The sequence below is a fragment of the Phascolarctos cinereus genome, unplaced genomic scaffold, assembly GCF_003287225.1.
Source record: "Phascolarctos cinereus isolate Bilbo 61053 unplaced genomic scaffold, phaCin_HiC Scaffold_9;HRSCAF=440, whole genome shotgun sequence".
NCBI classification, from domain to species: domain Eukaryota; kingdom Metazoa; phylum Chordata; class Mammalia; order Diprotodontia; family Phascolarctidae; genus Phascolarctos; species Phascolarctos cinereus.
The window spans coordinates 197,036,408-197,170,356 of NW_027556402.1; the positions used below are offsets into that span (position 1 = coordinate 197,036,408).

The 133,949-nt window shown below is 40.8% G+C and overlaps 1 protein-coding gene across 5 annotated transcripts; it reads right to left on the minus strand.

Annotated features, from left to right (window-relative positions):
- Positions 1–207: 207 nt before the first annotated feature.
- Positions 208–109,355, minus strand: SH3BP2 (SH3 domain binding protein 2). Of its 5 annotated transcripts, XM_020992188.2 has the most exons (15): positions 109,082–109,355; positions 108,688–108,885; positions 49,531–49,590; positions 19,455–19,594; positions 16,515–16,617; positions 14,831–14,948; positions 14,500–14,570; positions 12,554–12,642; positions 11,632–11,700; positions 9,154–9,781; positions 6,259–6,367; positions 5,117–5,172; positions 4,122–4,200; positions 3,041–3,100; positions 208–1,813 (listed from the first exon to the last, which is right to left on the minus strand). In XM_020992188.2, the coding sequence occupies exons 4-15, from the start codon at positions 19,588–19,590 to the stop codon at positions 1,676–1,678; spliced, it is 1,656 nt and encodes a 551-aa protein (XP_020847847.1). In that variant the 5' UTR covers positions 19,591–19,594; positions 49,531–49,590; positions 108,688–108,885; positions 109,082–109,355; the 3' UTR covers positions 208–1,675. The 5 variants fall into 5 exon arrangements, with proteins under 5 accessions (XP_020847847.1, XP_020847848.1, XP_020847852.1 ...); XM_020992189.2 differs by lacking the exon at positions 108,688–108,885; XM_020992193.2 differs by lacking the exons at positions 19,455–19,594; positions 108,688–108,885; positions 109,082–109,355 and adding an exon at positions 84,460–84,663.
- Positions 109,356–133,949: the final 24,594 nt, after the last annotated feature.

The following is a 133,949-nucleotide window of genomic DNA, read 5'->3' on the forward strand; positions in this document are numbered from 1 at the left end:
GACCTCTGAGGTTCTAATGCTGAAATTATGTGACTGTGACATCATCTTTTCAGTTACTTGGGAGCACTGACAGGAAGTGTATGAATCCCAGGAAGCAAGAGAAAAATGCAAGCTTCTATCCCCATGCAATATCGAACAAAGTAAATTTCACAATTTGGATTCAGAGCCCATTCTCGATAGGCCTGGTCAATACTGTGTAATCTGGAATGCTTCTAGTTCTGTTTTATTAGTTACTATCAGAGTCCCTCTTTAATTAGGGTTTAGCGTTAGCACAGGGGGAATGTCAAAGGACATAAACATTCCATACCAAATTAATTGTCCCCAGAGGAGAAAGAAAAGTCTGCTGCAATGCAAACTTCGTCTAATATCTTGGGCTTCGAGTTTCCTCCCTTTCTTGGCACCAAGTTCCCATTTGTTTTTAATCAACCCACGCCTGGAACAAAAGGGTCAATGTCTCATGGGTGGCACAAGGACAAGTCTTTTGGTTGGCTTGCTGCCAATGAACACGTGCCCAAGAGTTTAGGATGAAAGGTGGGCTCAGTCTGGGACTTTGTGCAAGGAAGAGTAGCTTCCCGATGACACTTTGCAAGGTGGCAACTGAGAGGTCGAGGGGCAGGAGAACCTCTGCACACTGGCCCAGAGAGAAATCAGAAGTGCCACATGAAATCCTTGCTCAGGACAGAAAGCCTCGTGACAGTCTCCCTTTCCAACAGTCCATTCCTGTGCTCATCCCTCATAAGGATCTACCACCTCCCCAGGGAGGCTCTCTCTTCTTTTGCTGCTCCTGATGATTGGCAGATGGGAAGGAGAAGGCTTCTTTTCACCAATGTTCTCAGTTCATTTTGTTGCTTGTGAATGTATTCCCGGCCAGCAGGGAAAAGGAGGAGTGGAGTCTCTGTGAGGGTCACTTTGAAATGTTTCTTGCTTGAAACACAAGTGAACATAACACAATTTTGCTTGTTTAACACAATTTAAAACAATTAATTAATAACAACAGCTAGCATTTATACAGCGCCTATTATGTGCCAGGCACTGTGTTAAGCGCTTTACAATTATGATATTTGATCCTCACAACAACCCTGGGAGGTAGGTGCTATTATAATCCCCATTTTACAGATGAGGAAGCTGAGGCAAACAGATTAAGTGACTTGCCCAAGGTCACACAGCTAGTGCGTGTCTTGGGCTGGACCACACTGCCTGGCTGTAACTACATTGCTAAGACTTCTCAAGCTGACTCAGCAACTCTTTGAGACACAGTATCCTGTGCCCTGATCCATAAAAGTACCTCTGCCCATTTCCACAGCGACCTTTTCCAATATTGTTACTGGTATCTCCAGTTTGGCCACCAGGGAAGGAGTCCTTTGAGAATTCCTTGGGAAATGGGGTTGAGGATGTGCTTATTTATGATGAATGCATTCACTCTTGGGGACGGGGGGGGGGGGGTTGGAAGAATCAATGGAAGAAAGGTGGAGAGTGAACCAAGTCCACCTGCCTCTGGGAGGACCACACAGCAGAGCTATCACAGGTTCAGAACAACATGCAGGAGAGATGAAATCAAGGGCCCAGGTTGGGCGGGCAGCTGTCAATGGAAGTCAAGACCGACCATCCAAGCTTTTCTTTCCTCCATCTGTCTCCGGGTTCAATTATTGCACCAAATCACTAGGTCAGGCAGGTGTCACCTGGGCCCTGAGTAGCCATAGGGATGCTGAAGAAGGAGGCTCTTGTGCCCAGGCAGGACATGGGTGTAATAGTGCTCAACCAGGCTTCCAATGCTCACAAACAGAAGCTCTCCTTCAAGGTAAAATCTGGAGTCCTAGAGTAAAACGAAGACAATGCTTATCTCTGGGATCTAAAAACATTCCCTTCCCCTTTATTTCTTGGCTCAGATAACCATTCACAAGATTATCCCTCCTATCTACCCAAAGGCCTTGGGAGAAGCATTAGTTAGGGCTGAGTTAGAAAGCTCTTTTTAATTTACTTAAAAAATTAAAAAAAAAATTTTTTTTAGGCAGTTGGGGTTAAGTGACTTGCCCAGGGTCACACAACTAGTAAGTATCAAGTGTTTGGTTTGAGGCTGGATTTGAACTTAGATCCTTCAGACTTCAGGGCTGGTGCTCTATCCACTGTACCACCTAGCTGCTCCAGAAAGCTCTTTTTAAAAAAAGCTTTACCTAGGGACAGCTGGGTGACACAGTGAATAAAGCACCAGCCCTGGATTCAGGAGGACCTGAGTTCAAATCCAGTCTCAGACCAGACACTTGATACTTACTAGCTGTGTGACCCTAGGCAAGTCACTTAACCCCAACTGCTTCGCGAAAAAAAAAAAAAAGCTTTACCTACAGGTGAAGCATTACCTGTCACTGACAGGCTTGAGGCATAGACATGGTTGGAAGGGAACAAAGGAGAGGAAAAGATGAAAAGAGAAAGGAGGAAAGTAATGTCACAAAGGGGGAGCAGAAGAAAGGAAATGGAATAGGAATGGGGGGATGAGGTTTCCTAGCCTGGAATCTTTATGGGGGCCAAAAGAAAAGAGAGGAGGACGGGAGAAAAGGGGGACAAAGAGGGGAAAGACGAAAAGGAAGAGAGAGGAAAAAAGAATATGTTAACAGCAGCAGAAAGTTCAACATACTTTCTCTCCTCCAATTCTAAAAGGTGTCTCAGTGTTACCTCTCTAGCACCAATCCCAAGGAATTCCTTCCTTAGTTCTAGTGGGAGCCCAGACACCAGGGTTTCTATTTTGGCTTGACAGCTACATGATTTAGGGTAGACCAGTGCTCCCTTCTACCTCCACTTCCTTAAGCTCTAAAATGGGGAGGAATTCCAAGGGCGCCTACTGGATCTATGTGGACATAATGGGGATGAGATGAGATGCCACAGGTGTGACACACCCCAGTAAGGAGAAAACTCAAAACACAAGTAATTTCTGCTGTAAGATCATCTCCAATCCCCAGCACAAGCTGACCAACAGCTCTTGCTTAAAGCTTGGTCCCAGGAAACAAAAGGCCTTGAAATCTCAAGGCCCACGAACAACAGCTCTCACCTTTTCAAAGATCCGGTAGTTTCTCACTTTGTTAAAGGCTTCATCCCACACAACCAAAACCTGAATTTAAGAGGGGGAAAAAAAGGATCATCAAAAAATCAGTTCATCTAAATGCTACAGAGACCAATTTGTGCACTGAGGTTGGGGATCTGCAGGCAGGACAGAAAAAATAAGGGCAGGAGAAATAGTAGAGAACGTGGGTGCTCTGCTGTCTTCAGTGTGTGGAATCATTAGAGTAAGGAGAACTAGACTGAGGTTCTAGACCTGTCTCTGCTATTTTCCTTACTCTGTGTAACCTTGGCTAGAACTACTAACAATTCCTATTTGTAGAGAACTTGCAAAGTGCCTTCCTTAAAACATCCCTTGGGTTAGTTAGTGCCAATATTATCTCCAATTTCAAAAACAAGGGCACCAAGCTTCTAGGAAATTAAGTGCCCCCTGCCACCTGAGTAGCAAATGGCAACAGGCATAATTAGAACTCAAGTGTCCAGGCCTCAGTCTTTTTATTTGTCAAGGGAAGGATTTGGATGAGATAATCCATATAGTCACTCTTCAGTTCTGAGATTCTGTGTTTTAGCCTTTAAGGCCGGCAGAGAGAAGAGGCAAAGACGGAGATCTCCGCTCCCTGCCCCAAGATAAGCTGCCAACTTTGTTCCTCACTTTTTTTTTTTACCCTCCCTAAAGCCTGGATGGCTGGGTCACTGGAAATGACTTTACAGAAAACTATTTTTGCTCCTAGCAGGTAAGGGGAAAAAGTCATTGCCTTATTATGAATATTATTGATACCAGTAATAGTATCAATATCATCTTTTCTATTAGATTAACTGCTAAGAATCTCAGTTTCCCAATCCATAAAATGGGGACAACCCACACTACCTGCCTTCACAGGGTTATGGTGAGTAAGGCACTTTACAAGCCTTAAAGTGATTAGTAAATGTTGGTCATTAAAATTATTAGGCTATCCTGAGGAAGGCATTTATTTGCCTTTGTATCTCCCCCAATGTCTATATACAGGACTCTGAACATAGTGCTTGTTGAATGAATGAACGTATGGAATTGACACTTGTCTGTGGCATGTTACCTTTCCCGTCTTCGAGGAATTCCTAATACAGTAGAGTCCATCTTGTGGCTGTCCCCTAGGATCAGTGGCTTTAAACAAGCTAAAACAGAAGAGAGTAACTGTAAGGACTTCATCAAACAGTTCCAAATATAGCTTCTTTGCACTGAATTGCTAAAGCTGAGGAGACAGGCTGGAGGCCCACCCTACTGAATGCTATGATAACATTTTCAAATAGTACCACAGTTGGTATTTAATACCTTTTCCTGTTTTTTTGTTTTTGTTTTTTGTTGTTTTTTTTTTTAACTAGACATGTCTGGAACTTAAGAGGACTGTGCTATACAATCTCAAATGCTATTTAAAAAGTTCAGTTGCTTTCCATGATAATGGCATCATCCCATTTCCTAATCTCAATTATAAAATTGCCTCCCACCAGGGTTTCCTGTGGAAACAGCAGTTTATGGAACTGTCATCTGTTTTTCTTTCCAAAAAGAACAATGATAGCACCCCAGAGTTGGAAGGGACCTCAGGGGCCACTTAGTGCAAACTATATCTGAACATTCATGAATCTCTGCTATCCCAGGCATCCAAACACAATGGAAAGAGTATGGGATTTGAAGGTGGGAATCTGGATTCAAATTGTAGTTATACCACACCTGAATGATCTTGAACAAGTTCCATTCACCTTTCTGAGTCTCAATCCTCTCAAGTGTAAAATGAGATCAGGCTAACTGGCCTCAAACGTCTCTTTCCTCTCTAAATCTGTGATCCAGCCATATCCGACAAGTGGTTACTCAGCCTCTGCCTGAAGACACCCCACTCTCTCCCCAGTGATGGGGAACTAACCCAACAAGGCAGTCCTGTCCACCTTCAGACCGCTCTAATTGTTTGGAAATTCTTTCATATATTGACTCCAAGTTGGCTTCCTTATAACCTCCACCTATTCCTCCCATTTCTGCCCAACAGACAAGCATCTCACATCAAAGCATTTTAAATATAATAATTGGAATTAAGCATACTTTTCCACTTCATAGGATTCGGTGGTGTTGACAAAGATGGAGCTAGGCAGCGGCACCTGGAAGAAAGAAGAAAGCAATGTATACAGTGCCTTAGTACGTGCACACATTCAAACACATCCACGTTGTTGACAATAACCTCCCCCTTGGTCCTCATGTTCTGTATTTCTATGACGCATTTATCACATGAAATTCTGTATTACGGGTATTTGTGTTTACATCTCATATCCCTATCAGACTGAAAGTTTCATGAGAAATCTCCATCATGACTTTTCTTAATTTTGTATTTCACCCAATGCCTCGCACAATGGAAGCTTGATAACTATCTGGCAAATGTTTTCTTGAATGTATGCACGCTGATGATAGAATTCTGGAGCCCATGCTCAAACACTTGGGACTTGTCCATTTAGTAGTAAATCGTTTCCTCTGGCTCCCCCCACCCCCAATCCACTGCAGTACCACCTTATGACTCACTGCTAAAGGAACCAACTTCTTAATGAACCATTCCCAGACTCTCCAAACTGGATCTCTCCCTTCTTGGAATTTCATATCTTTTTCAGACAATGATGTTCTATTTTGTATTATTGTGTCTTGGTCTTATTTTCTGTACTAGCCTGTAAATTCCATTAGGGTAGGAAATGTGTCTGATTCATCTTTGTATCTCCTTCAGAGCTTGGCTCAGTACCTGCCTAAATGTTTGTTAAGTGAACACAGTTGTATGTGTGTTCACCCCCCCCCAATTAATTTAGAAATCTCATTATCTATCTCATTTCTATGCTGCTCTATCCACTCTATGAACAAAGGTGGTAAAATTTCCCTTTGGGAAAGGCAGGCAAAGCAGAGTAATCTCCTAACACACAGCTCTTATCGCATTATTATTCTGCTCGATGACCTTCAATGTCTCCCAACTGTCTACAGAATAAAGTTTAAATTCTTTAGGCTGGTATTCAAGACTCTCCCTGATCTGGGACTACTTTACCTTTCCAGCTTTATCTCATGTAACTCCCTATCACATTAATCTATGGAACCTGCCCAAATGGACTACTCATTATCCTTCAATCTCATTCTACCCAGCCCAGGTCCCATCTCCGGCTCAGCCTCCCTGCTAGGAGTGCTGCTCTCTTCATTTCATAAATAAACTATACCTTTTCATAGTCTTCATCTGAATCCTCGCAGCTGGTATCTAACTGAGTTGAGAGTGAAGTTTTCTCAAAGGAAAAGCTTCTGAAACTCTGCCCATCTGGTGAGGATCTCCTGGAAAGAACAAGTAAACTGTGAACACTGCTGGTTACCATAGCTAACTCTCCCCAACAAGTTCACCTGTAGGATGCCAGAGCTAGAAGGGCCTTTAGAAATGATTTAGTCCTTAAGATTGTTAAACTGAACCCTTCTCAGCATTACGAGAATCTAAGACATCTCCAGAGGCCTCGGGATGGAAAATGCTGTCCACATCCAAAGAAAGAACTATGGAAGTCAAATCGCTATCACTTATTTTTACCTTCTGTTAAGTTTTGTTTCATCTTTCTGATGGTTCCTCCTATTGGTTTTAAGTTTTACTTACAACTTCACTCATGTGAAAATATGTTTAATGGGTACGTATATGTAAAGCCTATATCAGATTGTGCGCTGTCTTAGGGAGGGTGGGGGGGAGGAAGGAGGAGAAAAATTTTCAACTCAAAAGCATATGGAAGTGATTGTTGATAAATCAAAATAAATTAAAAAAAAAAAGAAAAGAAATGATTTAGTCCAACTCTCTGCTCATTTGGAAACCTGTCCAAGATTACACAACAACGTCATGACAACCTGGGCACTAGAACCCAGGTCTCTGTGTTCTTTCCTCTCCTCCATGCTACCTCCCAGAACAACAGTCTTCACTGAGTTCTGAGATGGTGTATTATGTCCATGGCACCTGTGCTATTGACCACTTAGAGTCAACACACCAAGCTAAGCGTCCCTTTCGAAACAGTGCTGCTTGCAAAGAAAACATTTTCTTCCTATAAATACGTGCTGGAAACCAATCTAATGTAAACAGTTCAGAGGCAGGTAGGTGGTGCAGTGGAGAGAACACCCAAAATGGGAGTCATGAAGACCCAAGTTCAAATCTGACCTCAGATGCTTACCAGCTGTGTGATCCTGGTTAAGTCACTTTACCTGTCTGCCTCAGTTTCCTTATCTATAAAATGGAGGTAATAATAGCCCCTGTACCTTCCAGGGTTGTTGTGAGAATAAAGTGAGGTAATATTTGGAAAGGGTTTTGTAAACCTTGAAGCACTATATAAAACCTACTATTATTAGGGAATAAAAGGACTTGCTGTTGAAAACTTGAATTCAAGGTACACTATTTTGACTGCAGTCAGTCATTATGGTGTTGTTTCAGGAAGCACAATGGGGGCTGTAGGGGCTGTGGATTCCATTCTCTCCTTCTGCGCCTCTATTAGGCATATATGCTCCCTCTACCAATGTAAGTAGCCATCCCTCTATGCCTTAATAGACAGGATTGGTGAGGTACTTTGATTGGGAAAACAAAGCAGACAAAACCAGCAAAATTCAGCTAGAGGCCAAACTACGGAGGATAAAACAGGTGCAGGAAGAGCACTTGGCGTCAGAAGCACCTGGCTTGCACCAGATCATCTTTGAGTTTTCTTCTAATTTTGAAAGTCTGTGTGAGGCTCCTTGGGAATCCTAATTCAAACACTAACCACTGTGGGCTTCAGTCTTCTCACTGGTATAAATGCGGGCTGGAAAAACAGAAGGTCTTTCAGGTTCCTTATGGTTCTTACTCTTAGTGATTCTATCTATGGTTTTGGGTTCCACCGACTGTCTACTTACTAGCTATGTAATCTCAGGCAAGTCACTTTAATGTTCTGAACCTCAGTTTTCTCATCTGTAAAATAAGGAGGCTTGGATGTTCTTCACAGAATTATTACGGGGACAGAGCTTTGTAAACCATAAACCCACCCTCTACTTCAAAGATCTGTGATTTTTGTCAGAGTGCATCCGCTCAGGCAGATCATAACTTTCTATGACATCAGGAGACAGTTTTTGTCGAGTTGCTCTGGCAATAAACTTATCCCCTGATAGCCATAGCAAGCCTCTCTGAACTTAGCTAGGCTGTTCCCTGGAATACAGGTGTGCTCCTGGATCCATAACTGATGTCTTGTCAGCTAGGCAGAACCCGTCAGAACTTGTACTCTGCTGGGAAATCTGTGAGCCAGAACGTCCTATGCAAACACACGTCTTAATTATCCTAAGTTCAGCAGGGCTATGAGAGCACCAACCAACTTCTTGGTGGTGGGAGGGGTTTCCATGTGAGGAAATAACTAAACTATGATTGTGGTGGGGAGTTATTATGCTTCTAGATAACTATTAACTAAAGCAGGAGAGTCCTAAAGCTCTGTTTATGGGAGATAAAAGAAATTGTTTTTGGAAGGCTGAATTCATTAAATTAAGATATACTATGATCAGTGCTTAGTCTAGTTTTTTTCAGCACAGACTTGTGATTTCATTAATGTGGAGAATACCCAGTATGGAAGCCTCTTCTGCCTTTGCAGACTGGATCAGCACCATGTCTGCAATTCAGAGCCTCAGAGGTGCCTGGAGTATTGAAGGCTTAAGTGATTCGGAAAGGGCCACACAGTCATGTCAGAAGTGGCTCTCAGTCTACCATACCACAATGTCTATATACAATCAAAAGGCATTATCATTATGGATCACAATAATTTCTGATATCTGTTCCATTAATTAAAAATTAGTTAAACTAATTCATAATATTATTTCTAATAACCAAAAACATCCAAGACCTAAGAAGTACACTCTAGAAAGTATTTCCAATAGGCCTCCAGATACCAAATATTAGCATCTTTCAAATTTTTCTGATTAGAAATTAAATAATGGTAATGCTAATTCTTTCTGAAAGACCCAATTATATCCATAGATGCTAATGAATCACAAATTTAGATTAATCATGGAGCCCCCCTGACTGAAAGGTGACAATTTCCAATGAAGGGCTAAGCCTTCAGTTCGGAGGGGCTCAGACTTACTGTAGTTGGGGAAGTGAAGGTTTTTCAGTTCTGGGCTTCAGTTCAGGTACAGGGTGTTTAGGTGCCAAGGCTGGTGGCCCAGGCATGGGATGTTTAGGTGCCAAGGCTGGTGGTTTGGGTGTCACAGGGGGCACAAATAGTCCAGGTTTGACAGCTTCTCTTATAGACTGTAACTCTCCCACCTTTATCAGTTTCGGTTTATTGGCTGGGATTGGAGGGGGCTCAGCCAGAGGTGATCCTTGAAGTGATCCTCGAGGAGAGAGGTGGATAGATTTTAACTTGTTGCAGCTTTTAGAGGTATTCACAAGATGGCTGACAGACACAAGCTCTGGAGAAGCTGGTTTTCTGAAGTTGGGTATAGGAGGTAGATTTCCCACGGGTGGATCGCTCTGTCTCCTACTGGGAGAGGACACTTTCAGATTAGGCTCTGGCCTCCAAGAAGATATCACTTCTCTTTTCAGGTCCTCAGGATTGATTTCCGGCAGGCCTCTTTTGGGAGGTGGGGGAGGATGGAGAGGTGCGGAGCACTTGCTGGAAAAGGAGTGTGACCGCTGTGTCTCTGAGTAGGCTGGTTTTCTTGGAGTGGGGATCGGCGGCGGGGGATAAGCTGGTGGGTGAATCATGATATCTGCAAAGGAAGAAGCAAACACCCTTTAAAAGAATGTAACTGCCTGGTTTACTCAGGGTGCTACAGTAAAAGGGCACCGCAAGGATCAAAGACATCTCCAAAGGCCTCGTGATGGAAAATGCTCTCCACATCCAAAGAAAAAACTATGGAGTTGGAAAGCAGATCGAAGCATACTATTTGCTTTTTTTCCCCTTCTGTTTTGTTTTGTTTCCTCTTTTTTGTGGTTCCTCCTATTGGTTCTAATTCTTACTTACAACATCACTAATGTGAAAATATGTTTAATAGGAATGTATATGTAGAGTCTATGTCAGATTGTGCACCATTTTGGGGAGGAACGGGGGAGGGAGAAGGAGAAAAAAATTCAAAACTTAAAAGCTTATGGAAGTGATTGTTGATAAATCAAAATAAATTAATAAAAAAAATTTTTTTTTTTAAAAATTAGGATTAGGAGTCGGAAGACTTGGTTTGAATTGCAGCACTGCCGTTTACTGCCTCTGTGACCTACAAGATCCTTTCCAAAGTGAAATCTATGATTCTATAAATTCAACAAATTTAGATCCCTCTCTATTCTTATGGGGGCTTAGAGTCTAGTACAGTGTCTAAGGCACATGGATAACTATGATATGCAACAATATATAAGTACAATCTGAGAAGGAACAGCTACAAGCTGGGGACAACATATCAGGGAAGGCTTCCCAGAAGAGGTGGCATTTGAATTGGGCTTTAGTTTAGAGGATGGGTAGGGATTCAAAAAGGGAAAGAGCAAGGGGAGACGTTTCAGACATAAGGGACAGCATGAGCAAAGACAGATGTGAGACAGGGGACTGAATATATCTAGGGGATAGTTTAGCTGGAGGAACACGGACAGATATACACATATATATACATGTGCATGAATCTGTATCTATATCTAAAGTGGCCTTAACTTGGCAGGCTTGAAGGCTAATAATAATAATGATGATGATGACGATGATAGTTAACATTTATATGGCACTATAAGTTTTGCAAAGTGCTTTATCTTGCTGATTCCTAACAACCCTGTGAGGTAGGTGCTATTATCCCCATTTTACAGATAAGAACACTGAGAAGTTAAAGGACTTGCCCAGGGTCACACAGCTAGTAAATGTTTTATATTCACTTCTGTCAACTACAGTGTGCTCAGTACCAGTCTGGGGGTACATAAGGAGTATCCACTGCCTTTATCCTAAAGCAGAGATGCTTTACTTTGCTATGGGCTTGCCAGATTCACTGCTGAATCAGATTATAATGTAATTGATGATTTTAAACAAAATAAGTGCAAATACAATACAACAAATAATGTTAATTTGTGGTTTTCTAAGTCAATATACAACCCACAGGGATGTTTCTATATGAATCTGATACCACTGTCTCAAAGGACCTCACAAATACAGTTGGTGACATGATAATCATATACACAGAACACCCCAAGATAGCACATATTCAAGTGTTACATTGTACCAAGCCACTTAGACTCACAGAGGTGGGGAGAAAGCTTATCGCACTTTAGAGACCCACTATCCCACCCTTCTTGGTTAATAGAGAAGAAACCTGAAGCCCAGAGAGGAGAGGGAACCCGTCTGCAGATCACAGGATAATAGCATCTTATAAGACATCTCATCACAATCCCTCATTTTGTAGATGAACACACCAAGGCCCAAGGTCCCTGAACCTTGAATCCAGTACATTTTCTACTATGCCACAAGTCACACACCATGCTAATGTTCTCACACACCCTGCCCCTCTCCAACACTTCACATAATCCCCACTACAAGGTTCACAGGCATAATGGTCACTTAATATGTTTAAGAAAAAGACAGGTTCATAACTACCTTCAACTTTCACAGAGTCTGGACTGTCTGGTTCCATGTAGGAGTCATCGTCATCATCATGTTCATAGTCTGTTTGTGTAAGCATGAAGGGAAGAAACATTTTTAAAAATTATTCAGTATCAATTCTGTGCAAGGCCCCTATGGAGGACACAAAGATAAGACAGACAATCCCTGCTGTCAAGAAACTCCAGAGTCTAGTAAAACAGCATGGATACAAATGGATAGAATACAAATTAGGATATGTTAAGTGAATATAAGAGAAGTGTAAAGTCCTATGAGATCAGATAGAGGAAAATTCACTTCCTGAGGCCCTAAGGCTCAGGGAAGACTTCCTAGAGAAGGATGTATTTCAGCTGAGCCCTAAAAGACAAGAAGGACCTCACTAGGTGATGGTAGGCAGGTGAGAAAAGGACATTCTTGGCATAAAGAATAGCCTTAAGCAAAGGTGCAGAGGTGGGCAATCTTCATTTCTCTGAAGCAGAGAATAAGCTTTATCTAGGAGCAAACAACCTTATCAAGCCAATTCCTAGTAGGCCTGATGGGCTTAAATCAAGGTTTTAAGTGGGAGTTCAGTTTTTAAAATGCTACCTAAACAAAGCTTATGCACACATATGGACACGTGCGTGTGCACACACACACACACACACACACACACACACACACACACACACACACACACACACAGAGTTGGAAAAAAAAGACAAGTATAGAAACTGGCCATTCCTTTTTCCTCTGTTGCCAGAGGACACAGGATCACTTTCTTTCATGAGGATACACATACTTTCAGGGAAGGAGGTGAGAGCCCAGAACTCTGAGCCCAGGAGCATTTCAGGGTGTTCAGGAGAGAGCATATATGGTGAGAAAGGAGAAGGGGGTGGGAAACTCCACAGACAGAGAAGGCACACAATGTGCTAAGACTTACCTTCATTGTCAGTGGGATATGGGGATAAACTGATATCGATGGGACGTTCCACAGAGCCATAGAAGCTATCTGTGTCAGAACTTGAGTCGCTAAATAATAAATGCAGAAAAGAAAGACAAAAGATTTAACACACACCCATATGCCAGTCTCCACCCCAAAGTAGTTTACAGGCCCAGACCAGGGGACGTTCTGGACTGTGATATTCCAGTCACCCTGCCTGCTATTTAGAGGAAAGAGCCTTGAATTAGAAGTCAAAAGATCTGGGTCCAAATCCTGACTCTGACCCTTACTGGCTTTATATGATTCTGGGCGAGTCAATTCATGCAACCACCAGCTTTCCCCATCTGTAAAATGAAGGGGCTAAATTAAATGATCCTTAATTTAAACCCTATGACTATATTATTCTGTGAATTAATTTACCAGCTTATATCTTTCATGTCACTGTTGTATTATATTCTTTTGTTTTGTTTTCTATTATATTCTTAATATATCACCCTATCCATGCTGTCACCCTCTTGCTCAGAAGCCTTTGATGGCTCCCCATGGCTTAGAGATTAAATCCAAACTGCTTAGTCCGGTATTCAAAACCCTCCAAAATTTGGTTCCGATCTCTTGTCTGCAGCCCCCTCTTGGACTATTATTTCTTTATGTATTTCAGCCAAATGAGATCACTTAATTTTGTACAATCACATCCCATGTTTTGTACCTTCTCCACATCAAGCTGTTGAGATCTGTCTCATTGTTAAGGACCCAGTTTAACTGCCACCTCTTCCTCAAAGACTCCTGGATCTCCCCAAGATGGAAATGATCTTTCTTTTGCTCAACACTTGAAGGATGTTGCTTATACTCCTATTTTTGACCCATAGTATACTCTAGTTGGTATGAGAATTATTTGTTTCTCTGCTTCTGTTTTCCCCACTAGACTGGGAGACCTCTGGGGACAGGGGCTGTGCTATTTCTCACTCAAGTCTGTTTCCCACAGAACCCAGCACAGGATCTCACAAGTGCTACTTTAATTCAGCTCCACAAATACTTTTTAAACACCTGCTACAAACAGTTCTTTTGGTTTTGAGCAAGGGATACAAAGTTGTCTTGGAAGAGCTTAGTATCCACTACAGAGAATGTGATACATACGTGAATAAGTATGATTTGTTGTACAGAATGTAGAAAAAGACTATTCCTGAAATGGATAGATCTCTCCAAAGACAAAGTATAATAGGGACAAAAGGAGAGATTTTAAAAAGTATTCTCAGAAGATTTGAGGAGGAAGGAGTCACTTTTACTAGAGAGGAAATTAGAAGAGACTTCCTGCAGAAGGCAACAATTGACCTAATCCTTGAAAGAAGAGAAGGATCTCCACAAGTGGAAATGAGGAGGGAAGTATTGCAGGCAAAGTAGATGACATTTGTGAATGCACAGAGGCCAGGGCACAGAATAAAATGGGGGCAGAGTTAATCCAACAGTCCATAAGATCATAAATTTGGAGCTGGAAGGGACCTTAAAGGCCACTGAAGATTCAGCAACCTCAGTTTACAGATAAGGAAACTGAGGCTGTAACCGCTTTAGGTTAAGTGACTTTTCATGGGTCACATAGCTAGTCAGAGTCAAGATTCAAACTCAGGTCTTTCTGAGTCTATTCAAGTCTCACACTGCAAAAACTAGTCTAGTTTATCTGGAACATGGAATGTACGAAGGGAAATAATGTGAGATGAAGGCAAAAAAGCAGGCTGGAGTTACACTGTGGGAGCACTAAATGCCAGGAAGAGAAGCCTGAATTTTCTTCTGCATGCAACGGGGAGCCTCTAAATGTGTGCTAAATCAACAAACATAAAGAGGGCAAAGTGGCTTTGCTTAGGAGTACTCCAAGAAGCTCCATTTTGGAAAGAATGTGACCACACGCCCTCCCACCCCCACCCCATCCCAATAGTCATTGAACAGCTACATACCTGAAATCTAATGATGGCTCTTTCTTCTCATGGTAGTGGCCTATTTCCTTCCTTAGCAGGGCCATCCAACTCTGAAAGAAAGAGAAAAAAAAACCACATTTGACCGTCTTGTTATAAATATGGATTAAATACTAAATACAGACTGCAGGAGGAGATCGAAAGCAGATCATGCAGAGATGGCTGCTAAGTTGATTTTGCCTTCGTAGGCTCATTGGGTATAGTGCTATAAAGGATGTTAGAGATTATCTAGTTTAACTCTCTCCTTTTACAGATTGTGAGCTGTCTTTTGACCAGGGAGCCATTCTTATCTGAGCTACTACTTGAAAATCACCTTTCTTTCATCTTCGGAGGAGGCTGAAAAGAACCAGGTTCGGTGCTTCTTGCTGATATGAACAATCTTGAAGGGAAAGACGTTGTTTGATGTTGTCTCTTCAGCTGCTCGCATTACCCTAGGTAGGAGACAAGTAGTACAAAATCAAGAAAGCACAGCAACGTGATGGAGTGGAAAGAGCCTTGGTCTGCATAGCAACAGACCAGAGTTCTAGTCCCAGCCCTATCAATGACATGCTGCGTGTCTTTTGGCAAACCGTTTAACTCTCTGAGGCAGGAATGATCCAGGCCTCTTTCTATTGCCCTAGAGCAAGACTTTGCCCGATTCCCCTGGCCAGGAACAACCTGACACCTCAGACTGGAATCTCAGGAGCAGGAAGGGCTCCAACCCAAACCTGAATAGGAACTCTTGTTATAGCATCCCCTACAAAGGATCACCTAACTCTTGCTTGCAGACCTCTGGCAGTGGGTAATCGACTACCTTCTGAGCCCATTATGAAGTTTCTCTTTATATCAAGACAAAATATGTCTTCGTAACTTCAACCCAGTTCTGCATCCTGGGACTAAGCCCAACCATGATAATGCTTCCATACAACACAGATACAATTTTACATGATAGCTGTCTCCCAATATCATAATTACAATGTTAGTGTTTTACTCCATGAAGGCAGAGACAGTGTCTCAGGACGCTCAGTGACATTTAAGGGCCTGCTGGGTGCACAAACGGCTTCAGTTCTTGCTAACAGCCTATATGTGTTACGACAGGCAGTCTACCTCTCTGTTGCTTGTTCTTGCAAAGCCTCTGAAGGGAAAGGGCCAGTGTGGTCTCTCTGCTGGGCTCAGTTACCTGGGGGTAGGTCTGAGCGCTTCACAAGTTCAAATGACTCAATTTGCCTTTTCAAATAAGCTTGTCAACCAACCAGGATGTGGGGTTATTTAGAAGAAATGAGAAAGCCAAGCAAGGACTGACTGGCATTATGACTTCAAGAGCTGGAAATGCTACCAGCCCTTTCACAAGCCAGTTAAGGGGCTTGTGTACTTGTAGCACCCACCAGACTGCTCTCTACTTTAACTATCTCTATTCCTGTCTTATCTGTTCCCTCTCCCTTACCCCTCTATAGACCCTAAGTGCTCTAGAGCAGAGAATGTATCCAGTTCACCATTCAGTTCACTGAATGTCTTACAGGGCCTGGCCCACAGGTGCTCAGTATATGCTTAGGGAATGAATGTTCCATAGTAAGCCTCTGACATTCAAATGGTGCAACCCTGAGCAAGTCACTTAAGCTCTCTGAGTGCTGCAAAAATGATAATAGTAACAATGAAATAATAGTTGACATTTATATAGCATGTTCATGTTTGTAAAACACTTCAGGACAAGCGTGCATTCTAATGACAGTCAGTTCTAGCCTTGGCTGGGCTATCAGTCCCTTCCTTAGCATTAGACAGTTCTTTTGTCTATAACTCAGGGATAACAATCCTTCTCCCATATCCACTCTCATTGGGCAGAGGGGCTGGGGGGTACTGATTTCCAGAAAGGTGCTATATAAGCCAATAAAAGTAACAGACTGAAAACACATGGGAACAACTCAGTGGGAGGTGGTGATGGACAGTCTTGTTAGATTTCATAGAAAAACGGGGCTCAGGCCAAGAATACTATCCTACCCACAGGCACCAAGTCAACTCACCGATTGTAGCCACTCAGAGAGAAGGCCCCCTGGGGAGATGCTGACGTGCTACTCTTAAAGTAATAAATACATCTCTTGTGGATAATCACAAACCGCAATGGCCCTAGAGACAAAGAAAGGGAAAGTTTATTTTAACATGTTTTGCTGATTTAAAAAAAATTAATTTTCCCAAAACACCCTTTTCCCTTGTATCCACATAACATTTCTATATTGCTATAGGCCTGCAAAACACTTTACCTGGGATAGCTCATTTGCTCCTCCAAACTGCTCTTGGAGGTTGTACTAATGTATTATTTACCCCATTTTACAGATGAGGAAACTAAGGCTCAGAAAGATTGACTTGTTTTTCATAGTTGGTAGCTAGTAAGAATAAGGAGTTAAGATTCACACCCTAGTCTGGTCTGATTCCTTGTTTAAACACAAGTCCACTGATAGCCATAAGCCAAGTGTTATCTATGGATTTCTGCAAAACAAAAACACCATTGTCACATACCTTCAAAACAAGCAATCCCAAAATAGAATGGTAAGATTCCCTAAGTCCATTACATTCTGTAATTCTAGTAGAATTATAAGGATTCAGAGCCAGAAAGGGCATTAGAAATCATTTAGTACAATGTTCTCATTTTAGAGAAGAGAAAACTGAGAGAGTTCTTTATGATAACAAAGATAATAAGGTGCAGAGTCAGGATTCAAACCCAGGTCCAGCCCTCCTCCTAGCCTTAGAGGGCAGCTTACCGAGAGGAAAACAATAGAGGATTTGGATACTCTGATGGATATTAACTCTTCTTTTTGGACAATTTTTCCAACACTTCATGATTAAGGACATAAAATATTTGAATGGGGTATCACAGTACTGTGGAAAGGGCATTAGATTTACACTCCAAGGACCCAAGCTTGAATCCTAGCTCTGCTACTTACTCTCTATGTGACACTGTGCAAATCATTTCAGGTCTCTCAGCCTCAGTTTCCTCATCTGTAAAATGGGGTTAAACTACATTTCCTTGAAGATCTCTTCTAGCTCTAAATCTATGATCTGTCACATGGAAAAAGGAATTACATGGGCTCTGCCTGGTCCCAGAGAGCAGACCTAGGAATGAAAATTAAGTAAGAATTGCAGAGACACACCTAAGCTTACTGTTAAAAAACACAAAAAAAACTCCCACAATTTGCTAACAAATGGAATGAGTTCCTCATCACTAGTGGTATTCAGGTGTAGGATGAAGACCATTTGTGAGGAAATGAACACGATGGCTTCTGAAATTTTTTTCTAACTCTGGCTTTCCAACCTCCCCCTACCTTCTCATTACATACCATTCTTTGCCACGTCTCTGCAGAGGATGATATTAATAATAAACAATAGTGAGCATTTATAAAGCACTTGAAGTCTGAAAAGCACTTTACATACATTACCTCACTTGATTCTCACAACAACCCTGTGAGGGAGGTGATGTTATTATGCTCTTTTTAAAAAAAATTATCCTCATTTTTGCAAATGCAACTGAAGCTGAGTTTGTGACTTGACCAAGGTCACACAGCTAGCAAAAGTGGTCTTCCTGAGTCCAAGTACAACACTGCATACATTATACCACACAGCTGCCTTTGGTTATGAGTCTTTGCACTTGACCAGGCAGGTCCTCAAACTGGGGGCATGCTCCAGCAATGGACTGTACTCAAAGCTGTTTTGTTGGTACAACCTTTGAGAATGAAGTGTTTCCTCTGCACCAACATGGAGCATTAATGGAAGGACACGAGCTGGGTTCCAATACCACCTCTCTGGGCCACGGTCCCTCTTCTGTAAAATAAGGGCACTGAAATACTCTTCTCAGATTCCTTCCAGCTCTAAATATATCAAGTACAGAAGCAAAGTCTCAAAGCTTCTCTTTTTGGAAATATTAACACAGTATTTTAAAAGAATCCTAGTCTGCAGCCTTTTTGACTAATCTGAAATCTGTCACTTGGGAAACAATGTCTTGTTCCCCTCTCTTTGACCAGCCCAGCAAGGACTCCTCCTCTCCCTTGATTTTTGGGTGCTAACATGACAAGGACTAGGGCAAGGGGACCCTGCCTGCTTCACCTAAGAGAAGTAGCCTTTTTCCCAAGGCTGTGAAGGAGATAATGACCTATCTATGAAAAGGAAGACGTCTCTTTGATGACTTCAAGTCACCTATAACCGCACTGGGGTGTGTAGTGGGGGGAGCGCCCTTGAGGAGAGCAATCATAGAGGGACTGAGTGATTTTAAGAAAATGACTCACTAAGAACACACCCTCAAAGGTTAATTATTGTTTTGTTCTATGAAGCAATATTAATTTTTACCTGACCCTGAACTGTTTCACTGTGTTTTATCATAATGGGAAATTTCCCTTGCTCAAAATTCCTGTAAATGTTACTTTAAAAATATGTGGTGCTGGAGAGATGTCTGATAGCAATAAAAGACTCTGCCAGTTTAGACATTTCTCCCACTAAGCTAGAAAAATGCTTGGATAAGAATAACAATAAATTAACTAAAATGGTTTCTGGCAGGTTTGTGCCTGCAAGGCAGAGTACAGTATTAATGTTTCTTTTTTTCCTTCAATACAATAGACACTTTATGTTTATAAAGCACTTTCCATTTTTCAAAGTACTTTCACAAACAAATTCTCATTTGACCCTCATAAAGACTATCTTAAGGTAGGGAGAACAGGCATTAGCACCAACATTTCAAGATGAGGGATTTGAGATAGAGATGAGTGAGCTACCTAACATCCCACAGCTTAACAATCGTGGTTGAGTCTAAGCTAGAACACAAAGTCTCCCAACTCTGAGTCCCATGCTCTCTCAGTTATGTCTTGTTGGCTCCCTGAGTACCTTTAGACTATTCTGATGGTACTGAAGCCCACTGTGGGAAAGAGTGGATGGATGGATGGGTAGGGGCTTCAGAGAAAATAAGTGATAGGACTTACATTTTAGCAACTGCAGCTGGGTACCACCTTTTTTGTGAAGGTATCCAGACTTGACCACTCCCCCAGGCATTGTCAAGAGGTTCTGAGCTCCAATGGCCTTCATTGGCACAGGCCAATGCTGCTCCTCTGAAGCCATCAAGCTGAAAATGCAAAAGGATGAGCTGGGTTTGGGACTTGGACAATTACTTTGAGAAAAAAGCAAGAAGGAAAAAAAAATTGAATGTACTTCTGGAAATAACAAATAAGATACAGCAGTGTCTCAAAGATTCCAGGAAGTATGTAACATGGCAGCTTTTCAGAAAATCCCCAGGGATTTTTAAAAAACTGTTTGTTTTTGAAATGGCTTTGTGGATATTCAAATATTTATGCCCTTAAGTATGAGCTAGAAGAACATGACCAATCCAAAGTTTAATGCACCAACTTCATTAAAACATCTTTATTTCCTCCATCTTCTACATCTATCCCAATTCAACAAAAATACGAAAAGATCAACTTTTTGCATTACCCCTTATATTTCTGGTTTGCCTAATGCATCAGGGCCCCTTTCACTCTAGTGGCTAAGGGCCCCTTTCACTCTAGTGGCTAAGAAGAAGCACTAATGACCACTCTAGCTGACTGTCTCAACAAAGACAGGCAGTTATGGAATAAGAGATTCTCAGTCAAAGGACCTGCTACAAACTCCAGCTGCCTGGGTATTGGACAAATCCCTTCTCCTCTCTTGGGTTCTTCTTCTGTACAATAACAGGGTTGAATTTTTTTTTGGGGGGGCTGTCAGATTAGTGATTTTATTAGTACAGGGAACTCCTTGTGAACAATCTCCTTCAAACAATGCAGGTACTGGCTCTGCAATTTATAGTCTTAGAGAATGGCTGGGGATGCTGAGATTAAATCATCTGCCTAGATTCAGTCAGAGGCTAAACTATTTTTTAAGCCTCCTTTGAGTTCTAAATCCTATGATCTTAAATTAGCATACATATAATGCTTTACAAAGCACTCACTTTATAGTAACACTGGGAGGTAAGTGAGCAGCAAGGCCCATTGGAAATGATGGTGGATTTGGAATCAAATCCTGACTGCCATTTATTACTTATGTGAATCAACAAGCATTTATTAATTGCCTCCTGTGTACTAAGAGATGGGGATAAAAAGAAACATAAAAACAGTTCCCTGATCCCTAGGAGCTCATGTTCTAATGAAAAGAAAAGCAATAGTGGTTTCTGAAATCCTGATGGATCCTTCCAAATAACTTAACCTCTGGACCTCAATTTTTTTATCTTTAAAACATAGAAGTTGGATGAAATGACCCTTCTAGCTCTAAAGCTACGATACCATCATCCTCTTTACAGATGTGGAAACTGAGGCTCAGAGAGAAAGGGACATGCCTATGGTTACACAGTTTTTTAGTGGCAAATGCTCAAACTCAAAATCAAATCTTTTGACTCCAAGGCAAATGCTCATTCAATTCACTTCGTTTCCCATTACCAAATATCAAGACCTACTGTGTGCCAGCCCCTGGATAGATACACAGTTTAAGTACACATTGAGATTCTGTCCACATGGTATCTAGCAGGTTGGTAAGCCACACAGAATAATATAATACATATTACATGAGAAATGCATTAAAGTAGTGCAAATAAAGTACTATATAAGGTCTGAGGGAGAAAAGCTTGCTGTGGCAAAAAAGTGGGGGAAACATAATATACTTTTGCTTTACGAAATGATAATTTAACTATCTTCCGGCTAACAGCCATACCTCAGGGGGGTATGATAGGAAGAAATCAAATTTTGCACAAAGTAGAGGATTTCTTGCCAATTTAGAAAACCACTCCAATTCAGGAGAATGCTGGCTCCTCTCTACGAAGGACACCTGCAGTAGGCACATGTGAGATAAAACGCACCAGACACCCTCTTCTCTGCTCCCTACACAAGATCTATCACAGCAAAGCACTCCCCACTATGGCCGTCCATGTCAATTACAGCTGTTTAACTGAGAATCATGGAGCCATCATTCGATCTTGGGTAAGCTTCAGGGGACAGCAGGAGCAGGGCTCTTTTTCTGAGAACCAGTTTCATCTGCCTGATGTGGCACAAAAGACTCCTCTTTCTTTTCTGGCAGTTAGAATCAGGATTACTTACTAGGCTGGGCAAGAGGAGCAGGGGGCATGCAGAATTAATCAGAACTTGTCTTTCACTGAGCCACAGCCCTGTGGCAGAGGACTGGCCCAAAATGCCACCTTTCTCATGTGAAAGAAAACCCATGGAGGCCAAAGGGATCCATACTGACGAAAACACCCTAATAAATCATAATAGCGATGACAATTCAAATTTTCCATAGCATTTTAAAGTTGTCGTACTTTGCTTACAAAAAAACTGAAAGGCAGGTAAGTGAAGGCATTATTTTCCTCATTTGACAGGACTATGAGGTTCAGAGGGGTTAAGTGATTTGCCCATGGTCAAACAGCCCAGATTGAACCAAGGTCCTCTGTCTTCCAAAGGCCAATGCTCATCTTACTATGCTCTTCTCCCCACTGACTGCTATTAACAAACCTCTCAGAATGGAAATACTGGGGGCAGAGAAGTTACATCACATTGGAGCACCCCCCCACCCCACCCCCAGTCCAAAACACAAAAACAAAGAGACTCTAGCCTCATATACACAAAAAGCAAAATATGCACTGGATTAGGTTTAGAAGATGAATAATGAAACATGAAAAGGAAACACCCCTTCCCCCACAACCCACCCTGCAGGAAAAGGCGAGGCATTCATTCAACCCTCACTTCCAGCTCACCAACTAAGAAAACATGAGCCTGACACAGAAAGGGTACCGACTCACATTGATATTCGAAAGGAAAGGAAGGACTGCCTGGTTTGACTAGATAGAGTCCTCTCAGCAGTTCCGTGTACTCACAGCACACGTGGCCGTGTACAATGCAAAGAGGCTGGGTCTTCATCCTAATGTGCTGATTTTATTTAAAAAAAACAGAAACAAAAACACACAAAAAATGTGTCCCTCTCATTCCCCAAATAAATTAAAAACCACCCACAGGTTTGGGGGCTTGGTGATCTGCAAGGCAGTTAAATTCCAGGGAGACACATACAGACACACATACAAACACACAGAGCATTTGCTCTCCTTTGTTTAGGAGAGGAAACCAGGAGGTGTGACCTGCATGACAAGTAACTTACGGCTCCCAGGCACTGTCCTTTCTATCCTGGCCATGAAGGCAACTTGCACAGCCCTCGGTCATCTGCTTCTTGGAGGAGATGCCTTGACCAGCTCTCAGCCTCTCCTTACACCTGCAGGCTGCCAGGTCTCCTTCAAAGCTAGCCCCAATTCCTGACAGTCTCTTCAATGCCTCCATGGCTTTCTGACTCTTAAGGGTCCAGCCTTCCATCTCTCCACCTGATTCCCAATGTTTTCTCCGTCCCAGAACAAATTCTCTGTTCAGTTGGCTCTTCCCAAATCGCCTCTCACTGGAGACTTCCTTCCTCTATTTCCTGGCATCCACAGCTTTTTTCTCCAGTAAGCATTTCTTGCTCTCTTACCTCCCTCCTCTCTTCTTCCATTCTTGCCAATGCTGCCCCCCAAAGTGCATGACCACATCTGCTCCCTTATTTCCCTAAGGAACGCAGGGCTTTTCTGCAGAAGCCATCTCACAAGGGTTTTGACTTCAATGTGATTGTTTTTCTCTATCCCCCACCCCCACCCCAACTCTCTCACCTCCCAGATTATAGATGAAGAAAGAGGAAGCTGAATCCATTCATTGGTGGGGTGCTAGGTGGCAGACTGAGAGGAGGTGACAGCAGAGAAGGGATAAAGAAAGCACGAAGCAAACCAGGCAAAAGGAGGAAGCCCTCAGACCAACCTGGTGAGGGATAAACAGAGACAGGGTGGACCCTATTTATGAGCCAAGGTATCATTTGGCTCCTGAGACACACAGTGATAGACTTCAGCAGTAGCAGCTACAGCTATAAGCCAAATGAACATGTTCTCACATGTACTCAATGCAGGCAGAGCTTTTTGTCATTTACTGATTCTTTGAGACACACCCACATCTATTGGTAGTAACATCTTTAAACAGAAGGGACAGCACTGTATTCACACACTGGGTAATATCAATACACACTCATTCAACAAACATTGAGCATCTACTGTATTCCAGCCAGGAGCTGAAGAAAACCAAAAGAAATAAAGGGATTTTTAAAAAAAATCCAGAACTATAAATTGTTAGGTCTAGAAGGGAATTTAGAGGTCATTTGGTCCAAAACCTTCATTCTGTAGATATGGAATCTGAGGCTCAGAAAGTTAACTGTACAAGATCACACAGCTAGTCAGTGGTTGAACTCAGCCATACAGCCTTCAAGGCTCGGTTCAAGCCCTATCTCCCCCCAGGAAGCCTTCTCTGACCACCTCCCAGCCCACAATCACTAAGCTTTCCTTTCTCTAAAGCTCTGACTATGCATATGGACCATTTGACATAGATTAATATATCCTGCAATGTCTTTTTTTTTTTAACTTTGAATGCCATTGCATCTCTAACTAGGCTCATGAGCTCTTAATAGTATAGGGCTATACCTTATATTTTTCCATATCCCCTTCAGTGTGAATGTGGCAAGGTCCTGTATATATTAAGTGCTTCATAAATAAATATCTATGGAATGAATGGATCTGGCAAAGACCTACCCACTGAAGCAGCTGCTGTTTCCAAACAACTGGAGAGAAAACTCCTGCCAATGTCCTTCTGAAAAAGTTGAAGTGACAGGGGTTCAGCGTGGGGATGCTCCAAACTCTATAACCAACAAAGGCAAGGTGGCCTTCTGTCATTATGAGACTGCCTACTTCTTTAAACTCACCTGATATATAGCAATGATATGCATTAAATTCAGCAGTGAGTAAAAATGGAATTTGAGCTGAAAGAAGCCTAATGTTCTCATTTTATGAATGGTGAAACTGAGGCTCAGAGAGGAAATTACTTTTCCATTGTTACAGAGCAAATGACTTAGCCGAGGTAGCATTAAAACACAGTTTCTCTTTGACTCACAAGCTGAGCACAGTTTCCAACACAACACAAAGCCTCTTGTAATATTTCTGAATGATTTAGTTCCTATACAATTCCCATGTTGTCTCCCTAATTAGACTGTGAGCTTCTTGAGAACAGGCACAATTTTTTGCTTTTCTTTGTAGCTTCAGTGCTAAGCACAGTTCAGGCACTATGCAGGCAGGCACACAGGAGGTGCTTAATAAATGCCTGTTGCCTTGTAATAATAAAGTCAAAAGCTATACAGGGTCTGGTGAAGTCTGGAGATATCTCAAAATAATGTTTATTACCTACATTTATAATTGGTATTTGTTCAGTCGTTTCAGTTGTGTCTGAATCTTCAGGACCCCATTCGGGGTTTTCTTGGCAAAGATACTCAAGTGGTTTCCTATTTCCTTCTCAGTTCATTTTACAGATGAGGAAACTGAGGCAAACAGGATTAAGTGACTTGCCTAGGGTCACAGTGTCCGAGGCCAGATTTGAACTCGGGAAGAAGAATCTTCCTGACTCTAGCTCTGGCACTCTAATCACTGCACCACATATCTGCCCTATTCATAACTGGAAGAAATGCTAAATTTCAGTAAGAGGTTAGTTAGAGAGAGAGAGAGAAATGCTGAGTTCACAGTCTCCCTGAAATCTCTCCACAGACTCCTGATTAAGAATCCCTGGTCCAGGCCAATTCCATTGTACAGATGAGAACATTAAGACCCAGAGAGCAGCAGGGGATAGCCAGGGTTCCCATCCGGGTATTCTATAGTTTCTACTGTTCTCATTTTGACAGTGCCTGAGACACATATTAAGTGCTTAATATATGCTTGTTGACTGACTAGACTTGAGTTCAAGTCACATCTCCATGACTAACTAGCTCTGTGACCCTGAGCAATTTATTACCACTCAGACTTATTTTCTATTTCTGTAAAATGAGAAAAACAACAGCCTACTACTGGTCTGAGGCCAGATTTGAACTCAGGTCCTCTTGACTTCAGGGCTGGTGCTCTATCCACTTTGCCACCTAGCTGCCCCCGGATATTTATATTCTTGTAATCAAAAAAGAAAGGAATATATCCTCCAAAAAATAGTAATAACTCGAAGCATCCTAAAGTATAGACCTAAGCACACAATACCCTGGCAGCAGAGTGGTTAGGAAAGGGAAGAGAAAAGGGGGCTGGAAAAGAGAAAATATTAGACTCAGGAGCACGGGTCTAGATCCAAACCCCTCTATTTCCTCTGGCTGTGCAGCTGGGCTGTGGTCTCCTTAAAAGCAGAGCCTGCCTTCTGTCTGTGCTTTGCTCAGTACTGGCAGGCATCAGGTACCTAAGAACTGCTTACTGACTGACTGGCTGATAGTTCACAAAAGAGGGAGACTATAGGCCATCGGTCCACCTGAAAAAACCAATGATGGGATCTTTCAAGACACAGCTCAAATCCCTCCTCCTCTCTGAAGCCTTCCGTCCATTCTCCAGTACATGGATGTCTCCCCCTCTGAACTTTGTCTAGCGTTCATAGGCTACACAAGTCATTTAGCAAATAATTTATCTTACTGTAAGTAATTATTCTTGTACTTCACTTTACTAATAATCATTATTACCAATGTCTGGTAGCACCCTAGGTTACTCAACTTTTCATGCATTTATACTGTTTCTCCCCAAGTAGTCTAGTTAGAAGCTCCCTGAAGGCCATGACTATGCCCTGTTTAACACTGAACAGTGTGCCAAACAAGATGTCTTACCAACAATGCTCAGGAAACATTTGTTGAGTGAATAATAACAGCTCACATTTCTATAGCCCTTTAAATTAAAATTCAACAAAGTGCTCTGCTCAAAACACTCTTGTAAGGCCAGTTGTGTATGTATTATTATATCCCCATGTTACAAATGGGGAAAATGAGGCTCAGAGATTAAGTGACCTGTCCAAGGCCATATAGCAAGGAAAAAGCAATGGTAAGATTTTCTAGTCTTCTGGTTTAAAATCCACCTTTTATTTATTCCATGTCACCTGTGGCAATTAAAATACTTCCAAGAGACATAGTTTCTGGGTAATTTAATCATTTTTATTAATAAGACCAGTACATTATTAATAAAAGGATGATCATTTGGCCATTTCTCTCAGACCAAAGACAATCACGGTGGGCACAGAGCTTACATGTTCTTTTGGAAGAGGAGTGGCAATGGCTGATAGAATAGGAGGTGAGCTATATTACAATGACGGACTGACAGTGACATCATATTACCTTCAGACGTGTCTCTATCCTTGACCACCCCTAGCCTGGGACTGTCTAGACAAAAGGATCTGTCTAGACCCTAGCCTGATTGACTGGAATTCAGCTAAGACTAGACATTCCTTGTAGGGTTGGGTTGGAGTTTAACTTGACCGTTAGAGACCGAGGTCTCTGAATAATAAAGAAAGGGGGAACACTGAATCTCCCTGAATCATTAGTTATTAACAATGATTTCTCTTACACCTCAACAACTCGCAACAACAATGGAATAATAATAATAATACTAAGGGGCAGCTAGGTGGTGCAGTGGATAGAGTCTCAGCTTTGGATTCAGGAAGACTTGAGTTCAAATTCGGCCTCAGACCAGATACCTGACACTTACTAGCTGTGTGACCCTGGGCAAGTCACTCAACCCCAAATGTGTAAATAATAACAATAATAATGATAACAATAAACATACTGTGCTAAGCACTTTATAAATATCATCTTGTCTGACTTTCTTATAACCCTGAGAAGTGGGAGCTAAACTGGTCATGAGGTAATTCCTCATTTTACAATTGAGGAAACTAAGACAAGCAAGTGACTTGCACAAAGAGCTTCCTGACTCCTTTCCAAAGCACTTAGATTAGTGCTGCTTTCTCTGAATTAGATGAAGTTGAAACTTCCCATCTCCACAAAACAACTCTGGTGGTTAGCAAACAGCATCTGGAAAACATAGTGTAATTCAGATTTCCCCAAATTCCACGTTGTCTCCAACTGGCCATCGCAGAGCACCAGGATGTAGCGTGGGAGGCTGTTGCCACCCAGTTGAAAAGTTAGGCCCAACCATGCAATCCACTCTCCCTAGCCATACAGACTCCAGCAGATTATGCAAGACTTGGCCAAGTTGAAGCTTTGCCTTCACTAGGTTGAAGGAGCTGAATTTGGCTGTGTTCAGGGGCTGCTCTCCAACACAAATGTTCCACAAGGACATGAATCCTTGCTTGCTGAGAGGGCTCTAAAACAAAGTTCTCACATGCAGTCCACCAAGCCACAGCTGCCCTTCCTTTCCAGGCAGTGTGCCCAGTTCTAGAACAGTCCTCCTCGAAGGGGCCTAAGGACCCTCGGCTATTCACATCTGGTGATAACTCAGCCCAAATTCCACGGGGCAGCTAATGCTGCAGCCGTTATTCCTCATCCGATTCTCATAAGACGCAACCTCTTTCTGAAAATAGCCAGCATCTGTCACTGCCCAAGCGATCAGAAGACCCCGTTCAACTCATCAGAAAACTTATTAAGCACCTACAATTGTGTAAGGCCTGGTACTCCACTTGGCAATACAAAGTTGGGAAATGATACACTCTCTGCCTTCAGGGTGAATGACCAGTATAGAAGATAACTTAAGGTGGGGTGCGACAAAGGAGTGATCCAGATAAAATTCTCCAGGAAAATTTGGGGAGGGAGAGGATTGGGGAAGATTTTATGGAGGAAGATGGAATCTGAACTGCACCTAGAAGGACAAAATGGTTTTCAACAGGCAGAGATGAGGAAAGAGTAAGTTCTAAGCACAGGGAATGGACTGGGCAAACGAATGAAGGCCAGAGAAGAAATGTCAAGATTAGAAAACAGATAGCAATCTAATTTGGCTGGATCTTAGCATGTGTATGAAGTATAATAAAGGAAGAGGGCTGGAAAAATAGAGTGAAAGCAGCTTATGGGTGGGGGGGATCTTAAAAACCATGATTAGAGGCTCATCCTTTAACTGGCAAATAGAAACCACAGAAGGGCTCTGAGCAGGGGAGTGACAAGGGTAGACACTTGTCTCGGGAAGATAATTTTGGTAGCCACATAATGATGGAGTGGAAAAGGGGTACAGTGGTAAGAGGAAAGACCCATCACCCCCAAAAGTAAAGCTGTCCATTGAGCATGCCCCTGTGTAAGAGCCAGGATGTCATCAGAGATGTTTTTGGATATGTCACTTCCTATGAATTTCTTGGTGCACTGTTACGATGGGGAGAAAAAAGGGGGAAGTGGCATGAGGCATAGCCTCAAACATTCACTATTGCAAAGCATGGGGGGAATAAACAAAGCATGATGGAAATTCCAATTGCTTTTGCACAATAACTGCATCATCTTGTATCTGCAGACAAAGTCAGTAGAACTTCTCAAGCCAAAGTCTGAGAGCTTCTTCACAGTGGGATAGACTTAAAGAAAAAAAAACCCCAAGATTCTGCCCTTGGTCCTGACTGGTACTCTCAATTCAATTTTAATGATTATTTAACCAATGCCTCTCAAATGCCCAGTTGTAGGGAAGATAGTCGCGGTAGCAGCACAGTAGTAATAGCTAACATCTATATAGAGATTTAAGGATTATTTTGGTAGCCATGTAAATGATGGACTGGAGAAGGGGTACAGTGGGGAATTCCCAACACCATCAAAAGTGAAATGCATCCATGCACCGATATAAGATATGTCCATTTACCTCAAATGAGCTTTTCATCTCATATAATCTTACCAATAATTCTGTGAGGTAGGTAATATTTTTATCCTTACTTTACTTATAAGGAAACTGAGGCTGGGTCCCACCAAGTGTGTGAGACAAGATCTAAACTCCAAGTCTTTCTACCTGTATTTCCAACTCTATTCTCATACCACCTCGTTCTGGAGGGAAACTGGGGAGACTCCAGTTCCACTGGGGATATAGAGAGAACTACTATCACTTTCTAAAGTTAAGCTGCTGGATTCCTATTACCCCCTACTTTTGTCACGTCCATTTTTAGAGCTAGAAGAAACGTTAAAGATGCATAGAAACTAGGGACACCTCTAAATTGGTGAATGGGAAAAGATACCATATGATCAGACACCAAGCTTGCTGAGAAAGAATTTAAAATAAAATTCTCACACACAGACCAGGTCACAGCTGCTCTTCCTTCTTGAGCAGCCATCCTGGTTCTAGAACAGGATCCTCCATGGAGCCTCGGGACTGTGTATGTATATTCACCTTTGGTGAGAATTCATTCTAAGGTAGTAGGAACTCTGAGGAAAGGAGAGGGTAGAAACAGCAGGGACAAGAGTATCCAGGGAAGGCTTTCTGGAGTAGGAGGTAGGGTTTCAATTCAAACCATTCCAAGGGACGAGCACATCAAACAGGGACAAAGTGCCAGGGTGCTGTGGCCAGGTGCTATCTTCAGCTTTTGCCAAGGAGAGGACAGGCACCCATATACCTACAATGTAAAACTATGATAACTACATAGGGGAGGGGCACAACTGAGCTGAATATAATAAAGCACAGGCCACTGTGTTGTGGTAGGAAGCTTGGATACAAGCTCTGCCCGAAACTGTCTGTGGGGCCTGGATCCCATTTTCCTCAGCTGTAAAATGGAGTTCAAAAGATTACAGCTTTAGAGCTGGAAGAGACCTTAGAAGTTACAAAGTTACACCACCATCTTAAAGATGAGGAAATCGAAGCCCAGAAGTTCATTTACTTTGCCTAATTCCTCAGGTTGCAAAACGGGTAAAAGGTAAAACAGGGTAATAATGCATGTGATAGGGCTTCAATAATTTTGTAGTGGAATATTCAATATAGGGGCCGATTATTTTTCTTTTTTAAATCTCCAGCAATGACTTGGTGGGTGGATTTCTAGGATAAGAAGGTTTACCTTAACTGAGTTAGATGATTATCAATAAGCTATCCCAGGACCCATGAATCCAGTGAGGAAGATGGCACATCTCTCATCTAGGGTCAGTCAACAGAAACTTTGCAAAATACTGAACCAGGCCTATGTATGTATGTATGTATGTATGTATGTATGTGTATACATACGTACACACACACTCACACACACACACAAACTGAGGAGTCCGAAAGAATTGTGTGGGTCAGTTGGACAGAAGCTTTCTGCAACTCTGAGGGAAGTGCAGGCCCACAGCTGACCACAGAACTTCCGGCTCAGCTCCACCATGAGAAAGGAGAACACCTCCCACCTTCACTGAAGGGGGAAACCACAGCACAAGCCCCTCCCTTTACCACACTGCAACTGAGGTGAGGAAGCCAGCATCATCTGGGCGAGAAGTTGAGGTAGCTCTGGTTCCATGGGGAGTGAAAAAGAGAGAATTACTACTGCTTTCTAAAGAGTTAAGTTGCTGGCTTTATATCTCCCTGCCTTTGTCACATCTGTTTTTACAGCTACAAGAAACTTTAGAGATGCATAGAAATTATGGACATCTGCAAAACTGCAGGATATCCTCCACCTCACTTTGGGGTATGATGTAAAGAGTGCTGGATCTGGGGTTAGAAGACCTAGTTACAGACCTTGAGCCACTCAATCTCCTTCTCTAGACCCCAGTATCCTCAGCTAAAAGAGGTAGGGACTAGATGCCCTTTAAGCACTACCCCCCCATCCCAAAATCCAGATACATTTAATGAGTGATGAGTCACACAAAAGGAGTCAGGTGAAATGTCCGTTCTACATGATCTATTGGTAATTCCAGGCCATATGGACCTCTTACTTCCCAGAGTCCACCCCAACCCTGACCTGTAGCATCTCTCTATAGCATTCACATTGATACATGAACCCATTCAGCTCGACAGCTTTGTTCTCTGTGGTTTTCCCTGATGCTCCACCATGAAGAAATGATCTCCCCTTCCTTCAAAGGCCTAGAGTATTCTGCCCTTTCTTGTGGAACTTGCCGCATTCTGCCTTGTATTATAATAATTATCTGAATCTATACCCACTGCAAACTCCCTGAGGACACAGACCAAGTGTTATCTGAATGTTATATACTCCTGTCCATTGGTTAAGAAATGTTTGTCCAATTGAACTTTATGTCACTCACAACACTTAGGGGCACTAGGTAAGTGGCTTTTTTTAAAACAAAGTGAACTGATTCACTACCGTATATTACAGTAAAAGGTCTTGAATTATTTTCTAATTGACTCATGTTAGTCTTTTCTCCCCTACAGATGAAAGGCAGGGCCAAAGTTGTCTTCTCTAGGCTCCCACCACTTCTGACACTTAAAGGAAAAAGTGTCAAGTCAAGAAGACATCCCAGAGTTCCACCTCACACCCATCAGATTAGCAAAATGACAAAAAAAAGAAAATGACAAATGTTGACAGAGCTGTGGGAAAGCAGGCACATTGATGTACTATTGGTAGAGTTGTGAATTGGTCCAACCACTCTGGAAAGCAATTTGGAACTATGCCCTAAAAGTCACTAAACTGCATATCCTCTGACCCAGTGATACTACCACTATGCTTATATAATAAGGAGATCAAAGAAAGAGCAAAAGGACTCATACGTGTAAAAATATTTGTAGCCAATCATTTTGTAGTGGTAAAGGACAGGAGATTAAGAGAGTACTCATCAACTGCGGAATGCACAGAGAGAAGGAAAGTCAGCAGGAAGTCCAGACAGACAGGAGAGCTTAGAAAATAAGATGCTGAATGTACTGTATAGTTGGACAGAGAAGCAAGCTGTATGTGGTATGAAGTTGGGGTTGCCTGCGCAGTTCTCTTTTCCTGTTCTGCTTTTTACTTGGAAATGCTTATTTTATTTGGTATTTAAGATCAGAACAAAAAGAAAAAATAAAAATAAGAAAAAAAAACCCCAAGACATACCAAATCAAGGTGGGCTGTGAAAATTTAGGAAGGGAAGTACTTTTGGGAAATATTTGTATGCAACTTTTCCTTGACCAAACCAATAATTCCAAATGTGGCTCCCTCCCTTTCCACCCCCATCTCTTCCCCCAAAAAAGGGAGGTTATGTGATAGCACACTGGACTTGGAGTCAGGAGACTTAGGTTTGAATCCTACTTCAGACACTTATTAGTTGCGTAAATCATATGTAAAATGGGAATAATACACTGCCTCCCTCACAGGATTGTGCTGTGAAAAGCACTTTATGAACCTGAAACTGCTATGTAAATTGAGTTAATATTTATGTGATTTTTCTCATTTGGAAAACTTCGGGGATCTGATGGTAAAGGGTACCCAGACCAACCCAAACTGAGATGGAACCCTTCTTTTTGCCCTTCCATCTTACCTCTCCCTCCCACAGAGTGCCTCCACAAAGACTCTAGACACAGTGCTCCATTTTAGGTAATATTCTCCCAAAAGTGAAATGAAAGAGAATGCATCAAGGCTCTGCATGACTGTCCTTGAGTCCAAATTTGGCTCTAGAAACACTAAAGCTGAAGTACTCCAATCCCTCGTTGGGGAAGTCAATCAAAGTACATGTGATAGCCCCACAGATATGGAGGTAGCACATTAAGGCGGAACACATGGTGGGCACTAATGGATTTGGAGGCAGAAGACCTGGATTGAGAGCCTCTGTTTCTTATCCTTAAAATGGGAATAGTGTTGACAATAGCTACCTGAAATAGCAGTTGCAAAGAAAGCATTCTGTAAAGCTCAGACGCCTATAGAGATGGAAGCTGCCATGACCATGGAGACCTGCCCTCTTATTCACAGTTGATTTTAATTATGGTGGCTGGGTTGGCTGAAAGAGGAAAACTCTACAGCTCTATAAAATTCCTGCTGACCTGCAGAGGCCTTGGTTTTAGCTGCCAACAGTTCAGGGGGATTTTCTATAGAATCCAGATGTAAGGGCATTCCCTTTCGAGACAGGCTCATACTGTAAACTTGAGGGAAAAGAAACATGCTTTGGTGCTATGTGACATTTCAAATCATGAGTTCACATATTAAGATATAAAGATAGACAGACAGATAGATAGAATGGTCCTTAAAGATCATCTAATCCAACTCTCCTACCCCATTTAGACAACAAGGAAAATGAAGCTTAGAAAATGACTAACCCAAGGTGATATAGGTAAGTGGTAAGTAGCAGAGTTGGGATATGAATGTAGGTCCTCTGACTTCCAATTCGGTTCTTTGTCCACAGATCAACTTGCTTCTAATTTCCAGTGTACCACCTGCTCTTCCAGAGATTATGACAAAAGGTACTACTTTTCAAGGAAGAGGGAAGTATAGACAGCTAAAAGAAAGTTCAGAAAGGGGCTGGGGTTCAGGAAGGAGTTAAATGGTGTCTATGTATTTATACCTCCCCTTCCCTTCCCAACACATTTTTATTGAAAGACAATTAGATTATGACCTTCTTGAGGGCAGAGGAAGCCTTTTGCCTTTCTTTATATTTCTAGTGCTTAGAACCTGGCACATAGTAGATGCTTAAAATGCTTACTGACTAACCTTTTGAAAGGCCAATCAGCTCCCTAGGGTAGTTCTGGACCTCACTTTCCTTGTTGGTAAAATGGAGTGGGATGAATTGGATTAGATGAGCTCTAAGACTATGAACTCATGAGTTGATATGCCACATAGCAACAGCCAAAGGATGTTTCCTGCCCTTAAGATTTACAGTCCAAACCTCTCTCTCCTCAAGGTCTCTGGTCAAGTAGGAACATGATGGAAATCACTATACTTTTAGATCTGGAGTCTACAGAAAATCTCCTTGGACTATTGGCAGCTAAAACCAAGAGACCCCTAGGACAGCAGGAACTCTAGAGAGCTGTGGGGTTCCCTCCTTCAGCCTTCCCAGTCACCATAATAAAAGTCACTTGTGCATGGTGGGTCTATAAAAATGAAAGCAAATTCCATTGCCTCTCTGGGCCTCGGTTTCTTTATCTATAAAATGAAGGGGTTGGAGTGAATGATCTCTAAGACCTAGCTCTTACATTATGTTCTATATACCACTCTAATTCTGAAATTCCATGCTCCAAGGTCCTATTCCATGTTCTAAGTTCCCTTCTAGCTCTGACTGACATTCTATGTTCTAAGATGCCTTGCAGCTCTGACATTCTATGTTTATGTCTCAACATTGCAAGAAATCTAGTAAACTTAAAAGTCTCACAAAGAGTGAAAGGATAATTAGAAAGCCTGCTAGCTTTGTCTTGCCTATTAGTTTGTAAATTCTCTGAGGGTAAGTATGTGACCAAGTAAAACACACACACACACACACACACACACACACACACACACACACACACACACACACACACCCTTTACTTTTTTGTGTGCTGAACACTGCAACGAGTCAGGAATGAATAAATCTTCATTTAAGAAGTGCTGCATACCAGTTCTGGTAAAGTGACATTAACTCAAGTGATCCCAAGAACCTTCTTGGGATGGCTGAGCTGAAAATAGTTAAACCAACGCGTCTTAAATCTCTTGGACTTCATCAGTTTGAAAGAAGAGTAAAACAGCCCAGGATCTAAAGCAGTAAATATTCACAAGGCAATTACCCATTGAAATAATTGTCTTTGGTCCAAAGACACTGACCAAAATGAGAGTTTAGTATTTCTCAAGCTTCAATCCTCTACAGTGAGAAATATACACATAGCCCATTAAATGGTACTCTAACAATTATTATGAACATCAATACATTCCAAAAGTCTCTTTGGTGTTTTGGGTTGTACCTATTTCCAGCTATATAGCAATTCACCGCTAAAAAGCATTTTACTAACTCATTGGAGTGTTAATCCACCTCATGAGGTAGATAGTATGAGCACTATCATCCCCATTTTACAGAAACAGAGGCTCAGAAATGAACTGATTTTCCTAAGATCCCACAGTTAATAAAGGATGAAACCAAAGCTTGAACTTGAGGCTCATGATTTCATGCCTAGTTTTACTTCTATTGGACTATAAGCTCCTTGAGGGCCGAGACTATGTTGTTTTTCACCTTTGTAACCCCAGTGCCAAATACAATCTATTGCCCACTGCAAATATATAATAAATGTTGAACCAGATTTGGACTATATTACAATGTCTCCAGCATATCTGAGTCTAGAACCTTATTCTTAAACGGTACAGCTATGTCCCAATTAATTTGAATCCCCACGAAGTAGTCCTATTATTTGAACTGGAACTGGATATTTCTACTGGGCTAGAACCAAACACCATATTTTCATATAATTATATTTCACACTATTCAAAATATGTAAAACATGGTGATTGGTTCCATCCCAATGGAAATACCCAGCGCAAATTCAAATAATGGGATCTCTTCATGGGATTCATTATTCACAGAAATTAGAACATAGCTATATTCCAGAGGAACTTTGTGCAAGTCTCTTCCTCTCTTTTTTGGGCCTCAATTTCCTTATTTGGGAAATGGGAGAGTTGGATGAAATCACTGCTAAGTTTTCTTACCGCTCAAATATTCTATAATCCCATTTCAAATTCCTAATAATTAATTCTGACTGTGTTTCAGAAAGTAGTGAGTTCTTCCATTTTCCATCACTGAAAATCTTCAAGTGGATAGTAGATGACTATTTGTTGGGATGCCACTGAAAAGCATTACTACTCAAGATAAGGTTTGGATTAGATTAATTCTAAGGTCCCTTTTAACCCAAGACCGACTCTGGCCCTCTACTAACCATCAGAACACAGGGGTTAGTTATTTCATCTCTCTAAGCCTCAGTTTCCTGATCTGTAAAATGGTAATGGCAACACACCACTCAACTCACAGGGTTACTGAGAAGAAAATACTTGATAAAATCCAAAGCACTATGAAGATAAAAGTTATTTTTATTATCATCATCATGCTCATCACCATTTTAAGGTCCAACTCAGGTGGAACCAGAGCCCTGGATTCCTGGTTTCCCACTTGAACTGTGCTTTCCCATCAACAGTTACATAAGGCAGCCTGCTGTACTGGAAAGAGCACTGGAGTCAGAACACTAGAGAGAATTCTGGCTCTGCTTCTTTCAACTTGGGAGAACTTGAGCAAGTCAATCTCCCTGGGCTCCAATCTCCTGATCTTTAAAATGAGGACAGATGAGGCAATCACTAGAATTCCTTCCAATTCAAAATCCTACAAGTCCCTTAACCATAAAGATACATCTTAAGGCAAATGCTATTACAAGTAGTAGAAGGAGTGAGAGGGGGTAAAAAAAAAAAAAGCAGAAAAGAATCTTGTTCCCCAAGATACTAACCTGAAAGTATTTACTCTACACATGGTTTTCTTGCTGTATGCTGTACCCAATACGTATTTCCTTTGTACTGATGAATCCATCAATTTCTCAGGGTTTGGGAGAAGAGACAAGCGACAGCATCCTTGCTTCTCCTGTGGACTTGACAGGCCCACATGCCACGCAATTCCGCTCAGGGGCTCCCCCAGCTAGGTTTTGGTCAAGTTGGGCTGTTGAGCAGTCACTAGTTTCTTTTGCTTTCTGTCTGACTTCCTGTTGCTCAGGGGGTATAAGGGAAAGGGGGCGGGGAGGGCCACTGGACAGTCTCATGCAAAGCCCCACATTTCCTGACTTTCTCAGGCAGTGTGAGGAATCTGAAACTTGACAGGGTGCTGGCAGCCAAGGGCTAGCTCAATTCTACTTATGTGAAACACACACACACAAAATCCAAACAGCTTTTGACACTTATTTCATTGGGGGGGGGGAAAGGGGGTGGGGGGAGGGTAAGAAAAGGCTGAAAGGAAAGAAAGATTATAGACAGCTTTACAACGAAATGAAGAAGCTATGGATGGAAACCCCAGTATTCAAAGCTACAACCACATTCTCCTATTGTTTAAATATCAACCAGCTAGCCTTACTATATTCACTCATTTTTTTTTTCATAAAATGAAAGTGTATGGGAAGGGGAAAATGGCTAAATCCTATGCAGAGATGGACAGTCATTCCTTGCTAGTCCCCAAACAGTAAAGTTTTTAAGTGTTGTTTTCCCCAACCAAACCACTATACATGAACCTCCAGGATAAAACCTTTAAGAGAAAAAAAACCTGCCTGTCCATTTATCTATCTAATCCCCACATTACATTCCTTCAGCAATTTCATAAGCTAACACCTATCAAAAGGCATTCAAAATCCTCCATGACCCATCTCCCTCCTATCTTTCCAGTCTTATACTGTTCTCCTTCCTCATAACCTCTGCAATCCAGTGATGCTGGCACCTTTGCTGTTCCTCAAACAAGGTCCCTCACTCATGTCTGGAATTCTCTCCTTCCCCATCCCCATATCTCTTAGCTTCCCTACCTTGAGTCCCAGATAAGATTCCATCTTCTGCAAGAAGTCTTTCCCAATTCCACTTAGTGCTATCCCTCCCTTCTAAGGATTACCTCCCATTTTCCCAGCATATGTCTTGCTTGTACATAGTTGTCTACTTGCCAGTTCCACTATTAGACTGTGAGCTCCTTGAAGGCAGGAACTGTTTTTTGCCTTTGTACTCCCAGTGCTTGGGCATGGTACCTGGCATATAGTAACTGCTTAATCAATGCTTGTCGAATGACAGTAATAAAACAAATTTATAAAAATTCTACTAGAGTCTCTATTCAGGAGAGCCAACTTGATTAGAATAAAATCATGGAAATGGACAGGCCCTTTAGCAGCAACTAGTCCAGCTTCGGAGTGCAAGAACCTCTACAACAACTCTGACAGGCTTTGCTTGAACACCTTTAGCAACAGAGACGTCAGTCCCTAATAAGGCAGCTAGTTTCTATGATACCTTTGATTGTTAGGAATGTCCTATAAATATGAGCCAAAATTTTCTTTCCTATATATTACACTCATTGGTGCTGGGTAACAATCGCTCACATTTCTTTTTTTTTTGGGGGGGGTGCAGTGGAAGCAATCAGAGTTAAGTGACTTGCCCAGGATCACATAGCTAGTACATGGATGACGCTGGATTTGAACTCAGGTCCTCCTGACTCCAGGGCTAGTGCTCTATCCACTGCACCACCTAGCTCCCCTCACTCACATTTCTATAGTACTCAAAGGTTTATAAAGTATTTTCTTTATACCAGCCTGGTGTAGAAGTACAAGTGTCATTCCCATTTTACAGATGAAGACACTAAAGCTCAGACAGGTTAAGTGATTGGCCCTGGGTCACTTGGATAATAAGCACTGGATCTGAGTGTAAAAAGAGCTTTCTCAACTCCAACTGAGATGTCTTCAGGGTTCTCTTGGCCACACTAAGTGGAACAGAATAAACCTTCCCACTTCCACATGAGCATCATTCAGGTAGATATTTGAAGAAAGCTATCTTATCTTTCCTTATACCTTAGCTAACCAATCACTCAACTTCTAGACCCTGTGCTTATAAATATTGCATTATTCACCTAGTCAAATATTTACCAAATGCCTCTTCTGTGCCCAGGTTAAAGCTAGGCAGCAAGAGATATTAAAAGAAAAAAAAAGATATAGTCTCCACTCTAGGAGCTTAGACTCTAGTTAGAGAGGCAAGATGTGCACACATAACACAGGTAAAAATAAGGAGGCAGTAACTCAATTTGGCTTGGGAGCCACGTGGTCTTGTGTCATTGGACTCTGGGAGACAGTGCTGGCCTAGATATGCTATAGTGCTCCCTTCTCCCCCATCCCTCATCACCTTGCCTGACCTGGTTGTGGGGCACTTCCCCAAATCCGTTTCTTGACTCTTGAAGGTTTGTACTTATCAGGTACAGAAACAGAACTCAAGGACAGGTCCACACAGCACACAGGTACGAATGAGACCGAGACCTCCCCTGCTGGAAGACTGACCCAGCCTCTAGCTAACCTCCTCCCATCTTTTAACCCTCCCGGGTTGAAATCCACAGGCTGAGGATTCCTGCCTTCCAAACTCACTCTGCCAACCAGAACATACCTTACAGGTGCAAGGATCTTGGTGAGAGCAGCCCCAAGACTACGCCAGCCCAAAGAGCTCATAGCTACCATACCCTTGGTGCTCCCACCCGGGAGCAGAAAAATAGGTAGTAAATTAAACAAAGTTAAACACAAAACCAATAATCCTGCAACTAAACAAAGAACCTCAGGATGAAAAGACCCTAAGGCAGGAAGGGGTTCTTCATCTTTTTGTGCCACATTGGCTCCTTTGACAATTCCGGAAAAGTCTATAGACCCCTTCTCAGAATAAAGTTTTTAAATGCATAAAAGAGGATTACAATGGAAACCAATAATGTTGAAATACAGTTATGAAAAAAATTTTAAAACAAATTCACAAGACCCAGAATAAGAACCCTTGCCTTAAGGGCTAAGATTCCTCCAGAAATCCAAGTTGACAACATCAATGGACAGGGTGGTAGTCTTAACAGACTAGTGAACTGAATAATAAATCTATCAAGGGAATTAGGGGACAGTAATACAGTTTTAAAAAAAAGACAATGAAGTGAAACAGCAACAGCAAATAGAATCTACAAAATCAAAGATCGATTCATCATAAAAAATAAAATTGAAGAATAAACTCAGAAAAAACAGAACCCACCAAAAGCAACTAATGAATACCTGAGGGAAAAAATACCAGATTTGGGAGATAAAGTAAGAAATATAAACATCAGTTTCTGAATAAGAAAAGAAATGGTATATCTAATAACCTAAGTGGAGAGAATTTTCCACAATAGACTACATCAGACAATACTGATGCAGTAGAAAGAACACTGAATCGAGATCCAGAAGACCTGACTTCAAGTTTTAGTTCTGTTCTTTATTCCCTATGTCACCATAGTAAAGTCACAACCTCTCTGGGCTTCAGATTCCTCAACTATAAAACGAAGGGTTCAGTATCAATGACCTCTAAGACTGCTTCCAATGATAAATCTATGATCCTAGGTTGACAGAACATATAGGATTCTAGCAAGGTGAGACTGATCCTAGATTTGATTCATCAACACAAAACTGTAAAACTAAAGCATTACAAAGACAAAGGAAAAATTACCTAATTGTCAAAAAAGGAAAAATCATTTAAAGAAATACTCATAGGAGCAATACTGGGCTTTTCAAAAACAATCAATGGACAAATGTCAAAGTTGAACAAAAATATTTTTTAAATATTTTTGAAAATAGGACTGGAACCCAAAATCATGTGCCCTGAAACTATGACTCTATTGTTTGAAAACAGAATTAGTCAACAAGCATTTATTAAACGCTTACTATGTAAAGAACACTAAAAATCTGTACTTGTCATTTTAAAAGGCAGTTACCATAGACAATGAAAGATGGAAATAGAGTTGGGGGTGGGAAGAGAGAAACTGCCAAAGGCAAAGCTTCTCTAAACTAAAAAAGAAGGTTAATCTTCAGAGAAGCATATGAATTAGCAAAAAATAAATAAATAAAATGTTTATTCACATTGTCCATTATTCACATGTTTAATACACACATAAAGTCGTACTCCAATGGCTCCAATGGGGAGGAAGGGTACAAGAGAGCAGGGGGATGACAGAGAGAAGGGCAGATTGGGAAAGGGGTAATCAGAAGGAAGTACTTCTGAGGAGGAACAGGGTCAGAAGAAAGAACAGAATAAATGGGGAGGGGCAGGATAGGATTAAGGGAAATAGAGTTAGTTTTTCACAACATGTCTACTATGGACGTGTTTTGCATAACTGCACATGTATGGCCTGTATTGACCTGTTTGCCTTTTCAATCAGGGCGGGTGAGGTAGGAGGAAGGGAGAAAATTTGGAACCCAAAGTTTTAAAAACATATGTTTAAAAAAAATGTTTCCACATGCAACTGGGAAATAAGAAATACAGGAAATGAGGTACAGAAATCTATCCTGCCCTATGGGAAAATAGAAGGGGAAGGGGATAAGAGAAGGGGGGGGAGTGACAGAAGGGAGGGCAGACTAGGGGAAGGGGTATTCAGAATACATGCCATCTTGGGGTGGGGGGAGGGGCAAGATGGGGTGAAAATATGGAATTCAAAATCTTGTGGAAGTAAATATTGAAAACTAAAAATAAATTTATATAAAAAAAAGAAAAGGAAGATTTGGAGAATCTTATCAAAAAGACAATCCTCTATACATGACATTCTCCTTTGCTGTAACCAGGTGATGATCTAACTCAGAAAACCAGCTGATTCTGAAATGACTGCTATACCTATAACCATCATTTCCTATTGATTAAGATAGAGTCAGATTCATCTGGTGATTTTGTTCAGTGATTAACCAGAGTGATAACTACTGAAATGAAAATAGCATCCCTTGTATTTATATATTGTCTGCCTCTTTTGGAGGCCTTTGAAACTATGACAAATCCTTGTTTACCTTAGGAGGTTTATGTGACTTTGTTTAAAATGAAAAAGACGAACAAGATGATTTTTTTTCACTACTGGCTTGCAATTCATTTAGTTTTCATAAAGAGGTCCCAGTGTGGTAGATTATCCTTGGTTCTTCACCTTTCATTGCAAGTATTTGTTGTATATTTGTGTGGTCATCAGTGATGGCAAGGACGTGCATGTGTTTTTATTCCTAGAATGATTGGGAAACAGGATATTCTGTCCTGGGGGCATGAGTCCAGGGAGAATGACACACTAATTGACTAATTGAATATTTGGGTTAACTTTGAGTAATATGTATATACACAAATATTATCTATTGACTAATGGTGGCATTTAATAAATGTTTATTAATTTAAAAAAAGTTGTCCTTAGAGAGACAAATAGTACATTTTCTTGTGGGTCCAAAGGCAAAGGCCACAATGTAAAAAATTATGAGATACTTGGTCAGCTTGTACTTCAATGCTCAAGAAAAAAACATTTTCAAGAAGACCATGATGAAGATCCTTGTAGTTATAACAATAATAATAAAAAAAAATAGCTAGCATTTATATTATACTTTAACGTTTACAAAACATTTTACAAATATTATCTCATTTTATCCTCACAACAAACTGAACACTGAATGCTATTATTAGAGGCAGTTTCCTCAACTGTAAATGGGTAGAAGAATAGTACCTACCCCCCCCCGGCTTCTTAAGAGAATTATATGAGATATTATTTGTAAAATGCTTAGCACAGCGCCTGCTATGTATGTAGTAGGCACTATACAAATGCTTATTCTCTTCCCTGCTACTATCCTCATTATTATCCTGAGATAATATCCTGAGAACCTGAAGCAGCAAGCAGTTAACTGACTTGCCCAAGATGAGGTATATAACAAAATTCTGTGAAAAACATGAAAAGACTCTTCAAATTAAATCAATATATGCTATAATACTCAGTGGATTTAATGCAAATGTGGGCATAAGGGAAGACAGTGAAACATGTTGGAAAATAGGCTTGAAATTGAGAAATTAAAGGCATCAAAGGCTTAAAGACTTCACAGGAGCCTTACACAAACAAGTCATGAGTGCTTTCTTCAAGAAGAAACTTGATAGGAACTAGACATGAGAAAGATTAAATTACACTTGTTTGTTAAAGGTATTTGTCCATGCCAAGAGGGATATCTAGCACAGAATCCAAATGCGAGGGGGATTCTCCTATAGATAGTAAGGTCCTCCCAATGCTTGTGTCTGTAAATGGCGTTAAGTACCAGAACACTGTTGGGCTTCCCAAATGAATGATCACTTTAAAGAGTTTAAACTAACTTCACAGAAAAAACAAGCAGATAAAGAATGCCTATTGTCCAGGCTATGATCTGCAGTTGAATGGGCAACCCAGAGAGGTGGTCTGCCCATCTGTCCATCCATCCATCCATCCATCCATCATCTATCTATCTACCTATCTATATCTATCTATCTAAAGACAATGAGATTTTTTCCATTTTGCAACTGGATTGTCTTTGAGAAATAAATAATTATTTTAATGACCCCAAGCTTCTCCCTGAAAGAGGGCTAATTTTTTTTTCCTAGGCAATGGAGGTAAGTGACTTGCCCAGGGTCACACAACTAGTGTCAAGTGTCTGAGGCTGGATTTGAACTCAGGTCCTCCTGACCCCAGGCCCAATGCTTTATCCACTGTGTCACTTAGCTGCCCCCAAGGGCCAATATTTTTTTTTAACACACGTAACTTCTAAATCAGATTTCTTTATGTATATACTTTAATACCAGTCTCTTCCCAACAACCACCCCCATAACTGTATTTCACATTTTAAAAGTTATGCATAACCACTTCTGCAGTGACTACAACCCATAGTATACATCACTTTCCATTGCTGATTTGTTGATGAAAAATACATGGATACGTTAAGATGCAAAAACTAGCATAGTCCAGGTGTAGTTGATTTGAGAATGGTTGTCTTTTACTTCTCTTCATTTACATTTTTGTAGACACTGCATGGGAGAGACTCGTGATGGAAAATGCTATCCATATCCAAAGAAAGAACTAGGGAATCTGAATGCAGATTGAAGCACACTATTTTCTCTCTCATTTTTTTGCTTTGTTTTTTTTCTTTTTCGTGGTTTTTCCCTTTTGTTCTGATTCTTCTTTCACAATGTGACTAATGTGGAAATATGTTTAATACAATTGTACATGTATAGCTTATATCAGATTGCTTTTTGTCTTGGGAAGCTGAGAGGCGAGGGAAGGAGAAAAAAATCTTATAAATCTCAAATCTCAAAATCTTATAAAAGTGAATGTTGAAAACTATCTTTACATAATTAGAAAAAATAAAATACTATTCAGTGGGAAAAAACCAATAAAAGCTTTAAAAAGTTGTATGTAAATATTAACTGGTATTACAACCAAATCCAAAAAGATGGTTAAAAAAATGGAAAAATTCCATGTTGGAGGGGCTGAAGGAAGAAAAGTATGCTAAATGACAAGCTAGTGAAACAATACATTGCTCCAACTACTCTGGAAAACAAGCATCATACAAGAATAGCTCTAAATTTTTCATAACCTTTGACTCAGAAATCCTTTACTGGTATACTCCAAACAGGTTAATGACAAGACAGACAGGAAACTACCATTCAGTCAATAAGCATTTATTAAGTGCTTATTAGGTGGCAGTCATTGAGCTGGTAAGTGCTGGAAATACAAAGAAAAAGCAAAATATTTCTGCCCTCAAGGAGCTTACATTCTAGGGAGGATTGTGTATATAAACAGCTATACAAAAGATACATACACCCAGCAGCATTATTCGTAATTTCCCTCCTGTCCCCCAAAAAAAGTCACCTCAAAAAACAAAAAACTATGTGAAACCACAAGACATGCCCAACAGCTGGGAAACAGCTGAACACATTATAGTATGTGACTGTAACAGAACATTACTGTATCATGATGAATGAGGTATTCAGAGAAACATGGGAAAATTCACGTGAAATGCTGAAAAGTAGACCTTCTAGAAGAGCAATACACAGGCAGGCTACCACAATGCAAACAGGAACAACACCAAAAGATAACAAAACTTAGGTCAAAGGCAACAAATAATGTTGGTACTACAGGAATAAAGCTAAAATGCACACTCTTCCTTTCTGTTAAGGACTGGTAAATTATGAAAGACCCAAATGTCATGTACAGTCAATCATAGTCACACTATGAGCTAGTTTTGTTTAATTGTTTTTGGGGCATTTTGGATGTCTATGAGTGAGGGGAGTGGGGGGGGCGGGGCCGACCAAATGCTATGAAATGTTCATAGTAGCACCCAAGTAAAATGATCAATAAAAATTTTTATTTAAAAATAATGGAAATAGCCAAGGTAATTTCCCAGGGGAAAAGGGAAGTTGAGACGTTTGTGCAAGGTCTCTGGATGAGTCAATCACCCTTCAAAAACTTCCCAAAATGGAGGTAAAGATGAGGCAGAGATGAAACAAGAAATCCCACTTCCTTTTGTGACAAAAATAAAAAGAAGCACCACAGAGAATCTTAGAAAAGAGGCAATACGTGTCGTTTTGGATCGTTAGATGCCTCCTGTTTTCTTGCCCGATAGTCCCAATCCAAGGTGGGATGGGAATCAAATGAAATTCAATTTAGTTTTGCAGGGAAAAAAAAGAACATTAGAAGGAGAATTTACAACAGAATATGAGAGAGGAAGGGGGCTTAGAAATGACCTACTCTACTCTCATTATTTTACAAATAGGAAACTGAAGTCTGGGGAGGGGAAGCTCCTTTTTAAGGTCACACAACTTTAATGAAAATATTTAAACTTCTTTCTAGTTAGTTACATGCTAAATTAAGTATTACTTTAAATGTATGAAAAAATCAATGTCAGTACTCTCTCTACCAAGGCTGATCACACAGGTCTCCACACCATAGCTGACTTGTCTTTTTGGAAGAGGACTGTGTTCAAAAAGATACATCACTTGTCAACTCTCAGTGATGAGGCTCTCAAAAGAGTTTAGGTAGGCTGGTCTTTGAATCATTGGTGGAACTAACCTTAAAAACAAACACCCAAATCCCATTTCCCCCCATAACTTCAAGATTCTCAGGGATTTTTGGATTTGTACAGTGCCTTGTGAGGATTAGTAAGGAGTATTTAGCCTATTTATTGTAAGAAGCACTAATAGTATTATCATTATTGTTACTACCAGGATAAATGGTTTTATTAGTGATAATACTACTAATAAAAACAGGTCCTTGTGAAAGGGTGAAGTTTAAACCATTTGTCTGGCTCAGATTCTCTACCTGACTAGGGAGGAGAAAGATTAAGAATTCTGTTTGATTACATTGCCTAAGAGCAAGAACCCTGCTCAGCAAGTTACTAATCTGAATCACTGTATATCAAGCTATGGAGCCCTGGAGTTCCCAGGAATGCCAGGGACTTGAAACTATGTTTCTCCCTTCCTCTGAATGAATCAATAAATGAAAAAGTATTTGCTAAGTATTTACTACGTGCTGAACAATGTGCTCTGTGCTAAGGGATATGAACAGAAGAAAAGACATTCTTTCCTCCCCAGGAGCTCACATTCCAATTGGAGAAGATAATACCTGTGAAACAGTTCAGTTTCAGACAGCAGGGAAAACCCCAGGTGTTCTTAGAATATAGGCCAGATGCAAGTCCCAGGGATCCCTAGGGTGGACTGATAACAGTGTCCAAGGGCCCAGAGGGCACAGTATTAAGTAGATGGTAAAACGTCCAGGAGTTCTACTCACTCGACTGAAATAGTTCTCCAACTTATCAATGACCCGGATGATCATTAGGATGTAATGCAACGGCATATGGTAAGGCTTGTTAGTCCTTTTCTATCTCAATGGAAGGCTTATATATACCCAGCTGAGTATGTTCCTCTTCCTGCCCACTGGCCCATGGGGTCTAATTGGATCAGGAGACAAGGGGCAAACGGAAGGCAAAAGGGAAGTATGCCCTATTGGCAGCTCTTCCCATCAATGATCCCCATTCCTCCTAACCCCCATTCTGGTTCCTAACACTTTCCTCCTTACTGACTTCAATGAAGAACTCTTGCAATCAAATTCCTCTTGTCAATTCACTTATAGTCAGTTTCCTCTCTGTATAATGAAGGGATTGGACAAAATCAAAGAATCATAGATTTAGAGACAGAAGGCACATGAGATATCATCTAGTCCAATCTATGTATTTTTCAGCTCAAAGGCTAGTGACTTGTCCAAAGACACACAGGTAGAAAGGGGCAATCAACCGATCAACAAGCATTTATTAAATACTATATTCCAGGCAATGTGCTAAGCACTAGGAATGCAAACAAAAATTAAAAGCACTTCCTGCCTTCAAAGAGCTTACATTCTAATGGGGAGAAACAATAATAACAATTAATAATAATAGTTAACATTTATAGAGTTCTTTAAATTGATAAAAGATTCTACAAATATTATCTCATTTTATTCTCACCTACTTGGGAGGTAAATATGTAACTATTATTCCCACTTTATAGTCTGTAACTGAGATAGAAGTTAAGTGACTTACCAAGTTTTACGTAGCTAATAAGTGTTTGAGGATATATTTAAATTCAGGACTTTCTGACTCCAACTCCAGCTCTCTATTCATTGTGCCACCTAGTGGCCTGTACATAAATAGGTATATGCAACCTATTCATAGTTATATACAAGATACATTCATCAGAGTAGATAGGAGATAACCTTAGAAGGGAAGCCACTAACAGTTGGATGGGGGCTGGGAATATCTTCCTGTAGAAGGTAACAGATCTGAAATAAGCCACAGATTCTAAGAGGCAGAGGTGAAGAGGGGGAAAAAAACATTTCAGGAACATAGGACAGCCAGTGCAAAGGAACAGAGATGGGAAACAGAGTCATGAGTGAGGACCAGTAATGGACTATTGAGTACATGGAGGGGAGGAAAGTTGGAAAGGTGGGACATGGCCAGGTGGATAAAAACATTACATAACAAACTATGGGGTCTGAATGCAGATCGAAGCATGTTATTTAGTCTCTCTCTTTTTTCTTTCTTCTTTCTTATGGTTTCTCCCATTGGTTCTAATTCTTCTTAACAACACTGAGTAATGTGAAAATAGGTTTAATATGAATGCATATGTAGAGTCTATATCAAACTGCACACCATCTTGGTGGGGGGGAGGAGAGAGATGGGGAGAAAATTTGGAACTCAAAATCTTATGGAAGTGAATGTTGAAAACTAAAAATAAATCAACAAACTTAAGAACTTTAACAAACAGAAGATTTCATATTTGATTGATTATTAGAGGTAACAGAACATTTATTAAGTATCTCCCACTTGCCTTGCTAAGTACTCTGCTAAGCATGAGGCTACAAACAGAAAAAACAAAAAACAAGTCAGTCTCTGTTCTCAAGAAGTTCATACTCTGACTCGGGGAGACAACACCTAAAAATCAGTTTAGTTTCAGAAGTCTATGGAAAAGCCCAGAAATACTGCAATGGAAGGGCAGATGGCAAGGCCCCAGGTTTCCTATTCAATTTCAACTGCTCTCTCCAAACTTACCAGGGTTCTCTTGATAGCCAAATCTAATGGTCTTTCCCATATGTTCATTCTTCTTGACCTCTCAGTAGCATTCAACACTGCGGACCACCTTCTCCTTTTAAATACTCTTCTCTCTTCTATGTTCTAAGGTTCATGCTAGCTTTATCACTTTTATAGTCTGTGTTTCTAATCCCTCAGATCCAGCCTACTTCCCCGAGGAAGATACTTCTAGCTTCTCTCTGGCCAGTGGTATGGAGGGCGGAAAAAAGGGAAACAAATGGGAATGGTAGTAGAGGTCTTGCAGGGAGGGATTCTGAAATTTTTTTCAATGGACATATTTTGGAAAGGAAGATGAGACAGATATTTAAATGTCTCACTACATAACAGAGTGATAGGTCTGGAGTCAGAAAGGCCTGAGTTCAAATTGAGCCTCAGACACTTACTAGTTGTGTGACTGGGCAAATTGCTTTACTACTGCTGGCTTGTTTCCTCATCTGTAAAATGGGGATATTTTACACCTATGTCCCAGAGTTGCTGTGAGGATAAAATGAGTTGACGTTTGTAAAGCGATCTGCAAATCTTAAAACGATGTTCCAATGCTAAAGGTAAGAAACCATGGAATTTCTGAAATACAGCAATAATAATTCATAAAACCACCTTGTATTGGAGGCTTTTACATTTCTGAGTGCCTTCTCTGAAGGTGAGTTGGCAAAGCGGTTTTGTAATACTTTATTATACTGAAGGAAAAAGATGGAGGCATTGAAGAACAGTAGAAAGACCAACAGATTTGGAGTCTCAGGGCTTGGATTGGAATCCCAGCTTTGATACTATTTTTGTAAATGCAGTAGGCAAGTAACTCTCCCTCTCTGGGCTTCCATTTCCCAGTGTGTAAAATAAGAGGGTTGAACAGGATGATTGAAATCCTATATTACAAAGCAGGTCACACTGATAGGCACAGTCACTTCCCCTGAAGGGCTGACCTGCAGTGACATGCTATGATGGGAGAAGTTTTTATGGAAGACGTCCTAGAACTGTATTCGGTTAAAACATCTTCCAGCAGGAGGAAACTAACCATCTACCCTGCAGCAGTTCATCCTTTTAACAGCAAGAATACTGTAGCAATGTTATATTTCTACAAATGACAGACCACCAAAATCTCAGAAGAACTAAAGCATCAAACAGTTCAAAGGTTAGTGGGAAAATGAAGCATGGGCCTTGAAGGGACTATACCATGTTAGAAACAGCATCTCAGGTCATTCCAAGTGCAAATTCTAAGTAAGAGGTGAGAAGGAACTTACCCAACAAATAAATGTCAGCAAACCTGAACCAAGGTGAAGCACTAATCAGTAATCTTGTCTCTAAAAGGAAAAGAGAAAAAAAAGGGCATTTACTTTGGGGTAAAAAGAGACCCCCTAGGCTACAGATGGTGTTGGATCCATTTCAAGGGTAGAAAGAGAAAAACCAAGCTGCATGCAGTTCTGAGGAATGAGAGGATCAACAATTCAATCCCAAAGGTGGCAGTGATCTGTGTAGCAAGGAGGAAGGAGTTTCCTTGGCATTTCAGTTTGACTGTCTTTAGGTGAAGAAGCTTTCAACCTTTCAAAACACTATGAAGAACATGAGAATTCTGGCTCTTAGAGTTCATTACCTACTCCAAAGTAAAGATCACAGAACAAAGTCAGGAAACAGAAGGCATTGAGATGCCATTGCCAACATCCCATCTTTATCTTTTTTTTTTTCCTGGGTGGAGGGAAGGCAATTAGGATTAAGTGATGCCCAGGGTCATACAGCTATTAAGTGTCTGAGGCCACATTTGAACTCAAGTCTTCCAGGTTCCAGGGCCAGTGCTCTATCCATTGAGCCAGCTAGCTGCCTCCCAACATCCCATTTTTAAAGCAGGGTTTGGTTTCATTGTTTTTTTTTTTTAACTTTTTGTGTGTTATGGACCCCTTTCATAGTCTGGTGAATTCTATGGACCTCTTCTCAGAATAATCTTTTTAAATTTATATGATGAAAGCCATTAGATTATAAAGGAAACCATTAAACAGAAACAGAGTTGTGAAAATACATTTTTTAAAAGCTTAAACTCCAGGTTAAGAACCCTTGCCTTAAAGCAATTACCAGACTTATCAATGATGAGCCTAATAGATTTCCTCAGACAAGGGAATATATCAGCTTGGGGGGGAAAATCATCAAAATAACCACACTTTGTATTAAAATTAGCTTCAGTGTTATCAGTTTCACTTAATATGGAAGAAACAGATGGAGAAAAATTGCATGCCTAAGGGCACAGAGCACTGGCAGATACAACTTAACTCTAGAGGCAGCTAGGAGGTACAGTAGATAAAGCCCTAGAAATCAGGAAGAGCTGAGTTCAAACTCGGGCTGAGACACTTTACGACCTTCACAATCTAGCTCCAACCTACCTTTCTAGTAGTAAGTGACTGAAAAAGGCTTGTTGATTTCTAAAGCATTATTGGAAAATGATGGATTGATGGACTATGGAAGAAGGGGAAGTACAGAGATACATACAAGTATTATACCTTCCCCCAAGAGCAGAGAAGCTGATGATGAACATCTTAATCATCTTCACCTTAAAGCCATGTGCTTTACTCGTCTAACATCAACTTTATTCTTTGTTGCTGTTCTTAGTTTTATTTCTAAAAATGAACAAAAATCTGTTTTCTCTCCCTCCCACCTTCTCTCCTCATTGAAAAAAGAAAAACAAAACCTTTGTAACAACTCTGTAATCAAGCAAAGCAAATTCTCAAATTGACCATGTCCAAAAACACATGTCTTGATCTGCACTGAGTCCATCTCTGTTGGGGGGTAGGTAGCATGTTTCATTGGGAGTGATCTGGAAATGGGGCTGATCAGAATTCTTAAGTAGTTTTGAGGTTACTGTGTAGGGTGCTCTCCTGGTTCTGCTCACTTCATTGAGTTCATGCAAATCTTTTCAACTTTCTCTGAAAACTGGGATCCCCTCCATTTCTTACAGTACAATAGTATTCCACTACATTCACATACTATAACTCATCCAGCTATTCTCCAACTAATGGGAACCCCCTTAGTTTCCAGTTCTTTGCCACTACAAGAAGATAGCATCCACTTTCATATTATCAAGTTACTGAAATTACTAGTTACTGAATTTATAAGTTACTGAAATGTACATACATTTCAGTGACACCAACAGCAAGTCAAGAAGCCCTTATTAACAGTAGCAGACAGGCAATTTCATTTCACTTTTATGTTTAACCTAATCAATTAGATTCAAAGTTCCTCTAAAGGCAGGACTATGTAAGTTAGTCTTCTTTGGAGAAGAGAGGAGATTGTCTTATTTTTTTTCCCCAATCTTCCCCACAAGCCTCTTGACACAGTATGAACTTTAAAGAAAGTTTTGCCAATGTCACCGACACTATATCTTCACAGCTGCAAGTATAAATGTTTAATACATTGACAGGACAATAATTATCATAGTTATATTATTTATATAGTTATATATTATTTTATCTAAGCTTCAAAACAATCCTAGAAGGTAAATATTATTATCTTTTATCTCTTATCCCTGTTTTACAGATGAGGAAACTGAGGTTAAGAAAAATTAATTCGCTTGCTCAGGTTGATAAGGCTAGTGCCTCAAGAGGATCTGAATCCAGGTCTTCTGACTCCAAGTCTGTCCATTATGCCATTGGAGCTTGAAGACTCATGGAACATTAGAGTTGGAAGGGACCCTAAAAGTCACCCCTCTCATTTTACATGATGAAGCAGCGAGGCTGCACAAAGGTTAAGTGACTTGACCAAGTTACCTACCAAATTAGTGGCAGAGCTGGCATTAGAAGTGACACATTGTGACTGCCCAACCCCTATCCTCCTTCCACTGTACCAAGCGGAAACTCCACTCCAAACTTAATCTCAGTTACTAATCTGATACTGAATGCATACATCATGAGTTTAGTAACCCCGTAAAAAGCACAAGAAAACAGAGATGTTTACAGGATTTGCAATTCAGTTTCTTATTTAGAAACTATCACATTTTCTATTTTTAATCGAGCAAGAAGGAAACTCTCCTGAGTCTCAGCCAGTACATCCACCTATTTGCTTATCGGTCCTGGCATTCCCATCACATTTTCCTATGGACTGCATAGGCAAACCAGAGCACCACTAACGGGACTCGTTTTTCACCTGAACTACTAGCTAAGGCACCTTAAAAATAACCAATGTAAACACTGTGGTTCTTGGAGACAGACAAGTTTAGAAACAGGTGCATAGTGCCAAAAGGGGCATGTGTTGCTCTTTTGTTAAAACAAGATGTTAAAGCCAAACCTTATCTCAGCTTCCTTGGCAAGTATGACCTCAATCTGATCACCACAGTTGTGATTCCTGCCTCAAAGCCTGCACACTCATGCATGTGGAATGCTTCCTAAGATATATGGTGAACTTAATTTCTTTTGATCTTTATGGAAATAAGGTGGGAGTGGGAGGGGAAACCACCAAGGAAGATGTTTAAGGTCTTCTCAGCTCTGAACAGTCTGAGTAGTGTTAACAAAAAAAGAAAAACCAGCAACTGACATTACATTCTATAGGTTCTACTAATATCGGTCTATAATATCAATTCTGGAAAATGTTATCAGCTTCAGACAAAAGGACTTATTGTGGTTGTTATTCTTAACACTGTTGACAATAAGGGGGAAGGGTGGTCTGAGGAAGAAGAGGACCCCCCCCCCCATATATATACACAAACCCTGCATTTTGGAAGAACTGCAAGAGAAAAAAAAAAAGAGTGATTCCTTTTCAAGAGCAAGGGTCTTCCACCATGGCTGCCTCTCTTCTCAACTGCAGGACACAACTTTTTCTCCAAGATTGCTTGTGGTTTTAAGGCCACCAGGGTCATGGACAGATCAGCTATCCAATGGCGAGCCACCTTTTTTAATTTTATCAAATTGAATGAGGAGTATTTATACCTCCTTTATGCTGGCCCAATTTCTAAAGGGATGAATTCTTTATATGGCCAGTCAATCAATAAGCATTTATTAAGTGCTTACTATATGCCAGGCACTGTGCTAAGTGCCTATCTGTCACTTCAGTTTTTCACCCTTCATAACTTAGGAATAGGTTCACTCAGTGTTTCATGCCCTTTATATTCCGTAAATATAGCCAGTGTCTGAAAGGGACAAACCTTCAGTGTTTCTGTTACCTGACTCTCACAGTACATAATCTCATCGAGGGCTGTAGGGACTCAATTCATCATAACCTCCTATGATAAAATTCTCCCAATTTATTCTTCCATTTTTTTCTCCCAATTTTACAGAGGAGGAAGCTGAGGCTTTGAAAGGTAATATGACTTGCTAGTGCCAGAATTCAAATCCAGATCTACTGACTCCAAATCTAATGCTCCTTCCATGGTACCATTCCTTATACCAATTAAAAAAAAAAAGAATGTGGATAGAGCACCGGCCCTGAAGTCAGGAGGACTTCAAATACGGCCTCAGACCAAACACTTGACACTTACTAGCTGTGTGACCCTGGGCAAGTCACTTAACCCCAATTGCCCAAAAAAAAAAAAAAGAATGTGAATTTTGAAACACACACATATGCCATACTGACCTAACAGCTTAATCAGTAAACTCTATTATCCCTGGCTTGGACTATTATAATTGCCTTTTAACTGGCCATCCTTCTTTCTGCCAGTCTCTACTCCCTCTAAACCATTCTTCACACTCCTGCCAGCTCAACCTTTTTAACACAAGCTCGATCATATCATTTCCCTTTAAAAACAACCTTCAGATACTCTACTCTGCAGCCAAATTGGCCTGTTTCCCATTCTCTCAAACATATACCCAGTGCTTTCTGGCTGTTGTGTCTTTGCTCACAAAATTCCACAAGGCTGGAATGACCCCTGTGCCTCCCCTCCCCACTCCCCCATCAGCACCTATCAGACTCATACCTGTCCTTTTAAAGGACCAGCTTAAAGGTTACCTCTTCCATGGAGTCTCTCCTGATGCCCCACTCCAAAGCAAAAGAGATTATTCCTTCACTTGAACCTGCGTAGTGCTTTGTACTTGGTTTATGGCATTTTACTGTAATACAAGCTACGATGCGTACTTTGTGTCCCTGTTCCGTATCCTGTTACAACCTATGTTCTTTGGGGGATAAGTACTGTGTTTTACTCATCCTACTATCCCAGTATCTAGTACAGTTCTTTGCTGAGAGTAGACATCTAATGAAGGTTCCTTGAATGATTACGTGTATGTGAACAATGCTCACTCAGGATCACCAATATCCAACAAATGTGTGGTATATGAGCAGATTCTAAAGTTCAAGCTGGATTCCATAGATGCTTCATGAAGACCATATTTCAAAGGTCCCTGCTGCCTTAGTTTTCTAAGTTTTTTAGTTTACTCTGCTTGATGCTTTCAAGCTAAACTTAAGCACATTTTATCAGCGTTTGCTCTAGGTTTTAAAACTCAGCACTTATCTACCTCTTTCTACTCGCTGGATAATTCTACCCATCTAAACAGGACTGGCACACTCTAAAACATGAGAAGCGTGCTCCCCTGAGGATTTTCTATGTTTGTTTTCAAAGCAGAAGCTGTCTTTGGTACTAAACTCACAGGAACCAGAGGGAATTTGTTTTCAGGCTGAAAACTGCTACAAATTCCACACAAATACAGAAAATGTAAAAAGGAAGGTTTTGGGTGTTAATACAGGGAAGTAGCTTTCAAGTTCCTGTCTAGCCCATTTAGTACAAATATAGAACATCAAATCGTATACTTGCATGCCTGAGAAATATGGAGCTGAGAATTTTTTTAAATTACTTTGGACACAGTCAAAATTTCATGTATACATACATACCTCCATACTTGAATCTCTCATTTCTATTGCATGGAGGCGACCTTGAGATCTGAAGGTTATGCTAGCAAAATTCGAGTCTCTCCTTCATCCCAAGCCATTCTCCACTCAGCTGGAGGAAGTGATTTTCCTGAAGCATAGCTCTGATCACATCAAGCCCCTACTCGATTAATACCAGTAGCTCCCTATTATCTCCAGATCAAACCTAAAGTCCTCTGGAATTTAGAGTGCTTTACAGTCTGGCTCCTTCCTACCTTTCTAGTCTTTTTAATTAATTCCCTCCATGTGCCCTATAACCCAGCTACACTGGCCTCCTCGCTGCTCCTCAGACACAAGACTTCATCTCCTGGCTTCATGTCTCTGCATGAGAAAGTTCTCCCTCCTCCCCTATGACACTTCATTTTCCTGGCTTCCTTCCAGAGTCCGCTCAGACCAACTTCTGCAAGAGGCCTTTCCTTGGTGTGCCTAGCAGTCAGTGTCTTCCCCTTTGAGCCTACCTTCCATCTCCTCCGCATATATATATATATATATATTGCATATATGTAATTATTTGCATGTTTATCTACCCCATTTGAATGTGAGCTTTTTAAAAGCAGAGTGTCTTTCTTTTTGTTTATATTCGTATTCCTAGTGCTTAGCACATACTAAGTGGTTAATAAATACCTGCTCTGTCTACCCCTTATTTCCTACCCTTCAATCTTCTGTGCAGTCAGTTTTCAGTCATGCCCCCATTTGAGGTTTTCTTGGCAAAGATAATGGAGTGACTTGAAATTTCCTTCTCCAGCTCATCTTTACAAATAAGGAAACCGAGGCAAACAGGATTAAATGACTTGCCCAGGACCACACAGCTAGTAAGTGTCTAAGGCTGGATTTGAACTCAAGATGAGTCTTCTTGACTCCAGGCCTGCTGTCCACCCTTCTATCTGGTCTTCTTATATTTGAACCACTCAAAGGATCTTAGATCTGCAGCTAGAAGGTACCAATGAGGTAGGTCATCTAGGCCAACTACCTCATTTAGACAAGGAAATGAGGCCTAGAGTGGTTAAGTGATTTGCCCAAGGCTACACTGGTTTTAAATGGAATAGGATCAGGCCAGGGGTGGGGAACCTTCTAGGTCCTAGTGGTTAGCCTTCTGACTGAGTCCAAAAGTTTTACTTAGCAAATCTTTTTATTAAGGGGATTTGTTCTGTGAAGTTTGGATTCAATCAAAGGGCTGTAGGGTACCCACCCCAGGATTAGGCTTTTAAGGAGTTTACTTCCCAAACAGTTAACCATAGACAATTTCTATGGAGGAAATATGGGAAAATTCTCTTAAAATACAAGGGAGGAATCATCATCTGGGGACAGTGGAGGGGTGAGGTGGCTAATCTACCAGTGTTGTACTTGAGCTCCTGTTTCCAAAGACCAACAAAAGAGGAGAGAGCATAACAGACAGACATCCTATTCTCCCTTCAAGAATGTAAGTAGGGGCACCTAGGTGGCGCAGTGGATAGGGCATTGGCCCTGAAGTCAGGAGGACCTGAATTCAAATCTGGCCTTAGACCAAACACTTGACACTTAGTAGCTGTGTGACCCTGGGCAAGTCACTTAACCCCAATTGCCTAAAAAAAAAACAAAAAAAGGAATGTAAGTAAATTCCACGATGGTAGGAACTAGGTACTATGTCCTAGTTAATATCTTTGAATCCCCAAAATTGGCACATAGAGGTCACAGATTTAGAGCTGGTCATGATATACAGCAGAAAAAAAAAACCAGTGGGCTTGTAATCATACAATCTAATATTTACAGCTCCATGACGTTGAGCAAGTAAATGAAACCTCTCTGAGATTCCTTTGCTATGTTAAGGTTGGCCCTTCTCCCTTGAGTTTTCATGTAGGTCTGGGTTCCACACATCTATATTGTACTAATACTAGGTATTAATGATAATCTGTAAGGGTATCTTAGTTTCATAACAGACTATGAACTCCCTGAGGGCTAGAACCATATGATAGCTAAACCTCCACACAAATAAATGCTTGCTTGATTAATATGAATCCTTCTGTGACTGAGTTTCCTCACCTATGAAATGGAGATAATAATATTGGCACTCCCACCCTCACAAAACTGTTGGGAGGAAAGCACTATGTAAACCTTCAAGAAGAATAAAAAGGTGAGCTCTTATTTATAGTCACTTAATAAATGTTTGCTGAGGTTGAGGGACGTTGAGGACTGTGAATCACTGAACAAAATCAACCAATTAATAAGCAATTATGAGTACCTACTAAGAATGAAGAGCTGAAATGAAGTACTGAAAATATAAAGTAAAAAGTGAAACAATTACTGCCCTCATATTTCCAGAGAATGGAGTTACAGCAGAGAAAGCGAGGATCGGGGGAGAATCTTATTGTAACTAACTATATTTGATCTTGAAAGTAGGTGTGAGTGTGGAGAGCAGTTATGTCTTAAAACCAAAGGGAAGGTGAAAGAATTCTCTCTCTCCCCCTTCTCTATGTGTGTGTGTGTGTGTGTTGTGTGTGTGTAGAGAGAGGGAGAGGGAAAGAGAGAGAGAGAGAGAGAGAGAGAGAGAGAGAGAGAGAGAGAGAGAGAGAGAGAGAGAGAGAAAGAGAGAGAGAGAGAGAGAGAGAGAGAGAGAGAGAGAGAGAGAGAGAGAAAGAGAGAGAGAGGGCTGAAAAACATTCCCAAGAGGGCAAAAGTAATAACGTTAAGGTTTACAAAATGATTTACAGACAATAACCTCATGAGGGAGCAAGTATCATCTCCATTTCACAGATCAGAAAACTGAGGTTAAGTGATTTGGCTACTGCCACACAGCTAGTAACAGAGACCTCCTTAGTCACCCACGCTTGAAACCTCAAAGCCATTTCTGACTGCTTCCTCTCCTTCGCCACCACCCTTTATCCAATCATTTGCTAAATCCTGGTGATATTCCATCCCCCTAATATCTTCCCTTCTATAGTCTCCCTGCCTCCACTCTCTGGCCTATTCTCTGTACATATGTGCTTGCATCCTGCCTTTCTTTATGCACAGCTACCAGCTGTCTCATGAAGCCTTCTCATGAAGCTGCCTGATTCCATTCACTCCCCAACTTAACCTGTTTAAATTCAATTCAACAAGCATTCACTTTTTTTTCCAATGAATTTTATTTGTATATTCATTGTTAGCTCTATAGCATATTTTATTTGGGTAAAATTTACTGCTCTGCTTGGTTTCAACTTCATGGACGCTCCTCTCAGGCTAAGCTCATCATTTCTGAATTTACCACCCTGCTGCTCACTCAAGCCTTGATTGACAACACCTGCCTCAGCCTGTCTCCCCTCTGAATGGAGGGCTAGAGACCAGTGTACCAAACTTCTCCAAATGCCTTCCTTCATAAAGGGCAGACACTGGACTCTCAGCTTACTCCACTTTACATGTGCTACTCTTCCTTCTTTCAACTCCATGGAACAAGATGCCACCTAGTCTCCTGTTCCTCCTCCACTCCTGCCTCTTTTGTGTATTGTCTCCCCTTTAGACTATAAGGTCCTCAAGGGCTGGGATAGTCTTTTTGTTAATTGTATCTCCGGTGCTCAGCATATAGTAGGTGCTTAATAAATGTTGATAGGAGTGGATAGAAAAAATATATTATATATGTATGTGTGTATACATATATATGTATATGTGTGTATGTGTACGTGTGCATATACATACACACACATTATATACAGCTAAAGACCTAGCGGGCAAGAACAACTGCCGAGTTAAGGAACTGAAATTCTGTTCATTTAGATTGTATCAGGTCTTTGCTTCAAATTAAATCTCTGTGGATTAAAGAATTAGTCCACTCAGTTAAGCACCAATGCATATGAATTTTACAGCAGGGACTCAAGTTCAGCCAACCCTTTCCTGTGATTACATACATAATTAAGGCATAAACAAAAGCTTATTCCTCCTAGGCTAAGTACCACACAAGTTAGGAACAGCTGTGTTGCAATGGAAAAAACACCCGACTTGGAATCAGAAACCAGGTGGCTCTAGGTCCAAGCACTGTCATTTATGAGCTATTTGGCTGAGCAAGTCCCTCTTTGTAAACCTCATTTTCCCATTCTGTAAAATGGCACTGTTGATAGAGCACTGTACCTGGAGCCAGGAAACCCTGAGTTCAAATCCAGCCTCAGATACTTCTTAGCTGTATGACAATGGGCAAATCACTTAACCTCTATCTGCCTCAGTTTCCTCTTCTGTAAAATGGGGATTATAATAGCACCTACCTCACAGTGTTGATATAAGCTCATTATGAGTGTTCCTGATGTTAGTTCTTACAGCTCACTGTACTTTCATTTTCATCCTCTTTGCTTCTGTGCCTTTTAAAGAACTAAGGTTGGCCAAGAAAGTCCCTAGGCAAGCATCAGTCTCTTTGAAGGCTCCTCTTTTCTTCATCATTAGAATCATTTGTATTTGCCTGGTTAGAATTTCATTCTGAGAGTTCCCTGTAAGCCAGGGGATCCTAGCTAAGCCTCCATGCACTCTACATTCCAGACAAATTGGACTACTAGTTACTTCCCACTCTTGTCTACCCTCTCTCACCTCCATATCCAAATATTCACACAAAGCCTAGAACACACACACTGTCTTCATCACCTTCTGAGAGTCTTCTCTTCCTTTAAGGCTCAGTTTAGTCATCAACTTCTCTAAAGGCTTTCCTCCCCCTTTCAGCTGAAAAAGATCTCTCCCTGGCACCCACCACATTCTAACTTGTACTATGCTTATACATGAGCCAAGACAGGTAACGTGACATAGTGGAAGAGCACTTGACGTGGAGTCAAGAGAGGTCTGAGTTCAAATCTTTCCTCCAGCACTTACTAGCTATGTGACCATAGGCAAGCCATTTAATTTTTTTAAGCCTCAGTGTTCTCATTTACAAAGTGCATGCAACAATACCTGGAGGACTCACCTCATGGAGCTTATACGAGGATAAAATGAGATAACGGATGCGTAAAGTACTATGTAAACCTTAAAACCAATGTAAATGTTGGCTGTTATTACAAGGATGATCTAACATCCCCTTCAATAATTTCCTGGATTATAAAACGTGGGGTGAGAAGTGGTATCTTGACCAAGCCCTCAGAGCCAAAGCAGAGTGCTTTGCATGTGGTAGAATTCTTCACAAATTCTTATTCTATTGCATTGTTGTAATGGGTGGTAAGGAAGAGTCCTTTCACTGGCTGATTGGGAAGAGTAGATGCCTTTCCACTCTCCAACCCCCAGGCTTTATATGGTTGACTGGAAGCAGGCAGAGAATATCTGCTCATGTTCAATGCATACATGTTACCCATTAGGAAGGGCAAATGAGAGCATGCTCCATTCCCGTTACCTAAGGAAAATCTGACAATTACGGCTATCCAAAAGTGAAAAGAATTGCCTTAGAGGTAGTGAGTCTCCTTCAATGGAGATATTCAAGCAAAGGCTAGATGACTGCATGGTGGGTTATAAAGGGGATTTCTATCCAGGTCTGGATTAGGCTGTAATGGTCACTGAGGTACCTTTCCAACTAAGAAAATGTGTGATTCTGAGAGAAGAGAAAAAGGGGAAAGAGGATGAGAAAGAATGAGAAAAAAGTACAGGAGGGGGAAAGAAGTTAATTGAAAGAGTGAGGAAGAAAAGTCAGGAGAGGAAGAAAGAGAGAAGGGAATGGAAAAGAGGAGAAAATGAAGGCAAAAAGAAGGGGAAAGAAGATAGAGGAGAAGAAGGTAGGAGAGAAGAAAGGAGATGTTAGGGAAAGGGGGAGAGGAGGAGAGGAGTGAAGAAGGGAGAAGAGAAATCAGGGAAAAGAGGAGAGGGAGAGAGAAAAAGGGAAGAAAGAAGGAGAAAAGATGCAAACAAGTGGCGTTCCCTGTGAAGATACTTTCTGGGTAGGAGTATTAAAGCTGAGGGAGCTGTTCTCATTCTAAGCGGGGAAGAATGGGGCTCTTCATCAGCTTCAGACACAAAACCCAATTCACAGCTGTCTGCTCCATAAACGAATAACTAGTCTCCCCTGTTTTTCTCTCTGCTTGGAACTAAAAATGAGCGGCTGTTCTCAGAGGAGATGATGTTCCCAGCACGGGAATGGGACAAATCTGACATTCTTCCCATGCTCGCTATGTCAAGGCAAGTGCACACACAAACACAGGCTAATTTGTTCTGGAGGGAGCTGAATGAAAAAGTGGTCTGATGGGAAGGCTGACCTTTTGGGGATGTGGTATAAAGGGCAGGAGGGAAACAAGGCCCCCACACAATTTTTGGGAACAGGTCTCACAACATGGAGAGACACAACATTCTTCAGGCCCTGATCACACTGTTAAGTTCCTCACCAATTAAACACGGTCAGAAAAGGATCCAATTTCCCAAAGCCATTGTAAAATAGGAATCAAGGAGAGGGGCGGGAGAGAGAGGAAAGGACTAACCAGTGATGTTCTCTACCTAATAATAGCAACGGTTTACATTTCTATAGGATTGTATGTTTTGCAAGGCACTTTTTCTCATAGGCATAGGCAATGCAAGTTATCATTAGCCTCATTTTACAGATGAGGAACTCAGGAGATAAATAGGTATAAACACCCCAAGAGGAAGAAAGCTGGACTTGAGACTGAAAGCTGCAAAGCAACTTAGAGATGATCATCAAACCCAGACCCCACCTCCTCATTCTATAGAAGAGGAAACTGAGGCCCAGAGATGTGATTTGTTGAAGATCTTCTAGGGAATAAATCACTGAGATGAGATATAAATCCAAGTCTCCCGATTCCAGATTTGGTGTGCTTGCCACTATACAAACACCCAAATCTGGGTGACTGGACTACACCCTGTCCTAGGGTCCTGCTGGCTGGTCTAGACAATCGTGAGCCACTTCAGCTCAGCTCCGTTACCAAAGAAGTAGCTACATTAAAGACCTGAGCTCCGGGATACAGGAGGGGTATTTCCGTAATTGGTACTCTCTTAAATCAAGAGTTATTAACCTTTTGTTGTTTCGTGAACTCATTTAGTGCCTGAGGTTAAGCCTATCTCTGAAACAAGATGGTGTGATGGGGATTGGGCCCAATCCCCTTCAATGCCCCCCATCTTTGCCCCTGAACATGCCCCACACAGCCTCACTAGCATAAATGCCACCAATAGTGGGCAGTCAGGTGTTGAAGTGGGTAAAGTGCTGGACCTGAAGTCAGAACTCATCTTCTTAAGTTCAAATCTGGCCTCAGACACTTACTAGCTGGATGACCCTGAGCAAGTCACTTAACCCTGTTTGCCTCACTTTTCTCATCTGTAAAGTGAGCTGGAGAAGGAAATGACAAACCAGTATCTTTGCCAAGAAAACCCATAACGGGGTCACAAAGAGTCAGACATGACTAAAACAGAACAACAATTATCAATAATAACTAGTTAAAATATGAAGCTCTCTCTTCCATTCACAACCAAATTCCTAGAAGGAAAAAAGCCACCTATCCATTCTGCCTCTATTTCCTCTTCTCCCACGCACTTCTCTTCCCCTTCCAATCTGGTTTCTGGTTGTACCCCCAACTGAAGCTGCTCTCGCCAAAGTAACCAAACAAGTCTTGACTGCTAAAGCTGTTTTTTCAGGCCTCACACTTCTCGACCTCTCTGTAATTTCTGACAACTTGACTATCCCTTGTTTTCAAGACACTGCTCTTTCCTGGTTGTTCTCCTACCTGTCTGACTTCTCCTTTATGTTCGATTCCTCCATTAGATTGTGAGCTCCTTGAGGGCAGGGACTGTCTTTTGCCTCTTTTTGTATCTCTGGTACTTAGCACAGTGCTTGGTACAGAGTAGGTACTTAATAGATGTTTATTAATTGACTGACTGATTTCAGTCCCCTTTACTGAATCACCCTTATCCTAACCCCAGTGTGTGGATGTCCTCCATAACTCTCTCTTGGGCCATTTTCTTTTCCTTCTCTACAAGCTACCTCAGCGATCTCAAGAGCTCCCACGGGTTCAGTTATCTCTATGCAGATGGCTCTCAGGTCTTTTTTCGTGGCCCTCTTCACTCTGGCTTTGGACATTTCCACCTTAAAATGAGTATGTCTAAAACAGAACTTCCCCAAACCTACTCCTTCCCAATCACCCAGACTCTTGTGCCTTACCCCATCCCAAGTTTAATCCTTTGCTAAGACTCATCATCTCTACCTCTACATTCAATTAATAAGCATTTATTAAGCACCTACTGTGTGCTAGATAATGTGCTAAGTACTGGGGATGCAAATATAGAAAACATTCCTTGCTGTCAAGGACCTCGAGTTTTACTAAGTGGTTAGGAGATGGAAATGACATGTATAAAGATAAATAAGTGCAAAATATATACAAAGTGGTTGGAAGGGAAGAGTTAACAATTGGGGGGTGAGGGAAGTGTTGGAAGTGACACCTAGGCAGAAATGGAGCCAGGGATTCCAGGTAGTGAAAATGAAGGTGGAGGACATCCCAGACACTATGGGAAGTGGGAAATGGGTTCTCATGTATGAAAAACAATAAGTTCTGTAGAAGGTACAGTGTAGTAATACCTACTAGCATTTATAAAGTACTTTAAGATCTGCAAAGCACTTTACAAATATCCTCTCATTGGATCTTCACAACACCTTTGGGGGACACACAGGTGCTGTTATTACACCCATTTTACAGAAGGGGAAACTGAGGCAGAGGTGAAGAGACTTGCCCAGGCTTACACAGCTAACGAGTGTCTGAATCTGGACTTCCTACCTCCAGAGCTAGGACTCTATCCACCGGACCACCTACCTGCCATAATCAGGATATGAAGAAAATGGATGAGAAATGTCTGGAAAAGTAAGTTGGAGCTAAGTTATGGAGACCTTTAAATGGCCAATGGAGGCATTTGTACTTGCTCCTAGAAGCAAGAGAGAGCCATATAATCTTCCTGAATGGTGGAGTGACATGGTCAGACTTGTGTTTTGTGAGTGCATATCAATTTGGCAGCTCTGTGGAGAGGCAGTAACAATTAGGAGACTAATGGAACAGTATGGTTGAGAGGCCTTATGCTAGAATTGCGAGTACGTGAGTGGAGAGGAAGAAATGGATACTGGAGATGCAGTAGAGAACTGGCAAGATGACAAGTGATTGGCTATGGAAGATGAACGGAGATAGAATTGAGAATGATTTCAAGGTCATGAACCTGGGTGACTGAAGGATGCCCTCTACAGAGACAGAGAGAATAAGAAGAGGGGAAAGTTTTGGGAAGAAGATACTTAATTCTGTTTTGGAGATGGTGAGTTTGACATGTCCAAGTGCAGGTGTCCAGCAGGATACTGGTAAATTTTCTCCAGCTAAAACACTATTACCTTAGTTCAGGCCATCTCTCGCTGGGACACAGTAATAGTTTAACTGGCCTCCTCGCTTTCAGTATGTGCCCTTTCCAACTCATCCTCCACATAGCTGCCAAAATAATCTACATAAAGCATAAGGCTGACCATGTCACTCTCCTGCTAAAAATGCTTTGAAGTATCCCTACTGACTATTGGGTAAAACACAAATGCCTCAACTTGTCATTTAAAGCCTTTCCTGTGTCTGACACACATAGGTGGCGTGACTCTGGGCAAGTCGCATAACTTCCCAGTTCTCAAGGCAACTCTATAAGACTGTAACTTCGAAAAAAGGGCACCAGACTTGCTTTGCTATAAGGAGTCTCATCATTTGGAAGTTCCCTGCAACATAAAATCACAGGCCTAACTGCTTGTCCTTATCCCACGATCTGGCTCCAGCCTGTTCTCAGGCTTATTGAACATTTCTCTCCTTCACACATACAACCCACCTGCTTGCTATTCCCCAGCTCCACACTCCATCCCCCATCTCTCTGCCTCTTCAGTCTGTCCCTCCCTGCTGGAAATGCACTCCCACCTCTCCTCTAACCTCTAGGAAGACCTAGCTTCTTTCAAGGCTCATTACACATGGGCACCATCTCCTACAGGCAGCTTGCCCCTCCTCCCCTTTATAGTGAATGCCTGCTCACTCTTCATCTTCCTCATATGATCATGCATACATACAAGAATGTGGACTCTGGAAATAGAGAATCTGGTTTCAAATCCTCTTCTGGCATTTACCATCTGTGTGATCTTGGGCAAATCACAGCCTTCCTAGGCCTGAATTTCCTCATTTGTAAAATGAAAGGGTAAGCAGATGTCCTCCGAGTTCCATTACAGTTTTAGATCCATGAGATTTGAGGTATGGTATTTGTTTACATGTGTTCCCCCCACACTCCCTCCCACTTCCCCTTTCCCATTAGAACAGCAATGGAGGAGGAAATAAGGAAACTATTTTGCCCAATTACATCAACAAAAATGGTAATGGCTGAAATGGATGAATATTTACAAAACTATAAAATATTCATAATTATAGACCTATTTAAATAACCCAATACCCAAAAAAGAAACCGAACAAGCCCATATATGCACTTCCAAAGAAAAGTCCCCAAAAAACCTAAATGGATTTGTAAGTGAATTCTATCAAACATTCAAAGAATAATTAATTCCAATATTACATGAACTGTTTTCAAAAACAGGAAAAGAATGGATCTTTTCAAACTCTGTGATACAAATATGCTCTTGATACTTAGACAAGGAAGAGAAAAAGCAGAGAAACTACAGACAAATATCGCTAATGAACATCAATGTGAAAATAATATTAGCAAACTGACTACAACATATTAAACAGATTATACATTAGGACCAAAGTGGATATATATCAAGAATGTAGGGTTGGTTCAATATAAAGAAAATTATAATATAATAGACCACACTGTGTTTAATAGGAAATTTAAATAGAAAAATTATTAAAAATTATTATATCGATGAATGTTGAAAAGCATTCAACAGAATTCAACATCCATTTCTGTTAAAACACAAAAACCACAACACTAGAAAGCACAGGAGTAAATGGATCTTTGTTCAACATGTTAAATAGTATCTGTCAAAAACCAAGAGACAACATTATTTGTAACAGAGGACTAACGGTCTTTCCAATAAGATCAGAGGAAAGCAAGGATATCCATTATCACCCTTACGATTGCACACTGTGCTAAAAATGCTAGTTACAGCAATAAGACAAGAAAAAAGTAACCAAGGGAATAAATATAGGCAAAGGGAAGACAAAAGTATTGATTTTTGCAGATATGATAGTATCTAGAGAAAGCCAAAAGAGTTAACTAAAAAATTAACTGAAATAGTAACTTGCAAAGTTACATGATACACAATAAACTTGCATAAATCATCAACATTTCTATTTAATATCAACAAAACCCAGAAAGAAGAGGAAGAAAGAGAAATTCCATTTGAAATAACTACAGAATGTATAAACTACTTGGGAGCCTATCAAGACGTATACAGGAACTATTTCAAAGCAACTACAAAGCATTCTTTACAGAAATAAAAATAGCTGGAAAAATACTAATTGCTCTTGCAATAATAAAAATAATACTACCAAGCAAACTACTAACGGTTTTTTAAAAAATAGAATTAGAAAAAAAATAGCAAAATTGATCTAAAGGAACAAAAGAAAAGATGAAAAACAGTGGGAAAGAAGGGGGTTTAGCAGTGCCATATCTCAAACTATGTGATGAGGGTTTCACAGATGAAAAGACCCCACTGGCTTGCTCTACGTGGGAGATGGCTGCTGAGGAAAGAGCGATAACTTGTAAGGGCAGTGCCTTGGGAGAGATTTATGTGTGGGACCCTCTGTCACTGGTTCTGGCTGGTAACCATGAGATTAGGAGGAACCTTGTTCTATCATTTATGTAGCCAGAACTCTTTGCAAAGGCGCTAAGTCAGAGTCTCTTTGCTCCATTAATATCTAAGGAAACTGGGTGACTCACACCATTCAGTGAGAGATTAGGTGGTAGGGGGAAGTACCTTAAGAAATGGCCTGAATTCTTGGCTCTTTCCATTTAAGGTGTAAGTAGCCCATCGAGTATCCAGCGACGAGTAACTTCATTTTCTTAGACAGCATAGTGGATAAAGTGCTGGGCCCCAAAACTAAGTTAACGCTTATTGATTGATTGAAGACCCGAGCTTAAATCTGGCCTTGGACACCTTCTAGCTGTGTGACCCTGGGCAAGTTACGTCACCTCTATTTGCCTCCGTTTTTTCAACTATAAAATGGGAACTGTGAGAATCAAAAGATATATCTGTAAAGGGCTTAGCATAGTACCTGGCACATAGTAGATGCTATAAAAATGCTTATTCCCTTCCCTTCCCCCTTCATATCTTAGGCAGCTGTTAGCACGTTTCTCTCCATACAGAGCCAAAAACTTCCCTGGAACCTTGCCATCCCCTCCCCACTACTGCTCCTCATTCGGACCTCTGACATTAAGTCTCATCCCCTCTCCCCCATGACAGCCCTTCAAATACTTGAAGACAACTAGAGAGAGATTAGCCCAATCCTCACACCAGTTTTCAGATCATCTCAGAGTGTGAGGTAAGCTTAACAAAAAGAAAACATGTTTCAACATCCAGACTTCAGCCAAATTCCCAGCTGTGCTGGTATAGTAACCCCACCAGTATTTTGAAAATCTACTGCCAAAACACAGCTTTTAGGTATAGCTTACAAGTCATTTGCAAATCAAGTGAGATCAAAGTATGAAAAGAGCAAACCTTTAAAGTCTATATAATGAGGGGCAGCTAGGTGGCGCAGTGAATATAGCTCTGGCCTCTGGAGTCAGAAAGACCTGAGTTAAAATCCAGCCTCAGACACTTAACACTTACTAGCTGTGTGACCTTGGGCAAGTCATTTAACCCCGAATGCCTCACCAAAAAAAAAAAAAGTCCATATAATGAGAGCTTTTCTCATTATTATTCTTCCTTATCGTCTACTTTACCCAATTTCTAATGTTCATATTTTATCTGTTAATTTTTCTGCCTTTTCTAGCAAAATGTCTGGCTTCAGGGTCATTGTAACCCAGTCAAGTAATCCACTTAACTGTCTAAATAAAAATCATTATTTCTTTTTAGGTTTCTAAGGTTTGCTTAGAAGCTACCTCCAAACCACACATGACCTCTCAACTTCTGATTCTATGAAAAGATTTACTTCTCTAGTTTAACGTTGAGAAGCACTATGTAAAAAAAAAAATTTTAACTCCTAAATCTATGATCTGAAGAAGTAAAAATAATAATAAAATCTATTATTTAATATTTGTTTCTAGAACTGTGCCATGTTTTCATCTTTTCCTTCTCTAGCACCCAGCACAGTATGCTGCTTACAGCAGGCTTCTAACAAGTGTCTGCCCTTGGGAACTTGTTCAATTCAACCAAGTATTCATTTTTCAGTATGTAGGGCTGACATACTCCTGCCCTGACCTACTTGTCCAAAACTAGGGTCATCTCCCTGGATTTGGAACAAGCCTTAGTTTGCATTTAGGATGATGTATATGACATTGAAAATATAGTCACTTTTGGGGCAGCTGGGTGGTTCAGTGGGCAGAGCAATGGCTCTGGAGTCAGGAGGACCTGAACTGAAATTCATCCTCAGGCACTTACTAGCTGTGTGACCTTGGGCAAGTCACTTACTTAACCCTGACTGCCTCAAAAAAAAAAGTTTAAGAAAATATACTCACTTCCCTTCTCTGAGCCTCCGTTTCCCCCTCTCTAAAATGAGAGGATTATACTACATCAGGGGTTCTTAATGTTTTTTATGTCACTGACTTTTCTGGCAATCTGGTGAAATAAAACCCACTGATCCTGTCTTAGAACAATGTTTTTAAATAACTGAAAGAAATAATAAATTTCAGTTAGGTTAGTGAAAATAGAGATGCAATTTTTCTTCCCATCCAAGTTCACGGACCCTCTGAAATGGATCCATAGATCCCTGGGAGTCTGTGGACCCCAGGTTAAAAACACCTGGATCTCTAAGACTCCTTCCCACTTCGTCATTTGGTTTACTTTTAGCTTTTAAAAATAAATTATATATTTAATATCTATGTACACCATGCCACAGAAGCGCAGGATTTCAGAGATGAAGGGGACTTCAGGCACCATCTAGGCTAACCTGCACCTCTAAGGAATTTCCTTCACAACACACCTGGACCAGTCTCTGCTTGAAGACCTGAGGTCAAGTCTTAGCAGCTCATTAGTTACTCTCTTCCGCTCTCTGCTCATTCTTCTCTCCATCTGTGAGTGCCTGTATGTTCTAAGGGTCCTCCCACCTCACACATTCTGTGTTCTAAAGGTCCCCCAGCTCTGATACTGTCTTCTAGCTCTGATAGTCTATGCTTTATGGGCCCTTCCAGTAATGACATTCCAATGCTCCTCCCTGCTCTAACATCCTGTAACTACATGCGTGAGAAGGTTTGGGCAGAGGGGCAAAGTCTAATGGGTTTGAGGGTTATGTTATTGTTGTTGTTACTGTTTATATGTAACGGCTTTGACAGGAAAGCTTATAAAGTTTTTATCAGTAAAGCTTTGCTATTATCTGATTGGAAAATATGCAAACTTGGGTTAACTGAGACACTCATTGTTTCCAAGGTGAGAGGCTGTTTGGTTTCTCTCTCATAGCTCAGATAGAAAGTTAAAGATAGCTAGGGGAAAGCACAAGGCTGACATCAAATGTAACCACCAATGAGAACTCAGCTTGACCCCTGAGCTTCAGGTCAAAACAGAGGAGGAGTCAAATCTGTTGGGATGATCTTACCCTCCCCAATTGCCAACCCGCAACCCTTGGGGCTCAGTCACTTATTTTGCAACGACACACATGCCTTGTTATAGCACTGTTGAGAAATGTGTCCTGTTTATAATGATGACTACAAATTCCCTGCTTAGTCGCCTTGAATTCAGAAAAAAAAATGAGGTGCTCAACCTCCTCTATTCTCCATGCTAGGCAGACCACATCTGTAGTACTGGGTCTGTTTTTGGGAAAGATATTAAAATACATCAAACCCAGAAGAAAACAGCCAGCAGGGAGCTGAAGATTGTGTCATAGAAAGATCATTTGCAGAAACCAGGGATGTTTAATCTAAAGGAGAAAAGACAGAGGACAGGACAATTGATTTCAAATATTTGAAGAGCTGTTCTGTGGAGGAAGGATTAGGTTTATTCTACTTGGACCAGAATTAATGAGTGCGAGTAACAAGGAAACACTTCAAGAGGATTCCTTTCCGTCTAAGAAGGGGAAAAAACTTCCATGTTCATTTTTACAGAGGGGGTAACTTAGGCTAACAGAGGGGAAATAATACATCTGAAGTCCCACCATAAGTTAGCTTAAATCTCAGGTTTACTTCCTGAATTTAATTAAATTCTGAAGTACCTAGTATGTGCTGGGAGAAAAGAAAACATGGGATGGTGAAAAGATTCAGTGGGTTCATATACTTGGATGGGAAAACAATTATCTTTATTTTCACTGGCCTCTAAGTGAGATTTAGCATTTCCTTCAGTTATTTAAAAACATAATTCTGAAAAGGCATCCACAGGCTTCAGCAGACTGCCCAATGGGTTCATAAAGGTTAATATACCCTGACATTGTAAACATAGAAAACACTTCACTGTAATGAAGTCTCTGGTGCAAGTCCGCCACTGACATTTTAGCTGTGTAATCTTGGGCAAGTTACTTCATTGTCTGCTCTCCCCAACAATGCTCTAAGATTCCAAGATCTACTGAATTGGTAGAGCGAGTTCCCTAAATAAAAGAAATCACAACTCTGAACCAAGGTGGGGAAAACATACCAAGCACCAAGTTAGTCATTAGAGACACAGAGATAAAAACAAAATAGTCCCTAGTCTTAAGGAGTTTATATTATGAGGTCTTTCCATTAAAACAATAATTATTGGAACTTTATAAATTCATTCAAAAGTTGGAGCTTTAGAATAAAAATTAGTCACTACCTTAACTCCAGGCACTAACCACTCTGTAACTTATGCTGTCTCATTCACCCATCTATACCAGCAGTTCAAGGTCACTGGTCTTTGGACATTACTGTTATTGAGCATATTCAGGTCACAGAATAGGTATCATTAAAAAGGTACTGATGGGGAGAACAGGCACACATCAGCAACACGTCTATTTGCTGCTGCACTAAGAAATGACTCACTTAGGGTACAGTTGAGTATACTCAGGGAAACTGTTTTCCTCACCAATAACCCAACTTCAAAGGCTACCATCTGACAATGCTAAGACAACTCAGATCAGACACTGGGGATGGATTGTTTTAATTTGCTTTACTCTAAGCCGGTTCAAATGGCCAACATTTACTAAGCATCCATTATGTGTGAGACCATGTTCTGGGCAATATGAGAGCATAACCAGTAAAGGTTGGAGGAGCCTGGGGGAGAGAAGTCACCTGATCATCAGCCCAGAAAGTAGTCTGTAAACACAGACCCCTCAATATGACCAGTTGTCATTAACAAATAGAAGAGACGGACATATTGTAGGAGAATAATTCTCCTGGCTAATGTTGATGATTATGCCTATCCAAAGGTGGTCCAAAGTCACTCATAAACTACTCTAGTCATATCCGTTCAACCTTCCTCTAATATATACCAAAATGCTGAAAGTTAAGCCAGGTGAGGACCAATTCTGTAGCACACATACAAGAGTAAGGAGCCCTTTATTGATCCACCTTGACCAGATTAGGATTGTGATCTATCTAACTAAGAGAAGGAAGGGGTCTGTTCGACTGTTTCAGTTAATGGAAGTATCTCCAGATCACTTTCAACAAGCTTGGAAAGAGAATCCTTATAGAGAGTAGTCAAAGAACAAATTAATGGCTTTAGGAAAATTATTCTCCAAGGGTAAGGCAAAAATTGACTGCCTATTTTTCTGTGATGAAGCAAGTTGTTATTTTCATTTTCCCCTGAGTACTGTAACTATGTTTTATCTCATTGTGGAATTTTGTCTATCTTCCAGGAATGTGTGATCATCGCAACTCCAAAATGGCTGATGTTACAGAGAGATTTTCCAAGTCATGGGGTAGCTTTCTCCATCTTTGGTTATTTTTCTCTCTCTCTCTCTCTCTAAGCTTAAAACCTTAGATTAGAATAATCAAAATTAATTAAAATTATTTCTGGCAAACTTATGCTTGAAGTAGGACAGCATTTTCCTCCACACCCCTCTGAAACTAACTACCCACTATAACCATTTTGCATAATGTTAATGGAATATGCCTGCAAATATGCATTAAATATGAGTCCTCTATTCAATCCATCAGCAAGCATTATTAACTAGCTAGGATGATAGAATAAAGACAAAAATGATTTAGTTTTTGCTTTCAAGTAGCTTACATATTAATGGGACATCACAATGACATCTCTTTCTTTCTAGAAGAAATCTAATGAGTGATATATGCTATCTCATTTAAACAGAGCTGGACATTAATTTAATAGCTAGCATACTAGCTAGTATTTACATATTGTATGCTAAGAGCTTTACAAATATTTTCTCATTTAATCTTCACAATAGTTCTCTGAGGTAGGTGATATTATTATCCCCATTTTACAGTTGAGGAACCTGAGGCAAAATGACTTGCCCAACATCACACAGCTAATACGTGCCTGAGGTTGCATTTGAACTCAGGTTCCTGACTCTACGACCAGCACCTACTGTGCTCACTATTAATGAATTCTTTACTTAGCCAATCACTGATTTTAAATTTTATTACAGAATATTAGTATTATCTGGGACAGGTTCAAAACTTGCCTCTGATGATCATTACCTGTGTTATGTGACCTTGGGCAAATCATTTAACATTGCTAAGCCTTGAATTCCTCATCTGTAAAATAAGAGGGTTGGCTATAGCCTCTAAGTGTCCTTTCCAGCTGCACATCGAGGATCCAAGTGTGCCAAGCAGGCAGTACCCAGTTAGCTGACCCATTAGAGTGGGCACAAAGCCCCAAAGGCTGGGGGATCTCACTTCCAGCAAATGTAGAGAAGGCAAGGGGGATTTAGCAGTGACCTGTGAGAGTGCGCTTCAACTGGTGGAAGTAACAGTTATGTACGCCCAGACTACAGGTTGGACCCCTTCTTAGGAGAAAGTGGAAAAGACTGGAGAAATGCTTCTCTATTTTCAAGGATAAGAAGGAGGATCAAGTATTCTATGAATAAAAGGAGCACTTGCTTTAAGAGGGAAAGAAAAGGAATGTGAAAAGGTAGAGGGAGTTCTACTCTGGATGAGAAGAGTAGATGGTGGAACAGAATAACATACAGAAGTATGGGGAGAAAGACTATGAAACGTTTGGAGCTGAGAAGGGTGCACCAGAACCCTCTGAAGAAGCATCATCTACACATAATCCAAGGAATGACCCGCAGGTGCCACTGAGAAAGAAAATGACTGGCGACTCCTTCCTGAGAATAAGTGGCACTGCAAGGCAGTTTATCTGCCAACAGACAGGTCTGATGTTTTCCTGAGGGACTACATCTGAGTCCCTGGAGACCCGTCAAGCCTGACAGCCACTATCCACCACAGGCAATTCACATGGAAATAAAAGGACAGCACCAGAAGGAACCCAGGAAACATTGCTGAGGAGTGTCAAGTCCTGGGCAAGAAATGTAAGATCTCTGGGGCAAAGGGTTGTTTTGATCATCGTTGTTAATTGAAGGTTAGGAGACTTGAAGAGAAATGTCAATCTGGAAAGTCAATAGGTGCCTAAGAAGTTTACTTCTAAGGACAAGATTTGGATTTCTAGACCACAGTTTAAAATATATAAGTAATACAAGATTGGCCTGGGATAGAGTACACCTCATAGAGGGGCAGTAAAAATCTCTTTGGGGTAGCTAGGTGGTGCCATACAGCATAAAGCACTGGCACTGGAGTCAGGAAAACTCGTCTTCCTGAGATCAAATCTGGCCTGAGGCACTTCCTAGCTGTGTGACCCGGGCCAGTCACTTGATCCTGTTTGCCTCAGTTTCCTCATCTGTAAAATGAGCTGGAGAAGGAAATGGCAAGCCCCTCTAGGATCTTTGCCAAGAAAATCCCAAACGGGGTCAAGGAGAGTCAGACATGACTGAAAAACAACCAGAAAAAAAAATCTCCTATTTGTCTAGCAGGGGCTCTTAACCTTTGCAATGTTAGATGACCACTACTTCAGTCAAGTTGGCCCATGAAGCAGTAATTCAGCCTTAAGAAGATTCTCTGAACCTTTTGTAAACAAATAAGATTGAAACAGTGTGATGTAGCAGGCAGCTAGGTGGCACAGTAGATAGAGCTCCTGCCTTGCAGTTAGGAGGACCTGAGTTCAAATCCAGCCTCAGACACTTGACACTAGCTGTGTGACCCTGGGCAAGTCACTTAATCCCCCCTGCCCCACCAAAAGGCAAAAAAATAAAAAAGAAATGAAGTAGTGTGATGTTTTATTAGAGAATGCTATGTTTGAAGTCAGAGCACTTAGATTTTGATACTGGTTCTGAGTCCCAACTGCCTTATCTGTAAAGGTAAAAAGGCTAGATAAGCGGTCCTCAAAGTCCTTTCCAACTCTTAATCCTAAGTTCTTATGACTGTTATGGCGGTGGAGGGTGGGGAACATGGATGTAAGAATCAGTCAAGGAGGAAGGCAGCTCTGGATGCCTGCATGTCACCCTGAGCACTGAACATTCCACCCACTCCTCCGAAACATCAGCCAGGGAATTAACTTGCGTTACTTCCTGCTTCTTAGTTACGGTGGGTGGGGAACAGAACCCAAGGAAGCTTGTAAGCTATTAGTCACCTAACCAAGCAGACAGAATCCTGAGGTTAGGTCAAAGCAGCAAGGACACCAAGAAGGTGTCACTTGCTGCAGACCTTCATTGCAATTATTATGCCTTGTGAGTATCTGTTCTGAGCATTTAAAGCCATTCACGATTGGGCTCTTATTTTCTCAACTTTCTCTTACTATTCACTTCCGCATACCACTTAGTTACTTTGAAAAAAGTGTCCCTTCCAACTTTAACCTTAAAGGACTATAGAAATATGAGTTATGATTAAGAAAACTAAGCCTCAGTATGCTCAACTATAAATTTCAACTCAGTAATCATACATTTATTAAACATTTGTCATGTGCAAAGAACCAGCCACACAGACAAAAGAACTAACCTCCTGTTCTTAACTAGCTCATATTCTCCTGGGAAGGGGGAATACAGTGTCTATAAAGTTAAGTCAAATACAAAGCCAGGCATGATGGAGGCATAGGAAAAATCTAAGCAAAGTCCTCTAAGAAGATATAAGGAGGGAGAGAACACTCTTACTTCAGGAAACCAGGGAAGGCTCAGTGAAGGAGGTGGCCCCTGAACTAAGCCTTGATGGAAGGGGAGTATTCTGAAAGGTGAGGATGAGAAGGCTGTACCTTGCAGGCACTGGGGAAGGGCATGCAGCAAAGGCAGGCTGCCAAAGCAAATGGAGATGACTGGTACATTGACCTCGGAAACAGCTAGTGATTCAGTTTGGCTGAACAGACAGCACAATATTCAAAAGGAATTCTTGTGAAGTGAGGCTGGAAAGGCAAGCTGGATATAGATTATAGAGAGTCTCAGACTCCAGCCTGGAGAGTCTGCTCCTGATCCTTTAGGAGAGATAGAGGCACCAGCAGTTTTTGAGGAGGGATGAAGTCATGGTATAAGAGGAAAATGATTTGGGCAGTTTTGTGACAGATGGATTGGATGAGGGGAAAGAATGGAGGAAGCAGAGGGGATCTGTTAGAAGGCTAGTAAAATAGCCCAGGTCAAAATTCAATTCAATTTAATTCAATAAATATTTATTCAACACCAGCTGTGTGGAAAGACCAAGAGTTTACATTTTATTGGGGGATAAAAAAATATGAAAGTATTTCCAAATCATGTAGCCCACACTTTGGCCATCCTTTACAACCCCCTCCCATTGGACAACTGGATTCTGAGAGACGAGCTTTCACTTTAGCTTACCCGGAAACAGTCCCACCTCACTCTCTGACCGTTTCTACCCCCACCACAAGAAAACTGAGCCTAGTGGCCAGAGGATATGTTCTGTGGGCACAGCCTGTGAGAGCCCACGGCCTCCTCAATGTCACAGTGAGCGTTTGGGGGAAGACTTAAAAGTGTAAAAAGTAAAGTGCTGAACTGTGCAGTGCAAATGAAGACTTACAGAGTATAATATGATAATGCAGGGCACTGTGCTCAAGCCTGAGAATACAAAGGTGAAAATGACCATCAAGTAAGTGAAATAATCTCCTAAATGAAATAAGGAAAGTGCACAGATAATGCTAATAGTGCTTAGCATACAGTAGGCAGCCCGGTATACTAGATAAGAGACTGCAGCAGAGTCAGGGGACTGGAGGGGTTTAAGCCCTCAGATACAAACTGGCTGCAGGACCCTAAGCAAATCTGTTTACCTCTTTGGGGTCCTAACAGCAGATTTTGCAGAAGAGAAGGAGACTTTGCATTGGGAGAGGGAGTCCTCTCCCTGAGAGTTTCCTACACCAACGAAATTGCAGGTACAGGGGAAAAAATATTCAAGGTGTAACAGGTCAATGGAGACAACATTCACTAGTGGAAAAAAGCCTTAGTGTCTCCCTGCTGGAGACTCTGGAAAACTACTCTGACTCTGTGACAGCGAGGATCAGACTATGACAAAGTAGCTCCACCTATTCCTAAGGTAAAGGAAGGGTGGAATCCCCAGCCCCACTATGTATTTATCATAGGCACCTAACTACTTATTGAGTTGAGTAGAGTAATACAAATTATGATATAAATTCAGACAAGGGTGAGAATTCAAGTTCTTGTGTGTCTGACTCTCCATGACTGCATTTGGGATTTTCTTGGCAAAGATGCTGGAGTAGTCTGCCATTTCCTTTTCCAGCTCATTTTACAGATGAGGAAACTGAGGCAAACAGGGTTAAGTGACTTGCCTAAGGTGACAAAGCTAGTGTCTGAAGCCAGACTTGAACTCAGGCCTAGCACTTTACCCACTGTACTCTCTAGCTGCCCTTCAAATTCAATAACCATTTGCAATCGGAGTTCAGTTCAGAAACAGCAAATCTGAATGTGGGAATGGGGTTAAGGGACACTCTTTTGTCTCTTTTTGAATTCCCAGTGCTTAGCACACTGTCTGACACACAGTAGGTGTTTGTTGTTTAGTTGTTTTTTTCAGTCATGTAGACTCTCTGTGCCCTGATGTGGGGTTTTCTTGGCAGAGATATTGGAGTGGTTTGCCATATCCTTCTCCAGATCATTTTACAGATGAGGAAACTGAGGCAAAAAGGGGGAAGTGACTTGCCCAGGGTCACACAGCTAGTAAGTGTCTGAGGCAAGATTTGAATTCAGGAAGATAAGTCTTCCAGACTCCTGTCCCAGCACTCTATCCACTGCACCACCTAGGCAGGGATTATTTCTAGTTGGGAGGAAAGTAAGACTAACTGGAGAAGCTGAACTAAAGCATTAAACAAAATGAAGGACTTCAGCAGAGAGAATCCTATGGGGACAGCAGGTACCATGTCAATTAAAATATTTTTAAAGCTTCTATGTGCAAAGCATCGTGTTAGACATTGGGAATAAAAGACCCAACCAACAGTCGCTGCTCTCAGGGTAGAAGCGGGAAAGGACAGGACACAAATGAGGAACGCGAGTTGGCTAGCAGAAAAATCCACAACTCTTTCTATGGGTTTCGATAGTTTCTTAAGGTTTACAAAGTGCTCATGTGGCAATTCTGTGAGGCAGGGAGTGCGAATATTATCCCCCACTTCATATCACTCCTCTCCATAAAATCTTCCCTTGACTCTGAAGCCTTCTCAAGCTTCATTCTCTTGTCCTTTTCAATGCTAAATGCCCAGAGTTCCCTACTCTTGCTACCTGTTTTCTCATCACCCATTCACTCATCAGTTCCCCGCTTGTGCTTGTCATTCTCACTTTACTGAAACTCTTCTCTCAATCAACCAAAGAGATCATATAAATGGGAAAAGGACTCACATGTACAAAAATACATATAGCAGCTCTTTTTGTGGTAGCCAAGGAATTGAAAATTGAGGGGATGCCCATCAATTGGGGGACAGCTGAACAAGCTGCGGGATATGAATGTAATGGAATACTATTGTTCCATAAGAAATGATGAGCAGGTAGACTTCAGAAAAATCTGGAAAGACTTGAATGAATTGATGCTGAGTGCACTGAACAGAAAACAGAACATTGTATATGGTAACAGCAACACTGCGCAATGACCAACCTTGATAGACTTAGCTCTTCTCAACACTACAATGATCTATGTCAATTCAAAAAGACTCATGATGGAAAATGCTGTCCACATCCAGAGAAAGAACTATGGAGTCTGAATGCAGATCAAAGCATACTATTTTCTCTTATTTTTTTGTTTGTTTTTTCTTTCTTGTGGTTTTCCCCTTTTGTTCTGATTCTTCTTTCACAACATGACTAATGTGGAAATATGTTTAATGATTGTACATGTATAGCCTACATCAGATCTCATGCTGTCTTAGGGAGGGGGGAGAGAAGGGAGGGGGAAAAATCTAGAACTCAAAATCTTATAAAAGTGAATGCTGAAAACTAAAAATAAATTTTAAAAAATTGGAACTCAAAAAAAATGTTTATTAAACACTTACTACATGTCAGGAACTGTACTAGGCTTTTGGGATACAAGGATAAAACTACAACAATCCTTGCTGTAAAAAAAACCTTACATTCTATTTGGTCATCAATGTTCTCTTAATTGCCTTTTCTCAGTCCTCATCCTCCTTGACCTTTCTGCAACAGTTGACTCTAGCAGAGTCCTGCATGGGTTTGTTCCCATGGTATCTCACACTTGACATATCCAAAACTAAATTCACTACCTTCCCTCTAAAATATCCCTTCCTGTAGGCTTCCCTGTGACTATCTTCCCATTGACCATGGTTTGCAACTTTGGAATCATCCATCCTCCACTCTGCATTCTCCCTCATCCTCCATGTCTAGCCAGTTGCCTAGTCTTTATGTCATCTGACCAGTCATCATTGCTCAGTCATTTCAGCTGTGTTTGACTCTCCGTGACCCCATTTGGGGTTTTCCTGGCAGAGATACAAGAGTGGTTTTGCCATTTCCTTCTCCAGCTCATTTTACAGATGAGGAAACTGAGGCAAACAGGGTCACACAGCTGGTAAGTGTCTGAAGCCAGATTTGAATTCAGGAAGATGAGTCTTTCTAACTTTAGGCATAGTGCTCTATCCTCTGTGCCACTTACCTGCCTCCCACTCTTTTTTATCCTGAAGCAATTCTTATTGCTACTTTTGTTTCAACATCACCTTTATTTCCAAATATATCCCCATCCTTCCCTTATCCAATGAATCATGCCTCCTAAAGAGGAAGAAAAAAAACAGTTCAGCAAAACTAATCAGTACATCAACCAGCTCCACACAATAATATAAAATTATTGGACTATCTGAAAGCCATGATCAAAAAAAGAGCCTAGACATCATCTTTCAAGAAATTATCAAGGAAAACTACCCTGATATTTTAGAACCAGAGGGCAAAATAGAAATGGAAAGAATCCACCGATCTCCTCCTGAAAGAGATCCCAAAAAGAAAACTCCTAGGAATATTGTAGCCAAATTCCAGAGTTCCAAGGTCAAGGAGAAAATATCACAAGCTGCCAGAAAGAAACAATTCAAGTATTGTGGAAACACAATCAGGAAAACACAAGATTTAGCAGCTTCTACATTAAGGGACCATAGAGCATGGAATACAATATTCCAGAGGGCAAAGGAGATAAGGATTACAACCGAGAATCACCTACTCAGCAAAACTGAGTATAATCCTTCAGGGGAAAAAATGGTATTTCAGTGAAATAGAGGACTTTCAAGCATTCTTGATGAAAAGACCAGAGCTGAATAGAAAATCTGACTTTCAAATACAAGACTCAAGTGGAACATGAAGAGGTAAACAGGAAAGAGAAATCATAAGAGACTTATTAAGGTTGAACTGTTTACATTCCTGCATGGCAAGATGATATTTATAACTCATGACACCTTTGTCAGTATTACGGTAATTGGAGGGAAAAAAATATGTGTATGTATGTAGATAGATAGATCGATCGATCGATCAATAGATAGAGGGCACAGGGTGAGTTGAAGATGAAGGGGTCATACCTGGAGAATAAAATTAAGGGGTGAGAGAGGATTATACTAGGAGAAGGAGAAAGGGAGAGGTAGAATAGGGTAAATCATCTCACAAAAATAACAGAAAAGAAAAGGCTCTTAGAGTGGAGGAGAAATGGGGGAAGGTGAGAGGGAATGAGGGAATATTATTCTCATAGGATTTGGCTTAAGGGAATAACATACAAGCTCAATTGGGTATGGAAATCTGTCTTACCCTACAGGAAAATAGGGGGGAAAGGGGATAAGAGAGCAGGGTAATCAGAAGCAAAGAGGAGGGAGAGGGTCAAAAGAAAGAATAGAATAAATGGGGGGGCAGGATAGGATTAAGGGAAATAGAGTTAGTTTTTCACAACACGTCTACTGTGCAAGTGTTTTGCATAACTGCACATGTATGGCCTGTATTGAGTTGCTTGCCTTTTCAATGAGGGTAGGTGGGGAGGGAGGAAGGGAGAAAATTTGGAACCCAAAGTTTTAAAAACACATGTTTAAAAAAAATGTTTTCACATGCAACTAGGAAATAAGAAACACAGGAAATGGGGCACAGAAATCTATCCTGCCCTACAGGAAAATAGAAGGGGAAGGGGATAAGAGAAGGGGGGGAGAGATAGAAGGAAGGGCAGACTAGGGGACGGAGTATTTAGAATGCATGCCATCTTGGGGTGGGGGGAGGGGCAAGATGGGGTGAAAATTTGGAATTCAAAATCTTGTGGAAGTAAATGTTGAAAACTAAAAATAAATAAATTTATATTTTAAAAAAATAAAGTATGGGTTTGATTATGTCACTCCCCTGCTCAAGGATCATCAGCTGCTCCCTAACACTTCTAGGAAAGGATAAAAAAAAAACCCACAAAACTCCTCAGTTTGAAAATTTCACCATCTGGCTCTGACCAACCTTTTCAACCTTATTTCATATTATTCTTTTTTATGTATTCTATTCCAGTCAAACTACCTTGCTTGCTGCTCCCCTTACTTGACATGTTCTATCCTAACTCTGCTTTACTGCCAGATTTCTCCATACCTGGAAAATACTCCCTTCTTATTTCTGAGTATTCTTTGCTTGCTGGAAGGCTCAGCTTTCCTATGGGAAGCATTGCCTCTTTTCCCTAGTCCTCTCTCCTCTTATCTTTTCTTACTTGAATGAATGATAGAGCATTTTAAAAAAAAATGATAGAGCATTTATTAAGTGCTTACTACTAAATGCCAGGCACTGTGCCAGGAATTTGTCTTGTCAAGGAAAAAAATTTATTTAAGCTTTTCTACAAAATAGTCTTCACCCAAAGGATGACAGCAATTTGCCCTTCCTCTGGGCCCATCTGCAGGAGGGGGCATGCATAGATTTTCAAGAGTAAGCTGTTTCCTCAAGGGCAGGTTTCTTCAAGCAAGTCTGAGCCTGTATCTTAATCATCTACAACTTTGACCAAATTATCTCCTGTATCGGCAATTTACGCTCAAAACAAGTCTTTCAATTTTATCTGAATGCAGAAAACTAAAGGCATCATGGTATGTTGCAAAAGATAACGGAATTTATTTTTTTTAAGATCACAGAATCGTAAGTTTTAAAGCAGGAAGGGACCTAAGGCCAACTCCTCCATTTTACAGTTGGGGAAACTAAGGCCCAGAGATTCTGACTTGGTGTTGCCACTTACATAGCCATATGACCTTAGCAAGCCACTTATATCTCCCTACTAAATTGAAGGGCCTGAACCACATGTCACCAAGGTCCCTTCCAGCTCTAAATCTTATTCCTATTTAACTGCCTGGGCCTCTGCCCCACCCCACCTTCCCCAATTCCCATCAAGCACTGTTGGACTGGGTTTGGGAGGCAGAAGGAGTGTAATATTCTACTACTATCACTTAAAAGCCCCCATCTTGGGGCACCTAGGTGGCACAGTGGATAGAGCACTGGCCCTGGAGTCAGGAGGACCGGAGTTCAAATCTGGCCTCAGACACATGATACTCACTAGCTGTGTGACCCTGGGCAAGTCACTTAACCCCAATTGCCTCATCAAAACAAACAAAAAAAACCCCCATCTAGTGTGCTTCCCACTGATTATCAGCCAATGAGACTTATTTAGCTTTTCTAAGATAGTACAGTAAGAATGGCCAATACAAAAAACTTCTCCCCAAAAGCCAGTGACACACCCTTCCCCTTATATGTGCAGGGTCTCTGAGGAGAGGTGGCTCAAACTCAGAGAGCTTATGTGGTTATCTGGTTAGAGAGCTTATCTGGTTAGACTGAAGTCCCTCATAAGTTCCTCTTTGGTGTATGAAGCTCTCTGCTGGGCTCCAAGTTTTCGTACCCTCATAGAGTCCTGAAGCTGCTGTGGTATCTAATTTGTTCTTGGCTCTCAATGAAGATATTGCCATTAGTTAATGTTGTTCCGAGGACAATGTTACCAACAGGGATGAAGAGTCCAAATGTTCTGTCCCTTTAAGTTCATAAGATCATCCTTTGGTCAAGGGGGAAGGAAAGAGACAGAGAAGAATCTCTCTTCTCCCCCCCCCCCAAGAGATTCCCTCTCAGGGGCTTAGCTGAAGCTGTCTGACCCCTAGGCTGGCCAGCTATTTGAATGCTACATTCCAAACTGGCTTGCTGTTTTATCCAAGCCCAACAGAACAAGACTGATTCTCTTCAACCACCAAAAAAGGTTTCCTGTGTGACTGCCATTCAATTTGTACCTTGCACACACCTTTAATTGACTGATTCTGTAACTTAAAGGTGTTCTCACCTGATAAAGGCATCTGGAAATAGAGCTTCTTGCTAATTACATTTGATGGGGTTTGAAGGGTAAAACATCCCCATTACACCTGTTTTACAAAAGGAGTAACTGTTTACTAGGAAAGGCGGCAAAAAGAGGTGGTCAGAGAAGGAAGTACAAAGATGCTTTTTCAATGCCTTATTTTAAAAAAATCACATTATGCACTTGAACGAAATAACTTAAACATTCACCACCTACTCCTTTTCTGAAAAACCACTCAGGGAAAGAATAACTTGACATTATTTCCTGCTCCTTAGATAAAGTGGGTGGGGGAACAGAACCCAAGGCATTTTGTAAGCTGTTAGTCACCCAGTCAAACAAATAAGCATACATGTCAAGATTAGAAGCATGTAATAAACATTAACTGCACGCCTGGCTCCTCAGTGACACACAAAGCTCTGAAAAGATTATCAACTGTTACAAACCCCACCATCATGCTATTTGTTTCTTTCAGTTCTTAAAAACCAGATTTTTATTTGGTATTTTAAAAAAATTTTTATATCACTACATTTCTCCTTAAATCTCTCCCTTCTCATCCCTGAGTGTCATCACTTATAACAAAGTTTTGTTTGTTATTGCTGTTTTTTTTTAACAAGAATTATCTATCTCTTGCACTTTTAAGGCCACCTGCAATGTGGTTCCAATTTATCTTTCCAGCCTTATTTCACATTACTTCCTTTCATAAATCCTATACCCCAATCAGACAGAACTCCTGCCCCTCATCTGGCCAATATCTCCCTCCATAAATTGGTGTAGACTGTTGCCAGGGGATACATCACTACCAAGGTCCTTCCCCTATTTCACTGCCCAACTCAGGTACACACCACCCCTTCCTCCCCCTTTAAGCTTTCCCTGATACACTTTTTGCCCCCCCCCCAATTAAAAATGATCTCTCCTTACTCCAATCTCTCAACTCACTGGGCTTGGACCTCTCCTATGCATCGATTATCACTCATATTTTATTTCTTCCCCCTAAATAATAATATAAGCAGACATTTAGGCCTTTAAGATTTGCGAAGCACTTCCCACACATGATTTTATTTGATTCTCACAACAACCCTGTGAGAAAGGTCCTTCAGGTTAATTATTAGATCCATTTTATGGGAAAACTAAAAGTCCAAGTGGTTAGGTGACTTCCCCATGGTTGGTCCCATAGAATAGTAAGTACTAGTAATAGTAAGCAGGATTTGAATCCAAGTCTTCTTTGACTATACCAGGGGGTCTTAACCCAGGGTCTGTGAACTTTTAAAATAAATATATTTTGGTAAATGTATTTCAATATAACTGTCTTCCAGTGCAATCCCATATGTTTTATTTTATGCCTTTAAAAACATTCCAAGAAGGGGTTCTTTGGCTTCAGCCAACTGCCAAAGGGATCCAGGACACTTAAAAAGGTTAAAAACTCTTGAACTACACCACTGTTGACTGCAAACTCCTTGAGGGCAGGAACCATATTATTTTCTATCTTTGCATCCCAGCATCAAGTATTCAGTAGTCACTTAATACTTGTTGAACTGAATAGCATCACATTATACTATATTCCTTCTTGTTCTCCAGTATTGATTTCTCAAGTTTATTTTTTAACTTACCCTTCCAATAAGTCCTCTTCAGAGATTTCATCATGATGTGCAGATTACCCTAGTTTCTGTGTAACTATACCAGAGAAGGGCCATCTCTCGTAGGGCCAATCAAATTGGAAAGGCTTCAAAGTCGGGCTATGAATCCGCTGTCCAAGGACCAGACTGGCCAAGTTTGGAGAGATTCATCCCAATGCTGGCAGCAGAGTGATTAACTGTTTGGGCTACAGTAACTCACAGAACAAAGGATTGACAAGCCTCAGTGGAATGAATTATCACAGTGATGAAATCACATATCATCCAAATTTCACATATCATCAGAAGGTGGGGGTCTTAATTCAGAGGATAGGTGAGAGACCACTTATTGGGCATCTTAGAGTAGAGATTTTTTTCATATATGGGTTGGACCAGATGAGTGCTGAGGTCCCTTCAACTCTCAAACTGTGATTCATTTAAGTATTTAAACATAAATCAGTATAAAACAACTTTTAGGAGTCATGATGAAGCATGCTATCTGCCTCCAGGGAAAGAACTGATACTGTCTGAATACACTCTGAAGCATGCTATTTTTCACTTTTTTCTTTCATTCTTTTTTTTTAATCCAAGTCTTCTTGTAAAAAATGACTAATATGGAAAACAAAAACAAAAACAAAATGACTAATATGGAATTTTTTTCCCATGATTGCACATGCATAAACCATATCGGATTGTTTACTGTCAGGGGAGGGGGGAAGAATTTGAAACTGAAAATTTTTTTACAATGTTTAAAAAGTTGCTTTAACATGTAATTGGGGGAAATATTATTTATAAAAATATAAAACAACTTTCAAGGAAATTTACAAATTTAAAATATTACCAACTCTTCCATTATTCTCTTTATAGCTTCCTTTCTTTTCTTACAGAAACTTCATCTCTGAAATTTTAGAGTTTATGGTCCCTCGGGTCAAGGCCAATGTCCTTTCTCTACCTGACTCCAAGCAGAGGTCATCTGATGAAGGTTTTGAGAAAGGATGACTTATCCAAGGTCACAGTGAGTTAATGGGATAGGTCTGACAATAGTTTTTATGTAGACAGCTCATGTTTTGGTTTCTACTGATCTCACTGATGGAAGGAAGGAAGAAAGAAGAGGAGAAAGAAAAGGACAGAGAGGGACAGAGGGAGAAAGAAGAGAAAGGGAGGGAGGAAGGGGAGAGGGGTGGGGGGAAAGGGGAAGGAAGGAAGGGACTTACAAATATCATCTCATTTGATCCACACAACAACCCTGGGAGGTGGGTGCTATTATTATCCTCATTTTAAAGTTGAGGATGCTGAGGTGGACAACCGTTAAGTGAAGTGCTAGACAATGATGCCAGATTTGAACTTGGTCTTTCTGATTCCAGGCTCAGCACTCTACCACACCACTTAGGTACCTCTATATAGGTCTTTCTATATTTTCCTGTAGTGTTTATATTTGACAGCTCTATAACTTTCTATTACATTACTATCTCTTCATTTATTTAGTCATTCAACAATTGTCAGGACATAAATTGCTACCACTTTTTTTCCTATCAAAATAAGTTTGTACGAAATTTTTACTTGTCGACAACCATTTACTACTGACAGTCTTTACAACTTAAAAGCCTACTTTAATATTTCAGTGCATTTGAGATGTCACTGATGTGGATATTACCTCTAAAGATGCAACTGCACCCTACCTGTGCCTGACCATTCCCTGTGACTTGCATGGATAGCACTGGAATACATGAGTTGTCCATCCATTAATGTCCCTCTTACCCAGCCATACATTCCCTGATGATCTCCTCCCCGCTACTTCGCCTGCAAAATTCCTTGTTTGGATCCTCCAAGACTAACTACTCCAACCCCACCCTCTCACGGACAAGGAAAACGGGGCTCAAGCAGGTTGCTGTCCAAGGTCACACAGGTAGTAAACTTTAGGAGGTTGGATTTAAACCCTTTTCAGAGCCAATGCTATCTCCACTATACCATGCTGCTTCCCCTTTTAAGTCTCTATTACTCTTTGGGTGACCCTCAACTTCAATTCTTTGAAGGCTATGGTATTCCCTGCCTTGTAGCCACAACAGAGAATATTGTTTAAAAAAAAAGGAGCCTTTGTTTTGAAGAGAAACTTGGGGTCATTAAAAGCACAGTCCACTTTCCAGAGGACAATGTAGCCTGATCTCTTCCTCCTTTTCAACTCTGGGCCCAGCCCATTTTCCATTTTCAATGTCTGTCCAAGTGCAAACATTCTTCTCTAGCATCCTTCTCCCTATCCCTGGCTCCCTCCTCTTAGGCTCCAGTCTCAACCTTCCTGAAGATACAGAGGGCAGAAGGCATCCACAGTAGAGATATTCTTCTGAGGCCATAGTATGGTTTAGGTCAGGAAATACAACTAAACACCTGATGACTCACCAGGCACTTGACCCACAGTGCCTCAGTCTCCTAGCCAGTAAATGTCTGAATATGGAGGAGTAAGGCCATTGGTCAGACACTTCTGGACACCTGGATTCAAGCACCTTCTCTTGTTGAGGCCTTGAGTTTCCTTTCCTAAAGAATGAGGGGTTTAGAACAAACACTAAGGCCCTTCACAGCTGTGACATTCTATGATGCTATGATTAATCTCAGCTCTTCCTACCACAGAGCTAAAATGCGGTGGGCCAGTGTAAATGTTAAGCTAGACATAAATGAAAAGTGGTATTACTATTATTAAAATGTCTAAAATTCAAAAAAGGGGAACAAGGAATTCACTTCTTCCCCTGAATCAGCATTAAGGAAGTCAGAAGGGTGGATCAGTATGGAAAGGACTGTGTTAGTCCATCTTTCAAAACACAGAATAACCAGGCTCAAGTCCCATCTAGATGTACAAAACAGCCCCTGCAGTTCCGTCCAACTCTGTAGTTCCATGTCAGTGTTGGACAGTGGAAAGAACACTGGACTTGGCATCAGGAGCTATGAGTTCTCTTCCCAACTCTTCTAGCTGGAGGAACTTAACTAAATCATTTGAACTCTCCAAGGCCCAGCTTCTTCGTCTGCCCAAATAAGAGACTTAAACTAGGTTATGCATATGATGTTTCTGCCTTGTATGACAGGGGTTCTTAACTTGGGATCCATAAACTTGTTTGTTTTTTTAAATATATTTTGATCATTTTATTTCAACATAATTTGTTTCTTTTGCATTACTATGCATTTTTGTTCTATGCATTTAAAAAAACATTATTCTGAGAAAGGGTCCATAGGTTTCACCAGATTTCCAAAGAGGTCCATGACACACAAAAAAAAATGGTTAACAGACCTATATGTACAAAAATATTTATAGCAGCTCTTTTTGTGATGGCAAAGAATTGGAAATTGAGGGGATGCCCATCCATTGGGGAATGGCTGAACAAGTTTTGGTGCATGAATGTAATGGAATACTGTGCTATAAAAAATGGTGAGCAGATGGATTTCAGAGAAACCTACAAACACTTAGATTAACTAATGCTGAATGAAGTGAGCAGAACCAGGAGAACATTGTACACAGAAACGGCAATATTGTACAATGATTAACTTCGACGGACTTGGCTCTTCCTAGCAATACAATGATCTAAGACAATTCCAAAAGACTCTTGATGGAAAATGCTATCCACATCCAGAGAAAGAACTATGTAGTCTGAATGCAGATCAAAGACTACTATTTTCACTTTTTTTGTATTTTCTTTCTCGTGGTTTTTCCCTTCTCCTCTGATTCTTCTTTCACAACATGATTAATGTGGAAATACGTTCAATTTGGTTATACATGTATAGCCTATATTGGATTGCTTACTATCTTGGGGAGTGAGGGAGAAAAAAATTTGGAACTCAAAATCTTATAAAAGTGAATATTGAAAACTATCTTTACATGTAATTGGAAAAAATGAAATACCATTAAGTAGGTGGAAAAAAATGGTTAATAACCTAAATCATTTCAGTTTAAGCCTTAATGCTTTAAGCCTCAGTTTATTTATCTGTAAAATGGGAGTACAACTATTTTCCTTGCCCATCTAAGACGGCTACAGTGAGGTTCAGATGACATCGGGGTGAGAATCCCAAAATGTGAGAACTTTTTAAAAGGGATGGAAATCATTTCATCTAACCCCCTCATTTTACAGCAGAGAAAACTGAGGCCCAGAATATTAAGTGACCTTCTCAACATCACACAAATAATAGCTAGGATGCAAATCCCCAACCCCTGTTTTCCAACTGCTCTGAAGAAGCCTGCAGTGAGCTCTCACTTCTGATCCATTGTAGTTCTTCTAGTTCCTGGCAGACAGAACTTTTCTATATCCTTTCCCATTCTTCCTCCATTCCACTGATATGAATTGTGTCTACTCCAGGCTATAAGCATCCCAAGGACAAGGCCAGGGTCTTTTCCTCTTGTTTGTCCCACACTATGAGCAAAGCCTTGATCTGCTGTTTCCATGGTATAATAGAAAAACTACAGGAAAATACTTTGTAACTGTAAAGTGCTATATAAATGTGAACGATTACAATCAACATGATAATTAGAACAGTGCTAAAGTTCCTCCAAGCTATGGGCAATAAGCAATATTCTGAAGCCTTTTAACAGATCTGGGCTATGAATTGGTGGACAACCCATACACAGGAAAGCCACTCCAAGAAGGTATCCAGGGTAATTCTCAGCCAGCACACACACACCTTTGGTTTGGCCCTGGGAACCTGGCATATTATTGGAGCTGGTGGTAAGAGGGAATGTGCAGATACAACTGAAGTGAGGAGAGAACAAGGGCGAAAATATTCTCTGAAATCAGTCCCATGATTCCTCCAGCTCAACCCTCCAAGAGTCTAAATGAAACAATTTACATTTATAGGATACTTTATGCTAGCTATAGGATACATAAAACACAAAAAGTACTTTATATCCAGTACCCCATCAAAACAGTTCAGTAAGAGACAGAATGGGGCATATCCTAAACAGATGAAAGAGCTGAGTACAAACAAGGGGTATGACTGGTCCGGGTTAACAAGCAGAAGGACAGGGACTCAGTGTAGGTCTCCAGTCTCCAAGTCTAGGGCTCTTTCTACAATGCTATAATAAACCAAGTTCCTCTCTAAGTTTTGTGTTGTTTTTTTTTTAAGTAAAATTCCAAACCATTCCTTATGAGGATATTAGCCCAGAAAAGATAAGATGGTAGGCAGAGGACAACACATCTACCTGTCTTCAGGCATATGAAGGGCTACTTGGCTAAATTTGTATTATTTGGTCACAGAAGCAAAACTAAGATCAATAGTGAAAGTCTGAAAAAGGAAAATCTTCCCAACAATTAAAGCCCTCAAAGGAGGGGGATTGCCTAGGGAGGTTACTAGTGGCAATAAACTCATAGGATCATAGCGCTGAGAGCTGGAAGGGGCCTTAAGAGGCCATACAGTCCAACTCCTTTATTTTACAAATGAAGAAACTGAGGCCCAGATCGACCAGACCAAGGTCACATAGATAGTATTAGAGGCAGGATTTGAACCCAGATCCTCTGACTCCAAAGCCTGTATTCTTTTCACTTTACCACACCTGGAAAGCTACTTGGGGAAGGTCAGAGAAGTGATTTCTGTTGAGGTATAAATGGGCACAGTTCTGAATTATTTTTCCCATTCTGAGATTTTGTCTGTTAATAACTTGTTCTAACTGTCTTCTTTGTGCTCATGTCATTAACAATAATAAAAACTCATACTTCAGTGGCACTTCATAGTTCACTGAATACTTCCATTATAACAATACTGATAGGTAGATAGTTTCAAGTATTATTACCCCAGTTTTACGGGGAACTGAAGCTCAGAAAGGCTGACTTGCCCAAGATTACACAGCTAGTTAATAAGTGTAAGAGCCAAGATTAGAACTCAGATGTCCTAACAAGGTCTGTACTCTTTCTACTCCACCAAGTTTCCTCTCTTCTAATTATTAATAGCTGACCCATATAAGACTTTAAAGTTAACATTCCCTTCCATGCCTTATCTCATTGGAACCTTACAATAATTGATGGGGAGTGGGTATCCTTCAGGACTTTGTAGATGAGGAAATAGGATCAGCAGTAAAATGACTTGTCTCATGTCATTGTCCTGCTAAGTAGCAAAATCCAGGCAATGTCAACACCTCCCTCTCTCTTCAGCCAAGGAAAGCGGGGAAAAGAGGAAGGGGGGGAAGAGAAAGGAGGGGGGCAAGAGAGGGAGAGGAAGGGAGAAAGAGAGAGAGAGAGAAAGAGAAAGAGAAAGAAAGAGACAGAGACAGAGAGACAGAGACATCTTCACAAAAAGAAATGCTCACTAGCCTTTTCTTCAAACTTCACCCTGGGTTGTGGGTTGGTTTTTTTTAATACCTGAAATTTACCCAAGGACATATTTTGCTGAAATTTAACCAGAAAGCCAGTCTGGTTCCAGCGGTACATAGCCTACTCAGACAGTAAATAGACAGGAAAACCCCTCCTCATTCTTAGGGGGAAACAGACCCAAGGCATGAAGTGAAACTACTCCCCACCTACCTCAACACACACATACACACACACACACCCCCATTCATTGCCCTTTTTTAAGGACTGCTTTGATTGTGGTGAAACCTGCTGGAGGAAACTAGTTTTTAATGAAGGGTGTTTTATGACAGAAGTTTCAGAAACTACTGCTGTCCAGACATATGGGCTTGTCAAAGAAAAAAAAAATAATATTGTATTCCGTGTTACAGACAGAAATCTGTTAGAAACAAGTTTTACTAATTTAACATTAATCTAAATTCAAACATTGCTCTGCTTAAAGAGAAATATCTAAATTAGCAGAGTGCCCTTATGCCCTCAGACATGTCTCTAACACAACATTTTGAAGTAACATTTATAGGAATCTTCAACAAAGCCTATTTCACTTACACAGTTTAGAATTAACATTCTGTTTCAACTAACAGAACAAAAGTCACTCAGTTTTTCCTTGGAAAGCCACAGGAAAATCAGTGTCCTAAAACCACCCATTGCCCATGACCACTTCTCTCAAGGGTTATCCCCAAGCTGGTCATAACTGACCAGTAGAAATTAAAGAGATCTCTTCCCACTGAGGATACCCTAACCTCTTCAAGAAAAGGCAGGTACAGCCCTAGGGTAGGTCATTACTCTGCTTAAGGGGAGGATGGGGAAAGGTAATTTTCTTAACTTCTCCAAATTAGGTTAGCACCCTTAATCCATTTTCTGGGGTTTAAGCTTTCCTTCTTGATCTTTTACACACTTTTGAAAGAGAAAGGGATTAATTAGGCTTAAGAAGGGAAAAGAAGGGAAAGGGAAATAAACATTTATATAGCACCTACTATGCCAGCACTTTACAAATGGTACCTCATTTGATTCTCACTGTAACACTTAAAAGTAGGTGTTATTATTCCTATTTTATAGTTGAGGAAACTGAGGCAAAAGAGGTTAAGAGACTTGCCCAGGGTCACATAGCTAGTAGGCATCTGAGGCTGGATTTGAACTCAGAAAGATGAGTCTTCCTGAGTCCAATGCCAGCATTTTAAGGACTATGGTGCCCCATACCTGCCCCCATGCCCTTGTTACCATGCCACTAACTCGTTATGTGACACCAGGCAACTACCCATCTGAGCTTCAGTTTCCCCTCTGTAAAATGGAGATAGAGACAACACCAGTGCAGGACCAGGTAAACAGCCAAGGCCTGCAGCCCCTGGCACAAGAAGCCTGAGACAGTGCCCCTTCCACACTGGGAGCAGAGCTCAAATTTAAAAGAAAGGAAAAAGACCAAAAAAGATGAACAAAAAAAATTACAAAAAAAAATCTGACCATAGAAAGTTATCATGGGGGCAGCTAGGTGGTGCAGCGAATTGAGCTCTGGCCTTGGAGTCAGGAGGACCTGAGTTCAAATCCAGCCTCAGACACTTAACACTTCCTAGCTGTGTGACCCTGGACAAGTCACTTAACCCCAATCGCCTCATCAAAAAGCAAAAAAAAAAGTTATTATGGTGACAGGAAAGATCAAGACATAAACTCAGAAGAGGACAACAATGTCAAAACACCTACTGGCAAAACCCCAAAGAAAAATGAGAAGTGCTCTCAAGCCCAGAAAGAACTCATGGAAGAGCTCAAAAAGGAGATTAGAAATCATATGAGAGGTTGAAGAAAAATTGGGAAAAGAAATGAGAGTGATGCAAGAGAATTATGAAAAAAGACTAAACAGGTTGGAAAAAGAAAACAACTGCTTAAAAAGTAGAACTGGCCAAATGGAATAAGAGAGAAAAAAATCCACTGAAGAAAACAACCTTAAAAGTACAATTGGCCAAATAGAAAAGAAAGTACAAAAGCTAATTGAGGAAAGTAACTCCTTAAAAGTTAGAATTGGGCAAGTAGAAGCTAATGACTCTATGAGACATCAAGAATCAATCAAATTCAAAAGAACGAAAAAATAGAAGAAAATGTAAAATACATCATGGGAAAAACAACTGACCTGGAAAATAGATCCAGGAGAGACAACATCAGACCACTGGACTACCTGAAAGCCATAATCAAAAGGAGGACCTGGACAGCATCTTACGGAAAATTCTCAAGTAAAACTGTGTGATAGCTTGGAACCAGAGGGCAAAATGGGCATTGAAAGAATCCACTCATCACCTCAGGAAAAATATTCCAAAATAAAAACTCCATAGTCCAAAGAGATCATAAAAATGGGAAAAGGACCCACATGTACAAAAATATTTATAGCAACTCTCCTTGTGGTGGCCAAGAATTGGAAACTGAGGGGATGCCCATCCATTGGGGAATGGCTGAGCAAGCTGTGGTATAGGAATGTCATGGAATGCTATTGTTTCATAAGGCTGACTTCAGAAAAACCTGGGAAGACTTGTATGGTCTGATGTTGAGTGAAGGGAGCAGAACCAGGAGAACGTTGTACACAGTAACAGCCACCTTGTGTGATGATTGACCTTGACAGACTTAGCTCTTCTCAGCCATGCAAGGACCTAAGACAGCTCCAAAAGACTAATGATGGGAAATGCCGTCCACATCCAGAGGAAGAACTCTGGAGTCTGAATGCAAACTGAAGCACACTACCTTTTTGTTGTTGCTTTGTTTCTTTTTTCTCGTGCTTCTTCCCATTGGTCCTGATTCTTCTTTACAACATGACTAATGTGAAAATATGTTTAACATAAATACGTATGTAGAGCCTATATCAGATTGCATGCCATCTTGGGGAGGAGGAGAGGAAGGGGGGGGAGAAAAGTTAAGACTCAAAATCTTATGGAACTGGGGGGCGGAGCCAAGATAGCAGAGTGAAAGCAGCAACTTGCTTGAGCTCTCCCCGAAACCCCTCCAAATATCTATAAAAATGGCTCTAAACAAATTCTAAGGCCAGCTTAACCCACGAAGAGACAGAGTGAAACAGATTTCCAGTCCAAGACAACCTGGATGATTGATCAGAAAGGTATATCTTGCTGGGCTGGGAGCGGAGTGCAGCACAGCGTGGGGGCGCAGGCCACAGTGAACCTGGAGCAGGCCTCAGAGGACTGAATCGTGGGCAGCTGTGGAGGTTTCCAGACTCCTCAATCCACGAATGCCAAAGACAACTTAGAAGGTCAGTGGGAAAAGTCTGTTTCTGCGGTGCTGAGAGAGGAAGGTGGGGTCTCAGCTCCATTCCCCAAGAGTGTAGCCCTGGGGTGGGCAGCTGCTTCCCAAGCTTCTGGCCCACAGACTGAGGGGGAATCAAGTGGCTGATCAGAGGGGGATTGCAGGGATCTCTCTTGCTTTGCCCATGCTTGGATCTGGGTCACAGTTCTGGATGGGGGTCCTGGGGTGAAGAGGAGCGCTGGCATGGTGGAGCTTGTAGTGGCTGTGAAGGAACCTCCTCACAGTTCAGGAGAAAGAACTTGTGCACAGGCCAGGAAAGGAGTAAACACCTCACCCCTTATCATACCACCTTGGAAGAACTGAAAATTTACAGGTCCCTACAAGTATCTCTGAAAACAGCTATATAAACCCCCGAAGCTTGGGACAGTACATTCTCCACACTGGAAGCAGACTCTTACCTCAACAAAGAAGTTAAAACCGGGATCATGAGCAAACAGCACAAAAAGAGTCAGACTATATTATCTTACTTTGGTGACAAAGAAGATCAAAATATACAACCAGAAGAAGACAACAAAGTCAGAGCTCCTACATCCAAAGCCTCCAAGAAAAATATGAATCAGTCCCAGGCCTTGGAAGAGCTCAAAAGGGATTTTGAGAAGCAAGTAAGAAGTAGAGGAAAAACTGGGAAGAGAAATGAGAGTGATGCAAGAAAATCATGAAAAACAAGTCAACAGCTTGCTAAAGGAGACCCAAAAAAATACTGAAGAAAATAACACCTTAAAAAATAGCCTAACCCAAATGGCAAAAGAGGTCCAAAAAGCCAATGAGGAGAATGCCCTAAAAAGAAAAATTGGCCAAATGGAAAAGGAAGTCCAAAAGATTACTGAAGAAAATACTTCCTTAAAAATTAGAATAGAGCAATTGGAAGCTGACTTTATGAGAAATCAAGACACTGTAAAACAAATCCAAAAGAATGAAAAATTAGAAAATGTGAAATATCTCATTGGAAAAACAACTGACCTGGAAAATAGATCCAGGAGAGAGAATTTAAAAATTATTGGACTATCTGAAAGCCATGATCAAAAAAAGAGCCTAGACATCATCTTTCAAGAAATTATCAAGGAAAACTGCCCTGATATATTAGAACCAGAGGGCAAAATAGAAATTGAAAGAATCCACAGATCTCCTCCTGAAAGAGATCCCCAAAGGAAAACTCCTAGGAATATTGTAGCCAAATTCCAGAGTTCCCAGGTCAAGGAGAAAATATTACAAGCTGCCAGAAGAAACAATTCAAGTACTGTGGAAACACAATCAGGATAACACAAGATTTAGCAGCTTCTACATTAAAGGACCAGCAGGCATGGAATATAATATTCCAGGGCAAAGGAGATAGGATTACAACCAAGAATCACCTACCCAGCAAAACTGAGTATAATCCTTCAGGGGAAAAAATGGTCATTCAGTGAAAGAGGACTTTCAAGCATTCTTGATGAAAAGACCAGAGCTGAATAGAAAATTTGACTTTCAAATACAACTCAAGTGGGACATGAAGAGGTAAACAGGAAAGAGAAATCACAAGAGACTTATTGAGAATTAATTATTTACATTCCTGCATGGAAAGATGATATTTATAACTCATGAGACCTTTGTCAGTATTAGGGTAGTTGAGGAAAAAAATTATAGTATGTATAGTAGATAGATAGATAGAGGGCACAGGGTGAGTTGAAGATTAAGGGGTCATATCTGGAGAATAAAATTAAGGGATGAGAGAGGATTATATTTGGAGAAGAAGAAAGGGAGAGGTAGAATGGGGTAAATTATCTCACAAAAAAAAAACAGAAAAGAAAATCTCTTACAGTGGAGAGGAAACAGGGGAAGGTGAGAAGGAATGAGTGAATCTTATTCTCATAGGATTTGGCTTAAGGAGGGAATAACATACACATTCAATTGGGTAAGGAAATCTGTCTTACCCTACAGGAAAATAGGGGGAGAAGGGGACAAGAGAGCAGGGGGATGATAGAGAGGAGGGCAGATTGGGAAAGGGGGTAAACAGAAGCAAATACTTCTGAAGAGGGACAGGGTCAAAAGAAAGAATAGAATAAATGGGAGGGCAGGATAGGATTAAGGCAAACAGAGTTAGTTTTTCACAATATGTCTACTATGGAAGTGTTTTGCATAACTGCACATGTATAACCTATATTGAGTTGCTTGCCTTTTCAATGAGGGTGGGTGGGGGAGGGAGGAAGGGAGAAGATTTGAAGTTTTAAAAACATATGTTTAAAAAAAAGTTTTCACATGCTACTGGGAAATAAGAAATACAGGAAATGGGGTATGAAGTCTGTCTTGCCCTACAGGAAAATAGAAGGGGAAGGGGATAAGAGAAGAGGGGAAATGATAGAAGAGAGGGCAGACTAGGGGAAGGGATATTCAGAATGCATGCCATCTTGGGGTGGAGGGAGGGGTGAGATGGGGTGAAAATTTGGAACTCAAAATCTTGTGGAAGTAAATATTGAAAACTGAAAATAAATTAATTTTTTAAAAACTGCAAAGAGCATTATAGCCAAATTTCAGAACTATCAGGTCAAGGAAAAAATACTGCAAGTGGCCAGAAAGAAACAATTCAAATACCAGGCAGTTATACTCTGGATTACATGGGACTTAGCAGCTGCAACATTAAAAGATCAGAGGTCATGGAACATGATATTCTGGAAGGCAAAGGAGCTAGGACTACAATCAAGAATCATTTTTCACCTGGTGAAATTAATCATAATACATCAAGGAGAAAAACGGTCATTCAATGAAATAGAAAGATTCAAGCTTTCATAAGGAGAAAACCAGAATTAAATCAAAAATTTGATTTCCAATATCAAGGCTCAAGAGAAACATAAACATAGGCAAAAAGAGAAAAGAAAACATAAAGGATTCAATATAGCTAAAGTGCTTACAGGCCTACATGGGAAGATGGTACTTGTAATTCTTAAAAGTTGTATCACTAATAGAAGGAATATGCATAGGCAGAAAGTAGGGGTATAAGGTGAATTTGAGGTAATGACACAAAAATATAATTAAGGGATGAGAAAAAGGAGTACACTGGGTACAGAAGGAAGTGAGAGGTAGAATGGGGTAAATCACTCCATGTTAAGAGATGCAAAGGTATATTATAGTAGAGGGGAAGATGGGAGGGTGGGTTATGTGCATCACTTGAACCTTACTCTCATCAGTATTGGCTCAAAGAGGGAATAATATACACAATCAGTTGAATATAGAAATCTATCTTAACCGACAGGGAAGTAGGAAAGGAGGAGATTAAGTAAAGGCGGGGAGGTGGGAGACAAACTGACAGAAGGGAGGGAAGACTGGGAGAGGTGGTAGAAGCAAAACACCGATGAGGAAGGAAGGGGTAAAGGGAGAGAGAGGATAAACAGGAGGAAAAATAGGATGTAGGGAAATACATGGTAAACATAACTGTGAATATGAATGGGATGAACTCTCTCCCATAAAACAGAAGCAGATAACAGTGAATCAAAAACTAGAATCCTATGATATGCTGTTTACAAGAAACACAACCTGAAGCAAAGAGACACAAAGGTGCTGAAGCAGAATGCTTCAGCTGAAATAAAAAAAAAAAGCAGGAGTAGCAATACTGACCTCAAAGTAAAAGAAAAAATAGACCTACTTTAAAGAGATAAGGAAGGAAACTACATCTTGCTAAAAGGTACCATAGACAATGAAGCAATAGCAATACTAAACATATATGCACCAAATGGTATAGCATCCAAATTCTTAAAGGAGAAGTTAAGTGAGTTATAGGCATTATGTAAATGTAAAGTAGATAATTTTGACTGCATGAAAATAAAAAGCTTTTGTACAAACAAAACCAATGTAAGAAATATTAGAAGGAAAGCATAAAGCTGGCAAACAGTCTTTATAGCAAGTGTCTCTGAAAGGCCTCATTTCTCAAATAAATAGAGAAATGAGTCAAATTTATAAGAATACAAGCCATTCTCCAATTGATAAATGGTCAAAGGATATGAACAGGCCATTTTCAGATGAAGAAATCAAAGCTGTCTATAGGCATATGAAGTTCTGTAAATCACTTCTGATTAGAAAAACATAAACTAATAACAACTTTGAGGTAACACCTCACACCTATCAGATTGGCTAAGACGACAAAAAAGGAAAATGATAAATGTTGGAGAGGATGTGGGAAAACTGGGACACGAATGTGCTGTTGGTGGAGTTGTGAACTGATCCAACCATTCTGGAGAGCAATTTGGAACTATGTCCAAAGAGCAACGAAACTGCATACCCTTTGATCCAGCAATACCACTACTAGGTCTGTATCCCAAAGAGATCATAAAAAAGAGAAAAAAAGCTACATGTGCAAAAATATTTATAGCAAACCTATGCATGGTGGCAAAATATTGGAAATTGAGGGGATGCCCATCAATTGAGAAATGGCTGAACAAGCTATGGTATGAGTGTAATGGAATACTGTTATGTGATAAGAAATGATGAACAGGCAGTTTTCAGAAAAACCTGGAAAGACTTGTACGGACTAGTGCAAAGTGAAGCGAGCAGAACCAGGAGAACATGGTCCACAGTATCTGAAACACTGTGTGATGATCAACTATGACTGACTCAACTCTTCCTAGGAATACAATGACCCAAAACAATTCCAAAAGACTCACGATGGAAAACGCTATCACATCCAGAGAAATGGAGTCCTGGGGCAGCTAGGAGGCACAGTGGAGAGAGCACCAGCCCTGGAGTCAGGAGGACCTGAGTTCAAATCTGGCCTCAGACACATAACACTTACTAGCTGTGTGACCCTGGGCAAGTCACTTAACCCCACTGCCTAGTCAAAAAAAAAAACCCAGAGAAATGGAGTCTTGAATGCAGACTAAAGCATATTATTTTCACTTTCTTTGTTTTTTTGTGTGTTTTTTCCCTTTTGTTCTATTTGTTCTTTCACAACTCTGACTAATAGGGAAATATGTTTCACGCGATAGCACATGTGTAACCTTTATCAAACTGCCTACCATTTTCAGAGTAGGGGAAAGGAGGGAGAGAGGGAGAAAAATTTGGAACTCAAAATCTTGTAAAAATGAATGCTAAAAATTGTCTTGACATGTATTTGGGGAAAAAATAAAATACCATAAAAATTGTCTTGACATGTAATTGAGGAAAAAAATAAAATACTATTAAAATGGGAAAAAATGATAGATAGCAATACCTACCCTACTACTACCATGAGCAAGCCCAAGGGGCTAATTAAGTAATAGGTAACAGTAACCAACCTCAAAATTTACATATTGCTTTCCTGGATATTTTAAAGATGTAATTACAGCTATTACTATCCCAGCCTCTGCTTGAACACTCCCATTGAAAGGGAGCTCATTCTACTGTTGAATAGCTCTGACTATAAAAATCCTAATATTAAGTCAGCATCAAACCAATGGAGGGTCTTGAGAAAGGGAGTGACATGGTCAGACATATGCTTCAGGAAAATCAACTTGGCAGCTATGTGGAAAATTGTCTAGAAAGAGGAAAGATGAGAGGCATGGAGACTATTTAGAAGGCAACTGCCAGAATCCAGGAAAAGAGGTTATGAGGGCATCAGTGGTATGCTTGTGAGTGGAAAAAAAGGGGGCATCTAAGAGATACTGTGAAGGCAGGAAGAATCCAGGAGACATGACTACTAATTACATTTGGGGAAGGAGGGAAAATAAAAAACAGAGAATAATATACACTGGAAAAGGAGCAGAACTACTCAATTCCTATTTTGCTTTTGTTTTCTTTTCTAAGAAAAACTATCACTGACCTGATAAGAACATAACAAAGATGATTAATACAGAGTTGGAATCAAAGGAGCCAATGAACACTCAATTACCTCAATGACTTCTAATTATCAGTCCTGAATGAACTACATCCTGGAAGATGGAAAGAATTGACAGATGTGATTCTGGACTTATTATCAATGATCTTTAAAAGACAGTGGGAAATAGGAGAGGTGCCCAGAATTGGAGAAGGGCAAATGGTTTTTAAAAAGATCAAAGCAACTGAAGTCTATAAAGCACTAGTGTCAAACTCAAGTAGAAACCATGCCACTGATTGGCACATAAAGATCCATGCGCCAGCATGCTAAGTTTTAAAATGTAATGTTATTTATGTTTTGTAGTATTTTTATTTATTTCATTACCTATTTCCCAATTATATTTTCATCTGGTTGGGCTGCACTCACGAGTGTTGCTGGCTACATGCTTCTTTCTCTGTGTTTGACACCTGGGCTGTAGGGTTTAGGCCAGTGAACTTGATGTCAACTCTTGACAACATTCTACAATGTATTATTAAAGTTTAGATGTTTAGTGAACATCTCAAAAAAGGAAGTACTAATCACAAAGAGGCAACATGGCTTCATCATCCACAGGTCATGCCAGACTAACCTTGTTTCCTTTTTTTTGTGGGGAGATAGGGTTGCTAGATTTGTAGATGACAGGAACTCTATAAATGTAAGGTCCTTAATTTCAGTAAAGTATTTGACAAAGACACATTATCCCTGTGAGTAAGAAGAGATGTGGGCTCCCTGACAATACATTATATGTATTAGGAACTAATGAATGATCTTACACCATATTCTATGAGAAGATCTAAATGGATATATGACCTAAATAAATACAAAGGGTCAAATTATTTTTTAAAATTAGAGAATGGAAGGAGGTACTTTGCATAACTACACTTGAAGGAGAAATTCTTAACTAAGTAAGGGATGAAAGTGATGATAAAAGATAAAATACAACTTTTATTCTATCAAATTAAAGTTTTTCTTAAAGCCTATTTTTATACAATTCTTAAGGCATAGTTACAAACAAATAAAAATTGGCATTTACAAAACACTTTACGAGGCACTTCACATACAGTAGAGCATTCGACTCTTACAGTAACACAGTAGAAAAATAAAGGCAGTGATGTTTGAAGGGGTGGGAGGTGACCCTTGTAAAACTTCAGTTCCAGAATAACCTGGGATATGTCAGATACTCTGGAAAGCGCCTTAAAAAAGAGACCAACTGGGGCAACTAGGTGGCGCAGTGGATAGAGCTCTGGCCTTGGAGTCAGAAGGATCTGAGTTCAAATCCAGTCTCAGACATATGACACTAGCTGCCTGACCCTGGACAAGTCACTTAACCCCAATTGCCTCACCAAAAAAAAGATCAACTTCAAAACAGATCATACTCACATGCCTTCATACTTAAAAGCAAAAGCTAAATTAAAATAAAACTGATTATGAATAGCAGTTCGTGGGGATTGTTTTTTTTTCCTTTTTACCTATCATGGTTTCTTCCAACAGAGGTTCCCAAACCGTTGTGAATACCTAGCAAACTGTCCTGCAGTCAAATTAAAGTTTTTGCATGAATAAAATCAGTGCAATTAGAAGAGGATAAATTGCAGTTATTTGGGGGAAAGTATAGCAAATAGTTCTAATAAAGATCTGATACCCAAGATATATAGGGAATTCAGAACAAGAGCCATTCCCCTAGGCCTTCTTGTTTCAATTCTTACCTAGCCCTTAGTCATTGAAGGGGCATGGCCTCAGGCAAACTGAGACCTGGGAAAGATCTTAATTTAGAAAAGTCAAGGCCACCCACTGCATCCTGGGCCATCCCAGTCATCTGGACTTCTGTCTTGCCACTGGATTTCAACGATACTGGAGGAGAGAATGAGGCTGACAAGTTTGTTCAGCTCTTCCTCCCCTAAATTCGGTTCATGAGCAAGTCAAGACATCACTCTCATGATGTCATTGGTTCTCTTGGAGAATGAAGGACAAAGGAAAAGTGGTAAAAGGATATGACTAGGCAGTTTCCAAAAGAAATGCAATTTCTTAACAACCACATAAAAGAAAGCTACAAATCATTAATAATATGAGAAATACAAAATTTTTAAAGTCTGAGATTTTACATCACAGTAAGCAAGTTGTCAAAGGTAATAAAAGACAAACTATTAGAGAGGCTGTAGGTGACAGGAAGACAAATGTATTCTTAGTAGAGCCATGAACTGGTCCAACTATTCTGGAAAAGTCTGGAATTATACTAGAAAAGTCACTAAATTGTACATATCCTTTGACCCAGTGATACCACTACTAAGCATACATCCCAAGAAGGTTAAGCACTTAAGAGAAACATCCTATATGTACAAAAATATTTATAACAGCATTTTTTTATAGTAGCAAAGAAATGGAAGCAAAACTGGTGTCCAACAATTGGAGGATGACTGAATAAACTGTGGTGCATTAATATAATATCATGCCACAAGAAATAATGAATAGGAACATTCCAGAGGAGTTTGGAAAGATCTCTATGAACTGATGCAGAATGAAGTAAACAGAACCAGGAGAATCGAGACAATGACCTCATGAGAAATTTAACAACTAAGCATTTGAAAAACTGTTGCTTAGAAGAATAAGAATTCAATTTGCCCTGTTTGACCTCAGAGGTCAGAAGTAGGAACAATAAGTGAGTGAAAGTTGCAGAAGCAGATTTAGGCTTGCTACAAGGGGAAACTTCCTGTCAATTAATAGTTTCCAAAAGTGGCTGTCTGCTTCTGGAAGCGGTTTCCCCCTCACTGGAGATTTTCAGGCTGCCCACTCTTGAGGACAAGACTCTGAATTCTGACTTCATCAAAACTCTGTAACTGTTAAACCATCAGGAATAAATGAATGAAACATCTATGGACTAGAAAAACTGGGGGAAATGGCCACCAGGAGACAGAGTTTTGTAGCTTTTTGCATCACTGGATATTAAAACAAAACCGAAAAACTCAAATGGATTCTACTGGGGAGTAGAGAAGAGAAAGAACTGCCAGAAAGTTAACAATCAGGTATGGCTACCTGTATCTGTACAGTAGGTGACATCAGGTACAGGAAATGTAGAATGATTGCCTTTAATGAATTTACCTCACAGAGTCCCAAAGGGACTTTAGCTGAAACATTTTTAGGGCTTATTCCACCACACTAAATAAAACTCACAAAATAATGAGGAAATTTGACTAACCCTCCAAGATTCCAGATTATAATTGGACCAAGATGTCCAATCTGGACAATTTTCAGAAGGACATCAGAGTGCCTATAATGAAAAGATTCCACTTCCATGCTCAGCCAAAGGGTAGTAAGGGCCTTCCAGGCACCTCCTGGTCTGCAAAACTCCATTCATGCAAAGTCCAACTGTACCCTCCCACCCCTACACAACTAGGCTCTGAAATCCTCTATTACCCAGGAAGCAAAGAACTAAGGGTAGCACCCTGTGATGAAGGCCCCACCTCTCCTACAATCTACTCTACCTCATCCATCGATCAACTTCGTCTCCCCCTCCTCTCATATCCCAGTCACCCCAGTGAGTCTGTGCCCACCACAGATACACAGCCACCCTGCTCCAATACATCCTCCACTCAGCCACCAAAATGATTTTCCTAAAGTGTAAGTCCAGCCACGTCACTCTCCTACTCAATAAACTCCAGTGGCTCCCTAGCACCTACAGAACCAAATATAAAACCCTGTCTGGCATTAGAAGCTCTTCACAACTTAGTCTTCACCTTTCCTGTCTTCTAACATTTTCCGTCCCACCCACCCCCATCGTCTTCCATCCGATGACACTTTGCTCCTTCTAGAACAAGACACTTGGGGCTGAAGTCAGGAGGACCTGAGTTCAAATCCGGCCTCAGACCAAACACTTCACGCTTACTAGCTGTGTGACCCTGGGCAAGTCACTTAACCCCAACTGCCAAAAAAAAAAAAAAGAACAAGACGCTCCATTATTCTGCTTCTAGCATTTTCACTGGCCGTCCCCCACACATCTGGAATATTCTCTCCCTCAACTCCACCTCCTTAATTCCTGGGCTTCCTTCAAGTCCCAGCTAAAATTCCACCTTCTCAAGCCCTCTTAATTTCAGTGCTTTCCTTCTGATTGCTTCCTATTTATTCTGTATACAGCTTGTTCGTACAGAGTTTAAATTCATATACTATCTCCCCCCATTAGATTGTGAGCTCCTAGAAGATTGTTGTCCAGTTGTGCCTAACTCTCCATGACCCCATTTGGGGTTTTCTTGACAGATACTGGAGTGGTCTGCCACTTCCTTCTCCAGCTCATTTGACAGATGAGGAACTGGGACAAATAGAGTTAAGTGATGTGCCCAGGGTCACACAGCTAGCAAGTATCTGAGGCCAGATTTGAACTCAGGAAGATGAGTCTTCGAGTCTTCGTTACTTCTGGCCTGATGCTCTATCCACTCTGTCACCTAGCTGTTTTTGTCTCTCTTTGTATCTCCGGCTCTCAGCACCACAGTAGGTACACCGGCACCTAGTAGGTGCTCACTGACAGCCTCCGAACAATCCCAGCTTTAGGCTCAGCATTTAACTAGTAATGTTAAGGGGCAAATCATAAGACAGTTGAAAGAGACCTTAGATTTTACCTAATACTTAATCCAATCCCCTCACTTTATAGATAAGGAAACAAAGATCCAGGTTTTGACTTGCCCTGAAGCCACTCAGCTAAGGTAGATGAGCTAGGATTCCATTCCAGGAGTTACTGACCTTTTTCAGTCTCAGTAAGCCTTCCTGTACTCCCTGTTCAATATGAATAAATTCGAGAATTTACCAGGTATGTGCACAGAAGAAAGAGAGAATAACTTTTCACAAGGAAAACTATTTGATACATAGCTTTTTTTTCCCCCACCAGCACTACTTCTAGAATATTTCAATAGAATAATCTGGTTATCTACAAAATATTCTCCATTCCCCCTTGGCAGGATTCTCACACTCCTTGGAGGTACATTTACCCTAGGTTGGGAACCTTTCCACTGCACTAAATCCCAGTTTCTTTATCTGTAAACTGGGAGTAATAATACACTATTTCCTGGTCCCCCTTAATGCTAGTTAATGCCTTCCTTCTGAGATTATCTCCACTTTATCCTGTATATATGTTGTTTATACATCGTTGCTTGCATGTTCTCCTCGCCATTATACTGTAAGTTCCTTGAAGGCAGTGACCATTTTTGCCTTGCTTTGTATCCAGAACTTAGCACAATGCCTGAAATATAATAGTTGTTGTTCAATCATTTTTAGTCCTGTCCAACTCTTCATGACCCCATTTGGGGTATTCTTGGCAAAGATACTGGGTGGTTTGCCATTTCTTCCTCCGGATTATTTTACAGATAAGGAAACTGAGGCAAACAGGTTTAAGTGATTTGCCCAGGGTCACACAGCTAGTAAGTACCTGAGACCAGATTTGAACTCAGGAAGATGAGTCTTCCTGACTCCAGGCCTGTTATTCTATCCACTGCACCCCCTAACTGCTCATGATAGAGTGCTAGAGAAAGCCAAAAGTACCTACTATTCTTCCTCAAAGGGAGAGGCAGGAGATGGCATGTGCTACCAGTGCCCTGCCCCTGCCCAAACCATCAGCCTTGCTTCCAGAATGGCCCCCACAGCTCTTACTCTGGGAAGCAACTGTGTAAACAGGAGTTAGCAACGTGCTTTCCTCAGGACATTCTTGTGGGGCAGGTAACACAAGGGTCCCCATTTTACAGATGAGGAAACTGGGGCTTGGAGAGGGAAACTGATTTTTCCCAAGGTGACAAAGCTTGTTAAATGCTAAAATTCCATCTACTGACTCCATGACGCTGAAACACCCTGATTATGTATTCTATCCTCGCCAATATCTACGTCTGAACAAAAGCCTATAAATTTGTTTCCTTTATGAAATACAGAATGTTCTCCTGGGAAGCTAAGAGTCAGCCACAGGACCTATACTTCGTGCTAAACCTCTGGCATTAGCTACAAAGAGCTATGGACTTGGAGTCTGAGTACCTGGGTTCATATCATTACTGTCTCTGCATGACTTGGGGCCAATCAGCCTCTCTAGGCTAGATCACAAGGGTGTTGGACTAGATGGCCTCTATCTCTAAATCCATGATGCTCTAAGCCTTCTCTTGTGCCAACTATGAAATAATAGCATCATGTAGTACTTTTAAGGTCTCTTCCAACCATATCCTATAAACCAATAACTTAGCTGAGATCCTATCACATGCCATCTCCTGTCTCTCCCTTTGAGGAAGAATAATAGGTGCTTTTGACTTTCTCTAGCACTCTATCACGGGCAGTTAGGGGGTGCAGTGGATAGTGAGCCAGGCCTGGGGTCAGGAAGACTCATCTTCCTGAGTTCAAATTCGGTCTCAGGTACTTACTAACTGTGTGACCCTGGGCAAGTCACTTAACCCTGTTTGCCTCAGGGATCTGATGCAGAGAACTAAGGTAGGCAATTACCTAACAGAGAACACTTTAAGTAGGCAGAGCTAGACTGGGCAGGAGCAGAAAGCACTAATGTTGGGGGACTGAGGGTAGCACCAGGGCACTACAAGTTGGGAGTCAGTCAGTCAATAAACATTTATTAAGTGCCTATTATGTGCCAGGCATTGTGCTGAGTGCTAGAAGCCAAACTACCATCAATCTTAGCTTTACAAAAGGGGAAGAGATCACCCTTCCCCCCCCCGCCCTTTATTGCAATAGCATTCTATTTCCAAAACTCACATCTCAGTAGAATTCAGCTACACTGGGAATAAAATGGGCTTTTGTGGGCTGCCCTGGGACTACAGCCATAGCTCCAAATCCTGTTGCTAGGGGAATTGTGGTCCAAGCTCCAAACAACTGACTTACAAACAAACTTTTGGAACACTATCGGTTCCCACATCGGGGTCTCCAGGCAGTATGTGCAGCAATACTTTCAAAAGTTTCACCCACTAAACTGTTCTTTTCCTAACAAAAACTCCTCAGCAAATCCAAAACACAAACTACTTAATATTCTCTCCTCAAACCTAGGCTCTTGGCTGGGAGGGGGTGGAGTAAGGGGTGCTGGTCGTGGAAAAACCCTCTGAACTTCTTCCAGGTGCCACATAAAGATGTCATTATTGCCTATTTCGATGAGACACGAAAGCCAAGGGCATAGTTTCCACAACTGGTTTCAAAAGAGACCAAACACTTCCACTGCCAACTCCCTGGGCCTCCCCTAAATAAGACACGCTCTTCTTTGGGCCAAATCCCAGTCCGCAGATCCATGCAGTAAGAAAAGGGACTTAGAGAAGATCTGAAAGACAGCCTAAATAGCCTTGTCATCTCTGATCCTATTTGAAGGTGGGACCTTCAGGAGCAACACTGAACTCCAAAAGGGCAAGGGTTACACTACCCAGTTCACCTGAAAGACTGAAAAGAAATATTTTGCCACTCTTCTCCCTCCACCCTTCTTTTAACTTTTCATCTGTCTTTGTTACAAGAGATGGTTTGCTGGGGAAGTAGGGGTGGGTGGGTGGAGCGAAAAGAGACGCTATAAAAACAAAAGGCATCAAGTTTTTAAAAGAAGGAAAATGAATTGTTCTGAGTTTAAAAAAAATAATAATACCCAGTTTCATTTGGTCCATTGACCACATTAATAAACTAATGCCCATTCAAATGGCATGTGAAAAGCCATTTAGCATCTTCAGTTAGTGCTTTCTATCCTCAAGTTACCTTGTACCTGTATATATCTGTATACAAGTTACATTTCTGCCAATGGACTAGGAGGGGTAGAAGCTGCTTTTTGTCTTTACACCCCTAGGCCTACCACAATGCTCTTTGCCCAGAGCAGCAGCTTTAATAAACATTTGGGTTGAATTAAACCCAGTTCAATGCCCTCATTTTACAAATAAGCAAACTGAGATTCTGGAGACGAAGAGATGCCGAAGGGAGCAGAACTGGGATTCAAACTCTGATCCCACCCAGATAGACTCCCTAGCCAAGGTCATAAACAAACCTTCTGGGGATGTCTGAATTTCAGTTGGAAAACGCCAGTTCCTCCCAGCTCGAAGTTCCTTACAGTTTTGTCTGGCATGAAATCCCTGCAATTAAGCCTTGCCTGGTCCAAATGTTCCCACCCTCATTTGACAAATGAGAAAATTGATAATAAGAGCTGCTGTTCCTATAGCTCACCTCACAGCCCTGTGAGGAAGATAGGGCAGAACTTATTCACCAGATGAGACCAACATTACTAACTCATATTTCTAGGCTTTCTGGGGTCACGGAAAAAACACAGGACCCCTGGGTCCAGCAGACCTAAAGCTCCTTGGCAGGCTGCTCCTGGGCAAGCCACCTACCCGGAGTCTCTCAGCAGTCACTATTTCCTTAAGGCTTCATTTTTTCATCTGTAAAATGGGGACAATTGGGGCAGCTAGGTGGTGCAGTGGATAGAGCACCGGCCCTGAAGTCAGGAGGACCTGAGTTCAAATCCGACCTCAGACCAAACGCTTGACACTTACTAACTGTGTGACCCTGGGCAAGTCACTTAACCCCAATTGCCTAAAAAAGTAAAATAAAATAAAATGGGGACAATCATACTTGCTCGACATAAGTGCACTTTAGTAAGCCCATTTTATAAACTTAATGTACAACGGAAAGATGAACTTACAGCACTTTGGAGCTAAAGCATCTTCTTCACCACAACCCTGTGAGAGGAAATCTAGGTATCATTATTCCTACGTAACAGATAAGGAAAGTGAGACTCATAGAGTAGAAATGACTTGCCCAAGACCACATAATATAGAGAAACAGTGTTGTATGGCGGAAAGAGCAGTGGTGTCAAAGAACCTGGATCCTTACCAGAGCTTTGGTTCTGTGACTAGCGAGGAATTAGGCAATTTGTGTTCCCTCTCGGGACCTCAGTTTCCCCAGCTGTAAAACGAATGGGTTGGACTAAACGATCTCTACTGTTCCTTTCGGCACGAAAATCTGTGGCAGAGCTGGCGCTCCCAGGCCGGGGGCTCTTTCCGTCACCACCCCCGCTTCCGATTGCAACACCTGGATTCGAGAAAGGAAGGCGCAAAGAGTGACTCCCAGCCCTTCCGAGGCCCCAGGCGTCCAGCACGCGTCACTGGCCAGGCCCGGGACACTCACGCACAAGCTTCCAGCGCCCGCCTCAGCCAAAGAGCTGGCGTTCCCCCCCCCCCCCCGCCCAAGCCCAGCGGGCCACATGCCAAGCGGGGGCGTGCCTTACCAGGGCCGAGGCTGGGGGCGCAGGGGCCGAGCGCACCTCCTCCTCATCTCCGCGGCAGCTCCGGGGGGCGCGGTTCAGCCCGCGCGCGTCCTCAGCCTGGGGCGCACCTGGCGGCGCACGAGGCAGCCGGCGCACCTAAGCGCCCCGAGATGCAGACTCCGTAAGGACCGGAGCAGCCTCCAGCCCAGCTCCGGCCCCGGCTCCGCCTCCGGCTCCGGCTCCGGCTCCGACTCCGACTCCGGCCTCCGGCTCGCACGGGCTGAGGCTCCGGCGCCTCCGCCTCCCAGCCAGCCCCACAGGCCGCGTGCCCCCGCCTGCCTCCACCTGCCCAGCCCCTGGCTCCTCCCACGCCCGCTCCCACTCCCACTCCCCCGCCTCCTCCCTTAAAGGCGCCCTCTCTTCCCTTTTCCCTCCACCCCCGAGCGAATACGAAATAACAACTGCTTTCTCTTACCCCCTGCCCCCACCACTTCAGGCAAATCGTGAGGGAGAAATAACTTAAATTTGCATAATCATTAGACTTTCTCAAGCACTCCCATATCCGTTAGCTCTTTTAGTTCCCCGAAACCGCCCAGGAAAATAGGTTGATAAAAGTTAATACTGCCTTGTTTTTAGACCAAAGAAGTTATCCCGAGGCAGCTTGGTAGAAAGGAAAAGGGTTTGGATCAAGATGCTGAAGACTTGGATCCTGTCTCTGTCCCACTTCGCATTTCTGCGACTTTGGGCAAGTTATTAATCTCTTCATTGGTCTTGTTTACTTCGATACAACAAGGGGGCTGGACGGGATCAACTCTAATGTCCTTTCTAGTTTTCAATCTATGATCCTAAGAAACTGTAAACAAGTAATAGTCACTTTTGTAGTCACAGACAGCTGGGAGGAGAGGAAGCCCGACGTAGTAGGAAAAGACAGAATGTCAGAAATAGTAGGTAACAAGAATACCTGTTCTACACCATCCCCAACATATGGTCACGCAGTCTCTACCTGGAAACCTCCCGCGATGGGAATTCACTTCCTCCAAAGGCAATGCATTCCACTTTGGGACAGTTCTGTTAGGAATCCCAAATCTGCCTCTCTGCAGTTTCCGCTCTTTGCTCTCAGCTCTGTCTTCTGGGATCAAGCGAAGATTTAATAATCCCTTGTGGTTACAGAGAAACTTGGGAAGACTTGTATCAACTGATGCAGTGTAAAGTGGCCATAACCAGGAAGACCATTTCTAGGATCACAAAATTATAAAGAAAAACAACTCCGAAAGACTTAAGAATTCTGAACAATTCAATAACCAGCCATGTTTCCAGAGAGCTGATGATAAAGCACACTACCTACTTCCTGGCAGAAGTGTGATAGACTCAAGATGCAGAATAAGACAGATGTTTTCAGAAATGGCCAATGTGAGAATTAGTTTTGCTTAACTATGCACATTTGTTACAAGGGTTTTGCTTTGCTTTGCCTTTTTCAATATGAGTGGGATAGAATGAGGTTGGGATAAGGTAGGGAAGGTAGAGAAAAAATAAGGTAGGGGAAAAAGAGTTATTGAAATTTTTTTTTAAATGCATGGGAGAGAACAGAAGGAAGGCCAGAAAGAATCACAGACAAGCAAGATAACTTTGAAAGTTGTATGTTGAATTTATTATATATCTGAAGTAAGCTGTACATAATATTCCTCTTTTTTCTGTTCCATTACGTACAATGGATTTTTTAAAAATTTGGCATTAGTTAAATTCAGAATAAAATTTTTAAAAAGAAAGCCTAATCTGTTCTCCACAAGGCAGTGCTTCAAATCCTACAAGAAAGTGATTTTCTTCCTTCATCCCATAAGTCTTCTCTTCCCCAGGATAAAAATATCATTTCCTTCAACTGATAATCTTGTGGCATGGCTCCCAATCCCATCACCATCCTGATTACCTCCCTCTGGACTGACTCACTCCAGTTCTCATTCGTCCCCCACACAAGGGAGGGCTGTTTGGCAGATGAAGCAATGAAGATACCACAGGTGAAAGGTCTTGCTGAAGTTCACACAACATAGAGGAAGGCCGAGTACCTTTAGTGGAAGGCTCTTTAGACTGAAAATGAAATGATCCTGTCTCTATGATTTACAGCCTGCATGACCCTGGGTAAATCACTTAGACTCTTAGTTTTCCTTACCTATAAAATGAGAAGGTTGGGCTAGACAGCCTTCCAGCTGTAAATCTATGATCCTAAGATCTGCAATCCTGTGATCTGGGTCCAACCGCTGGCTCTATCACTTACTGCTCCACTGACTTGGGGCATCTCCTTTCTGTGCCTCCAATATGTCCTCTGTAAAATGAGGGGCTAGGCCTCTGAGACTCCTTCCTGCTCGGACCTATGTTCAAAGATTCCTTTTTTTCTCTTGTGAGTCTGTCTAGAATTTGCCCAGAATGTAGAGTATGTAAGTCCCCGGCTGTCTTTTCATGTGAGTCCTCTGCCTTATGTCCCCACTTTCATTATATATTCCTGGCTACTGGTAGGAAGTCTAGGAGATACTGGGTTTAGGGATCAGTCAGTGGGCTGGAACAATTGGTCAATAAGCATTAATTAAGGGCTTTCTATATGTCTGACCACTAAGCCTAGGAATACAAATAAAAACATAAAAGTAGACACTCCTAGCCTTCAAAGAGCTTGCATTCTAATATGGTGAGGAGACTAATACAAGGAAGCTGAAAAGCTAGGAGGGAGAAGGAGAGGTAGTAGCAACCCAGGGTTGGGTAGAGAAAGTCATGTGAAGATGAGTCATGCCTAGGGCATCCTGGAGAGGAATGAAGATTAGGTTGGCCTGGACCTCCTCCTTAAAATGGAGGTTCTGGGAGGAACCAGACAATCAGAGGGAGAACCTACAGCAGTAGGAGGGTATTTCTAATGTGAAAGGTAGTTCAGCAGAGTTCATACTCAAAAAAGGTTGGGAAACACTGGTATTGACTTAGTGTAGGAAGGGACCCTAAAATTTGTTATAACTCATATTTAGGTAACAAGGACCTGGATTGGATAACAGTTGCCATTGTTACAGTGCTTTAAGGCTGATGATGAATTCTCACTATAGTCCTCATCTACTGAACTATTGTTGTTCCGTTGTTTGTTAGTTGTATGTGACTTTATGTGACCCCATTTGGGGTTTTCTTGGCAAAAATACTGCCTTTTCCAGCTTGTTTTACAAATGAGGAAACTGAGTCAAACAAGGTTAAGTGACTTGCCCAGGTTCACATAGTAAGTGTCTGAGGTTGGATGTAAACTCAGGTCCTCCTGACTCCAGGCCTGACACTCTAGCTACTTCACCATCTAGCTGCTCCTTACTAACAATGGCTTAGAGCAAGTCACTCCAGAAAAACTCATTCAACCTACTATCTCTCTTTAGGTGCTAGGACACATGTCAAAATCTTTATACTTTCAAAAACCCTGTATTTTCCTTGCATTGACCAAGAAAGTGCACGAATCAGAGTAAGAATTGTAGATAAGTCAGACTAGATTGGATTTTTAACTAAATTCACAGAACTGTTGCAATGGATTCTGCCTTCTACATCTTCATTTTAGTAAATCCACCCGAAAGAAAAAAAATAACAAAGAAGTTTCGATTTGTCTCATCAGACTTCATTTCTAATTCCTTCTATTTCTGAGAGGCTTCTATAATTAGCACTTTTTTCTTTTCCTAAAGAATAAACCATCCCTAATACAATGTGTTGAGTAAGCACCAAACATGTGACTGCACATAGTCGACATTCCATCTTCTTCCTAAAAGACAAAAGCAAAAAAGCCCCATGAGCATCAACTTCCACCTAGGTCCTACAGGGCCTGGAGGAATTAGGGAACTCTCCTTCCTTAAAAGGAGACTTTGGGGAATTTCCCCTTGGGTGAGGTCTGGGACTCTCTTGGTTGAATTCTTACTTCACTCCAACTGAGAGAGCTCCTCTATTTTATCAGGTATAAATTCTCCTAAGTATACTTTCTCTGATATATATGTGTGTGTGTGTGTGTGTGTGTGTGTGTGTGTGTGTGTGTGTGTGTGTGTGTGTGTATGTATGTGTATATGTATGTATATGTGTGTGTGTGTGTATATATATATATATATATATAAAATTTTTTTTTCCTATTGACTTAGATAAATGGGTTTTTTTGCTTAAAAAGTAGAGGGGCAGGTTTACAGACGGGAGCAGCTAGGTGGCCCAGTGGATAGAGCACAGGGCCTAGAGAGTCAAGATTTCTCTTCCTGAGTTCAAATTTGGCCTCAGACACTTACTAGCTGTGTAACCCTGGGCAAGTCACATAATCCTGTTTGTCTCCGTTTCCTCATCTGTAAAATTTTGAGCTGGAGAAGGAAATGGCAAACCATTTCAATATCTTTGCTAAAAAACCAAACCAAACCAAAAATCAAACGGGATCACAAAGAGTTGGACACAACTGAAGAGCAAAAAGTTTTACAGATACTAATGATCCTTAACAATCCTTTGTAGAATCATAAAACATCAGAATGGAAAAGCTGATCCTATTTCATAGCATATCTAGACTAATCCACACTGAAGCAAGAATTTCCCCTACAACATTCTAAAACTGGTGGTCATTTAATCTCTGCTTGACATGAGATCTTTCCCCGAAGTCCAAACCATAACTGACTAGCTCTAATGATTAGGTGGCTCTTCTTTATATAGATTAAAATCTGCCTCTTGGCAACTTCTACCCATTTGTTCTTTGTTCTGCCCAGCGGGGCCAAGCTGAATAGACCCAATCCTTCTTCCATATGACAATCCTTCAGGATTGGAAGGCAGTTATTATGTCCCTTCTAAATCTTTTCTTTAGTCTTCTCTAGTTCAGAAGAGGGGAATATCACTTTGCTAAAGGAGTCTGGGTCCGGGGCTTTATGGAAGAGTTCCAGAATCCCACAATAGGAGAGCTGAAATGTTAGACTCTAAAAAATGGTGGAGTAGAGTAGCCCTTAGAAGAAAAAGCATAAATATGGAAATATGTTTTGCATGATTTCACATGTATAATTGATATATTGTTTCCTTCTCAGTGAGTGTGGTAGGGGATAGGAGGAAGGGAGAGAATTTAAAACTCAAAATTTAAAAAGAAAAGAATGCTAATGAATAAATAAACAGATGTGTTTTTTTTTAGAAAGAAGATAAAGGATAAAACTGAGAATATCAAAGCTGGAAAGAGCCTTAGAATATAAGACATACAATGTCAGAGATAGAAGGAATATTGGGTTACAGAAAATAGACTGTCAGATCTGAAAGGGGCCCTAGAACAGACCGTAGCTCCTCAATTTCTTTTGTGTACCCTCTGGTTCTAAACAGTCTGACTTCAACCCACTACCTTGCCCTGGCCAATAAAACCTGGATTTATCCTGACTCTAGTTTGTTCTGCCAGTTAGAACCTGCTACCCCAATATAACCAAAGATATTTTCCTGGACCTAGTCTGAGCTTCCCTCTACTTTTCACTCCCTTTTCTTCCTGAAAGCTGTATTATGTCATCTACTACTACTATTACTACTACTACTACTACTACACCACCACCACCACCACCACCACTACCACTATTACTACTAATACTAATAATAATTCTACTACTGCTACTATCACCACCACTACGACCATTATTACTACTACTATCATCTCTGTCTAGGCCTCCAATTTGCTGCTAATCTGGACTATTCACTTTTCCCTGTTCTATCCTGCCCTCTTCTGTCTCATCCATAGCATAGTGGCAAGGCCACTACTATAGTTGGACTTTGGAGTCCTGGTTTGAATGCTGACTCCACTACTTACCTATACGGGGAGTCAGGAAACCTGAGTTCTATCACCCAAATCAGCCACTTATTAGGGATGTGACTTGGGGCAAATCAAAAAGGGAAGAGGTTGGGTTGAAGAGGAAGAATGTGACCCAGGTATTGAACTCAAATCAAGAACCATCTTCTACATACAGCCTTTCCTGATCTCCCCAGGTGATAGTGCCCTCCATCCCTCACTTCTTTGTATTTATTCTGTATATATTATTGTACTTATTTATATGTGACTATTTTATCTTCTCCTCCTACCACCCATGTGGGAGAGGCCAAGAATCAGCTTCTAGAAGATGTTCCTTGCTCCCCTCACAGCTGGGTGGGAAATTACCTCTTTCAATTGGCTGGGTAGCTAGAACAGGCAGCGTCTTTAAAAGGACTGGGAGGTCTTGTCCACCTCCAGTGTAGGTACTGTGAACTGAACGGGGTGACCTTATTCTTCCTTCTCCCCTTTCTTTTTGGTCCTAAAGCCCCATGAAATTGGCTCAGGGTTTTGATATGGTCTGTTTTCATTGTCCTTTTTGGTTATAGGTGTAGGGGATACAATTCCCACTGGACCCAGATTTGAGCCCTGGTGACCTTGGGGACAAGATTCCAGGCCATCTGTTGCATCCTGCCTAGCAAGGAAGACCTGAGAAGCCAGGATGCCTAGCATTCAAGCCCAAGGCAGGGAGGGGTCACAGTGGACTTGGCACTTGGTGGGACAAAGCTTGAACCTAATCCCCCCCACTTCCCTACAAGAGGGAACAGTTTATGCCCCCATGTATTGGGGGGGGGAATGTTTGTCTATTTGTTCTTACTATGTTTTTGAAATAAATATTCCTTTATAAAAGCTAATCTGACTGTTAAATGATTAAATGGAATAGTGGCACAGGGGACCCCTAAAATTGAGGAACCACAGTCAGTGAGGGGTTGGAATCAATGGCCAAGACACTAGGCACCCCATGATTCCCCCCTTTAGAGTACCTTAGAACTCTGGGGAAAAGGATGAAATGAAACATACCTAACTTTCAGGTAGTAAAGGCCAGGGTGATACCTGTTATATTAAGATCAAACAAGATTTTTTTATAGGTGCAACTATAGCTATAAATGTATTCTGTGCCTCTCTGATGATCAATACCCAGTTAGACATAAAACAGGGAAACAAATGTGCTGTAGAGGAAGTCCTGTGAGTGCAATCTATGTGTTCACATCTCAGGATACTTCAAAGCATCCTGACCCAGTAACTTGGTGCACCATAGATTCAATAAACAAATACTTCCCAGATGTGACCTGGTTTGCTGTGTGTTGTGAAGCTATTCTTCCACCCAGGGCTAGTCATCCCCCAGCTTTTATCTAGTCATCTGGTAGTTCACACAAAAAGATCTGGCTGTGGCAATCACCCATTTTCTCCAACATGTAAAGGACCAGGCAATTGGCTTGGGTGGGGTGTATTACCCTAGCCTACTAAAGGGAGGTTTCTCTGCCAAGACCAAAACATTCAAAGACTTGCCTTTGAGCCCAGGACTGAAGTTGAATAAGGTTCCATCGCATCAGCACAGCAGACCAAAGTTGCTATTCCACAGAGCTGGAAGGGACTTCAAAGGTCAGTCAGTTAACAAGCATCTATTGAGCACTTACTATGTGTCAGGTATATGCTATGCACTGGGGATCTGGTCTGACCCCTTTCCTGAGTAGGAACTCTCTCTACAATATCCCTGACAAAAGCCCCACCAGCTGCTGCTGAAAGTCCCACAGGGATGGGCAATGCAATGCTTTCCAAGGCAACCCATTCTATTTTGGGACCGTCCAGACTATTATCAGTCTGTTAAGAGTCAACAAACAATCTCTTACTATGTGCCAGGTAGTACTGGACCTCAAGCAACTCACATTCTAATGAAGGAAAAAACATGTGAACAACTCAACATAAACAACATAGATACAGGATAAATTGGAGAGAAGAGTTGAGAGAAGACACTAGCATTAAGTGTGACCAGGAAAGTAAGTTAGGATGCTTTTCCTTATATAAAGCCATGATCTCCCTGCCTGTAACTGTTGATCATTGCTCCTGTCATTAGCTGAGCTTCTTGAAAACAGGGACTGTCTTTTGCCTGCCTTTATATCCCCACCACTTACGACAGTGCCCGGCACATGGAAGATGCTTTATAAATGATTGTTGACTTGGTTTGTTGACTAATTCTGTCCTCTGAAGCCAAGTAATAATAAAAATAAAAAAAGTAATGATAATAGTATTTATGTAAAAGGTCTGCAAAATACTTTACATGCATTATTTCATTTGATCGCCACCTTTTCTTTTACATATACATATGTAATTTTATTTTTTCACCAATTACATGTTAAACAATTTTTTAACATTTTTTAATAGTTTTGAGTTCCAAATTCTCCTTTCTCCCCTCCCTTCTCCCTGAGATAGTAAGCAATCTGATATGGGTTATACATGTGTAATCATGTAAAACATTTCCATATAAGTCATTTTGTACAGGAAAAATGAAAGGAAGAAAGACAGAGAGAAAAATAGTATGCTTCAGTCTGTATTCAGACAATATCAGTTCTTTCTCTGGAGGCAGATAGTATGTTTGATCTTGAATCCTTTGGGATTGTCCTTAGATCATTGTATTGCTGAGAATAGCTAAGTCTTTCACAGTTGATCATCATTATAATATTGCTATTCCTGTGTACAATATTCTCCTGATTCTGTTCACTTCACTTTGCATCAGTTCATGTAAGTCTTTTCAGGTTTTTCTGAAACTATCCTGCTTACTATCTTGTTTGTTTTTTTTTTTACTTAATTTATTTTTAGTTTTCAACAATCACTTCCATAACCTTTTGGGTTTTAAATTTTTCTTTCCCCTCCCTCCCTGCTTCCTTCCCCAAGATGACGTGCAATCTGATATAGGCTGTACATATTCCTATTAAACATATTTTTACATTACTGATGTTGTGAGGATGAATTAGCACCAATAGGAGGAACCACCAGAAAGAGGCAACAAAACAAAACAGAAGGAAAAAAAAGAGCAATTAGTATGCTTTGAGCTGCATTCAAACTCCATAGTTCTTTCTCTGATATGGATAGCATTTTCCATTATGAGATTTTTGGAGATGTCTTAGATCCTTGCATTGCTGAGAAGAGCTAAGTCTATCAATGTTAGTCACTGCACAACATGGCTGTTACTGTGTACAACATTGTCCTGGTTCTGCTCACTTCACTCAGCATCAGTCCATACAAGTCTTTCCAGGTTTTTCTGAAGTCTGCCTGCTCATCATTTCTCATAGCACAATAGTATTCCATTACATTCATATACCATAACTTGTTCAGTCATTCCCCAATTGATAGGCATCCCTTTAATTTCCAATTCTTGGCTACCACAGAAAGAGCTGCTATAAATATTTTTGTATATGTGGGTCTTTTTCTTATTTTTATTATCTCTTTGGGATACAGCCCTAGAAATGGTATTGCTGGGTCAAAGAGTATGCACATTTTGATAGCCCTTTGGGCATAGTTTCTCTCCAAAATGGTTAGATCATTTCACAAGTCCATCAATAATTCATTAGTGTTCCATTTTTTCCATATCTTCTCCAATATTTATCATTTTTCTGTTTCGTCATGTTGGCCAATCTGATAGGTGTGATGTGGTACCTCAGAGTTGTTTGGATTTGCATTTCTCTAATCAATAGTGATTTAGAACGTTTTTTCATATGACTATAGATAGGCTTAATGTCTTCATCTGAAAACAGCCTGTTCATATCTTTTGACCATTTATCAATTGGGGAATGACTTGTGTTCTTATAAATTTGACTTAGGTCTCTATATATTTTAGAAATAAGACCCTTATCAAAGACACTAGTTGTAAAAATTCTTTCCCAGTTTTCTGCTTCCCTCCTAATTTTGGTTGCATTGGCTTTGTGCAAAAACTTTTCAATTTAATGTAATCACTATTATTCATTTTGCATTTCATAATGTTCTGTATCTCTTTGGTCATAAATTCTTCTGTTCTCCATTACTCTGACAGGCAAATTATTCCTTGCTCTCCCAGTTTGCTTATGGTATCAACATTTTTATCTAAATCATGAACCCATTTTGACTTTATTTTGGTATATAGCATAAGATTTTGGTCCATGACTAGTTTCTGCCATATTCTTTTCTAGTTTTCCTGGCAGTTTTTGTCAAATAGTGAGTTCTTATCCCAGAAGCTGGGATCTTCAGGTTTATCAAATAGCAGATTACTCTAGTTATTGACTATTGTGTCTTGCATACCTAATCTATTCCACTGGTCCGCTACTGTATTTCTTAGCCAGTACCAAGTAGTTTTGATGATTGCTGCTTTATAATACAATTTTAGATCTGGAACAGCTAGGCCGCTTTCTCTAGCATTTTTTCCATTAGTTCCCTTGGTATTCTGGACCTTCTTCCAAATGAATCTTGTTATTATTTTTTCTAGGTCTATGAAATAATTTTTTGGTAGTTGGATTGGTATGGCACTAAGTAAGTAAATTGATTGAGGTAGAGTTGTAATTTTTATTATATTAGCTTAGCCTATCCATGAGCAACTGATGTTTTTCCAATTATTTAGATCTGACTTTATTTGTGTGAGAAATATTTTGTAATTGTGTTCATACAATTCTTGGGTTTGTTTCAGCAGGTAGACTTGTAAATATTTTATAATGTCTACAGTAAGTTTAAATGGAATTTCTCTTTCTATCTCTTGCTGTTGGGCTTTGTTGGTAATATATAGAAATGCTGATGATTTATGTGGCTTATTTTATAACCGGCAACTTTGCTATAGTTGTTCATTGTTTCAAATAGTTTTTTACTTGATTCTCTAGGATTCTCTAAGTGTATCATCATATCATCTGCAAAGAGTGATAGCTTTGTTTCTTCTTTATCTATTCTAATGCCTTCAATTTCTTTTTCTTCTCTTATTGCTAAAGCAAACGTTTCTAGTACCATACTGAACAACAATGGTGATAATGGACATCCTTGTTTCACCCACCCAATCTTATTGGAAATGCTTCTAGCTTATCCCCACTACATATGATGCTTGCTGAAGGTTTTAGGTAAATGCCGCTTATCATTTAAGAAAGACTCCATTTATTCCTATGCTCTAGTATTTTTAATAGTAATGGATGTTGTATTTTGTCAAAAGGTTTTTTTGTGTCTATTGAGATAATCATGTGGTTTTTGTTAGTTTTGTTGTTGATAGGATCAATTATCCTGATAGTTTTTGAACCAGCCCTGTATTCCTGGTATAAATTCTACCTGGTCATAGCATATTATTCTCCTGATAAGTTGCTGTAATCTATTTGCTAATATTTTATTTAAATTTTTTGCATCTATATTCATTAGGAAATTAGTCTATAATTTTCTTTCTCTGTTTTGACTCTTCCCGGTTTAGGTATCAGCACCATATTTGCACCTTCTTTGCCTTTTTTCCCAAATAGTCTATATAGCATTGGAATTAATTGTTCTTTAAATGTTGGATAGAATTCACTTGTAAATCCATCTGGTCCTGGAGATTTTTTCCTAAGGAGTTCATTGATGGCGTGTTCAATTTCTTTTTCTGAGATGGGGTTATTTAAGTATTTTAATTCCTCTTCTGTTAATCTGGGCAGTTTATATTTTTGTAAATATTCATCCATTTCACTAAGATTGTCAAATTTTTTGGCATACAGTTGGGCAAAATAGTTCCTAATTATTGTTTTAATTTCCTCTTCATTGGTGCATGGTGAATTCACCCTTTTCATTTTTGGTACTGGTAATTTAGTTTTCTTTTCTTTTTTTTTAAATTAAATTAACCAAAGGTTTGTCTATTTTATTGGGTTTTCTTTTCATAAAACCAGCTCTTATAGTTTTATTTATTAGTAATTTCAATTGTATTAATCTCTCCTTTGCTTTTCAGTATTTCTAATTTGGAATTTTTAATTTGTTCTTTTCTACTTGTTATGTCTTATAGCACAATCATATTCCATCCTAATCACATACCACAATTTGTTCAGCCATTCCCCAGTTGATGGGCATCCCTTTGACTTCCAATTCTTAGCCACCACAAAAATAGCTGCTATAAATATTTTGCTTACAACCTTTTCTAATCTGCCTTTCCCATGGCAGACCTTCAAATACATGAAGACAGCTTTCATTTCATTCTTTCACTCCCCCATTCTAAATCTCTTCTTTAGGCTAAACATCCCCAGTTTCTTAAACAAAATCTCTTTTGACATGACCAGTGGAGCCCTCACTATCTTGATTGTTCTCCTCTTGACTGCACCATTCCCCTTACAATGTGGAATCCAGAACTGAATGTAATAGTCTTGACCAGGGTAGAGGAGTGCAGGACTTCCCTGTTCTGGACAGTATGCTTCTTAGGGAGATCTAATATCTAATAATTTTAGATAATAACATAATTAGATAATAATCTAATCTATTTTTTTTTGGCTGCTATGTCACAGTGATGACTCATGTCAAGTTTTCTGCCCAAATCCAGGCCAATCCTCCATCTTGTTTGCCTAGTCTAGATGTAAATAGGAAGTTGACCCAACTGGTATCTTTCCATTTCTCAAATAAATAAATGGGCAGTAGTGATGGAAGGTGGCGTCCCTAGATACTTTTGGATGGGAGAAGGATACTATCAGCCCTCCAAGGCAATGGAGCTGATGATTCAGTTCACAGCTTTCCAGCTCCCCAGTGACTAATGCACCAGCTGTCCCAGCATAGTCAGGCGGATGTCAACTCACCAGAGCTGTGGGGCCACAGACACCAAATCTCCAAGGTATCCTGTTAAATAAACAACAACATTGTCTCAAAAGGTCAGAACTGACTTCTAGTGGTCTATAGATGAGGCAGAGATGAGGAAGGTGTTTTTTCAGGAATGCCCTCTGCGGTCCCCTCCCCACTTCTGGGTGTCTGTGGGGAGCCTTTGGGAACAGTGGCGAAGTCACCTTATAGAGCAGCATGATGGTAGGCTCAAATCTCCTCCCACACAGATTGCTACATCAGGCTCCTAGCAGGTCTTCCCCTTCCCCCACCCCCCCATCCATTTTGTACACGCTGTCAGAGTCTTTTTCCTCAAATGGATCTGATCCCAATTCACAAGCAATAGAATCGATGAATCATAAAGCTGGAAGGGATTTAAAAAGCCAGCTGGATCAACGTGTGCCTGACAGAGAATTGCCTCAACAACACCACTGACATGTGGTCGCGCAGCCTCTACTTTCACACCTCTGGTGTATGAAGCCTACGAAGTAGGTAACAAATATGGTGACCTGGAGACCTCATACAAAGAAGTAAAGTCGATACCACAGACGTTTTGTGGAATTAGGACTCAACACTGTAATATGGCTCTGGAAGGGTGTACTTTATTCAAAAGGAACATAACAAGAACCCTGGAGAGTAGCTGGTACTGAGCCATTTGGGTAAGGATTAATGGCAGTAGAAATGGCACCCTCTATTAATAGGAACTTGGTAGCCACATTAGTGCTGGAGACAGCCCATTCCACTTTGACCTATCTCCAGTTATCAAAAGATCATAGTTTTGGACCTGGAAAATCATCTAATCAAATTCTCTCATTTTATAGATAAGAAATCCTTAGGCCCACAGAGGTTAAGGTATTGGTCCGAAATCACACAGGTAGATTCCAATAGAGCTAGGCATTTGGACCCAGGTTCTCTGACTTTCTGTCAGTTAGCTCTAGGATTTGAAGGAATAGAGACAAAGCCAAAGTGACTGTAAGTGAACTACAGGATTTATTAATAATTTCCAAATCATCAGTGAAATACTCACTCAGATCAGAATATATGTGCCTCTGCCTCTCCAATATCCTTGGTCTCTGCTTTGGTCTCAGTGTCGAAAGTAAGGCTGCTTTGTAATTTGGGCAATTGACTCTACTCAGACTAAGAGATCAATTCAGAATGGACCACGTATGTCTAAGACCCATACAATTTTGTACTAAAGAAGACAAAGGCACCTGGAACATTTTAAATATGCACCAACCAGGAGCAGCTAAATGGCACAGTGGATAGAGCACTGGCCCTGCAGTCAGGAAGACCTCCATTCAAATCCGGCCTCAAACATTTATTATCTGTGTGGCCCTGGGCAAGTCACTTAATCTCATTGCCTCAAATAAACAAACAAACAAATATACACCAACCTAGAGTAAGCAGACCTTTTCAATACAACAGTCCTGAGCAAGTCAGGTAAGGCTGTACAAGGGCTTTGGATGAACTCCTTTGCTGTCAGAGGCTTTGCTAATGGATTCATTGGTTACTTTAGCAGTCCCTATCTCTAGATGTTTCCCCTCCTTCTGAGAAAGGGGAGTGGTCTAACCAGCCTACATACAATTCCAAATCCAGGACTACTTCCATAAAACCACAATGTCCTCTGTTTTTTTTTAATGCTATTTTATTTTTCCCAGTTACATGTAAAGACAATTTTTAACAATTCTTTTTTTTTTTTTAAATTGAGTTTCAAATTTTCTCTCTCCTTCCTTCACTTCCCCCTCTCCCTGAGATAGTAAGCAATTTGATATAGGTTATGATGTTCAATAATGCAAAAAATATTACCATATTAGTCATGTTATGAAAGAAGACACAGACTCAAAGGAAACACACATACACTTACACCACACACACACACACACACACACACACACACACAAATACAGAAAGTGAAAATGGTATGCTTCAATCTGTATTCCGACTCCATCAGTTCTTGCTCTGGAGGTGGATACATTTTTCATCATGAGTCCTTTGAAATTGTCTTGAATCATTGTATTTCTGAGAATAGCAATTCACAGTTGATCATCCTACAATATTACTGTTACTGTGTACAATGTTCTCCTGGTTCTGCTCACCTCACTTTGCATCAATTCATATAAGTCTTTCCAGGTTTTTCCAAAATCCACCTGCTCATCATTACTTTTAGCACAGTAATATTCCATTACAATCATATACCACAACTTGTTCAGCTATTCCTCAATTTATGTATTGTCTCCTGTTTTAAGGATATTTCCCTTACATTGGGCTGAAATTTGCCCCACTACCAATTTTCTCCATTGCACAAAGTTCCTCTTTCTAAGGCTAAACAGAGCAGATTTACTTCTTCTTTATATGCCTACTGTTATATTGCTCAAAGTTAGTTTTTATCCCTCCACTCCCCAATTCTTTTCTTGTCTAGATTAAACTTGCTCAGTTCCTTGTATATCACACTCCTTCCTCCTCTTACTATCCTGTCACTTGTTTGTAGACTCACTCCAATTTATCTATAAGCTACCTAGAATGTGGCACCCAGAAGTGATCCATATGTGGTCAGACTCTGACCAGAACTGAGTAGAGTGAAGCTGTCATCTTCCTCATTCTGAATATCATGTTCCCTCAATGTAATCATTTGGTTTAGGGACTATCTTCTTACTTTATTGACTCTTTTTCCTCATTGCCTGTCTGTTTAAATTTAGTCAGATGCTAAAAAATTTATACATGTTTAATGCATCAAAACAATTATGTGCGAAGTTACAAACATATAAAATGTTCATACATCATTGAGTAACTGAAATTTTAAAGGCTAATTCCCTCTGTCCATTATAGATTCTAATATGTTCATTCTGTTCATGTTGAAAGCCTAAAGACAGAATAAAACAACTTTTCCCGTAGAATAGGTATTTGAGATCTTGAAAAAAATTCATAATGCACTGGATATTTCTGGTGACACTTGTTCTGGGCAGAGTTTCTAGTTTGTCATATCCAATATTTCCTCATTATAAAGACTATCTTCACATTGCAAGACAATTATATATAATGTAACAATGATGCCTAGTAATTTTCTTTATGAGAAAGTTAAAAAATATGCTGACTCTTATTAGCCTTGAAGTCCACTAAAAAAAACTCAGATCTTTTTCGTATGAGCTGTTGTCTCCTATCCCATTCTGTACTTGTGAAGTTGATTTCTTAAACCCAAATGCAAGACTTTACATTTATCCATATTACATTTCATCTCATCATTCTAATGTAGTGAAAGCTCTGGACGAATTCTCCCAGAATAACTCTGACTACCTTTCTCCCTCAGGATTCTAGGTGCATCCCTGAGGGATTGGAGTATTTCTTCTCTAATACTATCAGCTTGAATCCCCATTCTGCATGTGTTCCACACCACCCCTTCCTGCTCCTTAGTCACCAGTGATTATCATCCCAGTTTCATTTAGCCAATGAACATTAGTTAGCTTTTACAAAGGGTTATTTACTTTGTAGATATGGCAAGAACAGAAGTATGAACATTCTCCCCACTCTCCAACACCTTGGAACCCTTTAGGTTGATATCAACCAACTAGTTACTTATTTTGGCAAAGATTTAATAAGCACCATTTATTATATCCCTAATAATTCTCATCATCTATTATATTTACTAGTCTTTCTATGGCATGATTCCCAGTTCTCTTACCATCTTGGTCATCATTCTGTAGGCAGGGGAGAAGCTCTGAATATTGCTGAATCCCCTCCTATACTAGGAATTAATATGGAAAAAGTAGCAGAAGGCTATTAGTCAGTTGCCGTAGGCCAAACATTTAGGATTGCAATGATGACTATTTGGGGGCAGAGGGAGGTGTGCAGAAAAAGATATAGCAATCTCAATAAAATTTCATAATTATTTAAATATTTAATCTATAATATGTTTTCATGATTTACTTTTTAATTTTAATTTTAAAAAGTTTCCATTTAACAAACAACCCCCCAAATGAGCATTTTGATATGCAAAGTAGAATAGAGAAAGAGGATTACATAGATCATGGATCTCTATTATATACAGCTTGCTTTTTAAAAAGTATATGAGAAATTCACACACTACTTTCAAAGCCATTCTTGCACATTTGAAAAAAAAACACTGACACTGTTCACTGAGGAAATTATAGACTGGTAGACTAACCACTTTTGTAGAGTTTTCTGAAATATCATCTAAACCAATGTCCTCATTTTATAGAGGATGAAACTCAGAAAGGTGAAATAATTTGCCCCAGGATGCTCAGTGTTAGTGGTAGAGTTTTGACTAGAACCCAGGTTTCCTAATGCCCATCTCAGAACACTTCTCTACAATGCCATCTATATGTTTATTAGAACCTACATTTGTCAAGAAACCCAATTTCATTGCACTTACTTATAATGGTTCCTCAGAGACCCATTTGCCAATTTAATAATGACAGAACTAATATCATATCGGTCCATCTTGGATTAAATGGAAGCAGAAAGACAGATGAGGTATTGATTGTTTGGTATAACTTTGAAAGTCAGATGAACGACCCATCCATTAGTGTCAGGAACAAGTTGTGAAAGACTCCTCCACCCTTCTCTGTTCTATTCTCAGATCCCTGCTTTTGACCTTCAATGCTACTCTCTTCCTCCTATTAATCTGTAAGACCTGCTAGGGCTCACGTTGATTACTTTACTAATGCAGGGGGATATGGAAATATTGTAGTGTGTGGCTACTTTTTTGACTAAATGGAGAGAAATTAATGAGAAACCATCTGTCTTGATGCCTTTCCTACCCCAGAAAACATCCAGTTTTTGTTGTTGTCGTTACTGTTGTTGTTTTTCAATTGTATCTGACTCTTCGTGACCCCATTTGGGGTTTTCTGGGTAGAGATACTACAGTGGTTTGCCATTTCCTTCTCCAGCTCATTTTATAGGTGGGGAAACTGGGGCAAACAGGATTAAGTGCCTTGCCCAGGGTCACACAGACACATTTGTCTGAGGTCACATTTGAACTCAGGTCTTCCTGACTCCAGGCCTCACACTCTATCCACTTGCACCACCTAACTGTCCCATGCTATTTGCAATTCAATTATAATTCTATGATGATTCTAGAATAGGATTAGATTTGTTCTGTGTAGCTCTAGTGTTCAATATGAGGGAAATAATCAGAGCTGCCTGAAAATTGTACAGACAGCCTTGGAAGGTAATGAGTTCCCCATTAATAAATGTATTCAATTGAAAACTAAATAACTATTTATGAAGGATTTGTGTGTATTTAGGGTTTGGACTAGTTGCCCTCTGAGATTCCTTTCAACACTAGAAGTCTGTAAGAAACATGAGCCACTGATGCTCATTGATTTTTGGTTTTGCTTCATTGATTAACTTATTTGTTTTTAATTTAACACGCATTTCTTTTCTCTCCTACTCTCCCTACCTCATTGAACAAAAAAAGGAAACTCTCATAAAAAATATGCATAGCCAAACAAAGGAAATCCCCAAATTCACCATTTCCAAAACTGTATATCTCATTCTACATTTTGAGTGAATCACCCCTCTCTCTTTTAGAAATGGGTAGCATGTTTCATCTTTGGTCCCCTGGAGTTGTGGCTGGTCATTACATTGACCAGTGTTCTGAACTCTTCAAAGTATTTTGTCCTTGCAATGTTGCTATTGTATAGGTTGTTCTTGTTCTTCTCACTTTACTCTGTATCAATTCATATAAGTCTCCCCAAGTTTCTCTGTTCCTATTCCGCTCTTCATTTCTTACAGCATAGTAGTCTTCTGCTGTATCCGCACAACGTCATCTGTTTAGCCACTCCACAATTGATGCTTACTTTCCATTTCTTTGCTGTCAGAAAAATAGCAGCTTTAAACAAGATGTTCATGCTCCAGTGTAGCTGGTGCCTTTCCCAAAAAAACACAGGTCACCTTCTGTGTACAGGTGTGTTGGACAGAGCTTTAAACTTTGAGACACAAGACCTGAGATCTTGTTTCAATTTTTATAGGAGTCAGATCTGGAAAGAAGTTTAGCGATCACTTAGTACACTCACCCACTTTGCAGGTGAGGAAGTTGAGACTGGCTCTAACTTGTATGATAATTGACAAATCACTTGTCGTTGTTTAAAAAAAAAAAAGGATTGTACCAGATCAGGTTTTCTCAAACAGGAGTCAATGGACAGATTTCATATGGTCCAGGATATCAGGACAGGAAAAAAATAAGTCTTTCATTTCACTAACCACTAGCTGAAATTTAATATTTTCATCAATTATGGAAATAGGCAACAAACATTATGGGAAAGGGTCCACAGGCTTCACCAGATTGCCAAAAAGATCCACGACATAACAAAGTTTCACCATCCTTGGACTAGATGATCTGAAGGTGTTCCTAGCTCTGACACTCTGTCTTTGAGAGCTGCTTGAGACAAGGGTATTACCAGAGCTACTTAGGAGCAGCACAACAGCTTGTACCAGAGTTGAGGAGAGACAAGTGGAAAGATATGGAGGTAAACACGGAGGAAACATGCTGGTTCCTCAACATGTCCCTGACTTCCCACTTGCTCCAACCCCTTAAATGACTCTAGGTCCAAACTAGCTTGACAATCTAAAGATGACCCACAGGGCACGAGCATGTTTCCCCAGCTGATCCAAACAAATTCCTGTGCAACATTACTCCACTTTCAAGAACTCCTTGTGCCTGGTCTAAAGGCTAGAATCAAGATTGAACTGGCATCTGATCACTTGCTTTAAGTGGGTGAGGTGACGTGATTAAGAAAATCATTCGACCTCATTGTTACTTATTGAAGCTCCTGCCCCAAGAAGCCCTTCCTTTCAAGTTGTCCTATTAATAATCTTCTTCCCCCCAAAACGCACCATCAATCAGCCTACGCAATGGCTGATTTTTCTATTTTAAAAAGCAAAACACCAGCACTGCATTTCTCACCCAGGGCCCCCAATCAATATTTGAAAGTGACAGTTTCTATTTTGGGTGCCTCACTTCCTTACCTGAGGCTAAGTGAAGTTACCACCCCCGGATCCTGGTGTTTGTGCCAGGGACTGGGGGCGGCTGTGTTTTATACACAAAAATAACTTCTGGTTGCTTTTGGTCTCCTAGCTGCCCACTCCAGCTTCTCCTAGGTTCACATGACCTTTAATAAGACTCAATACCTGAAAGGGGAAGTTGAGGTGAATGTTCTGGGTGAAGGGAAGCAAGAAGTTTCACTCCCCACTCCAAAGCCCATGATTCACCAGCCCAAGGTTGGACTGGAAGGCTGGGGCTGAGCTCTGCTGAGGTAGGTTGGCTAAATAAAGCTCTAAGCTGCTCCAATTCTATACAAGATGACAAGACTGTTGTCCTCATCCTCATCCTCACCACTTGTATTGGTGTAGTGCTTTAAGTTTCCCAGAGTACTTTCTTCACAATGGTCTTTCCAGGGAGATAGTGTCCCCATTCAACAGATAAGGAAACTGAGGTTCTGAGATAGAAAGTGACTTGTCCAGGGTCACACAGCTAGCAAGGGTCAGAATAATTCTCAAACGTAGGTCTTCTTTTCACTCTACCGAACTGCCTCTTCTTTATTGTTAGAGCTATAAAGTGACTCAGGGAACATTTGGTCTCACTTCCTTATAGGATCATAGATCACAGAACTGGAAAGGATAGCAGAGGTCAGCTAGGCAGCTAGTTGGTGCTGTTAGAGCACTGAAACTGGGAGAGACTTGACTTTAAATATAGCCTCATTACACTTCCTAGCCATATAACCCAGAGGCTAAGTTACTTAACCTCTTCCTCCCTTAGTTCACTGATTTGTACAACGATCCCTAGCCTCTAGCACTGTTCCAATCTACCATACTGCCTCCCTAGAGCTGAAAGTGACCTCATAGTTTCATTTGACAGACCAGAGGATTAATGGCTTGATCCAAGATACACAGTGAGTCCATAGCAGGGGCAAGATTCAAACCCAGGTCCTCTGACACCAAATCTAGTGCTCTTTTTACTACATCACAGTTACTTCAAATTTACAGATGACTTGCCTAGGATCATAGCTAGAAAAGGGTCTGAGGCAGGATTGAACTCAAGTCTTTTTGACCAAGCGCTATCCATGCTCTATCCCAAGTGCCATGCCATCACGGGAAGCCAGCATCTAAGGCACAATCCACAACGTCAGCCTCATCTTCACGGCGTAATGAGAGATGAATTTGGGAGTCAGAAGATTTCAGTTCAAATGCCAGCTTTACCCCTGCTTACCTATGTGACTTGGGCAAATCACTTTTCCCTGCTAGTCCTCCATTTAATCTTCTACAAAATGAATGAACGGGGCTCGACGTCCAAGTGAATTAGATTAGAATTTATAGTATTTTTTTGTCATTCAGTCATTTCAGTCATATACCAACTCTTCTTGATCCCATTTGGGGTTTTCTCAGTAAAGATACTTGAATGGTTTTCCATTTCCTTCTCCAGCTCATTTTACAGACAAGGAAACTGAGGCAAACGGGGTTAAGTGATTTGTCCAGGGTCACATAGCTGGTGAGCTATGTCACATGAAGCCAGATTTGAACTCAGGAAGATGAGTCCTCCTGGCTCCAGGCTCAGTGCTCTATCCACTTTGCCACCTAGCTGCCCCTAATTGTAGTATTACTAATCTCCATTTATCTAGTGCAGGTTCCCACCGCTGGCTAGTACTTTACAAAATGCTTTCTGTGGGGCAGTTAGGTGGTGTAGCGGATAGAGCACCGGCCCTGAAGTCAGGAGGACCTGAGTTCAAATCCGGCCTCAGACCAAAACACTTGACACTTACTAGCTGTGTGACCCTGGGCAAGTCACTTAACCTAAACTGCCTAAAAAACAAACACACAAAATGCTTTCTGCTTATTGAAGTATTACCATCCTCATTTCACAGATAAAGAAAGTGAGGCCCAAAGAAAAGAATGACTTGCTTAAGGTCACACAGTGAGCTAGTGCCAGAGAAGAGACCTGGGACTAATACCCAACTCTCCCAGCACTTTCCATATCCCAAACTCTGCCCAACCCAGTGTTGCCACATCAGACAATTACTCCATGTCCATTCATATACTCTAATTTGGTCTGAAAGGTCCTGAGTCAGGAAGGCACATGGGCTAAGTGACCCACTGCATGGCTCAAAATGCTTGGCAGACTACAGAGAAATGGGCTGGTGAGGAAGACGAGGGCAAATATAAAAGAGCCCTGATCCTTAGAGTGATTTTTGGTAGCAGGTTAGATTATAAAAGCAGCTCATCTCTAGGAACTTTAGTTAAGGTCAGGGTGATGCCAGAACTATAGCTGGGCTAGAACGGGTGGAACGGGGTCTATAGCAGGAGTCCAAGAGTAAAGATGCGAATGCTTGGTTGCTGGGGTAGACAATATTTTTTGTGAACCACAAAGATGTTTGTTGTACTCTCTCCTTTGCTGGAGTCTACTTATTGACTTACATGGAAACAGCTCTGTAGAAATCCTTGAAAAATAAACAGAAGAGGCTCATCTGGCCCTCTTACCTATCCACTGGTGCCATTCATTAAGAAAGAAAAGTAGAGGACTGAGTCTGCCACAAGTATAGTACCTGGAATACCATAATAATAATAGCTACCATTTATATAGTGCTTTAAGGTTTGGCAGACACTTTACAAATATTTTCTCATTTGATCCTTACAATAAGCTTTGGATGTAGGTGCTATTGCTCTATCCATTTTACAGATGAGGAAATTGAAGCATATAGAAGTTAAGTGACTTGCCCAGGATCATAGCTAGAAAAGGGTCTGAGGCAGGATTGAACTCAAGTCTTTTTGACCAAGCGCTATCCATGCTCTATCCCAAGTGCCATGCCATCACGGGAAGCCAGCATCTAAGGCACAATCTACAACGTCAGCCTCATCTTCACGGCATAATGGGAAATGAATTTGGGAGTCAGAAGATTTCAGTTCAAATGCCAGCTTTACCCCTGCTTACCTATGTGACTTGGGCAAATCACTTTTCCCTGCTAGTCCTCCATTTAATCTTCTACAAAATGAATGAACGGGGCTCGACGTCCAAGTGAATTAGATTAGAAGCCCTTTCAGGTCTCTATCCTATGATACTATGTGGTGTATCCCTGCCTCCTGTGGGAAATGGGATGAACACATTCTGGTGATTAGAAGCAACTACCAGGAGCTGAGAGAAAATACCCTTCTGAAGAAAGAGGTTTTATTTCAGTGTGGGATGTGGGAGGGTCCACAGGCTAATCTGATTTATGGGCTCAAGCAGAGTCCAGAGGGATAACCAACGTCAGAGGGTGAGAAAGATGGTGGGAATGGATTTCAGGGCTGAAGTGTGAAACTGAGGAAGTCACACTATGACAGGAAGTGGTAAGCAAAGTCTAGAGTGGTCTGGATCATTCCACTTCTCTGACTAAGTCAGTATCTTTTTTTTTTTTCGGCAGTGGTATGCTAGTCATGTTTCTTCCTTGCTCTAATGCCTTAACACTTCTTGGTCCTGGATATTGCAGACAATGCATGCAGTTCTCTCTGCAAATGGACTCTGTACAGACAGACAAATAGGCTCTTTGGAGAGAATATGAAACCCTCAGGAAATATGGATGAAACAAATTGAATGAAGGAAAAAAGCATTTGTTAAGTGCTGTGGATATGAAGAGAAAAGTTAGACACACCTTGATCTCTAGAAGCTCACATCCTAGTGGAAGAGACAATACATATGGAAAGTTTCAGAGGCCAGTCAAATAGAAAGCTCCCATGGTCCTTAGGGTATAGCACCAAAGCAGATAGACATGCCTCTTTAAAATTACATCAGTTTCTGATGTTGAACCATTTGATAGTGCCAAGAACTTTCTTTTCTGGGTCTTCAGTAGATGTAGCTGTAGCCCCCATAGGAGCAGTTCACAAGGGCTGCTTCCTAGGATGACGGTTGTGGGCACTGGGCTGGAAGTATGACTGTTTCCAAGGCATTTTTGTTCAGAGTCCTGTACTGGGGTCAGGAACGAACTGAGGTCGGAAGAAAGATGGTGGTCAAGAGAGTGCTACGGTCTGATTTGCCTGGGCCATTCTGCCTCCTTTTCCCCCCTCAGAATGCCTTGCTGGTTCAGCTAGATTGGTTTGCCCGCCTTGTAAGTGGCAGTTGGTGTAGATGGCTGTCCCTTTTACAAGATAGCCCTGGATAATGGCTGTGAGGACTGGGTTGGTGGCAGAGCTGCTCGTCTGGGGGGTTGTTCCTACTCCCAGGGCTCTTGTGCTTATCTGAATAAATAATATAGAGACCCAGAGTAGTGGCAAGAAGTCTGGGGTTCAGACCCAATCCCTCAAACAACTGGTTATATCCTTAGCTCCAGAAGACACAGAGACTCACTCACAAGGTAGAAGGGCCACTCAGAAAGAGTAAACCATGGTATCTAACATCTATAAGAAACTATCTGTGTTCACTATTGTGTGGTGTAAGATATTCCAGACTGAGGAGCTGGTTCACCTGTTATAGTCTCCTAGTTAAAATTTTTGTTGTCTCTAACAAATCAATGGCAGGGGGAGCTTTGAGCACATTTGTCTATATCTTCAGTTTTGGAGAGAGTTCTCTGGGGCTCTGAGGAGGCCCAAATCTGGTCATTTAGGGAACCTCTCTTAGTGTCTTGAAAAGTTCTCAATGAAGTCTACGTAGCACAATAAATGCCATATAAAGAACCCCAGAAGTCCAGGGAGTATAGTTCTCCCAAATTAACAATCTTTTTAAAGAGCCCATATGTATCTACCCTAGCTGGTGGATCTAGAGATTACACTAACCCCTCAAATACAGAATTACATAATTTCCATAAGCAAACACCATTTTACCCAGTTCTGCTACTGATGAGGAAGAGAGCTGAGGCTACATACCAGGCAAAGCTTCAGCAGCTCTGACCCCACCTAGGTTAGAAAAGAGAGAGTATTGAGCCGACGTCAGCTCCAGAGTATGGAATAAAAATGGGTAGATCTTTGATGATAGAAATTGCATCCCTCCTGGGGATTCTGGGGACAAATGACCAAGAAGGACTCCATAGGGTTTGCAATGGTGCAATACCAAAATTCTGGTTCTTCTTTTCATTCCAGCAGTTAGGTTAAGGGACATTGGCTATTGACTTTCTCAGGGAGACCATAGAGAGCTTGTGGGTTTGTGTTCCCTTAGGTGTTAGTTTGTAGGTTTTAGTTGGAGTAGCAGTATATTATATGTTGGAAATATCACTGGGTCTAGAAGCAAAACAACTAGTTCCACCAAGTTGAGAATTTGAGTTGTTTCAGTCGTGTGTAATTCCTTATGACCTCATTTGGGGTTTTCTTAGGAAAGATAATGGAGTGTTTTGCCATTTCCGTCTCCAGCTTACAGAT

Excerpts from the sequence above, each read along its gene's own strand:
- SH3BP2 (XM_020992186.2), bottom strand. The coding sequence starts at position 22,850 with ATGGAAGGCTGGACCCTTAAGAGTCAGAAAGCCATGGAGGCATTGAAG. Across the intron at positions 14,571-14,830 it reads CCTCCGAAGATGAAAGAAAG|AGTTGGATGGCCCTGCTAAG; the intron begins GTGATTTTCAAG and ends TCTTTCTTTCAG. Across the intron at positions 12,643-14,499 it reads GAGCCATCATTAGATTTCAG|CGACTCAAGTTCTGACACAG; the intron begins GTATGTAGCTGT and ends TTTATTATTTAG.